This window comes from Podarcis cretensis (assembly GCF_951804945.1).
Source record: "Podarcis cretensis genome assembly, chromosome: 10".
NCBI classification, from domain to species: Eukaryota; Metazoa; Chordata; class Lepidosauria; order Squamata; family Lacertidae; genus Podarcis; species Podarcis cretensis.
The window spans coordinates 43,484,626-43,604,839 of record NC_137179.1 but is presented as its reverse complement, the minus strand read 5'-3'; the positions used below and the strand labels follow the sequence as shown (position 1 = coordinate 43,604,839).

The following is a 120,214-nucleotide window of genomic DNA, read 5'->3' as shown; positions in this document are numbered from 1 at the left end:
CGGATTTAGTTCAAGAACCAAGGTGCCACTGTACTGTTTTCTGAAGAGGGTGTGAGACAAGGATGGACTATTAGATGCACAAGTGGAAATTGCTAAATATATTCACTTGTGAGCTTTTAAAAGGCTTTTGAGAAAATAGTTGGCATTGTTCTGGATGCCATTTAGATGTTTATACTGTATCAGTTCAACCTAAGGAGAAAATTGGACAGCCCAGCAACCATTGATATTTGGAATTCATTCAGATCCTGTTCCTTAGGAGACACTACAAGCAAGTTTTAAAATAAATTGTACATAATATTTTGAAATTAAAAGGCTGTTAGAAATAGTTCCATGATGTTTAGCTTTGGCTAACCTATTTACATTTAAGTAAGTTGTAGAGGAGTTGCTGAGAAACATCTGCATGGGTGTTCTGCTCTCATCTAGTAGCTCAAGTGATGCAATGCTAATCTTCTAATTGAGAATAATAATGTTTATGAAACTTCATTAGAGACCTAAATACTTAAGCATACTACTTAAGTGAAACTGATCAGAACAAAAGCAAGCAGGAAACCGGACAGAGCAATTCTCTTCTCACATTGCACCAGAACCAGACATACACTAAGCACAATGCCAGATGAGCAGCTCTTACATTCAATGCATGCTAAGTCTGGGAGAGGAGGATGAAAACACACAACCAGAAAATCAAACATTTCCACAGCCCACCAGTCAGGGACTGTTCCAGCAACATAACCCACATGCAACACTGAAATGAACTCTTAACAGTGGGAATATGTCCCCAGTGTCATAACACACAGCAAGCAAATATTGCCAGAGCACCTACAATTCATCAACCCTAGTGGCAATGCCAACAATACTGCTTTCAATTCCAAAGCACCCTTACAAGCATTCCAGTCTTCTTCACGCTTCTCACAACCACAACTTTGTAGCAAAAGAGAATAAGAGAGGAATATCTCCCGTTGCACTGAATGCACTGATTTGGAATTGAATTTTTTTCTCCTGGGTCTGGGGCTAGTGTAAAGTCATACCTTTGAGGAGGGTGTGGCTGAAGACTGAACATTTGTGGGTCCCATGTAAGTGTACTCCCCCCTTGTGCCACTTGGTGTTGTGTATGCCAGGGGATCCTGTGTTTCATTGTAATGCTTTTTGAACCTCTTTAGCTCCTGTGCTTTGCAAGCCTCAGAGCTGCAAGGCAAGGCCTTTTTGCAGTCTCATTTTATAGCACTAAATGACAGTTGTGTTTAAGAGGCCTGCTACTTCATCATGACACACTCATGACTCCATTTTCTGCCACCTGAGTGTTCCAGCTGTAATCCCTCAGCCAACAGATCTTCAGTACTGTATAAGATTGATTCACGAAAGTAGAAGGGACTGTTGCTGAGTTGGGCACATTCATTAATTCTATTACACAGTAGATTCCATTCTCTTAACATTGCTGGGTTGTGTGGATTAAAAAACATGAGTCTTAGAGCAACTGTTAAAATAATTACTCATAATGAAGGAAGAGCAAAATTTAGTTCACATGACTTAATAAAGAAATCACATTAGACCTGAGTGGTGTGATTTCATCTCTCTATTTCATTTAGCATGAGTTACACTTCTAACAAAAGCACAATATAATTAATTCATTTATAGTCCCTGGCAACACAGAACTGAGAAGCCAAGAGCCTCAACCTTTCAGATCCTGAAATGTCAAAGTCTAATACATAGAATTTTTCAAAGTACGTAGTTAGATTGTGTGGAGAGGATCAGTGGGAAGAAGACAACCAGCAGCCACAACTACTTAGAAATACATCTGGAAACCACCCTACTAGTCAATCCATGAAACAAATAGACCTACACAATATAAATAACAAATTTCCTTAAAAGTGGGGGAAGTATGCTTTGGACTGGCAACAAATACAGTGGTACCTCGGGTTAAGTACTTAATTCATTCTGGAGGTCCGTACTTAACCTGAAACTGTTCTTAACCTGAAGCACCACTTTAGCTAATGGGGCCTCCTGCTGCTGCCGTGCCGCCGGAGCACAATTTCTGTTCTCAACCTGAAGCAAAGTTCTTAACCTGAAGCACTATTTCTGGGTTAGCGGAGTATGTAACCTGAGGTATCACTGTACATACATAATCCCCCTGTTTGCCTTTCCCACTGAAAAGGCTATATGCTAAAGTTGCCTCTGGGGAGGAGAAATCTCCTGTGACTTTGAAAAACACAAGCCAAGCAGAATATAACAAGTGAGTTTTTGTCCCCACTTCATTTTTACACTAGTAAAACCTTTGCCTGCTCTAATTTTGGTTTGGTGTGGCTAATAAAGACAGAGGGAAGGGTGCTGGCTGCCCTCATTCCAGGAATATCCCAGTGGTGAGTGGACACAGCTTTTACAACCCAATTCTGTGTATGCTTACTCAGAAACAAGTTCCACTATGTTCAACTAGGCCTATTCCCAGGTCAGTTTCATTGGATTGCAGCCACAGGAAAGGGAGAAAGCCCTTGAGTGCACAGTCTTCCTCGTTAAGACTTAATGCTTCCTTCCGTAAAGATTTCAGTAGCTCACTGAAGGAAAATACATTATTTAGGCACTTCCAATGTGGTAGTTAATATTTGCTAGCTAACCCTGAAATTTTACAAAATCCAGAATTGGCACTAATACAGCAGCATACTCTTTGATGTGGGACAACCACACTCAAATCCCTTTAGATTCCGTGATTAACTTGGCAATGTGTTGAAACTCTTTGTACTGTACTAATAAAACAGGGATTGATGGACCCCAAACCATCATGAGGTCTAGTGACAAAGTAGGAAAAAATTGTAAATTAATACTTCTTGGGCTCAAGCTTCATTCTCTGTTGTGCTTTTGTGTTTTTTTATCTCCCTTGTTGTACTAATTTGCCACTATGAAAGTCCTGCTTACCTTTCTCCAGTCATGGATATTTAGTCTTACTGCACTGGAATAAGCTCACTTCTGAATGCTTCTACTTGTCCTTGCCTTTCTGAATTCAGTAGAATTCCTTCGGGATATTTCATACACAAGAGGAAAAGACAAATTCCAAAAGTGAAGGCACTGAAAAGCTGAGATTGCTGGCTTCTCAGCTGTAACCAGGAAACATGGAGGCCATTTATTATTGTACTGTGTTTTTGATGAAGCAAGCACACAAATGAATCTTGGAACACTTCAGATATGAAGTGGTTTGTGACAGGAGTGGGGAAACTTTTTCAGCCCAAGGTTTTTATTACATTGTGGAGACTGCATGCCACAGGTAGGCAGGGTCAGAAGCAAAAAGTGGGCAGAGTAACTCCTACCTTTGTGCAGAAAACTACATTCCAGTTATGCAAGTGTTAGCAGTTTCTATACACTCACCGCTCACGTGCACATCTTTCACCCAGGCAAGCAAGAAGCATTATTGCAGTTCAAGGACACATTAGAGCCAGGCAAAAATACTTGAGAAGAATGTAGAGCAGATCTGAGATTCCTCAGCCCTTGTTTACTGGGACATGATCTTTTATATACTCAAGTCTACTGCATCAGATGTATGATGAAAATGGACATCTTTACACTAGGGGTGAGGGACCGTGAAGGATTGAACAAATTAAAAAGATGAGAATGAATGATAACATGAATGAAAAATTACTTCCTAGCTAAGAAGTAGCTCTATCTGAGCCATTTTTTTAAATTTCCATTTTGTATTCCGCAGGCAATCTCTTCTATCATCCCTGACACAAGAATTGCTGAAGAAGAGAGGTAAATTAAGAAGCTCTACTGGGAAAGACTTCTGCCTAGGACAAATATAATAATAGTACTTACTTTAACCACTGCCTTTTTCTGGACAAAAAAATTGGAAGAGGTTGGCAGCAGTGAGCTCTCTCAGGTCTGCTTCATATACTGCATTTGTAAGGTAAAACCATTTTGCATGTACATGTGAAAATGTAAAGGATAAACATGACAAGCTTGTTTGAACTTGTGTATTATACAAATACACCTGTCAAAAGCCTCGGCTTGGGTGTCTGATTAGCTTACACCCATTGGCAAACACAGGTGTGTTTTAAGTAACTATCATTTGACTGAATCCAGTGTCTTTTCTCATAAACCTGATTTTATACGTACCCAGGTTGGTAAACAGCTTCATGCCATGGAGGAGAAGCATAGGCACACCAACCCTCCCATAAGCAGATAATGTCACCTGGGAGCTGGGCACTCATGTGAAAGACTGATTGCATGAAAGTCCTAATTGTGTGATTCTTCTCCCCACCTTACATTTATTGAAAAGGTCTCTTTTTTGAGAGAGGGGTGAAAAACCACATGAATAGGTTCTCTACATGGTCAGTGCTTGGAGCATCCAGGTTGCAAGTGATATTATTTGTGTGGGAGATTGGAGACACAACCATGCTATTTCTCCAGCATAAAAAGCCAATTATTAGCTAAAGTATGTGTGAGCCAGGCTGCAGTTCTATGCACACTTTGGGGTAAGCCCCAGTTAACACACTTCGGATAGCTACTTAAGCATCACCAAAGAAAAAGAGAGGAAATGCATCAAACCCCTCCCCCTGGCCAAAAATAGAGGACACAGATTTGCAAAATATCTGCAAGGGCCAATGTATATGTATTGATGGAAATTTAGAAATAATTACTGTAATTTAAATAGAAATGCAACAACCTCACCACCATGGGGAAGACACCGAACAGATGACTGAATGCCTTCTCAGTGTGTTGTCCAAGTGCTTAAGTGATGATGAGTAATGACAAGCCCCTTTTCAATGGTACTTTGTCTGTATACTGCACTCAGACTTAACAGGGAACTGTCATCTATGAACTAGGACATATGGCTACACTAGAATTACTTTTGTCTCATTACTCACACAGGATGGTCCTGGCTTCCTTTCGGTTAGGCTTCCTTCAATCTATTTATGAGTGAATCGGATGCTCTAAATAAGAATAGGGCATGGTCCCAGGTTGCATCTTTTCTGAGCTAGACTCTAGTTCTTGTTTTGACTTAAAACAGTGCTGGATTTAAAAGCTGTGGTTATGTTCCAGTAGTTTTGATACAGAACACATACGCTCTGAAGTTTCCAGTTGACCTCTACAAGGCATTTAAAGAATTGCTTCCAGAATGAATTAAGCCAGAGTCATAGAGCAGACCCACTGAAATTAATGAACATGATTTAGGTCCATTAATTTAAGTGAGTCTACTCTTGAGTAAAACTTAGTTGAATACCACCCACAATATTTACTGTAATGTCATTTAAGCATATTTGACTTAAATAATTTTTCTGGATTGTATCAAGGGTCAGCGGTCCTTACAGGGATCTAAATAATTATTTGATTTGGTATTATCACCATCCCACAATATTTAGTTTACAGTATTTCTCTTTTTCAAGATACTTTTAAAAGAGGGAAAGAGATGGTGTGAGGTTGTGATGATCTCAAGAGAAAAAGAGGGTTGGGGGGTCTGGCCTCAACTTCCACTGGCTCCGTCCTTAGCCCTGACAATAGCTATCATATCTTCCCCAACCTATTTCCTCTTAGGGAAATGCAGACCTTAGTGGTAAGATTTCCCATCCCTTGTTTAAACTAACCTCAGTTTCAGAGTTCAACATAATGACAATCTGCAGTTAGTTTGAACCAGGAAGCAGATGTTTCCAACCTCTTTCTTGTCTCACCAAAGGAGATGAACATGGGGTTATGCTCAAGGCTCAGGCACGTTCATTCCCAGATCACTCAACTATGGCTTAACATTACGTCTGAACCAGGCCAGAAAATAATGAACAGCACAGTTAGGGCCACACAGGGCATGGAGCTGCAATATCTAGGTCATAGTGTTTTTCTGGACACTTCATTATGTTCCATTCTAGAGAATGGAAAAGGAACTCGAAAAAGATTCTGTGTGAGCATGCCTTATGGAGAAGGCTTATGCAGGAACACAAATCTTTTGTTTTTGTTGACACGGGACCTTGATATTTCCACCATTAAATACACAATATATCTCATTACTAAGGTCTTTTGTATGCTGGCTTGGTACTATACAAAAATTTCTGAAACAATTTCACATGGCTAAGAAAATGGATACAAATTCATAATTGTTTAGCTGTGTTTTGATTGAGTGATTAACCTCACCAGTAGATGCTAAATATCTAAATATCCTTGACCTTTAACATATCCTATATTAGGTCTTTTTTCTGTTTAGCTGCTATAAACACAACCTCTTTTCATAATAAAAAAAAATATTATAGAACATTGTTTTAATTCTATCTGCTTCTGAAAGCTGAATATAAGATTATTACATTGATTTTTTTAAAAAAGGAGCTCCGTGGTTCTCAACTGAATTCTATGATGGACATTATCTGATTTCGGCACAGTTATCATTTCTGACAATTCGGCAAGATAATTCTAGTTTTCCATTATCCAGTCCCAAAAGGAGGTCCTTTCCTCCAAAACAATCTATTTTAGCTGTAGCTAAAACAAAACATTTTTTTCTCACCAACATTTATCATGCCACATTCCCTGTTTCCCACATTTTGACTGTTTCCCCAGTCAAATACAGTCACCTCTGCTTGCACAAAGACTTACTTGCTCATAGCACATGACATTTCCATCATATTATATTTAGCTGTTGCAGCAGATTATTAATTTGAGAGTCTTGATGAGATGAATTGCTTGGCAGCAAAGACGCAGAGTACGCCTGCTTCTCCTCCTGTTCCAACTGCTGGACTCCAGTATCTGTTTTTTTAAACCTGTTTTATCATAATTTAGCTGTGTTGGAAAATGGGTTTGTGATGTTTTCACATATTAAATATTTGTATCCTTACTTACCTGTAGCATACTCATCTTGATAGCAAAGAGCTGTGGCTTTGAGTTAGTAATATTCTGTGTTACATTTGTTTGATAATGGATTAAGCTTGTTGGGATGCCAAGCACAATCACTATTAGAGCTGTAGCTGTGTCAGTGAAATTACATATTTCAAAAGCCAATTAATCAGTGACATTGGCCTCAGAGTACTGCTATTTTTGCCTCATCTCGTATGGGATAAACATGGAAACTGTTATGAGTATTTCACTGTTAGCCTCCATTTTGTGCTCAGGGGTGAACCAAAGATGGGTTTGACCTTATTTATAATCTTGCCATTGATTTATCTGTGCTTGACCTTCTTGCCAGTAAGATCATGAGGATCCAGAAAGTTCATTTGACTCACTAGAAAGCTATGTTGCAATAATGGTAATAAAGGTACTGGTGAACTAAAGATCACTTTCATATGCAAGGCGCAAGCTTCCTCTACCACACAGAAATTCCGTAGAAATGTAGACCAGATAAAACAGTAGCATGTGCAAGGCAACAAGAAGTCACTTGCCATAATCATTGTTCTTGATAGGTAAATCCATTCAGGAGGTAAAGGTAAAACCTTCCAGATGAGCCATCCTTGCTTGTTTATATGCCACAGTCCACCACTTATCAGAACCTTCCCCATTACATTACTAGGGTTTTCCATCCTGAAAGCCCACCTGGATTTTTCCTAGTCCCCTTTAATTCCCTTATTTTGATTGCTTCTTATCAGTCATCATGCCAGCTCATGGTGCATTATTTTTTACTAGAAAGCTTATGCTTTGGGTACCTGCCATGAGTCATCTGGATAGGTCAGGCTATCCATTTAGATAAATAGTATTCTGGAGTAGCAATAGGAAGACTTGATTTCTCTCCACCCCACATTCATATCATTGACATTGTAAATGAAAACATATTCTCCAATACAATCCACGTGTCTGTGATTGTTTTGGGTTCTGCAAGAGGAGTAAAGTAAGAAAATTTGGAATAGAGATAAGATATTATGCTTTCCCTGCTAAATCCCAAGGCACAATGCTCTGTTCCCCCTTGCTCTCTAAGTTTGCAATTAAGTTTGTGCCAATGCATATATCAGCTTTCCTGATAATGCGAGTGAGTGGATGAGGGGTTTTTTTACAACTTGGCGTCACTAAGCCCAGACTTTCTCTTTCAGATTTTATCCAACAGGAACCTTACAGCAATCTGATAGGAATTAGTAGAAGTCAATTAGAAAATAGCCCATCAGCACTGCAGAACATCTGCTTGGAGACTGCTACGTTTTCATGCAGGTTCACAAAGTAATTTGCTGATAACTTTCCATTTTAAAAATGGTGTGGGTTTTCACAAAAGGGTAGTCAACCATGTTGCTGCTATCGCAGAGCTCAGCAACTCACCTTTAAACGTTGTTTACTTTAAATGATGTCCCTTTGTGGTTTATCTCAACAACACCCTTTATTGATGCTATGAATTGGCAGCTGCTGCTTCATTCTTTTGACTGTTGTGCTGCAGTTGTGTGAGATTTGATTTTCAATCTGAAAGTTGCCAATTCAACATGGTGAAAAGGTCAACAAAAGTAAGTGCTGCTGTTCGCACTCATTTTTCATGACTGTTCAAAGCCCCTTCATTTGCTGCTGCTTTTAAGAGGGAGTATTCCATTATTTGTTGCATTACTGCATTTATTCACATCTCTGGACCAGGTAACAATTGATGGCCATATTGTTGGTTCAATTAAGGCAGTGACGTCTCTTTTCTTGTTTTACTATTTAGATTTTCTGCTGATGATCTGCAGAACTTTGCAAATGACCCATGACCCTTTTATATAAAGTTATTTATAAAGATATGAATGTATTGTCATTTCATAAAAGATTGGGGTGGTGTACAACAGAAAACACCATTAAAAACAATACAGAGAATCATTAAAGTGACTGGCTAATAAAACAAAAGTAAGAAGCAGCATTGGCCTGTGGGTATCAAAAGGTCTTCCAAGAGACACTGAAACTGCCAGTGATTCAGTTGACTATTATGTTTACATCACTACTGGAAAGAAAATTGTTTGAATTTTTTGCAGGCTGTCTCTAGTATGATGTTCTCTTGAGCATGCTTTCTATGTGTTATAAAGCAGCAGGGAAACCCAACCCAGATTTCAAGCAACTGTCACTACTCCAATTATCAGTGTGTTGCTTGCATCAGCATTCTGCTTCTTTTTTCACTACAGAGGGAAGGATATATTTGTTGTTGTTGCCCTCTGCATTTTGCATGTTTCAGCCATGTGGAAGAATTAATCTTCTCTTTGCAGCTGGATGGAGATGATAACAAGCAGCCTCTGACAGTCTTTTTCACTTACAGCTCTCCCACCCCCCCCTTTGGGGCATACTATCTGTAGTACTTGCTTACATAAACAAAATATTGCTAGGTACAGAAGGTGCATCTCTATTGATTCGATGTTTTTAGTAGTGAGGTTTTCCCCCACTATGCTCGATGCATTTCCAATATTGTTGGCACCAGTGTCTGTCAGAATCTATAATAATTTCTACAAATATAATGGGCTATATTAGTAATTCATTTTGTTCAGAAGAATATTTTATTTTTCAGTTAGCCATGGTGTTTAACCAATTAAATTGTTTGGGACATTATCACTTCAACAAAAAGGAGAATCTCTAACCCATTTAAGTAGCTAGCAGTATCACTGCAATGAGACAGCTGGAATTTGAATCAGGGTTTGGAAAAACCCAATGCCCAATGGAGGGATGAAAACCGGGGTAAGAAGAGTGAAAAAAGGAGTGAGACCATTAAATTGTTCAACAGCACAGTCAGAAGTTCCATTGACTTCAATGGGATTTACTCCCAGGTAGGTTTCTACACACTATAGGATCGCAGCCTATAGCTTTTAGCTTATCATATAGGGCTATAAGCAATTAGCTTATAGTATAGGGCTTATTGAGTAGTAAGAGAGACTTAACAAGTAATTGTGGTTTTGCTGTTATAAGAACAAGCCAGTATGAGCCTTGGACTTGCACGCTGTTCCTTGTCCATCATGTGCAGGAGGAAGAGATCTAAAGCTAAAGATTTAAGTGGTGGTTTGTTGAAGTCACAATTTGTTGATAAGTCAGGACAGCAACTTGATCCTGGTTCAGACTAGGACCAGTGTGACCTGTGTTTGGGGGTGAGGGGAGTTCTCTACTCAGCCATGAAACTCGCTTCATCCAGTTCCTCATCTCTGCTATTGTCCAGAAGTTTCAGAGAGAAACTATTTCTCTATTCCACAGTCCAGCAGGTGGCAGGCTATTCTCAGTAACATTGACAGACACAATGAAGGATTCTCTTAATAATTTATGGAGGGTATAATCTTTCCTTACATTGCTTTGAACCTTGAATCCATCTCCTTAAATATTCAAGAAGACATGCCAGGATTCTTGATGCATGCCAGATGGGTGGGGTAAAAATAATAATAATAATAAATATTATTATTATTATTTATTTTGGAAATGTCTGCCTTTCACACTACACACATTTACTGCGAGGAGATGCTGGTGCAGCACCTGTGTAGCTGTGGCAAACAAAATTTCTTGTGTGAAGCAAACCTCACTCCTTGCATTCATAGCTGTGATGGATTGCGACAAGCTTCCTTTACAAACACAGGATTTCCTTCAACAGAGAACAGGAAGAAATGGATATCGAAACATGGTGTTGCAAGTATAATCTTTAGATGGCAAACAGTAAACAGAGCCTCCTGCTCAACAGGAGATTGTACCCTGTCCAAAGAAAAATAACACCTTACATTTCATTTATTTAAATGAATTACCACTTTCTGGCTAACAATGAGGCTTTGTGCCTGAATAGAGCATGGGCTGGACCACAGCACACTGGCTAGCCCCTGCCTGTCATTGCCTGGAGCGGCTGTAGTGATGCTGGCCTAATTACTGGGAATGGAAAAGAAGCAGATCGTAAAGGTTGTAAAGTGACATTTTTTAAAAGATTAAAAGGGATGCTCCTACCATTAGGCAGAATGAGACAGTCGCCTCAGGTAGCTGTTTTTGGGTGTCAAAAAGGATAGCAAATTGCTATCTGTAATATTATTGTTACAGACACTTTTCTGCCTCGGGTGCCAAAATTACTTGACCAGCTTTGGATACTGCACCTTGACTTGAGGTAGGTGGGCTTCATTGCTTGATGTGCCACAGGCAACAAATTGTCTTGTGTCAACTCTGTTGTCTTTATTTACTGATGTGCTACAAACTGGCCTTCTCTGAATATGGTAAGCTACTGAAATGCATACAATTTAAGTGATATAATCCACAATTTGCATTGGCAGCCAGTCAGCAATCAGGCTACATTCAAAGTGTACAAAACTATACAACTTGAGACCAGAATACCTGAAAGATGCTCTTATCCCTTATACACTCAACTGATACTCAACTTGAGGGCAGTGGGATAGCTCAGCTGGTAAGAGCATGAGACTCATAATCTCAGGGTTGTGGGTCTGAGCCCCATTTTGGGCAAAAGATTCCTGTATTGCAGGGGCTTGGACTAGATGTCCTTCATGGTCCCTTCCAACTCTGCAGGATAGAGCATATTCCAGATACCATCTTATCAAGAGGCCGATTCCACACAATATGGAATATACACAATATGGAAATCTGGCATCTACTCCTTGGAACTCTTCCATTACATAGCAGACTGGTGGTGTGGTGAGTGGTTTGGGCAAGGCAGTAGCACCATGAAGATGTCTGAGTGAGCAACTTAACAGAGGTGGACCAAGGCCTTCTGCCTCCAGTCCATCTCTTGGGCTCCACCCACTTTATGAGAACTGCAATCCTTAAGGGCCAACCCTAGATGGGCATGTCTGTGTTCCTCAGCCTTCTACCTGCTCTGCTCTCTGTTCCATTGGACTAGTGTAGTAGGATGGGTGGTACTCAGTTCCTTTGGCCAGGGGAAGGTGACTGAGAGTCCTGGCTTTTTTGTTTTGTTTGTTTTATATTTTTGAACACTGCTTCAGTGGAGTTTAATGTATCTGCTATGTTTTATAAATGCTGTTAGTCACTTTGAGGACTCAAGTAAAAAAGCAGGATATAACTCTCCTAAGCAAGCAAGCAAGCAAGCAAACAAACAACCTTTTAAAATGACTTTCCATTTTAAAATAATCTTTCCATTTTCAATTTCATATTATTGATAGGAGTGATGCTCTGGAAACAGAAAGTTCTTGGTGCTACTTCTAAAAATGCCCTTGGTATACATTGTGGAAACCCTGATTTAAAATCTAAATTTGCCTGTACATCTTGACACCTGTAATCGTCACAAGCAAAGTGAGAAAATGTTGATTGCATGTATACTGTTTGTTAGCAAAGCATCCAGACACTAACAAAAACATTAAAAGTAAATACCTATCAGCCTTCCTATATAGACAGAAAATGTTTAGCCAGAGATGCAATATATTCATTTTTTAATTTTAAGGACTCTCTTATAATTTTACAGCCTGTAGTACCCAGGTTATGAAGACAGTTTCCAATTCAAATAATGGAAATCACAGCTGTAAAATGCAGACATATGAGAAGGGAGCTTTCAGCTGTCATGTCTTCAGCAAAGGCTTTAACATATATTTGATATGATCTGCTATGGAGGGTGCTGAAACAAAGCTGGCTGTTAGACAGATCTTCCTCCCATTGGATGAAAGAGATGGGTAAAAAGAGTTTAAAACATTATTCAAATCCCATAGGACTAGTATGGGGCTTGTCAGATACCATTTGGAGCGAAATTGACAAAGGAACTCCACCAAGAAAAAGACACAGATTCTACTTTCAAGATTTATAGTTTCTTAAATATATATGTTTCCCAGACACATAAAATGCACCAAGTTGTTAACATAATCATAATAAGATTACAACTGAACACCGCAGCTAAAATACAATGGCAACCGACATATCAAATAACATTGTTAAATATGAGATCTCTAAAAACCTAATAGTGCAATCCTTTCTTCGAGTTACACTTACTAAAAGAGAACAGGATTGTGGGAGGGAAATCCTCTTGCTGGATGCAACACACAGATATAATGGGGTTGTAGATGTAGACTGCTGTTGCAATTCTTTTGTGTAGGCATTACATAATGCCAGCATGACTGTAAACTCCACTGTTACGTTAGTGGTTCAACAGGAAAATCTGAAGGTGGCTGGGGCTTGGTGGGGAAGGAACAAGCCTGGCTTTAAACCCTAGGCTTATTTAGAGGTTGGTCCCATGCATCCCTCTCCACCTGGCATCATGTTACACCTTCAAACGAAGTGGTGCAAGTTAAAACATTCCCTTGAAGTTAACAGAGATCCCAAGACATCTGTACTGGCACCTCCTTCCCATCCCCACAGTCACAATGCAAAGGAAGATGTCCTTGGAATCACCTACTTTAATTCAAGCCTGCGATGCAAAGGATCTGGAGCTGCATCCACAAAGGAAATATTTCTTTGTGATTGACAGGTCCATAGCCCCACCGACTTATCAAAATGGCTCTTGTGGGTGGGGTGGACAGATTCTGTTCCACACCTTTGGCCTACGGGAAGTTTACAACAAGTCATGCCCAGCCTATCACCACCACCTCACTCCTCACAAAACAGAGAATGGTCCAGCAGCTCAGAATTTCTTGAACGAGTAACATCCCAGTGGCTGTAGTGTGTGCATGCAGGTCTTTGATTGCCGATTGCCCCAAAAGGGGAAGACGCAGAGAGTTTTGGGTAGCTGCTGTGCTTTCACCAAATCAATATGAATTATAGGGGAATGTTTGCACTTCAGAGGCAGGGATGGTGAGGCTTGGCCTGCTGCCTTTGTTCACAAGTACAGTGGTACCTCAGGTTAAGAACTTAATTCGTTCTGGAGGTCCATTCTTAACCTGAAACTGTTCTTAACCTGAGGTACCACTTTAGCTAATGGGGCCTCCTGCTGCCGCCACACAATTTCTGTTCTCATCCTGAAGCAAAGTTCTTAACCTGAGGTACTATTTATGGGTTAGCGGAGTCTGTAAACCGAAGCGTCTGTAACTTGAAGCATCTGTAACCCGAGGTACCACTGTAATCTATTAGCAAATACAGTTGCCTACTTCTGCTTAACAATTTCTTGAATGTCATTATAGTTACAAAAAAAAATTTTTTTTTACACCTACAGCTTTGGCATTCTATATCTCTCTCTCCCCCACCCCACCCCCGTGCTCTTACGATAGATTCAATGTGAGATAAGCAGTGAGTAATAAAGAGGTGGATCATCCGGGTTACTTTTTAAGCTCATAAGCATAATGCATTATAGCATAATACAAATTATGTAAGAGCCTACTCTTCAGAAATGTGGAGGAAAACAGCATAGAAAATGAGAAGGCCCACCAAACTCCAATGCAATTAATGAAAAAGCATTGTGATTATTATTATTTCGAAAATGTGTTTTAGACCACTTAGCTAAGCAGCGGCTTAAACTGAACAAGTCTGTCAGAACAATGCAGCTCTCCATTACTTAATTCCATCACAGTCTTACTACACTAGAACAGCATACTGTAAATGTGACAGTTCTGGTGGTCCTTGGGACACTGGACAAGTGCTGATCCCTGGAACTGTTTCTCTGTCCCAGAATATCTTCTCACATCCCACCTGGTTTTACAAATCAAAATTGCAGCTGTAAAAACCTCCAGTTATTCAGTCGGCATAGAGGCTCTAAATATGGATGTTCAGTCAGCATCCCACCACAGGCAGTACCTTGGATAAATGCTCAATTTGTCCTATAGGTGAGCTTGCAATATTAAGCTGCAGGTAAGGCAGATTCCCTATAGCGATGGCAGGGTAGAAAGCAAAGGCTTCCAACTTTTGGGGGGCACAAAACTATTTTAAAAAAATAATTGTGAGGGATAGGCAGTCTTGGTAGATGCCGAGGGCAGTGTCTGAGAGTGTAATGGTGCCCATAGGTTCCATGTTGTGGGTCCCAGGCGCAAAATAAAAAGTACAAAATTGTACTGTCCTATTGGGCATCTCTGGGCAGTTGCATTTCTACTGCTGTCATCTTCCTTATACAAGTAGACACAGCCACAAAGTATATAGAACTCAAAAGCTTTTAGGCATTAGGTATTGCAGCACACTCTAAATACCTCAGTCATACCACTGATCACATTCAAGAGCTGTCCTGTAAGCAGTAAGCCTTACTATATTTAAGCAAGGTAGTTTTTTCTCCTGGCAGCTCAGACTCAGCATTTTTCTGGAACAGGCACGAAGAAGGGAAAATCTTTCTTTTTTTTCTCATTCCAGATTTCCCCCACATTTCTACGTAAGTAAATAATGAGGTAAAAGGGTCTACATAATGAAATCCGCTTCCCTGTCTACACTTATCTCCTTCAGAGACTCTGGATGGCTCCTTTCTTCACACAAAGACTGCAGTTCATTGGGCACCCAGGTTCTTCCAGTTCCTCCTCCTTCTCCTGGAGTTTTCTGGACTCCACCTTGCCTCTCTGCCTTTTCTGAATTCAGCATCAATTTATTTGCCCACATCCAGCCCATCACCACTTCCAAACGCTTAGTTGGAGTTAGGAAAGTGTTGGTGAACTGCACTGAAAAGGGTAGGATGCGCAAGTAGGACATATAAATCAGGATGAATTTGGGATAAATGTGCATTGCTGTATATCTGTGTTATGTACTGAGTTGAATAGGATCCAAACTGCAGCAGTCTGATTGGTCCTAGAACAATAGGATCCAAATTGCAGCAGTCTGGTTGGTCCTAGAACAATGCAGCAGTATGATTGGTTGACAGGAACCACCCAATCATGCTCCAGATATAAGTGAATCCACAACCTGATTGGCTTACAGTAGAATTCCAGAATTAGCCAATCATGTGCAGCCCATTGTGTAAATAATGTATATAAAGCAGATACTTTGAGGGGACTTTCATTCATTCCTCCTCACCACTATGAGCTGAATAAAGAGCATGAAATCACTTTGCGACTCTGAGTATATTTCAATCTGGCAAGCAAATCAGGATGAATGCTCAATGAACAGGTCATCTGGAGGAGTCCCAAGTTTTCAATAATAAACTTAAAGCATACTGGGCACCTAGAAGAAATTTCATCCAAGGACAGACACAAGTTTGTCATTAGAATTTTGCATCTTATCCAACATGTGAGACAAAGCCAAGGGTCAGCAAACTTTTTCAGCAGGGAGCCGGCCCACTGTCCTTCAGACCTTGTGGGGGACTGGACTATATTTGGGGGGGAATGAATGCATTCCTATGCCCCACAAATAACCCAGAGATGCATTTTAAATAAAAGCACACATTCTACTCATGTAAGAACACGCTTATTCCTGGACCGTCCACAGGCTGGATTTAGAAGGCAATTGGGCCACAGGAGGGGAGAGTACTCTAGGTCCTGTTTGCTGGTTTCCCACAGGCATCTGAGTGGCCACTGTGAGAACAGGATGCTAGAATTGAGATGCATAGGTCTGATTCAGCAGGCTCTTATTATGTTGTTATATGTTCTTAGGGAACCTTCCTGTAATCCTTCAGGTGTTGTTCGACTCCAATTCCCATCAGCCGCAGCCAGCATGGTTGTAGATGATGGGTGTTCTAGCCCAACACCCAGAGAGCAACGCTTAGCTTCCCTTGGTCTGTAGGGAGCAGCAACTCCCATGGCACTTGAAGCATATAACACAATGGTTGTGTGATGCATTGCTCTCATATATGTGACAAGTGTTTTCTTTCCCCCTATGTCTTGAATCCGAGGCAGAGTTTCTCTTGTGCACTAGAAATGGCCTGGCTATCCTCCTGACAGAAGCATTTATGGGCAAAAGCCTATTCAGGAACACAGCTGTGTATGAGGACAGAAGACAAGGCAATGAAATGTTCCAGATCTGGTTTGTCCAGTGAATAAACTACCAGTAGGCTATAGAAGCAGGGGAGTTTTACATAAAGGATTTTGCCTAGCCCTAGGTCGGGGGGGGGGGGCAAGCAGAAAAAGAAGGCAGCTGGGGGCAAAGCCTTACAGCGCTAAGTCTAGAGATGGCCCACAGAGAACGTGCCGGATGCAGAAAAGAAAAGTGGCAGAGCAGGTCTGCATATTACAGCTGCCAAGTGAGACTGCCAAGTAAATGGAACTGTGAGTAGAGGTTTTAATGGAAGGAGTGGGTATCATCTGATATCGGGATAACACTTATTAACTCCTAGGCAGTACGCGATCGTGATTGACTGTAACAGCACTTGTGTCAGTAGTCACTGACACTGAAATGCACACATTCTTTAAATACAGAATTAAAACGTAAGGCCGGACATTTTTAAACACCTTAAAAAGTGCAAAAACTTCCTGTCGGGTCAACAGCATGATGGAAGAAGCCCCGACTCTTTGCTGCCACTGACATGGCTTGACTCGCTTGCATGACCTGTGCGTGGGACATCCTGGCTTCGCGGGTACCGGCCCACGCAAGGTACTTTTCTGAAGTCTACCTTTCCCCCCTCTACTTATGGGCCTCTGTCATATGCTTTGGGTGACGTGGGTGGACCCAGGCGGCCTCCCCCCCCCAAAAAAACTAAGGCCCTATCTGGAATCCGCGCGCAGCAAAAGCACAGGCGTGAGCGGCGGGACCCAGCGGCTACTACTGGAGAGCGTTCGCTTCCCCTCTCGCGCCTCGGCTCTCCCCGTCTGGCGGCCCATCCGCTCTCCCTCTCGCGCCCCCCCCTCCCACCGGCGCAGAGCGCGAGAGAGCAGGAGCGAGGTCGCGAGGGAGCGCGTTACCCGGCATGCAGCGGGAGGCGCGTTCGCACCAAGATGGCGGCGCCTCTGGAGGAGTACGAGAAAGAAGCGGGCTGCGTCCCTATCCTGCACCCTGAGGTGAGGCCCTGCTGGCTTTAAGGCCTCCCTCGCAACCCCGTCAGCCTGGAGAAGAAGCTGGGTGGCGGCGAGAGGGAGGAGGAGGAGCGGAAAGTGGCGGCGGCAGCGGAGGCCTCCGCCCTCCTCTTGGCACTCCTTTCCCAGGCGGGGGCGGAGGTTGGCCCGGAGGCGCGGGCAGGATTGTCTGGGAGGGAGAAGCGGCGGCGGCGGGTGCGCCTTGGCTGGGCTGCGGGGAGGGGAAGGGAACAGGCTGGGCAGGCAAGCTCCCCAGTGCCCGCAGGGGTGGGTAGGTAGAGGACGAGGCTTTGCCCTGTCCCCCTCGTTAATTCTGATTCCCTCACAAGGATATTTGGGCTGGAAACTGGATGGGGAGGGGGTGTCCTCCTGGACAATCCGTAACCAATGAACCGCTTTCCCTTAATCACACATAAAGGAGCGAGGAACTGCAGGTGCCTTGAGTTTACTTGAAAAAAGAAGGGGAAAAAAAAGGGGGGGGTCCTGAGACTCAAAAACCTCAAGAGAGAAGTATCACACTCCTCTAGTTAAACGCTGAAAAAGGCTTTTGAACCTGCTAATGGCCCAAGCGCGCAATTGCACAATTTAGGGGCCCACAGGGCAGCTTTCTGGTTTGGGTAAAAGGATTCAGAGCTAGATTTAAACAAGAGCGATACACTTTCTGGTCTTGTGAGGTCATTGATCTCCTTTCCCCCTTTTCGCTGTAGAGTTTGGGGCCTATTGTGGCTTACAGCTTGATCCTATAAATTAGGGGAACAACAAAGAGTGTGGTAGCTCTCTGAAGATGGGCATATTTATTATGGGATAAACTTTTGTTAATTTTGTACAGGCGTAATGTATTTGTTGGTTTTTAGGACATAATACATGGTGAGTGTTTTAAAAGAGGCCCCATGGAACATGTGTACTCTGTATGCACGGTGCCTCTTTTAAAGGACTCACCCTGTATATTTGTTAGTTTTTAAAGGTGTTGCAAAGTTATGTTTTTCTCTCTGACAGATTAACAGAGTTTCTGGAAGTTGCATTAGTTACAAACCAGGCAATCAGTTGCTGGGAAACACCAATTTCTTTTCTACTCTCATAAGCGTGACTATCAGGAAGATGACTGCAGTGGTGTTATGGGCACCTAATGAATAGTGCTCTATGTTATTAATAGGTGCCTTAGTTGTTTCTCAGTTACCTGCCAGTGTACTTAAAAATGCCAGTGCACTTAAAAACAAAAAAACAAATTCCAACTGTTTCTCTGTCCATTGTGCTTACCTTTCTTTTGAGGATTTATAAGTCTTCTGCATTTTAAAAATCCAGCCTTTCCTGCCCCAGAAAGACAAGTCGTCCAGTATAGCAGGGGCATATTATATTTTGCTGTTTAGATGCTGGTGGTAGCAGTAGCAGAGATAACCTGTGCCAAGAAAATCCTTTGGTAGTCATCTTATTTTGAAACGTTAACTTGTCAATATTCTAGTACTCAAAATCTAATTTTATAGGGCTGCAGCCCTACAAGAAATTGTATTGAAGGCCATTTTTGTAGTTTTATAGCTGCTTCCTGCATAGTATAATAAAGGACATGCTTTGATTAATTATGAAATATTATGTCATTAAAAGGTGTGCCAAATATCGGGGGGTGTTTGGGCTTGTTTTTTTACTGAGCAGATGGTATTTTTCTTAGTCAACTTATTGAGGATTTGTCTAAGACTGTATCTTACATTTGATAATCCTTTTCCTTCCATTTGATTTCATCAGTGAAAATAATGTAATTGAAGGTATACAATAAAATATTTATGGTAAAAACAAGTAAAATAGTAGCAAGACATGGCTAAGAAAATGCCATGCACTTGGGAGTATTTTACATAGCAATCCTATACTCCATTTGGGGAGGGGAGCTGGGGAGATCACCACTGTGCTAGTGTAATTACCACCATAGTCTGTGTATAGTCAGCCCTGGAAGCAGGTGGGTGAAACACAATCAGAAAATTTAAAAATGGCATATAAATAGCAGATATGTGCCCAGCACCTCTAGAAACATCAGCACAACCCACTAGTTGGGAACTTTGCCAGTGAGAGTGCCAACATGAAAATGAGCCAATGAACTGTGTTGGATATTAGCTTGTTTCAGACAAAGAGTTAACATTAATCACTGTTCGTTAGTTTGTACACTAAACAAACTGTGGTTAAATAAAAAAAGAAGCAAAAGCTTCCAAACTTGATGCAGCTATACCAGAGGAAGAATGGGAATGATGGAACATGTAAGCACATAAGAAAACTCTGCTGGATCAGGCCAATGGCCCATCTAGTTCAGTATCCTGCTCTCATAGTGACTGCCTGTGGGAAACCTGCAATCAGGATTCAAGTACAAGAGCACTCTCCCCTTTTGTGGTTTCCAGCAGCTGATATTCAGAAGCATTGCTGCCTTGAGTCTAAGGCTCACTGCAGCTCATTCCCATGATGCTAAACTGTGGTTTGGCATGATCCCCGAACACATTCACTGAATGTCAAAAAAGAAAAGGGGAAAAAGAAGACAATTTTTGATTGTTGTATCTGGGCCTGTGTTCTCAGCGATGTCCATGCATGGTGTAGTTAAGTATCTACAATTAATGAAAGCCATAATACTTTTTCTGTGTAGTTATTTTCATGCTCCACTACAAGTAGTCTTTTGTTGAGAAAGCCACATATGATACATTTAAAGGCTATCCGGCCATTGAATGTTGATTAACCTTTTAATGATAGCTAAATCATTTTAATGATGGATATATACCGTATTTTTCGCCCTATAGGACGCCCATAGGGCACACCTAGGTTTTTTGGGGGGAAATAAAGAAAATAAAATTCAGAAAAAAGATCTCAGAACCCACAGGTAAAACCTTCCTTTTACAGAGTCTTAAGTTTAACCCCCTTTTAAAAAAAGCAACCACAAAGCACAGCTTTGCTACAAATAATTGACTGCTCAGAAAGTTTATACACAACCAGCACTGATAAGGTTTCCATCCTAAGAAGTCTCTACAGTGCCTAGCAGTTGGGAATATGGCATCGTGCTCCTTTGGGGGCAGTGATGTCCAGAATTAAGAGACAGTCCCTGAAAATGAGGCAGGACCCTGAAAACCAAGCACTTTAAATTGTTTTGTGTTATTTATAAAAACTTTGGGAGGGGTCCGCACCATAGCCAAAGCAATGATGCATAAACTGACATTTCAGAAGTCTGACAAATGATGCATTTGCAAAGGCAAAGAAGTCTGCAGTTGTTCACTTGGAGTGTTGCTTCCTTTACCTCTCTAGCCTTAAGGCTCGCTGCCTTTTAAAAAGTACTCCGGCGGGGCTAAGAAGGCATATCCCTGGTTTTTTTGCAGTGACTTGCCCGTGAATGAGCCATCCGGGCGAGTCACAGGCGGCAAGCAGAACTCTTCGTCTGCTTCGAAGCTGACTCAGGCGCACTGCACTTCAGCGGAGAAAGTTAGCACAGCTGGAGCTAGGCGTCTCCAAGCAACAAGTCCACAAGTGATAAGCAGGCGCATGGTGATCAGCCCCAAAGCGCCACCAGAAGCAGGCAAATCCGGAAGGCTAACGAAACAAGAACAAGCAATGCCTCCCCTCCCGCTGCTCCTTGGGCAGATGCTTCCCCTCGCCACCCCCTCTGCTAATGCGAAGTGCCGAAAGATCAGCGGTTGTTTTGCAAGCAGCTCTTTGCCGCCTTAAGCGCGCAAGTCCCCCTCCCTCCGCAGCGCTCCGAAAATAAGTTGGGAGGTCCCTCCTGAACCTCTCCGGCTTCTCTCCCCGGTGCCTCCCGCCGTCCACCCCAGCTCAGCTGCGTCCGGGACTCAGACCCGCTGTACCGGGCAGAGATCTGGGATCCCCCCTTCCCTCGCAGCCTGCACCGCTTCCAAGGAAAGAGGGGCAGCCGGACGCACAATGCCAGGCAGCCCCAAGGTGGGTGGGCAGCCGAGGAGTGCGTCCTCCAGCGCGGCGGGGCTCTCCATGGGCAGCGCCCCGCTGTCCTCCTGCAGGGGCTGCGCTCGGCTCTCCCGTTGGGTGGCTCTGTGGCCCCGTGCTGCGCGCCCGCCTGCTCCCCCAACCAACCCTGCTTGGCCGCCCAACCTGCCCGCCAGCTCACCTGGCCGGGGCCGGAGGGGTATCGGCTGCATGTCCCTGGTTCTCCCCGCGTCAGGAGCAGCTCGCCTTTCCAGAAGCAGCAGCAAGTGCGGCTGCAGGCGCTGCGGAGCTCGGCCGGACGCCCCGGCATCGCCTCGTCTCCCACCCAGGTGGAGGCTCCCCGCGCGCCGCATCCCTGCCGGAGACGGAGTGGGCGCCTTCCGTGAGAACTCCCGCCGGGCTCCCAAGGCTTTCGCTGAAGCCTGGAGAGCGAGAGGGGTCGGTGCACACCGACCCCTCTCGCTCTCCAGGCTTCAGCGAAAGCCTGCATTCGCCCCATAGGATGCACACACATTTCCCCTTCATTTTTGGAGGAGAAAAAGTGCGTCCTATAGGGCGAAAAATACGGTAATAAGGAAATGTTAAAGGGAAACTAAGATAATGGGGAAGCAGGTGGAGAGAGGAGGGGCTGGATCTAAACATTCTCAATTCCTGGTCTTTTTTAGATCAAACTAAAACTTAACAGAGATGTCAGAACTGGAAGACTGATGGTTGATTTAAGTAGTCTTCTTATAGTGTGTGGTTCTACGTGTGTGTGGTTCTAAGTTGAGACTGATCAAGAGTGTGATTGAGTTCATGAGATGTTTAACATTCTCTAGATTGCTGCTGTAAGTTAAAGTGTATATCCTCAGCTTTTTCCAAAACATGGTTTCTTAAGGTATTTTCTTTATGTAGGAGAGATGCTACTGGTGGCCACCCAAGAAAAGTTGAATGTTGAAAGATTCAGCACAAGCAAAAGAAAATACTTTTTCACTCTGCACATAGTTTACTTCTAGATCTTGCTCCCCAAAGATTAAGTGATGGCCATTAACTTTAATGGATTTAATAAAGGATTAGACAAATTCATGGTGGATTGATCTATTAGTAACTGTTAGTCATGATGGCTGTGTTCTACCTGTGTTCTACACTCAGAGGCACTGTACCTGATGCCATTTGCTGGGCATCACAAGTGGGGAGAGTACTGCTCCACTTGGGTCTTGCTTGCAGGCTTCCCATAGTTGGCCTCTGTAAAAACAAAGTGTTGGACTGGTTAGGTGTTTGATTTGATCCAGCAGGGCTCTTTCATTGCTTTTTCTGGTATGAGACCTGGCAGAGGCAGATAAGAATATTTTGTTCCAGTCTCACAACTTCAGAGGTAATTATAGAGATGGAGCATATGGTCTGTAGACACAGAGATGGTGTGAGACTGCCAAGTAAATGGAACTGTGAGTAGAGGTTTTAATGGAAGGAGTGGGTCTCAGCTGATATCAGCATAACACTTTTTATTAACCTCCAGGTGGTACGTGATCAAGATTGACTGTAGTAGCACTTGTTTCAGTAGTAACTGACACAAAATAAATGCACACATTCTTAAATGCAGAATTAAAACGTAAGTCTGGACATTTTTAAACACCCTAAAAAGTGCAAAATTGAGTGACTCTTACTTTTGGGTCAGTAACATGGAAGCCCTAACTCTGTGCTGTGGATGAATGGTGATTAGCTAGAATGTAAAAGTCCCACACCATTAATTAATTCTTGACATTAAACATTACAAGAGCTTTGAGTGTGCAGGTGTATTTTTAAGAAATACAGAAATTTCCTTAGCATTTTGTGCTTATTGGAGCTCCATAAAGAAGTAATTCAATAGGAAGTGGGCAGCTATGGCAGACACTAGTTGTCACTAAACAAGATTGTGGCACAACAAAGAGGGCCTCTGAAATCCATACATGCCTCGATGTTTTTGGGTGTGCGTGGAGTGTACTCCTAGTATCTCCTTTGCAAATGGGCTCCATCACCTAGCCCCCACCCCCGAGCCAGGTCACCTGTGGTCTGAAACAGCTAGGATTTTGCTGAGTGCAGCGTTAAGTCTTAAAGGGGTTACAACTTGCACAAGAACAAAGAAACATGGCAGCAGTACCGCCAAGCGGCTCCCTTGTGGCAAGCCACGACTGCTGCCAAAAGCATGTGGGTTCCACTTCTAGCCACAGCTCCTGTGGAAGTGCTGATTATGGGGAAGACATCCCTCACCATACAGGTCTCCCCAAGTCTGACCCTGGGCACTGGTGGGCCAGCTTCTTCTTTGGAAAGACGACCCACCCAGTCATGACAACTGTGTTGGAATCCCTAGAGAACCCAGGAACTTTAAAGATGGTGAACTGCATGATTACATGTGGCCTGGCTCAGGATGTGATGTGGAAGTGCTACGCCAGTGAGCCCAGAAAACCGAATACAGTGGTGCTTCGCAAGACGAAAAGAATCCGTTCCGCGATTCTCTGCGTCTAGCGGTTTTTTCGTCTTGCGAAGCAAGCCCATTGACGGCTTAGCGGATTAGCACTATTAGCGGCGCTTAGCGGATAAGCGGCTTAGCGGCTTAGAAAAAGGGGGGGGGAAGGGAAAAAAACCCGCAGGAACTCGCAAGACATTTTCGTCTTGCGAAGCAAGCCCATAGGAAATTCGTTTTGCGAAGCACCTCCAAAACGGAAAACTCTTTCGTCTAGCGAGTTTTCCGTCTTGCGAGGCATTCGTCTTGTGGGGCACCACTGTACAGTTTCCACTGCATGAGGAGACTGACACTCCCTGGCCGGAAGCTTCTGACTTGAGCACTAGGAAGCAGAACCCATTTTCCACTCCCCCTTCCTGTAGAGTAGAGCAAACTGCTTTGAGTACTTCTTAGACATAGGTTTTTATAGAAGCAAAAATGGCAACAAAAGGGGGGGGGGAGAAATCTTCTGTACCATCCTTTTCTACAACTTTGTTTTTTGTCAGTGCAGCTGCATCTTCTCCCCTCTCTCCCCACCCAACAAAGCCTTATTAACACTTAATTCTTGTTTTGTACATGTCTGATGGAAACTAATAAATCCTGAGCAGCCTTCTAAAAAAATAAAGAAGGCCTCTGCAGTTGAGCACAGTGCTTAAGCAGGGTAGTAGGGCTCCTGCAGGTATTTTTCAGAGCTTTGTAGGTTAAAACCAAAACCTTGAAGTTGACCCAGTAGTTCATTGACAGTTACTGCAACTCCTTAATGAGTGGTACAGTATGTGCACAGTAGGATGCTCCACCAAGTAACCTCACTGCAGCATCTTGCACCAACTGCAGCTTCCAAACCAACCTCAAAGGGAATTTTGCATTGAGGACATTATAGTAATCCAGTCTAGAAGTCACCAGTGCATAGGTCACAGAAGCCAGGCTGTCCTGGTCCAAGACTTGGAGCATTTGATATATCAGTCAAATCAAGTAGAAGGCACTCCTAATCACCATAGCCATCTGGACTCCTATGAACAAAGAAGAGTCACGGTGTACTCTCAAATGGCATATACAGTCCTTTGCAGGGAGTGCAACTCCATCTAAAATAGTTGGTCTTTAAGGTGCTACTGGAAGGAATTTTTTCCATCTAAAATAGGTTGGTTTCATCACCCAGCTCCTGGATTGGAATCCACCCCCCCATAGTCTTGCCAGGATCCAGTCCATTTCTGCATCTGGACCCTGGTTTAGGCCTCACCTGAGATACGACAGAACTGAGTATCATTAGCACATATGATATTCATACTGTTTTGTTATACAAACAACTTCAAACATGGTTCATGAGATAGTAAGTAGTCTTGATAAACACCTGTATTTATTTAACAAATGTGACTAAGATCCTCTGTCTAAACTTGGTAGCTCCAGCCCATGTCTGCAGTGTAAGAACTATCCCTGCAAGGTACTGTTTAATTCCGTTAAGAGTTACTGTGCCTCATCTCTAGTGTATATTTTCTGAAGCAGAAATTATTAAGAGTTGGCTTGTAAGACATTCATTAGCCTATGTGCACAAAACATTGGTGCATGCCATAAAGTTTTTCAGTGGTCTCCTTTCCATTGTTCCCTGCTGGACAGTTGCTTTTATGTCAAAATAGGCTGCACTGATTTAAAGAAAGTGTGATGAATGCTAGAATAGCAATCAGGTTTTCTATTGCAACGAAAACAACAGAGGGTTGGATCCAAAGCTGTTCCTGTGTGTTGAACTAGAAAAGTGAAACTAAAACCCAAATAGGTTTTTCCATGTGTGCACGCTGCTGCTCAAGTGCAATCAAAAGAATTGCTGGATAATTTACCTGCATGAATGTACCAGGAACTCTTTGTGTGCAAATGGCTGTGAAACAGCACCAGCAGCTGTTCTAATTCTTCACATAGCTCTTTGTGTTTAACACAGGGTTTCCTGTGGCATATTAAAGACTGTCTGATACTGCTTGTAATTTTGTGTGGTGTATGTAGAGATGGAAGAACCCTGCTGTTTTATCCACATGTCTCTTCCATGTTCCCCAATTTCCTTTTCTAGTTGTGTAGCTGCTTCATAACTTTTCCCGCTTTCCAACCCCACTGCCTCCCATTTCTGAAGACCTACAGTAGAGACTGGGATGGTTCTGGTGGGGCAATGGAATAGGACAACGTTTCTCAAACTTGGATCTTCACTCCACTTGTAGTTGGGTCTCCACTCCACTCTCCCTGACCACTGGTCTTGCTAGCTAGGGATGATGGGAGTTGTAGTTCAACAGTAGCTAAAGACTCAAGTTTGAGGATGGTAATAATACACTACATAGTTGAGCACGTGTAAATCTTACTGAAATCAACAGGATTTAAGCATGCTTAACTGTAGATTCTATTATACCCAGGTTTTTTTTGTAAAGTCATTGTTATATTTCCCCCATTGAAATTTATGCTACATGAACAAATGCTATTCTTAGAAATTTAACTAAATCCATATGCTGTTAAAGAGGTGTTCTCAGTAAACAAATGTTTAAAGATGTTATGTAAGTATAGAAGAACAGTTTGACAAGAATACTTGACCCTTTTAATACTTCTTAAAAAAACATAGATTGACACAGCAGATTCTATGGACTGGTGAAGTCAATAGAGGAAAATCTCCCATTGATTTTAATGCATGTGTATTTCAGCTTGAATGAGTAAAATTTAACTAATCGGAATGGTCCATTAAAAAAAAAAAGACAGCTTATTCCATGCCAGCTGTGCATGAAATCACATGATCTTTCTGACCTCCAAATGCAGTGTTTGGATTAAAAGCTCTGGTCATGCATCTGTCCATCCCTTTGTTATGTAAAAACAGCATAAGCATATTGGAGAATGTGCAGGATTAATCAGTTAGTTAAATGACTGATTCTTGCTGAATAAAATTCCCCTGTTGTTTTCTATTAGTTTATGAGAACTATTTTTGAATATCTGAAAAAATGCAATTTGTTAGTGCTGTTTGCTTTCACAAATTGTTTCAAACATTGTGCTTCTTGTTTCTGCAGTTAGCAATTTAGTTTTTATATTTATAATGGCACAAACTTTTTCCTGCAGAAAAAACAGCCTAAGGATCTATCTCTAGCATATTCTCTTTTCTATGCAAAGCTAGCACTCACAGAATATCAGTCTGAAGTCCTTTTGCCCGTGTTACATGCATGTAGTCAGTTATTTTTTAATAGCATATTCCATCTTTCAAAATAATTGGCCAAGTTTGTAAACTAATAAATAACTGAAATCAAACTGAAAACAATTGTTAGTTAAACGAAGATAATTGGTAGCAGGAGTAATAATTTGTGTATAACCACAGCAAAGCATTGGAGTACATTGTTCGAGTGAGTATACTGGGTTTGGGATATAAGAAGCTGCCTTATACCAAGTCAGACCACTGATCCATCAGACGGAAATATTTTCCCAACTTTACTTTTTTTAAAAAAAATAATATTTATTAAAGTTTTAAAAGTTACAGAAAGGAAAAGGAAAAAGAATTAAACATAACAAAACCATACAGTACAATACAAAAACAAAAATATTACATATACATAACAAAAATAAAACAAAAACAATTAAAAAAAGAAAAGAAAAAAGAAACACAACCTATACTTTCAATGTTATTAACTTTCTTTTACTTGTTTCAGCGACCTCCTCACACCTCCCTTTTTTTGTATTCCACTTCGATTAATTGTTTCAGCAAATCCTTTCCATCTTCCTCAAACTTCTGTCCTATCATTTAACTTAACAAATTCTAACATTATTTTTTCCTTTAATCCAATTACAATCTATTATACTTAATTCTTTATAACATTTCTGCTAAAGCCATGTAACTTCATTCCAACATCTTTCTAACATTCCTTAATTTTACAATATTTCTGTAGATAATCTTTAAATTTCTTTCAATCTTCTTCCACCGACTCTTCTCCCTGGTCTCGGATTCTGCCAGTCATTTCCGCCAGTTCCATGTAGTCCATCACCTTCATCTGCCATTCTTCCCGGGTGGGTAGATCTTGTGTCTTCCAGTACTTTGCAATAAGTATTCTTGCTGCTGTTGTAGCATATTTTCCCAACTTTACATGGAGATTCTAGGCCAGGGATTAAACCTGAGATCTTTTGCTTGCAAAGCATGTGATTGGCCACTGAACTGTAGCTAATTGGGTTACATCCATTGTGGCTTTGCACTAGTGGAAATTGCTTATGCAGTGCAGGCCATCCAATTTTCACTGATCTCTCTGCCTCCACCGCCACTACTGGCCACATCTACTGCACCTTTCTCTACTGTATTCCATATTGTTGAAGAGTGTGTCTCAGTTTTTATGAAAAGCCTTTTTCTGGTGCAGCGTAGTCTGCAGTTAATAAGGGGTATTGGGGGGAAAACAGGTGCCCTGACTTACCCAAGCTGAAGTGCTTTCCAGTGGTGACCTTTCTCTAGCAGATACAATGCACTATTATATTTGTATCTCACCCAATAACCAAATAGGCCTCAGAACATTTCCAACAGAACATTGACTAACAATAAAAAACCCAAATAAATAATTATAATTAAAAGGGGTGTCTTTGAAAGTCTTAACGCAGGCTTCCTCAATCTCCGCCCTCCAAATGTTTTGAGACTACAATTCCCTTCATCCCTGACAACTGGTCCTGCTAGCTAGGGATCATGGGAGTCGTAGGCCAAAAACATCTGGAGGGCCGAGGTTGTGCAAGCCTGTCTTAACGTTAACTTTGTAAGCTAAAACAAAACTCTTAACTACTGGCTTTGTTCAAATGTCACATTAAACTGTAATTGTGTTAAAATTGTGTTATGGATTTTACTAAATACGCAAGAAACTATTATTTGAGCAAAACAAGCCACAATCTTTGAATCAGATGTAAAGCTAAGCCAAAAATTGTGGTTTGTTTGTCATGCTAGTGAGGAGGAGCAAAGCAGGTGAAATCAGCGCGTTCCTAATAAATGATTAACTTTATTTCATAATGACATGCAAACTGAGCCACTGTTTCCTGCTTGCAGTCTGGCTGACTTTTCCACATATTTGCTTGCAACTACCTTCAGTTTTGATTCCACCTCACTGCAGTGTTTTTCCATTTCCTTAGGAGGTGGAATCAAGATGTTCCTTTAGTACTTGCAGTATACAGTCTGCTGTACATTTTGCAGCTTCTCCCAACTGAATTTGAATATTTGTTACTAGACATTAGATGGATTTCTTATCCTGAAGGATTGGTTATCATCTATAATTGGGTTTGAAATGAAGAGATTCTTGCCAAATAATTCAACTGCCAGGCACCCTTCTAAATTACCCAGCAGCAGAAGCTGGGTTATCTTACTGAAGCATGCATATAAGGGAAGCAGTGGCTCGCACTAAATCTCCATTATATGTAGGGATTGGCCCATTTTACTGTTCACAACTTTGCCTAAATTAGGGGTGGCTAATAGAATGCTGTAGAATCTTTTCCATCAGTCCGTTTTGTGAATTCATCACTGGCATTGGTTGTGGTTTCCAATTTTGTTGAAGGGTTCCGTTACATAGAAAGCTTGGAAATTTGGAGAGCTTTGGCACAATGCAAAAGATGAAGATATTCTGTGTCTGCTGTGTATCTGCGTATCTCCTTCCTCCTAATAGTAGGTGTTTTAAACTAGATACCAATTATTTCAAGCAAACCAAAATGGTTTCCTAAAATCTACATTGAAAAATTAAAGCTAGTTGTGTTGGTCCATGAGAATAGATTCCAAAATCTAGAGTTAGACAGTATATTTATTAGCGCAGGTTGCTATTTAGAAACAAATGCCTTAAATAGTATAAACTGCACTGAAATCAACACAGAATTGTTGAAATAATTCTTTTAAGTCAGGGGTTGTCTGGGGCCCACTAGAGGTGGCTGAAAATTGCTGATGCCCACCAGTCACAAAATGGTAGTGCAGTGACACAGCCAGTCTCAACGTAATGGCAGATGGAAGCAGAATGTGGCATAATCAGTTGAGAATTACTGGCACCATTTTGTACTGATATCTAATCCATCAGCTTTTCTCCATTCAGTAAGAAGGGGATAGAGAAAGAGAAGAATCCCAAACCAGTTGGAGGGGTATGGTGATCCCTTGGTCTGTTATACTACTAGAGAAGCCTCAGGAGTGTGATTTAAAGAAGACTGGGAAACTGACATAAAGAACCACCTTGTTTAGGAACCCAAGTATTAGAAGCTAAGTTGTAACACCTATATAATTAGCTGAAGAAACTGTGTGTATACCACCTTGTAACATCCACTGAATTTAAGATATATAGTACTGTATAAGTTTAACTGTTTCTTGATAAAATTCTATCTCCTGGCACACTTTATGTTTTACCAATTTTGTTCTAAAACAAAATCTTTTTCTTGTTTAACTTCCCCAAGTCTCTAAGTGCCAGACTTTAAATAACCATAAATTAGCCTGTAGTTAAGAGCGGGTTTGCTGCAACCACTCTGGGGAAACAGCATGCTGGAATGGATGGACCAATTGCCTGATGCAGCAGAGTTTTTCTTCTGTTTTAGAAATCTTAAAATGAATCTAATAGTGTGATGAACTTCTTTTTGTAGGAAATCAAGCCCCAAGCACATTATACCCATGGATACAGTGAATCTCTTGGGCGCAAAAGTCACATTGATGATTATAGCACATGGGATATCGTCAAAGCTACACAGTAAGTGGGTTTATTTGACAGCTTGTCTATTTTGGCACCATGTGGAAAACAATCCTCTGAAAATGTCTGCATAAAGATTTTGAGGAACGGAACAGCAATTTTGGACTGGTACTTCTTGAAAAGTCTGTGGAGGAAAGAAAGCGTATGCAAATGCGCTTCAGTCTTGTTTGTCTGTAGCTTCAGTTTAAGAATCCAATAATGTGAGTGTTAAAATAATTAGAATAAAAGCGTCACAGAGTATATTTTTACCCAGTTACATTTCACCAGTCCTCTGTTCACCAGCCCTACTACCCTCTTCCTGCCAGCTACTTAACACTGCAAAGACAGCAGCCATTACTACAATATATGCTTTTGCCCTGTTACTCTCCTAATGCTGCAGCTGTTGCTACCAACTGTTAAAGTGTGAAAGTAGGAAGATGGGAGGGTGGGTGTCCAATCCTGGTATCCACTGAAATATGGACATGTTTAAGGGGCTGTGTTCAGTGTAGGAGAGACTAACCCAGCACAAGTGGAAACAAAGGAAGAGCAAACAGTCACTTGTGCATTGTGGAGTTTTGAGAGGACATTTACTGAGACCTTTTGCAGACATAGGAAGTATTGGCAGACACGCTGGTGCTTGTAGGTGATGCATTGGTGACCCCTGCACTACACCATGGAAACAGTACACCTTGATTGATGTAGCTATTTTTCTGCCTTCTCTCATTTCTCAGGTATGATTATACTTAACTTAAATCATAGCTCTTCATTCAAGCAGGTACCTATGCAGAGAGCCACCAACAGCAGTTTTAATAATGGAAGTGCCAAGAGAAGAGGAATTTGTATTTAATCTCTTCTATATTTCCCCCCTCTTCACAGTCTAGTGTTAAGATTTACTTAATAGAATCACGGTCATGCAGAGTGTGCATTGTTCTTCCCATAGCTGTAATACTAGAATAAAGGTGTTTGTCTTACAAATGTGATAACTTAGAGAGCAAAATGAGATAAAATTGAAGATGAATTATCTTCCTTCTGTTCCCAAGATCCAGTTTCAGGTTGTAAGTTAAACTGGATAACAGCTGGAAAAAGATTTCATGCAAATATAAATGGTGATGATAGTGTTTTACAGTAAGATATTAGTAAAAGCTGTTTTATACTTAAGAGAAATGTGGAAGTGAGCACCATCTAATGTTTTGCCTAAAAATAGCAATAGTGTTTTAATATCTGAACGCTAATTTTCTTCTCTGCTGTCCCTGAACAAGCTAAGATTGTGCATTTAGTTAATAGTAAAGCCCAAAATTAATGGTTTATAGTAGATTGAAGGTTTATGTTACTTTTGCTTTAGTTATGCAAAGTAAACCTCAATTTTGCATTTGTATGTGTAAAAGTAAACCTGAAAACCATTTTGTCTAAACTGTGGAAGTACAGTGGTACCTCGGGTTACAGACGCTTCAGGTTAAGATGCTTCCGGTTACAGGCTCTGCTAACCCAGAAATAGTACCTCGGGTTAAGAACTTTGCTTCAGGATGAGATCAGAAATCATGTGGCAGCAGCGGGAGGCTCCATTAGCTAAAGTGGTGCTTCATGTTAAAAACAGTTTCAGGTTAAGAATGGACCTCCAGAACGAATTAAGTTCTTAACCCGAGGTACCACTGTAGTATGGAATCTTACAAGACACTGTAATAATAAGTTAGGATACTTAAAGTGTGGTACAGTAAGCCTGCAACTTGCATGCATTTAACTTGTGCACATTCAACGTTATCTGAGCAGCAAAGAAAGAAAGAAAGAAAGAAAAGAAAAGAAAAGAAAAGAAAAGAAAAGAAAAGAAAAGAAAGAGGGTGGGGTTTGGGGGAAAATAACTTTGGCAATCCCACCTGCCATTGAATCAAATGGATTTTGACAATACACAATTTTGGCTTTAGTAATTAATCATGGGTGATATCCAATGTTTGTCCTACTTGGAGTAGAACTATTGAAATCAATGGGCAGGTAAATTTTCACTTATTTCAGTAGGTTTACTCCAGGTATGACTTAATTAGATCTTGCTCCATTTGCTTAAGTATTTAGAAACAGTAAAATGCAAGGCTTGCAACAGTATCATAAAATATACATTCTTACTGTGATTAATCTAATATGACCAACAAATTTGGCCTCACCTTGGTTTCAGTACTGAAAATGTATTCAGTTTTTATTGAAATAATTGATTGTGAAGGGCAAGCACAACTTGACATCTGGGACCTTGGAAGTATGTGAAGGGTAGACCGTGAATAAACTACAGCTTGCATCAAGGAACATCTGAGGAAGGAAAATAAAGTAACTGAGCTCCATGGGGACACACTGGTATTTTTTATAGATTGTGTCCTTTGTTTTTAAAATCACAGACGCAGTATATATAAAATAAGATATTAGGATTCAAATCTGCTTTGTCTTTATTAGTCCAAAATATCTGATTATCATAATGGAATCTTTTGTCTAGGTATGGAATTTATGAACGTTGTCGAGAGTTGGTGGAAGCGGGCTACGATGTACGGCAACCAGATAAAGAAAATGTTACACTTCTTCACTGGGCTGCAATCAACAATAGATTAGATTTAGTGAAGTAAGTAGTACTCTGCTACCAAAATGAATTCATCATTAGAAGCATACATCAATAAAACCCTGCTATATTAGAATAAATGAGTGCATTAAAGCAAAGTAATTTAAATAGCTATGACTTTTTATACTGCATGGTTTTGTGTCACTCCCCAAAGCTTCATTCTACCAACTTCTGCAGGTATAAGACTGTGACCCTTCTTGGCCACATTGGTTCCTTCAAGGTTGCATTACTACAATGCACTTTTATGTGGAGCTTGCCTTGTGGCTGATCTGGAAACTGCAGTTAGTGCAGAACTCTGCATCGTGATTACTGATGGGAGTGAGATTCTGTCAACATATTATACATGTGCTCAAAGATTTGCACTGGCTGCCAGTTTTTTTCTGGTCCAAATTCAAGGTTTTACTAATTGTATGTAAATGCCATAACAACTTAGGGCCAGTTTACTTCAAGAATCACATTGCCTACACATGCCTAGTTGACTGCTTATATCTGTAGAACTTGCACTTTTACAAGTGCCACATAGTATTTGTTCTGCATTTGCAAGGAGTCGCTGTTTTAGTGTAGCAGTACATGTCCTTTGCAACTCCTTACCTATTGATTTTATCTGTGTGGTAATGATAATTATTTCATGTATATTGTTTTTAAATAGTTTTGAAGGTGTTAGGTGTGTTTTAACTACAATTTTATGATGCATACTGCTCTGATTAATAGCTTATAAATATTTCTAAATAAATAAATATAGATGATACCAAAAATGAAGTCAACATTACTTATGGCTTTTGGTTGTCATTTTTTTTAACAGTATATTTCAATTTTCCTGTGCAGTGATGTTCCATTACATGTGTTAACTGATCTGAAAAGGATCTGTTGTTAGGCAGGTCATCAGAGAATCACAGGAACACTGCTTAGTGCGGAGGGGAGGCGGACCATCAACAGACTTCTTATGCAGCCTCCTAGTAGCTATGGATTTCACTAGAACTGTAGATATCAGTTTGCTCATATTGATGAGCTCTATAGAAATGCAACTTCTGAGATTTTATTCATAAGATTATATATATTCTATGAAAAATAACAAAAATCCTCAAGAAAGCAGAATAGGGAGACCATTTTTTTAAAAAAATAAGTTAAATGTAGAAAAACCAACAAATGAAAAACATTGCTTTTAAGGTCCCAAAGAGATAGATGCATAGGCATCAGGCAAGCATTCTTGGGGGAGAAATTCCATAAATGGTGTGTCACAACTGAAAATATCCTTTCTCCAGTCATCATCCACCTCATCAGTGAGGGGCACTCAAAAGAAAGCATTGCAGATGACCTCAGTGTACAAGGAGGTTGATGTTGGACACTGGCTTTACACTGCCCGTAAGACTTCTGAGGATGCGCCTTGAATTGTGATGTTTTAAATTGCAGTGTTTCCTCTCTACAGTGGATATGGACTTGTGTGTGGTGTGATTTTCTTTCCTCAGTCAAAAAGTAATGCTGATAGCATGGATACTCTCCCATGTCAAAACTTTTTTCATTAGTTAATTGCTGTATGTTAAAATAAATGATAATTATAAATATGTTATTTAACCTCTAGTCACTAAAAGTACCTGGTTTCTCCTTAATCTTAAGCCACTGTTATAAAGGAGAACATAATTACTGGGCAAGCTGTGAAATTATATTCATTTCCATAGTTGCTCTTAAGATGTGTTACACCTCTTTATAACCATGTCTTTAATTACTATCTTACATTACTACATTTGCACCTGTTCTATGACTGCAGGTACTACATATCAAAAGGTGCTATTGTTGACCAGCTAGGAGGGGACCTGAACTCCACACCACTTCACTGGGCAACAAGGTGGGGAAGATTTCAGCGTTTTTCTCTTCAGTTTTGTCAGAGGAAATTTGTTGATAATTATTAATCACTGCATCTCAGAGAGGACATTGAAGAGCTGGAAAAGATGCAGCCAATGCACCCAAAATGATCAAGGGGCTGGAGAAATGTCCTCATGTAGAAAGGTTACAAGTTTGAGGTTTCTTAGTTGGGGGGGGAAGATAAGGGGTAGGGGCAGGGATGATATGTGCAAATAAAATTATGCAGGGTGTGGAGAAAATGAACATGAAGATGTTCTTCTGTTCTGTCATCATGCTAGAATCTGGGTCATCCAGTGATGTTGTATGGTAGGTGCCAGGGCTGCTGATTATGAGTTTCTGGGGAACAACAGTGACAGAAAGGCACTTTCACTCATGTCCTTCTCTTGATTTTATTTATAGATAGTCTGTTTATAGATAGTATGCATATATTTGTATACTGCTATTCAAAACAAAATATTTAAAAATATATCATGAGCACAGACAATAAAAACCACGTAGAAGTTTTAAAAACAGATTGGTTTAGTTACAGAAAGATAGAACTTCCAGGTGCTTGGCTGTCCAAATTGTTAATGACTAGAAATATCCCAAATAAAATTCTTATCTTCTGTGTGGTTTTGACAACAGGACAAGTTGACTTAAGTATATTTAAAGTAGCTTATTCTTGAGCAGTTAAAAAAATTGGGGTGGGAGGATGTTTTTGAGTTCTTGGAACAAAACCCCAAAGTAGAGTGCTATCCACGCAGGATTGTGTGACTGAATAAACAGCTGGCACAGATGTGCTCCAAACACAGCTATTGCATTGGGTGGCTTATTCAGTTCACATCCTCACCATACATTTAAAGCACTCTTATACCACTTTCGCAGTCATGGCTTGCCCTGCCACAAAACTCCTGGGAGCTGTAGTTTGTTATGAGTGCTGAGAGTTGTTTGGAGGCATCTCCCAGAGCTACAATTCCCAGCATCCGCAACAAACTGCAGTTCTCAGGATCTCAGTTCTTAGAATGAAGTCATGACTGTTAAAGTGGTATAAAATTGCTTTTAATTTATGGTGTCGAAATGACCTCGCTCTTATGAGTTTGCACTATTTTTTTCCATTGCATCTTCTTTCTACTTGTGGAACCCTGTTGTCTTCCTTAACTTAGGACAAAGTGTCTAGTGGATAGATGACTCTGCCAGATATCAGGGGATCAGATACATGTTTGCTTCCTTCTATATGTGCATTTATTTGTACCAAAATAAAAATAAACCTGTGTTGCTTAACTAGGATTCAAAATACATTGCAAACCCTGTTTTTGAGTTCTTGATTTGTTGAACCTTAATGTTTGTCAATGTAAAGTTCTTAATGTGGTTTACTACAGTCTAAAGCTTTTTCAATCTTATATTCTTATTATTTCAGACAGGGTCATTTATCAATGGTTGTACAGCTAATGAAATACGGTGCAGATCCATCATTAATTGATGGGGAAGGATGTAGTTGTATTCACTTGGCAGCTCAGTTTGGACATACCTCGATAGTTGCTTATTTAATAGCCAAGGGGCAGGTATGTATGTACTTAACTTTCTGTAGTTTTTAGTGGTGGTAGAATCTAAAGACCCAGTCTACCTGGGTTTTTAAAACACATCCTTATATATCACAAAATGAGGTTGTTCTCCAGATTAATAAGCTACTATTAGAGCTGTAATTCTTTGCACACTTACCTCACAGCAAATCCTGTTTAACTTAGTAAAAGTTGTTTCTGAATTAATCATGCTTAGGATTGCACCATCAATTTTGCATTGTTTGAATAAAAACCCTTGATCAGTTGTACCATACCTAAGCAGTAGGACCTCCACATTTTACTCCATGTTTCTCTCTGAGCTCTTCATTATTCAAGGATCACATACAGTAGCACCTTGGCTTACATTACCCTTGGGTAATGTAAACTTTGGGTTGTGAAAGTGGCAAACCCGGAAGTGTTTCGCCGCATATGCATGCTTAGAAGTGCTCTACAGCGCCGCACGCATGGGCAGAAGCAGTCCCTCCAGTTGAGGAAACCTCGGGATCTGACTGGAGTTCCGGAATGGATCCTGTCCGCATTATTACAGAATTTAATTAGGTGGAGATAATTTCTTTTTACACTTTTTGGCCAAGACATTCTACTGTTAAACACTAATTTGTTCTCCTTTTCATTGATGATGATGAAGAATAAGATAACAAGCAGTTATAAGGTCAGTAAGTTTTTTAAGCGTTGCACTTGTATTAAAAGATAAATCAGTCCCTGCCTGAAAGTGCACAGTCTTAAAAATAAAAAGGAATGGGAAGGAAAATAGAGTATGTCTAGGTAAAATTTCAATGTGTAATAAAAAAATAAAAATTAATATTAAGGATGTTCCATTCTTAAGGTACATTGTTCATGTAAGTCTCTGGTTTACCTAGATCTAAAGGGTAGGTATGTGTAGGTAGGTAGCTATAATTCAAATGTATTTTCTCCTCAGAAGTGTTAATGATATTGTATCCGATGTTAGTTAACATGGCTTATTCCAAGTGCAACTTGGTTGGATGCAATCCATTGGGTTGCGCCTGACCAAGTTATACTCTGAATAAACCCACTGACATTAATGAGCTTTAGTGGGTCTATTCTGATTGTCAGTTTTGAGTACAACATGGTCAGATACAGACCGTGATGCAGCACCATTTTTTTCCTGCTGCTGATTGCTGTACATTTTTCTTACATTTGTATTCTAGATAGTGCATCTGCTTAATAAAATGTATGTATGAAATATAAGGTCTGTGCAGATGCAGCACCATGGTCTAGCAGTCAGAGTTGAGGTCTAGCAGAATCAACAAGGATATTCCCCCAGTTCAATTCCCTGTTGTAAGTCATCCATCAAGGTGACCAAAGCTGTCTGTTTCCCATAACCAGGCCTGAAACCATATTGAAATGGATCCATATAATCCATCTCATCAAGAAACCCATGGAGCTGAGATACCACCACACATTCCAGTACCATGCCCATACAGTAAATGGGATATTGGAAACTTGCCAATAATTATCCAATATGGTGGGATTCAGGGAGGGCTTTTTCAATTCGTATAGGTCTTATAAATGCTGAGAACCTGCCTTGTTTTAAGCAAGGCATTGATCACTCCCTTTATCCACTCAACCCATGACCCACTGGCCCTTTAATGAGCCAGGAAGGGCAGGGATCTGGCACAGATGTGGTAAGTCTCAGATTTCCAAAGATCCTTTCCATGCCCTTGAGCTGCACAAGTTGAAAAGCATTCATTGTCATGGGACAAGCAGGGCTCAAAGTTACATCTAATGGACCTGTATCAAATCTTCATGGTTTTCGAGTTTGTCCCTGCATATGCAGATTATTTCTGAGCATCTGTGACACTTAAAAGGATTGAACTGTAGATTAACTTTAACCAATATGATATTGTTAAACACGAGGAATTTCAGATTATTGTTCACATCCAAAGATTCCTTTAGTCAAACTGCCAAAGTCTTGTACCTATAGAGTAGAATATTCTTGATTCTTAACTTTCTTACATTGCACAAAATGTATGATGTACAAGGTTCCCTCCTCTTTGAAAGCTGTTTGAAACATGGCATGGAAGCCATCTGTTCAAGAAACAGTAGTGGGTCCACAGAACCAGTCGAACATTTCTTTGGATCCTGCCCAGTGTGATTATTTCATTCCTCCTACTTCATTGTTAATTCTGATTGGAAGATGTACATATTATTATTTGGGTAGTTCATTTGCAAAAATGGCAGAGTTGTAACAGCAGATGGTGCTGTAGCATATATTATGATGTTTGATCTCTTATATTACATGCATACAATGTGGTTTATTATGCATTTTGCAGTGTGTGAAAACCTCACTATTTAAAATATTTGCTTATTTACATCACTGCACCATTTAACACCATTTAACAGAGATGGGAAACATGTGGTCCTCCAGATGTTCCTGGACTACAGTTCACTTCATCTGGGGCCATTGGCTATTGTGACTGGGGCTTATGTAATTTGGGAGTCCAATAACATCCAAAGGACCACAGGTTCCTACCCCTGGTTTATAATGATTTATTGACCCCTTCCAGATTAGACATCTGGAAGTTTGTCCTTGATATTTTTTTCTTCAACTTCAATAAATGTGCATGTCTGATTACTGTTGCTCTTTTCTTCAGGATGTAGATATGATGGATCAAAATGGAATGACTCCTTTGATGTGGGCAGCTTATAGAACACACAGGTAATTTGCTCATTCAAAACTAGACCAATCTGAAGCTTTTTGTACTAATCAAATAGAATAATGAACTATACAAAATGTGTAATATATTTTTACCTTAGAGCTGATTAATCTTTTTTTGTTATTTTAGTAAAGGGAGCTTTATTTCTAAGAATTCATGAGCAGGAAAACCGATTCAGCATTACAGGAATGTCACATTGGGACCAACATTCCTAGCATGTTTTGTTGACTTATGTTGAAAATATTTGTCTTTGTGGCATTTACACAAAGTGGATTTTTTACACACTTCCCTTCCAGTTATCATCTTCAGAGACAGACACAAGGTATTTTCTAGGTTCAGCGCACCTCCCCCATTTTCAAAATTCTGCCCCAGCTTTAGGTTATTATGGAGAAGAAGAGTCAAAATCTTTGGACTACATCCAACATTAAACGTACTCACAATAAGCCTTTTTGAAATGAATGGACATAATCAGTTCTATTTTTCTAGAAAAAGAGGTACTGTAATTCACCATGAACACCTCCCTTGTTCTCTTACAATGGCAATGGCACCCACCTGAAAGGTGCTGGAACTGTGTTCTGGTGAGCTCTGGCTGAAAAAAAGTCTTGAAATGACTAACCTAACCCTGCTAATTTCAGTAGTCTACTCTGAGCAGAAGCTGGCTATTTTTTTGTGTGTTTTCTGAGTAGTCAAATATTCTTCAGATTGAACTGTCACCAGTATTGTCTGTGTTAAGAAAAATAAAACCTTTGAAAAGGGGCTAAATAGTAATACTGTTTTCGAAAGAAGGCACATCACATTTTGAAGGCAGGTCCAATTGTATGTCTAAACCAGGTTGGGGGTTTTCAGACTATGGTCTGTGGCTGTGAAGAGCACACAATTTTAATTATATGGAATTTAAATTGTAATACAATGAAATAAAATACAATATAAGAAATAAAAGAAGTAATACAATACATTTAAGAATCATACGGCATCTAGCACATAGCGGTTTGGGGACCACTGAACTATGTGTTCTCACTCCCTCCCTCTGTTAATATCCTAGATATAAGCTGAAATGTCATTTTTGTGATTTCCTGTTGAAATTGACCCCTGGGCATCTGAGATAAGGAGGGGGAAGAATATTAATTCATGCAATGCAGATCAAATATCTAGTCTTGTCTTAAAATTGCTAATGATCTTTTTTTTTTACCGCTTCTGGGAATTGGGCCCCTCTGTATAAAATGCTGCCTCAGAGAGTAAAAAACGCAACCCTAATCATTAGCTCTTATTTTATAGAGTATTTTATAGAGTTCCATGAAAGAAAATCCCCTCCCCCTGCTCATTAGTGCTTTTAATACTGGAGAAAGAAATCTGATTAGTATTGATCAAATAAATTATCTCCAAGGGGATCTGATCCTGGGATTAATATGAAGATAATGATAAGTCCATGTTTTTATGGATTTAATTTTGCTTTTATTTTGCAGTGTGGACCCCACTCGGTTGCTACTTACTTTTAACGTTTCAGTGAATCTGGGAGACAAATATCATAAGAACACAGCGCTACATTGGGCAGTGCTAGCAGGAAATACCACAGTGATTAGTCTTCTACTAGAAGCTGGAGCAAATGTTGATGCCCAAAATATCAAGGTAAATCTATGTTTGTTCTAACAGAAACCTGCACGTTCGGTTGGTTGGTTCTGAGCCATGTGAAAATCAGGTACTCCTGTTCATACAACTATGGGAGGTTCTCCCCCTTGCCTCCTGTACATCCATGAACCCTCTTTTCTATTATTCTAAACCCATGCTCACTTCTATGCTTTTCTACCCTCAGTCCCTAACATTTCATGCACACCCTCCCGTCCCTCCCACCCACACGCATGGTTTTAGTAATCCACCTTTGAGCTGCCATGACTTGGATTGGGCTAGTTTAACTCCCTTATCTCCTTGAGCAGTTTCCCACTTAGCTTCCTGCCACCCCAGTTGTATCCAACAATGGTTATTCTCAGAATAAACCAAGTTAAATTAATGACTAACCTAAATCCAGTTGGATACAACCCAGTGTTCATTACATTGCTTTCCTACAAAGCAATTTTCACTTAAAATTTTCTACTGTCAATATGTTTTTGTTTACTTCTAGATCTCCCTAAATACAGCTCCTCTAGTCTGGAACATTTGTGTTTTCTCTTCAGTTAATGGCAAGCAGCAGTATGCCATGGTACCTTTCTGCAGACATACTTTTTCATATGAAGCAATGGGATACCAATAAAAAGAAACAACAGTAAAAAAAAATGTAACCACATACATAAATAAAGTACCATATTAATACGTTATAGAGAAAACTCAGGAATCTTTCTCCATCTTGGCAGATAAGAGTTGAAGGGACAATATTTAGTTTTTGAAATGTTTGGAAGAGAGAATAAACAAAAGTGGTCAGATACTTGAACTGAAAGGTCCTATTCATAATATTAGTAAAATGCTGCAGGCTAATACTTCTCAAAAATTTGAAGCAAGTATCTCTTGGAAGCCACCAGCAGGCCACTTACACTTGATTGCACCAGGAAGCTAAATAATCCCTCCCTTCCACTCAGTACAGTAGAAGAAATTATGTATCTTTGTGCCTTTTGTTGACTCTGTATTGGGGATTAAAAGCTCTCTCTCTCTCTTTGTTTTCAAGTATTGTGCAAAATCGTAGGTATTCTGCCATATTTTGCCAGTCCATGCTGTTTTGTTCCTTTTACTTGTTGTTTTTCTCTTTTCCTCATCCTTAATAGACCCAGAGTAGAGTAAACATATGTCTGTGTTGTCTCTACACCCTAATCTGTGCACGATGGACAATACACATTGGTTCTGCTACACTGCCTGTTGGTAAAAATATTGATGGGTTGATGCAAAATATCGCCACCTATTAAGAATATACAGCTATTGTAATCTAAATGCATCTAGGACAGCAGGTAGGCTTGCCATATTTCAAAAAGTAAAATTCCTGACACTTTCAAAGGAATAAAACCAGGGGTAAGGGTCACTGGCACGGCCTCCCCCCCAACCCCCCCCAAAAAAACCCAACACACATCCCCCAGCATCTCCAAGAGCTGATTCTTCTTCTAGCAGGGAAAGAAAGGGAGATTCTTTGTTGAGAGCCCCCCCCGCCCCGTCTCCCCGCTTTGGGAGAGTGGGACTGAGGAGATAAGTTCCTTTGGACCTGCTCCAGAGCAAGTAGCCACAGGTGCCCTGTTCCCTTTTAGACAGACTCCTCGCCTCCTGCTCTGCATCCTGAAAAGGGGAGTGATTGTCTTCCTTGAGGCAGCAGCCATGGCAGCTTCGAGATGGTAACGCAGGAACTCTTGAGGGAGGAAGGTGGGGGCAGGATAATTGAGTCACCTTTATTTTCCTCTCCCAACGGTTGGTGGGTGCTGGGGGCCCTTGCCCTCTTTCCACTGTCCTCCAGGCTCCCCTCCTCCTCCTCAGTTGGGGCTGCTGTGTGGGGGGAGGCTGGGGGCACGAGCGTGCTTTTGGTCTCCCACATAAGAGGGGACATTCCTTCTACTACTCGGGGGGGGGGGGACGGACGACAGAAAACAGAAATAAAAAACCGGTTTTCTATACATATGGGAAATTTCAGACATCTCTTAAAATTCAAAAAATTTCCCCGGGACGCCATTTTAGGCGTCCAATTTCCTGGTATGTCATGAATTTTCCAGACATACAGCAGGCCTACCTGTAAGGTACAGGCGAATACTAGTTGCAGCCAGCAAAATTCAGACTCCTGAGGCGACCTCTTGCTGTAGTTTGCTTTGTGCTCCTTGAAATTGCAAAGCAAGTGTTGCAAGAGTAAAGAATATACACCTTTACTCGTTTTTTCTTCCCTATCCTAATCTTTAGAACTCTTGCACAAAGACTCATCCCATGTTACGTCAAATGGCCCAGGTTGAGGGAAGGAGAAAGGAAGTTGCAAAAGTTTGAAAGTGGCCTTATTCCTCTCTCTCCCTCTGGGCCGTATAAAGAAGGCTGGGAAGAGAAGCAAAAAAGACAATGGAGAAGGATTCATCATTGCCTTTCCCTGGCTGAGTTGCCTGCAGAGCTAGTTGCTGATTTACTTTTTTAGGCTGTCTAAAAAGTATACCAATCCTACTCTCAATAAAACACTGGTGTATATTAATGCAGAGTTGGATTTATGCAATATGAAAAAAGGTGACTCCTTGAACTGTTAGCTGTTGCAAACTATGTGTTGTGAGCTGCTTTTAACTTCTCAGGGCATTGTGTCTTCAAAAAGAGTAATTCAGTTGAAGTGACACAGTGACCATCTTTGATTGTATCTCAGATCTGAATGAACTTTTTACTTCAAATTTCCCTTTATGGTGTGAGCAAACAAATCAGGAAACCTCTAACTAACCATAGCTCCCCATTTTGTCCAGACTGGGAAAGTGTTGTCAGGATGTTACACCAACTTGAGTGTGTGCTTCCAGAGTCTGCCTGATTCAGAGCGGGGTCTGAGGCTGAACCCACCTTCCTGTTAAAGGAAAATTTAAAAAATGATGGTACCTTTCTTTCCCCCCCTTTTGACAAAACTGGATGTAAAATTTGCAGGTGTTGTAGCCTATTCAGAGTGGATAAAGCCTGCAAATACAGGCAAATAGGTCCAGGAGATTTAGTGCTGCGCTCCTTTAAATTATATTTATAGATAATCTTCAGTATTATTTTTTTAACAGAATCGGATAAAATTTGTTCATTTCTGAGGGGATGACTCTTCCTGCTAAGGGTAGCCTTTTGGGAGATGGCTAAAAGAAAAAGATTCCCTCTGTTTGCCCTAATGTTTTGTCAGCAATTGTTATGAATTTAGAACCTGCCAAATTGTAGACAAGAAGGTTTTTGTACTAGCCGCCTTTAAAGTTGAATTTTTGAGGGTGGGGCGGCTGAAGGGATTCAGTTTTCTCCTAGTGGTTTTGTTTATGGGCATCCAGGTAGCAGTGCACACAAAGCTGCAAGAAAAGTGATTTGAGTAGTAGGTTGGCATAGGAATTGGAAGCATTCATCTGGTGGATCCATACTTCCCTACCGCATATCCTGCATTGTTACTGCCTGAGCTGCTGCTTTTTTGGGTGTTTGTGGGGGCGGGGGGAAGCTTGAGAGTCATTCTGCAGTGTGTACCTCTTGCCCTTCCTGATTGACTTGTTGGGCTCTGCCTTTTCCCTAATCAAGAGGACTGGTGCTGCCTGTGCAAGTACATTATAAAGTTGCTGGAGATGCAATGCCTTGGAACCTTCCTCCTACTCAGCTGTTTCCTGCAGTGCAGGCAGATGGCATAGTTTGGGTCCACTGCCAGCTCAAAGTAATCCCATCTCTTGTGCTCGGTGTGATGGGCTGGTAGCTTTTCATAGGATGAGTGGTGGTAGTATAGGAGAGAGAATTGCTTGTTGCTGTTCCTTTTCCTCCCCAGTGCCCACCACTGCCATGCTGCTGCCTCTCTTGAGGAAAGGATACTGAAGATCATCATCATTATTAAGAGGATTTGTAGCTCGCTTTTCAGCTAAAAAGGCTTCTAGAGTGACATAGTAAAAGGTAAAGGGACCCCTGACCATTAGGTCCAGTCATGACTGACTCTGGGGTTGCGGCGCTCATCTCGCTTTATTGGCCGAGGTAGCTGGTGTACAGCTTCCGGGTCATGTGGTCAGCATGACAAAGCCGCTTCTGGCGAACCACAACAGTGCACAGAAACGCCATTTACCTTCCCGCCAGAGCGGTACCTATTTATCTACTTGCACTTTGACATGCTTTTGAACTGCTAGGTTGGCAGGAGCAGGGACGGAGCAACGGGAGCTCACCCCATTGCGGGGATTCGAACCGCTGACCTTCTGATCGGCAAGTCCTAGGCTCTGTGGTTTAACCCACAGCGCCACCCGCGTCCCTTAGAGTGGCATACATGAAATCAATTAAAAGAAGGCTAAAGGCTTGCAATCTACAAAAATATGGTGCACAAGGAAAAGGGGAAGGAAGAGGGAGGGAAATCAAAGTCAGTCATTAATTCTTAAGCAGTTGTTCTTAAAACGACCAAGCAGCACAGTTCAGGAGTTGGAGGTGATTAATCAAGCTGGTTGTTGGGAGTGATCCGTGCTTCCCATCTATCCCACTGAGGCAGTCTGGCTGCTCCCAGGTGACAGGTGAGATATACACTGCATCTGACATCTCCTCTGGGATACCCTGCTCAAGTTCCACACCTTACAAGCTGACCTTGCCAGTATTAGCCAGTGGCACAGCCTTACCTCCTGCTTAACAATAAGAGAACTCTTGGTGGTTCCGGTAGTAGGACTGGCCTTGCTCCCAGTGGTAGTTGTGCTGCCAGCTTCTGGTGTGAGGCAACTCATCACTGCTGCTGCAGTGAAGATGTGTTTGAGTTTGGTGGTGGGAGAACTCAGTATGGCCAGTGCTGCCGCCATACACCTCTGCCACTGCTGACATAGAGGCAGACATACCATGTAGCTCCACACCAGGTCCAAATACAAAAACTGAGGAGAGCCTGTTATTTAGCAGGGAAGTTGGCTAAATCTGGCAGTCATTAAGGTTGTATCAGCCCCATCTCCCAACTTCCCAAAGGTGGTAAGACCTTTCTTGGCTGTGTGCCACTTATCTGATCGGCTGTTTTAAGCCGTCTGCCAATCAAATCTTACTTGGGTTGAGAACCCTAAAAACTGGAATGTTACCAACATTCTGTCATCCATTACCCTCCCCTCTGACCACCCAAGATGCTGCATTATTTATGATGAAGGCCCTAGCTTTGTGAGTATACAGATCATAGACTTAGTCTGTTTTTCTAAAAGGTTTTCTTTATTTCCTAAATCACCATTCTCCCTTTCCCCTTTGTTCTCCTACCACCATCCTTAATAAACTTCTTAAAATTGACTGTTAGGTTTCTTGTGTGTGTTTCACACTACATGTGGTTATCAGAGGGATTTGACAGAGAAAAGCAAACTTCCCCAGGCTGTGGTGAGAAATGAGTGAAAAGTTGGATGTTCTTTCTGCCTGAATTTGCCTTTTAAGCTGTCAGGAACGTCATTTCTGTTTGACTGGGTTGAAATCAAATAGCTGTTTTTAGTTTTAGCATGGAGTTTCTAGGCATATGGCTGGGTACCTTGGCCAGTGTATAATAGAAGTATGTAATGAAATAGTCAAGTGAGTAGTAGGGTACTTTGGCAAGCTTCTTCCCTGTAGGTTATCTCAGTTTTTTCATGAGTATCATCTTAGCTTTCTGCCTGTCCCAGGGCCTCGGGGTGGGTTTAAGTATTTTCTCTCTCTTTTCCCCTCTCTAAATTGTACGAGATACAAACATGTTGCTGGTTGTTTGTAACAAGAGGAGGCCTGTAGAATCTTAAGCCCTGCAACAGAGTGGCAGATCATTCCCCTTGAATTGTGGTATACCCTTTGAGGGGAGTAGTAACGTTTTTTTTAAACTGTTGCTTTATTTCTGGCTGTGCCTTCTGACACTCAGCTGAAATTGTAGGGATAAAGTTACTGTCATTCTTTAGCCTTTTAAGGATTCCCCCCCCCCCTTGATCCTTGAAAGGCGTGATAAGTCTTATAATAAATTATGCCCTTAACTTGCAGAATTCTTTGTTTTTACTGGAACATCTCCTCTGAGACACTTTTAAACCTAACACTTAAAAATAAAAGCCTGCCTTTTTGATTGGATAGCAAGTTCATCATGACTTCAGTAACATAAATTTCTTTTTGAACAGGCAGTATTATGCCTTTGTTAGACATCAGGGCACCGAAGTGAGCAAAAGCATGCTACCTCTTTTTTAAAAAAAATAATATGAGAGGTATCTTGGTGTGATCTAATTTAGGGCCTGGGTATGGATATAATTTTATTTCTTTTTATCTTGGATATTGTGATTATGGGGGAGGGGGGACCAGGAAAAATAATAGGAAAGTATGCATACTAATAGTGAATGTGCTACAGGAGTGGCTTTAAAGAACTTGCTAGGTAAAAATACAAATATACACTAGAAGCATATTTTAGGAAGCTTTTTGGTGATTCAGATCTCATTTGCTATGATATAGAACATGGTACATATTCATAATTAATATATAGTGGTCTTTTCCTGCCATATATTTGAAAGAAAAGCATACACATCTACGTTTAACTTTGGTTTTGCAACTCTAGTTATTCCTCTAAAAGTAACCTGTAATTCTACTTTTAAGAGTCACCTATTGTATCTATTCCCACAGCTGACAATAAGGCTTCTGTCAGCAGAACTGGGAGGGAGGGAATTTTCGGCAGTCCTCCATTCCCTGCCCCTCTCCCCCCATCTGCTCTGGAGGGTTCCCCATTCATGGCTTCATATTATTGAGAGAAGCCTCAAATTTGGTTAGTTGATTTGTATGGTCTCTCTCTCTTATCTATATCTATCATCTATCTATATCTATCTATCTATCTATCTATCTATCTACAGGGTGAGTCCTTTAAAAGACGCCCTGTGGATACAGAGTACACATGTTCCACGGGGCCTCTTTTAAAAGACTCACCCTGTATCATTGATAATGGTTTCCAAAGCTGTGCAAATGTAGGAAATGAGTGGATGTACTGACTAGCAGGGTATTAGCTGCTTTTGAGCTCATTTCTTTTGCTTCTGCTGGGGAAAGTCCTGTTTGGTAAATTGATATCTTTGTGGCCTAAGCTTTTTCAATACACTGTTCAGGTGGAAGGAAACTCCCCCTTTGGAGACCAATAAATTGTTGCCTGGGTTTTGCTGCTTTTGAATTCCCCAGTGATGATCACTGGGCTAAATTTCCAAGTCACCCATAAGGTTTTGGTGCACAAATCCTATCAATAGAAATTAAATGCCTAACTCTGATTAGGTGTCTAGTCTCTACTGATGATGGAATTCAAACGTGTACTCCTTTGGCATTGTACTCTTGTCTCAAAGGCTATTTGCCTTTCCTTGGGTGATTTTTCAGTTTCTGGTACCTGTCTCATTTTTTTTTAGGCGGGGGCCGAACGATGGAGGATTCAGCCATTTTTCAAGCCTCCATGAATGCTTTGTTTAGGAGGGGAGTTACCTTCAGTAGAAGAGTGGAGGAGTGCAAAACTGGAGCTGGAGGTACCTTCAGTTGGTTGTTTTTTGCCTCCTCTATACTACAAGAACAGTCACAACCTTTTCTTTCTTTCTTGAGGTGTAAATCAGCAGTACGGTTCTGTAAGAAATCACTGTGATAGATTTAGGGTACAACCCCATATATTGTGAGGCAATTTTCAGTTTGGGTTTTTCTTTTGCTTTTTAGATGGGGAGGATTTCTACAATAGAGTGATCTAAAGGAATTACCTTGCTCTGAACTCATGCAATTGGAGTATAACTTCACATATCTTTGTCCTTTGACATTGTTATTTTATGCAAAGTGGGTGGGGCTTGCTCAGGGAAGCGACCATGAATTGTTAGCAGTACATGCACTGGGGGGGGGGGGGAATGGAGAATCACATTTGCCTAAAATAGCTGTAGATAGGTACCTATTATAGGACATTTTGTTCAACCTTCTGAATTGGGGAAGAGATTATAAAAATTAGTCATTGATTGCTTGGCTAGTAAAGGTACTTCTGAATGCTCGGTGAATAGTACAAGCTGCCAATCAGGTATCTGCAATCAGTACATTAGTTTGTTTCATTTTTTAGACTTTTAGTGGTGGTTGTTTAGAATACTAGTGAATTGTGAGAAACCTACCTGTTTTCAGGTGCTTTTAATGTGTGTGTCAGATCCACGCATGCAGATGTTACGTCTGCATACAGGTGGACTGCCTCACCTACCTGTCAAAATCCCTTGCTGGAGCAATGATTAAAGGAGGGCAAGAGGACCTTTAGAGAATGCTTCGCAAATCACTCTCTGAAGCACATCCCACTCTGCTTTTTACAGTGTTCCATGATGTTTAACAGGGAGGGGGCACTAAGAGAGTGGTTTGCCAACCTTCTCTCTGAAGCATCTCCCACCATCATTAAATCTGGAACAATGCTAAAATAAACAGCAGGACTACCTGTGCTGAGTTCAAGCAAGCCAGAGAGCATGCCTGAACTTAAGAGGAACACTCTCTCTTTGCATTTGAGTAATCCTGATTAGCTTTGGGTCCCCATCAAAGGCTTCCAACAACCACATGGTTTAGGGCTTACATACGTAGAATCCTACAGATGTATAATCTGTACACAGAAAAAGATATATAGAACATGCTGATAGAACCTAGGTGTGTGGGACTCTACCCATCAAAGTGTTAAATCCAAAATGTGAAAATTTCATAGGAGTAGGGTAAGCAAGTATAATTTTGATTTTTCACTGCATGTAAGTGCATCAGAACAACAATCGAATACACACCTACACATGCAGTCCACAAGAGGTACAGATTGAACATCTGTATCAACTGAATGTACATGGCATTGATAACTAAGCAATAAGCATTGTTCACTGTTTGTGAAATTCCATGAATGGATATTGCTGCTTGTTAATATTTGAGAGAGAACCAATTGTTCCAAACTAGAGAGCTAAGCAACTTTTAAACTCCCATTAATTATTACGTATGCACACTAAGGATAATGAATGAATTCATTGTTGCAATACACAGAAATAGCAAAGATTTTATTTCATTTGATGAAACTGATTAAACTGAGAAAAGATTGGAAGAAAGTAACTCCATAGCATAAAATAAATTAGCAACTAAAATAATGCTTTATAAGAACAACATAGTAATATTACATGTTTTAAAACTATTAAGTAGTTTTAAATGCTTATGTTACTATTTCTAAAAGTGAAATTGTTGTGCTTTTTTCCTTTTTAAAATTGTTAATCTTTCATACTCTTGACAGGGTGAATCACCACTTGATTTAGCAAAGCAAAGAAAAAATGTTTGGATGATAAACCATCTACAGGAGGCAAGGCAGGCAAAGGGATATGACAATCCATCATTTCTCAGAAAGCTGAGGGCTGATAAGGTGAGAAGAATCTTTAAGTGATGACTCATGTAATGTGCTCTTTTAAAAATAATTTCTGACCCTGCTTAGATGACACCCCACTACAGTTTGTACCAGGAGGTATTGGGAGTCTTGGGTTTACGCGTCTTTCCCATCCCCAAATTTGCCATTCTCCTCTCACTGCAGTGAGAAATGATTGACCAATCCTAGGCATCTTGCATTTTTTCTGAATCTAGGATCCTTCCTAGTCTTGCAGATAAACCCCTCTTTGTACATATTAAACTTGTTATGAAGTATCTGAGTGTTAAAATGAAGCACTAACTTTTTATACAGTTCATAAATATCCAGGTTAATTAATTGTTGTTTGTCTTTTTATGTAGGAATTTCGTCAGAAGGTGATGCTGGGAACACCTTTCCTAGTTATTTGGCTGGTTGGGTTTATAGCCGACCTTGATATCGATTCTTGGCTCATTAAAGGACTAATGTATGGTGGTGTTTGGGCTATGGTTCAATTTCTTTCCAAGTAAGTATTTAATTAGTGAATATGTTGGAGTAGATAGTTTGGTTTTACATAAAATACTGACAGGTTTATAAAAGCCCCATTCTTGGGGGAAAATGTTTTACCTAATTCACTTTTCCATTAAATGATTGTTCAGGATAAGTAAAGAAAATTGTGTTTTGATGCCCTTCTATCCTGCCTTCCAGTTAGTTTATAGGAGACTTACTGTGCTAGATTGAAGTGGCATTCATATTTTATCTCTGAGCAAAAAAACAACATTAAATACCACATCAGTCACATTATGAATCATCAACTAGTTGTGTTGTATGAAAATGTGTCTGCCTGCTCAACAGTAATGTTTCCTCTTTCACAAACCAAATATTGAAATCCCTCTATAAAATGATTAGCTTATTTTCTATAGAAATGAAAATACCCTACTCTTTTATTTCCATAACGTAATGGTCTGTAATAAGCAGACTTCTTTAAGGAGGATATTTTTGGATTTTTTAAAAGGGATATTAGTATTCAGTGAGTGGATTAAAAAAGACAAGAATTATTACAGGCAATGCCCAGTTTAGGCATGTTCGAATGATACTTGATTGTGCATATGTGCATGGCTCTGAACCTGGAAGGAGCCCAAAAACATCACAAAAGGGGTGGGGTGGGCTTACACGGGCTCCACTGACAAGCACAGGGTTTCAGAGCAGAAACCCTGTGCAACACAATGATAGCCTGTATATGCCTCTTAATTTTAATGACTCTAATTTTAATGGCAAAGAGAAATGCATTCGTAGTAAGATTATTAAACAAAGAAAGTTTGAATGGTTGAGAATCTTAAATTTATTTATTGTCAGTGTAATATAGCACATGTCAGATAAATATTTTAAACACTGGAATCTCTTGTGTAAGTATAAGAGATTATATTACTACAGCTCATGTTCTGGGTTTGGCTTTTTCTTCAAAGTCTGTTAAAATAACTATCATTTTGAGTTTTGCTGAGTGTGCTGTTCAGCCTTATTTTTAACTGCTGTCAAAATGTGGCTTTAGAAGAAAACTTTATTTCCAAATCTACTTTAACAAAACACATGCAAGCAGGAGTATGAAACTGTTTTAGACCTGGTTAGGGGACAGGATATATAATATGTATGCAAGTAACAATTGGGAAAATTGACCTAAAAAGCAAAAATTACAAACAAACAAAAAATTAAAATCTGTCTGTTTAGGTGGTCACGTAATTTAAATTAATAATTTAATGTAGTGGTTAACAACATTGGTGAACATGCTTACAAAGCAGCCTGGCCATCCTGAACTCTGGTCATGCATATATAAAATCTTCTTCATTTGAACATTACAAGCTGAACAGATTCATGTTCTGAACCTAGTAATTATGAACTCTTGCAACTTTCTGAGGTGTAAAAATACTTGCTGGTTGTTGAGTAATTTAGATTATTAAAACCTTTTGTAGCAAATGGACAGGTTATTTAAAGCTCTAGTGTTTGCTTCTTTGTTTTTTAAAAATAAGGCTATATTTACTTGTTTGTGAATGAGCTAGCACACCCATTTTTGAATATGTAATAACCTATTATGTTCTTTGTTTCGCAGATCATTCTTTGATCATTCAATGCATAGTGCACTGCCCCTTGGAATCTACCTAGCAACAAAATTCTGGATGTATGTGACATGGTTTTTCTGGTTTTGGAACGATATCCTTTATATTGTGCTCAGCATTTGAATTTTTTTCATTTTAGTGGGTTATATTCCAGTGCTCACATTCCAGAAAATTAAGAGGCTAGAATTTTAAGAAATTGAAGTTTAACCAAGAGGATGTGGAAGTTTTATGGTTCAGACAGGTCATGGAAAAGGGTTAAGGGACTTGAGTGAAGCTGAAGGAGGAGACAAGCGAACACGAGAGGTAGTGAAGCATGACAGTAAGTAAAAGGGGACTGGGCCAGATGGAATAAGTAAAAGCAGATAGTAGGACATACAGATTGAAGGGGACAGACTTAATTACATAAGGCAGGGATGGGGAATCCGTTGTTGGATTCCCATTATCCCCAGACAACATGGTTAATTGTGTGTGTGTATACCCATTAGTTAAATTACTCAAAACACAAGCTCACAGGTTTTACTGATTTGTGGCAAAATAAGTTAAAATAAGATTTTTTTTAACAAGTCCTTAAACCTAGCAATATTTAGTCCTAGTCTTCTACCCCCTTGCTTTCAATCTCTTCATTTTTATTTTTATTTTGGCTCTACATAAGTGTTTCCTTCTTGCTCATGTTGACTTTGCTTTCTCAGTAGCTGTGCTGATTGTCATATCCCGATTACTGGCTCCTTCTGAAGTTAATATTTATGAACATTTAATGACATTATAGCAGAGTACAAGTAGATACTACATTTGCGATGTGGGTGCTGCCAGAACAGTCCCCTCTAAATCCTACATGTCAGTTTACTTTAACTGATTAATGTTGCCAGCCTCAATTATTAGTTCTTCTAGCCATTCAAGTTCTGCTGTCAGTCAGCTTGTCTGCAACTTGTTAGGAAAAAAAATATGACATGTGCTCTGTTTTATAGAATGAAGTAGAAAAATTGTGGTCAGGGTAAGAATTTATTCTCATATGTCTTACAGTTTGATGAAATCAATTGCATCAGAGAACAGTGCCTTCTTTCTTCTCAGTAGGAAGAATAATGTGATATCTGACTAAATGTCTCTGTGGCAGCCTTTTATAAATCTGCTTCTGTAATATGTTTTGATCAGAAATAAAAGGGCATCCAGATTGATTAATTTAAATATCTAGCTTGTCACTAGAATTATGATGAAAAGTAATATTTTGTATTTACTCACTGCATTCCACTTGGGACTCTTGAGGTCTGTTTAGTTATTTCTGTGCTGTCTAGGGTTGCCTTCTAACCTTGCATCGAAACAGGCTTTGATACTGTTTTATAAACCTTACATAAGAGGGAATCTGGTTAGCTTCAATAATAGCCTATAACAGCAGGAAAGACAACCTATAAAAGAGAGAAATTGGTGTTGGGTGATACCATGCGATCCCCCTCAGTACTCTTACATACTTTCCTCACCATTATTAGGATAAAGGATATGTTGTCCTCTATTCCTGTTAAAGCAAGTGCTTTTCAAGATGTCTGCATTTCATGTAGCAACATCTTCTTAACCTTCCCCACTTATATAAGTTCAGAGGCCCAACTACAGAGGTAGTTCTGTTAGCTCATTGTGTAGAGCACTAAAAACAGGCAAATGTGACCATACAAGGGTAGGGGGGAACCATCTAATCTTTTCCTTTGGCTTGGACCTATCTCTTGCTTCTTAGTCACAGGAACATACTGTCCAGTTTTGAAAGCATCTCTCTGTCAGAGGTTTAATGCCAGACAGACAATTAAGGACATCTAGCTTTTTTGTAGTAGAACATAATACAGTTTTCTCTGCTAGCTTCTTTTTAGTGGTCTAGACATGTGGTTTAGTAATTGAAATGAATGCTGGTACTTAGGAAAACATGTAGTCGTACCTTGGTTTTCAAACAGCTTAGTTCTTGAACGTTTTGGCTCCCGAACGCTGCAAACCTGGAAGTGACTCTTCTGGTTTGCGAACTGTTTTGGAAGCCGAATGTCTGACTGGACTTCTGTAGCTTCCAGTTGGCTGCAGCAGCTTCCTGCAGCCAATCAGAAGCCACACTTTGGTTTCCAAACGTTTTGGAAGTCAAACGGACTTCCAGAACGGATTCCTTTCGACTTCCAAGGTACGACTGTACCATATTCTTTTGGGAACTTTAACTTGAGACTTAGATTCAAAAGCCCTGTTATAATGACATATTTCTACACAAAGGTGATGAAGTCCAATTGAAATTTATGTCTTGGCTAAATGGTGACCATGGTTTTCTTTGCATATCACATTAAATCAAGTATGGTTTATAATGTGTACATGCAGTGTGCTCCCCCTCCCTCCTACCAGGCTGCTGAGAAACAAGCACATGGTTTGACATAGTGTGTTTTCTTCAGAGCCATCTTTCCTATAGGGCTTAGTGGTGCGTTGCGCCAGGGCACTGGCCTCTCAGGGCACTCCCCAGCGAGTGGAAGAGCTGTGTGGCTTTGCCAGCGGCCTCCCCTTTCACTGTACGCCCGCCAGCTGCACCCCACCAACCATATGGTTGGCGGGCGCGCAGCTTCCCTCCCAAGCCTCTGCGGGGATTGCTCTCAGAAACAGACCATGAGTCTGGATCTGGACATAACGCTTAGCAGCATGGCAGGAACAAGCAGGGAATGAAGCACCCACAGTTGCAGCCATGTTACACCAACATGCTGTGTATTAGCACTAATGTGCAAACCAGGCGTGTAAGTTTAAGGCTCATTGTTTTCTTGATGTCAGTATTTTGTTGATGATCTGCAGCAACACAGTGGTTTTCAGGCTTTCTAACTTCAGGGAACTCTTTCCCACATTGATTTCAGTGCTATGGAACCCCTTTACATATGCTAAAAATATTTTCCAGCGTGTCATATTTGTACTTGAAACTGATGGGTTACCACTGAAATTTGTGATGTTAGCTAAATAGGTTTTAAGTGTGTGTGTTTAGAGCTTGCCATTCCCTTGGCAATGGAGTGTATAAATGCTGAGGCACTGAAGCAGAAAAGGTGCTACTGGGGCCATTTGTAATTTCATGGTAGAAAATATTTGTTAAAATATAATTAGCTTATACTATGTGCAAATTAATGTGAAGAAAATACAGATACCTAGGTATTAACAAAGTTAATTTCAAATTGTGAAGCAGCTGGAATTCAAATACTGGAGAAAAAATCCAAGGGTCTGCAATTTATTCCAACACTTTCATTTCCAGATAAAGCACATGTTCCTTTTTTCAGTAAATGATTAAGAGGGGAAGAAGAGGAGGAATCTTTAATATAAATGTAATCCATCCCCCCAAAAGAGATTATTATTGTATTCATCATTCCCTGTATACCGTATTTTTCGCCCTATAGGACGCACTTTTTCCCCTCCAAAAATGAAGGGGAAATCTGTGTGCGTCCTATGGGGCAAATACAGGCTTTCGCTGAAGCTTGGAGAGTGAGAGGGGTCGGTGCGCACCGACCCCTCTCGTTCTCCAGGCTTCAGGAAGCTATTAGCAAGCCTGGGGAGCCCACGGGAGTTCCTGTAGGGCTCCCCACGCTGCGGATAGCAGCCTGCTGCCCGGCACGCAAGATGCCCTGAAGCAGAGCACCCCGCGCGCCGGGCAGACATCCGCAGCCTGAGGAGCCCTGCGGCAGTTCCTGCAGGGCTCCCTAGGCTGCGGATAGCAGCCTGCTGCACGGAGCGCGGGCGCGCTGAAGCAGAGCGCCCCACGCTTCGGGCAGACATCGGCCAGCCCCACAAGCTCGGGGGACAGCGGGGAGGCGCAGCGCCGCCATCCCGCTGTTCCCCGACCTGGTTTTGGGGGGGGAATTCCCCCCCCCAAAAAAAAATTAGGTGCGTTCTATGGGACGGAGCGTCCTATGGGACGAAAAATACGGTAATCTCTTTTATTATAGAGGTTTTTTTTTGTGATATAGCTGGAATTTCAGGCCATTAATAGGCATAAACAGTAAAAATATATATTAAAAAATCGTTGACCATTTCAATGTTTTCTGTCAGAAAATGATTTAAAGAGATACAAAAGCTGCAATCCTAAACACATTGACTAGGAAATAAGCTCAACTGAATTCAGACTTTTGAGAGAACATTTATAATGTTGCACTGCTAATTTTGGAGCTATCAAACAAATTAAGGCAAGATGATACACTTGAACAGCATAAAATGACAAAAAAGAATTATTAGATGTCTTGACATGCATCTAGTACATTCCCTGTGAAATGAATTAGCAACAAAAAAGTGTATTGCAGAATTCTATTATTTTCAGATAATAATTATTTTTAACAGGAAAGAAAACATATTCAAATTCCTTAACATTTAATACATCTAAATTTTGTGTTCATCCACCTTCCATTTCTTGCTAATAGTGTTGCACTTTTCTACAATTTTGGAAAATCTTGGAAATCAGACCCAGGAATAATTAAAGCCACAGAAGAACAAAAGAAAAAGGTAAAATGCAAAACAGTCCATTCTTGTTAATGGTTGAAGATGCTGTTTAGATTTTCTGTGTACACACTCAAAGTGTTTTCTAATCAAAGCAATTACAGGAAAGTGTCCCCCACCCAGCCTCCCACAGAGGGGCACAGGGGGCTGCAGAGGAGACAGGGAGTTGCTGAAAATTGTTTCTGTCTCTGTTTCGCCAAGTTCTTCCATTTAAGAACATCTGAGGTAATTGTAGTCTAAGCAAACTAAATGCTTTGCTACTGGGAAATCTGCTGAGGTCATCCAGATATTTCTGGTGTTTAAAATGTACGTGTGTGTGTGTCTTACACACACACACACACACACACACACACACACACACACAATCCCTCAAGTATGCATCTTAACTTCCAATAAACAATTGTGGAAAGAGTTGTGGCACCTTGAAGGCTAAGCCCAGACAGATTACTCATCACATGGTGTAGTTGGTTTTGGTCCAGTTGAAAATGAAGGTGAAGATGTCATCCTTGAAAGGAAACCAGCACGTCCAGAAAAAAGACTAGGCTGTAGACTCTCCTTCCCGATATAGTGTTCTGTGTATTGGGAGATTTTAATGTATCCCAGCTATCCTCTTCATGTCACCGCAGCAGAACATAGGGTGGTTGTAACGGCTTCAAACTGAATGCGAGGGGATACATTTTTGAGGTTGGAAAGGATATGCCTGTTACTGGAGTAACCCAACAGCCCTAATGCTGGTGCAGTCTTGAGAAGCAGCCAGAAACTAATGATCTTGCTACTGGATAGAGTCCCCTTGTATCTTAGAGGCAATTGGGGCAGAACCAATTACACATGTGTGTTTATATAGGCTCTAATGGTGCCGAATTTCTTTGATGTGAATAAAATGGCCTTAAGATCTTTTTGTCCAAGCTTGAGATGGTGTTAAACTAATCTGAGTGTGTTAATAGATAGAAGTTGGGATTTCCAGTGGGGTAGCTTTTGCAGTAAAAACAGCCAAGAATCTCCTGGCACCTTGAAGGCTAACAAATTGTTTTATCAAAATAAAAAAATTCCTTCCAGTAGCACCTTAAAGACCAACTGAGTTAGTTCTTGGTATGAGCTTTCGTGTGCATGCACACTTCTTCAGATACACTGAAACAGAAGTCACCAGACCCTTCTATATAGTGAGAAGGTGGGGAGGGGTATTACTCAGGAGGGTGGTGGGATGGGTGATTGGCAGATAGCTGTGATGAGCCGTTTATTCAGGCCAAACCTTACGCCAAAGAATAAACGGACATAAATCTGACATCAGGAACCACAAGACAGAGAAACCAATAGGAGAACACTTCAATCTCCCAGGACATTCTATACAAGATCTCAAAGTAGCTGTTCTATTACAACGGAATTTCAGAAATAGACTGGAAAGAGAAGCTGCTGAATTGCAACTTATTACCAAACTTAAAACCATGGAGAGACCTGGTCTGAACAAAGACATTGGATTCTTATCTCATTATACATGATAAAGCCATTTTTCACCTTCTCACCCCTTGCTTTTTCCTGTAAGACCTATTGCAGTCGTTAAGAGTCGTCAACAGGCTCATCACAGCTATCTGCCAATCACCCATCCCACCATCCTCCTGAGTAATACCCCTCCCCACCTTCTCACTATATAGAAGGGTCTGGTGACTTCTGTTTCAGTGTATCTGAAGAAGTGTGCATGCACACGAAAGCTCATACCAAGAACTAACTCAGTTGGTCTTTAAGGTGCTACTGGAAGGAATTTTTTTATTTTGTTTTGACTATGGCAGACCAACACGGCTACCTATCTGTAAATTGTTTTATGACATAAGTTTGTCAACTAGAGTCGACTTATGAAGCATGTATGAATATGGTTCTTAAATGATTAAATATTCTTATTTTTCCTTTTCTGCAGACAATAGTGGAACTTGCAGAGACAGGAAGTCTGGACCTCAGTATATTCTGCAGTACCTGTTTGGTAGTATGCTTTTTTGCTTACATGTAATTAAATTACCAATTTTAACATCATGTCTATTTAGAAAATGAGTGTATTCTTTGACCTTGCGATATTCATACAGGGTATAAGTGTGCCTCTGCCAACTAAAATCCTAAGCCAGTATTTGGGCATATGAATGCCACGCTTCCTAGGAATAGGAAAAGGCAAGTCCATAGGGTGGTTGTGATGGATCCAGAAGAAAGCAGGATATCAAAATTCCTTACTGGAGTCCCTGTCCCACCAAGTTAGCACTCTGTATTCCAGTGGGATGTCCTTGACAGAAGTTCAGATGGATTTGGGTAGAAGCTTAACTTAAAACACTCACAGGTTTTTATATCAAAATACAGTGGCTCTCTTAAGTCAGTATAGAAATCTGGGCAGCAGACTGTTCCAGACGTTCAAATAGAAAAATATATGTTCTAGTACACTAGGTGTGCTTTGGTATCTGTTGCCACTCCCTGTGGTAAGACTTCCCACTACCAAAGTATTTAGCAGGAGCAATACAAGAGTTCCTAGTAATTCTTAAAGTTATTGTTGTTCCTATGTATCTTAATGACAACCCTTAATGACAATCCTAAAAATAGGAGATAGAAGAGGACTACTTCAGATTGTGACTAAATCAAACAAGTGCATAGATCTCCGAGTATAGAGCAAAACCATGAAAAAATTTCCATTAATAACTTCAGATTAAATTTACAGTGCCATTTTAGATTCACACACATCTTATACTGGATATTTTGTTGTTCAGTTTGTGGTGTGTATAAAGTAAATACCAACATTAGTTATAATCAGCTGTCACTTCATTAAAAGTTTTACCTTATCTAAAACATCTGTAATGAAGTAAGCAGAATGTGCTTTATATAATAATGTTCTCAAAATATACAGGAATTATGAGATTGTTATGATACATTTATATTTCTATCCAGAATCTAAATACATGCAACTCTGGACTCTTTAATATAAAACCTTTAAAACTAAATACCATATATCATGTTGCATAAATTATTTGATACTATAATGGTATTTAAAAACTTGTTGCTCTGTATGAAAATCTTTCAAGAACTTGAGATTTGGTGAAATATAAGTGTTCTCTTACTTTGGGACATTGATAAGATAGTCTTGACTACAGATCTGAGTATTTTGTATTTCAGACAAATTGTTTATTACTTGATAGATACACTATTTTTAAAATGCAAGTGTTAAATATTGTAGGTGTCATTCTCAAGATAAAATATCTTTTGTGCGCTGACATTTGTTTTGATGAAATGTTTTCACCGACAGCATTACAACAGTGTTATGCTCAGTTTTTTCTATATGGAATACAAATTATTTATGTATCCACCCATAAGTAACTGATCTAACTGCAGACGATAAAAATCACCAAAATACTTAATCTTTTGCAAACTCTGCAAGCTTTTCCATCAGTATCGTCATCAGTTTCTTTGATCTCTAATTCAGAGTTTCAGTGTCGGCAGTAAACAGAACAGTGGGAAATTCTGTTTCTCAATGGAAAGGAGAATTTTTTTGTTTCAATTTAATTGAGATTGGCGATTGCAAATGCTGTAAGACTTGTGTATAGTATATAAGACTTGTCTAGTGGGTGTAGGTGACAAATACAAAGCTTCTGTTTAGAGGAAAGTTAAAGTAAGGGAGGTATATTTTTGTTAGGTGAAGCTAGAACTACAAGCTCCACGTGGTTACATTCTTGGTATCATGACATGCATGAGTAGTAGAAGCAACAACAATAGTAACATGGTGTTCAAAATTCATATTAAAGATTGATAATATGAAAAGCGTGTTACATTGTATGCATATAAAAATCTGTTGAACAGATACGGAAACCGGTGAGGTCCAAACACTGTGGTGTGTGCAATCGATGTATAGCCAAGTTTGATCATCACTGCCCCTGGGTTGGTAACTGCGTAGGTAAGTACTGACAAGGAATAGAAAATTTCCATCGTGTTTAGCTTTCAATCTCAAATAGTATGTGCATTTAGCATAGCACGGTTTCTTAGTATTCATGTATTCACCACTGCTATCAGACCAAGAAGATGCCAGACATTTTTTATTCTATAGTTTAGAAGCATAAGCAAGCTCAGCCCAGCCTCTTGACCTCCAACGGTCTTCGTCACTGGGAGCTAAAGCAGTTTAGCAAATGAATACAGCAGAGAGCAGGGTTGTTGTTTTTTGTGGGAATGCAGATTTTTCATGTGAATGTTTGGTAGGTGATCTTGAAGCAAGTATGGTCACAAATCTTAGTGACTGTGAAGCTAAGACACAGTCTTTAAGCTTTGCATTTGAAGCACTTCCAACTGGATTCATCTCTGCCTGAGCATTTTCAGAGAACTGATTTCATATAGTGTTGGTCTTTTTTTCTTGTACAATTTTATGATGCATTAATAGTTTTATTGTGTATCACTTTCATTTTTTTGAGTTTGTGGTTTATAAATATTCAAATAAGTATATAAATTTCAGGGTAATATTAGTATTCATAAGCAAATGAAATAGTTTTATTTTGGAGGAGAAAAGGTTACTGGGCTGAAGGTCAGCTTTTTATTGTATATTTGCATATTTGCATATTGCATATTTATGCTCACTTATTCATTTACTTCTTGAATACTTCCCAATTCTTTCCCCAGGGGAGCTTGTGCTTTATTTGCAAAGCATGTGATGAACTGCATTGCCATGCTGAAATAAGACTCTTCTAGACTCTTCTAGTTTTGTGGCAGGGAAAGTTATGCTTTATATATTACTAGAAGCACACTTTCTGGTCTCTTGTTAAAATGGCATAAAAAACAAATACATTTACTTCCATTCTTTCTTCTCAGGAGCTGGCAACCATCGTTATTTCATGGGCTATCTATTCTTTTTACTATTCATGATTTGCTGGATGATTTATGGATGTATCTCTTGTGAGTATTGTTTCCTGAACCATTTTCTTAATGCCTAGTTTAAGTCCTACTGTGCCTGCAATGTTCTGTGTGAACGTTGACCTATACCTTGATTGTTGCCTGGTAGGGTTTTTCTTTTCTCATAAAAAATGCTTTTGGAAATGTTCCCCATGCAACATGCCCTGTATTCTGCAGGCTCATGTTTAGAAACATTTTCTAATCCAATGATATCATTTTCTAATCCAATGATACGTATTTTTTAATTCCAGACTGGGGAATCCACTGTCACACTACTTATACAGCAGATGGATTTTGGACATATATTACACAAATAGCCACCTGTTCACCTTGGATGTTCTGGATGTTTTTGAATAGCGCATTTCACTTCATGTGGGTGGCTGTGCTGCTAATGTGTCAGATGTATCAGGTAGGAGAAAGCACTTAATATGCCAACAAGCAGGGTTGCATTCAACAGTGTTGCTCACTGACAGTAAAGCAGTAAGGCCAGTTGAATAGGGACAAGAAAACTTTCCCCACCCTTCCCCTTGCACCCAGCCTCCTAAATCTGCTTCAGAGGGATGGGAGATTCTCCAGAGCAGATTTGAAGTTGAGGGAGGGCTGCAGAGGAGATGGGAAATCACTGAAAAGTGCTTACCTCCTCATTCTGCTGACAGAAACCTTCCTGAGAATCCGGGGGTTGATTCCATTGCATATGTGAGGATCTGAATGCATATTGAAGCCCTTGCCTGTTTCTCTCTTTAATGCAAAGCATCAAACTTGAAATGCACTTATTTCCCAAGTCTTTGGGTGCCACCAGGTTTGATTGCCAGCACTATGGAACTTGGTTGGGTTTGGTATACAAAAATGTTGAAAAAAATAAGTGGCTAGTTTCAAATCTGTTTTCATGTATCTTTTATCATAAATGATCATGAGTGACAGAAACACACAAGGAGAGTAGAAAAGACTTGGCGTCAAGTACATATTGGATGCAGCTGTTCTGCTGGCAAGGAATTTGCATCACTGAAACGCAATTGACTGTTTTTACATAGTCAATAAAGACTTTACCCAGGCAAGTTCAGAACATGCAAAGTCTCACTAAAGAAATTGATCCGAGTAGCCATTAGTGTTTGAGGGTGAGGGTTTGCTTAGATAATGAGGGTCAGCAATTAAGACACAAAAAGAAACTATTGTTAACTGGGACGTCCTGGCATGTTCCCTCACTTGCAGAAATGGAGGAGCTAAGCTCTTTCTTATCTTGGATTACTATGATGTACTATGATAATCCAAGCACAGCCTATTTGTGCCAGTGTCTCAAAATAATAGGCAAAGTAATATAACACTAACAATGTTTTGTCTGGTAGGAATAGGAAAATGTTAACATGACAGAGTCTCTTATGGTAAACTTTCTCTTTAGCAGGCCCAAAGTTACTGCTTGACTGTTTTTGAAAATAAATCATTGAACCTGTTAACTCACAGCTGTTATTAAGTTCATCATGGCTCAGAGCAACCATCAGTATACATCCCGTGTATCAGAGAGGTTTTTTGTGCATTAACCGCAAACTCTGTTAGCATGCAATACAGAAAAAGTATTCCATTTAGCTCTAACTTGTTTCATCTTTGTACTAAGCTGCCAAAGGTGGTCTTGAAGTTACAGCAGAACAGTTCTGGCTTCAACCCCCACTTTCTGCAGGGATTGCCTATGCTATAGATTTACCTATAGGAGTTTTAATAGTGCATCTTATTCCAGTGGGCTTTAAGTCACTACCTGTCAGCTGATAGGTTCTCACTTCAAGGCCATTTGGATTCACTGCACTATTGAGTTCAACAGGCAGTTTGCTGTGCTGTGGAGTACCCCATGAGAAGCTGCATAGCACAGTCTATACCAGCAGGCCTGCTGATCCCAGGAGACAGTCGATTGGTGGTGATAATAAGTCTCCCTTGCTAATTAGCATTTGGGAAAGTGCTTTAAGGCTCCCTATTGTACATTGGCAGCTGCATCTCTCCCTCCTCCACGCCTGATGCATATATGATATCAGATGTGGGCAGATGGACATGGTGGAACCACTTTGTGGACCAAATTGGGACCTGTGCCAGGCCTAATAAGACCTATGGGCTGGAAGTTCCCCATGCCTCCTTTAGTGGGTTTATATACTACATCTTCAAAGATTCTGAATATTTCTCCTCCTCCATTTCTTCCAGATCTCTTGTTTAGGTATTACTACAAATGAAAGGATGAATGCAAGACGATATAAGCACTTTAAAGTTACAACAACATCTATCGAAAGCCCATTTAAGTAAGTACATAAAGAAACATGGAAATGTGTTTATACAAACGTGCAGGTGGTATTCACAAGTGAGGGAAAGCTTAAATGGCACAGGTGAATGGGTGCTGGGTTGTTTCCCCCCTTCCCTAAAAGGTAGCCACAGAAGATGTGAATCTCTTTCCACATGTTCCCAGGAAAGCAGCTGAGTTAGGGGTGTGATCTTGATTGGGGAAACTGTTTGAAGGGTATCAAAGTATTTTTTTGTTGTATAGTTACCTGCTCTGGAAATTTTATACAAATTGAAATATGGACAACGTCCTCAAACAAATAACTGGAATGTGAGCAGAAACACATTTCTCTTTTAGCACCCCCCCCCTTTTAGCACTAGATTCAAAACAAAACAAAATTCTAAAACTAAAAAGCTTACAGTTCTTTTTCTCTCTCCCTCATACTTATGCATGCCTATGCAAATATTTACCATTTCATATTGTTCACATACTTGGATTCTCTTGGAAGCAAATACGCCATTAGTACTGACATGCACAAAAAATCCTAGCTACCTAGTAACTTTCAAAACAAATATTATCATAAATGAAAGATTCTTCCTTAGAAAAAAAATACTTCAGAGTACACTGACATCTGCTTTCTCTTTCCCTAATTTGGTCCCATTTTCTCTTCTCTACGACCCCATTAATAATTGACAAAGACTCCTACATTTTCTTCTTTCCCCAAACCTCTTTGTCCCGTTCACCCTGCCTTATTCTTCCTCTTGTGTATCTTTCTTCCTTTGGAATTAAGGGTACCAATAGTATGATCAAACAGCAGCAATTTGATAACATCAAAAAGTAAAAGTCTAATCAGCAGTCTGGTTGCACAGGCTGCAGTTTCTGGACTGTCTTCAAAGGCAGCCCTACATATAAGAGTTTTCCAGTAGTTGTCTAAATGAGGTTACCAAGGAGGAAGCCACTGAAGCCGGATTATCCATAAGGAGTGGGCCATCAGACAAAGCTATAAAGGCACTCAAGCCATTGAGACCACTTTTGTCTCTGGCGATAGTAATTGATCCATGAGAACCCGCAAACCACAGACCTGAACTTTTAGGGCAGAGCTTTCCAAACCGTGTGTCATGACCCATTAGTGTGTCAGCTGCAGTGTGCCATGCAAACACTCCCTACGCTCCTCCTGGGGAAATGGGTTAGTTTAACCTCCAGTTTGCTAATAAAACTGAATTACTGTGCCGCAAAATAATGCATGTCTAAAAAGTGTGTCACCAACATAAAAAGTTTGGAAAGCTGTTTTAGGGGGAACATGACCATATCCAGAGCTGTTGAAAGCAGCATCCAGAGACTTATAGAATGTCTGATGAAATAGTGATCATACCCTCATTTGTGGGAGTGGCCAGACTGTGCAACCACATTAGATATGTGAATTGTGTTCCATCAGAACCATGAATTCACTCAGTTCTAGCCAATTTAAATGGGTATTTGTAATATCTCACACGTGCTATGTAACCAGTCCTTCCCCAAACCCAATACACTAGGTCAGAAGTATTATCCCCATTATAAAGGGGGCAGATAAACTGAAGCCAAGAAATCATAGCTTTCCTAAAGCTTCCTATTGAGAGTTTACAACCCTGTGTGGCTTCTTGGTTGATAGCTGACGCTTTTCACTCCTCGGTAGCAGTGAATGTTTCTGTAAGTATCAACAAGCACAGTTATATGTATTGGGGCGGGGGGCGGAGTCCTCCTTAATGATGACTAACATTGTTGCACTTGCTGGACTAACATATATTTATGTAACCATTTTTGTTTGTATTTTTTAGCCATGGATGCATAAGAAACATTATAGACTTCTTTGAATTCAGATGCTGCGGTCTTTTTCGTCCTGTTATTGTGGACTGGACAAGGCAGTATACAATAGAATATGACCAAACAACTGGAAGTGGCTACCAGCTAGTGTAACACCCACCTCCAAACCTGTGAGCATATCGTATCTGAGTGGTGCCTGAAAATTTGTTTCTCTCAAATCCACATCCCTTGAACAGTAGCATGCTATGAATAGAGCTAACAGTGAATCTAATGGTACCTTCTCTACATCAGTTTTATTAACAGATGTAATCAAAGGACAGAATAAACTGCTAATCCTGACAATGAGGAGGAAGATGAGAAAAGGATTTTAACTGTCCTTACCGTGGGAATGATTCACAAAGACATATTCACGCCATTTTCTTTCCTTTTAACTGCTTTCACAATGGAGCATGAGATTGTTAAAATACAAACATACTAAAGTCATGCTGTGCTGAACATGAAATATTTATTTCATAATTTGAACAATTTCATTGGAATTAAAGTCAAATTTTACAAAGCAGCCAGACTTTGAGATCAATGTATTATATTTCCTGTAATGGAATTTTTGTACAGATTTGCTATAGTATTATGTGCATTGAAAATGTGCATTCAGTACTCTGAAGAATCATGTGGTCTTATTGGGAATCCACCATAAAGTGTGAAGTTGTTGGAAGCAGGACGCAGAAGGATGTTAGTCACAAAACTATTACGTAAATGTAATGGCTGTTGGCAGTTAAAGCTGTCTTGTTTCCGATATATTGAATTACTCGTAATAAGCCTTGTGTGAAGATGTATATTTGGGGAGGGTGGGTGAAGTTGCACAAAATTACATCTCGTCCAGTATAAAGCCCTATTTAGGTGCATGATACGACTTTTGAAAATTAGACCACAAAACAAAATATAGCATAATAATCTGCAAAAACTAAATAAAAACATATAATATATGCAGTCAGTGAAATGCTGGTACCTAAGTAGTAGGTACAGTTCTGCATGATGTAGTCTACAGTCATTGGAGGATGTGCGAAGTCACGTAGGTGGAACCAAAGAGTGAAAGGGCCAACTCTCAGTAATAGGGGAGCGGGGAAGGATATGACTGCAGTTAAATTGAATGTGGCTGCTGGAGAAGTAAAAACTGATTAACAAGTAACTCTTTTGCGTTACATAAAATGATGGAATTCAAGCTAAAGAAAGTTATAATTCCTTTGTAGCAGATTTAAGTGGGGAAAAAAACATTACATGGCTTCTTGAAGAATATGGTAATGGCAAGTGGGAAAACACCCTTAACTTTTGTTTGTCTCAAAGTTACCAGAACCAGATATATTTGAAAGGTAAGGAGTGGTATGAAGTTGCATTCCAGAAGAGTTTTATGTTGTTGAATGTGATGCACTGATTTTATGTTACAGCATTTTTATATATTCCTTGTGAATTATTCACTGCTTCCTTAACTATTGTTTACAGAGAGACTCGAAAAATCGGTTAAGTTCTCTTTTTAAGTGCTGTAGCAACATAGTGGTTCGAGAATCCTGTGAGGGGGATTTGGGGAGGGGACCTTAATACAGATGATCGAGACCAGTGTAAAGAATGTTTATCTGTATATACATAATTTATCAAATAGTTTTCTCTTTGTGAGTGTGTGTGCGTGCGTGTGTGTGTGTGTTAGTATATTTAAAAGCTGCTCATTTCATTTTATCCAACCAAAAATGTAGGAAGATATCTAATAGGCTTGTTAGTAATGATCAATATTGCCTTTAATAGGCACTGTACCCTGCAACTTCACTGCATGTTTGATGCTTGGCAAAACTAGCATTTCCTGTAATATGCAGATTACAGGTATTAAAGCAATCTAGTGGTATTCCCGCCCCTTGCCTTAGTAAGAGGAGCAGTGAAACTGTAAATAGTTGATGTTCAGCATTTTCAAGTAGGCATTTTCCCTCTAGCCGTTTCTTTGATCACCAGGTGTGCATAGTTTGCAAGTACCAGATACCAAGATTTACAGAAGTGCAACATTAGTGTACTTGAATGTTTAATACTGGAAAAATTCAACCTTGTCTTTGACACACTATTTTTGAGGGAAAGAGAATGAAGTTGGGTGCAGGGATGGCAAAAGAGGCCTGTGCCATTTTGTCAGATACAACTTAGAACTATAATAAGAATATATTATTCTTACAACACTACTTGTAAACTTTAGTTTCAAGCTGAACATGTTTGAGCAGAGCCATCTATTTCTTATTTTACATTACATGGAGTTGACTCCCTTTTGGAGAAAGTGTAGCTCTGCAGAATCTCATTTGATGTTGAAAGCCCTCCGTAATCTATTTGCTAAATATATTTCATAGCTCCAGAAAATCTGTGTAACATCTATATTTCTTTTGCAAGTTACAGTAATGTGCACCATATGGATTCCTTGTACAAATAATTGTGTCCTTGATAGTGAAAATAAATCCTACTTCAGTTGAGCCAAAATACTTGGGTGTAAAATTTGCTTAACTCTATGCTGCAAAAAGAAAATATAATGGAGTTAGAATTGCCCAGAAAAAGGTTCTACACCTGAGGCAGCTAGAATAATTCTAGTAGTCTGAAATACTGAACGGGTTTTTTCTGAAATCTGGCAGATTTTTTTTTTTTGGGGGGGGAGTATCTATGCAGCATTTTTTTCTACCAAGAACTCTGTTATTTATTGCAGCAGACCACACCATTCTAGAGGGCTGCATGAAAGCGATCCAAATATACTGGATAGATATTCATTGATCTATTCAGAACAAGCAAATGAAAAAAAAATTTCTGCCCTAGATAAGCTATTTTCTTTTTGCAGGTTTTAAGTTTCTCAATGCTCTCCTAAGTTGTTTTAACAGGTAATATGCATAAGAGCATCATTGTTTAAAACTGAGTATTTTTTTAATTTACCTTATTTATAACTGTGCCAAGCATTATTTTACTACTGTCAAAATGTTGATGTATTACATGGTGAACAAAATCTGTAAAATGTTTAATAAAAATAGCACTCCTTACATAAATTAAAATTGTCATTTTTTTGTAAGTTATTAATCAAATAAATACTTGTCTCCTAGATGCTAGCATTTGTCTTTACTTCAGTAAGAGTTTCTTGTTCTCCTGCTCAGAACACTCAGGAACTTACCCTTCTTGGGAGATCGGCTCCTTTTCTGCTAATTAGGAGGTTGCTCCAAAGAGCCCATTGCTACCTCAGTAAGACTAGCGGAGCATTTTTTTTCAGCATTGGAGTTAAACTTTGCATGTTGGTGACACTTTGTAGACATGCATCATTTCACCACACAGTCCTTCGGTTTTCCAGCCTCTAGAGAAGTGCAGGGAGCGTTCATGCGGCACACCTACACACTTAACATGTTGAGAGAAACAGTTTGGGGAGCTCTGATCCGCAAGTTACAGTGGTGCCTCATAAGACGAAATTAATCCGTTCCGTGAGGCTCTTCGTATAGCGGTTTTTTCATCTTGCGAAGCAAGCCCATTGACAGCTTAGCGCTATTAGCGGTTTAGCGGCTTATCAGCGGATCAGCTGATAAGCGGCTTAGGGCTTAGGAAAAGGGGGGGGTGGGAAAAAACCACGCAGGAACTCGCAAGACATTTTCGTCTTGCGAAGCAAGCCCATAGGGAAATTCGTTTTGCGAAGCGCCTCCAAAACGGAAAACCCTTTCGTCTAGCGGGTTTTCAGTCTTGCGAGACGTTCGTCTTGCGGGGCACCACTGTATTCTTAAACCAACTTTGTACTTTCCCTCTCCCACCTGCCCTCCAGCCTTTGAGAGCCAAGATCATGCAGGAAGGCTTTAATAGCAATTATGCTCTACAGGAGGGGTGGGCTAGTTGAATCAAGAACTGGTTCAGGCCCTGCACTGCACCCACCTGATATCACGGGGAGAAGAGGTGATTCAAAGTTAAAGCCGTGTCTTTTCTTTTGCACCCCCAGCCTGAACTGAAAGCTGGGGAGGCAAAAGAAGAATTTCTGAGGTGGGTGACAGAGCTTTTTGCTATGAAAGAATAGTAACATTTACCGTGGTGCTTAGATTGGGAACAGCAGATCTCTAGTTTGTCAGGTAGATGCAGTTTGGCCAAAATGACTGGTTAAGTAGTGAAAATAGCTTTAAGTGTTTTTATTGCATAAGCATTTCTTGCTCTTATTGTATATGCCCTTGGCCTCGATTTGTTAATTATATGGTTGTAGGAACACAGTTAAAGAATAATTAGTACTCTGATTTGGGATCCTTGTTCAGAATTGTGCTGTGAACACAGATGACGTTGAAAGGAGATATGAAGTCATTTCTTTGGCAGCCTAACCATTTATTGTTGAGACATGCATACTTTTGTCCTTGCTTCAAAAATTTCAAAATGACCCACATGTACATAAGCATACCAAGCAAACTCGCATGATTAACAAAAGCAAAATAGCATCTTGGCTTGAAATAAAATGTCCATTATCCCAGTTCATACTGCAAAAATAGCAAAGCCCATAGTTCATATATACTTAGATATCTAAAATCTCTGTAGTGAAGTCTACTATGGAGTAGGGATATGGGAACAAGTTACCAAATGAATAAAATCTGACAATGGTTTGTCTATATAACACAAGAATAAACTGTTTAACAAGTGAAACTTTAGTTTCCCTACGCTTTCTAGATACTGTCCTGTCTGCTTCTTCCCCTGCCTCATCCACAGTCTTGAAGATACCCTAGTAATTGGTTGGAAGTACTGGTACCTTTGCAGAAGTCTGAATCACAAATGACATTTTTGTTACTGTGTATATTCCAAAATGTCATAACCCTGGCCAATTATGGATAGAGCAGCAATAGTTGTAGGGCTAACTCTACAAGCAATTCAGAACAACAGTATTCAAAGAGTAATAACAAGATTTGAGGCTTTCTAGAAGTTACTCCAGACTCTTAATGTTCTAATAACTGCAGTATTTATCATAGACTTGTATCTTATAGTAAACTTGAGTTCATAGAGTTCCCCCTGTGCTCCATCCAACGTCTTCCCAAACGGCATGTGCAGCTGAAATGGGAGTAGGGAAGGGAACTTCCTTGTGAGTCAAGCCATGATTTCCCCCCCAAATCTCTCTTTAGGGTACCATGAATTAGAATAGCCAGAGCAGAGATCTACTGCAGAAGATACCTCAGTTGCATTTTTAGAAGTTGCTGCCTTTCTGAGATCAAGGTACCTCACATCTGTTGCCTGTGAAACTACTGAGATGGACAGTTAACATAGTGCTATGATGGCCATTTGCACAAGCCCTGTTCGGGTGTTCATCCCCTATAAAACTGCAAAAGAGGCAGAGCAAGGGATGGGTGGTTGTCACCTTACTGGCCTTAACTCAGCCATTATCCAATCATTCCCTAGAAGGGAACTTGCTATACTTAGTGGAGTAACACCAGGATTCTAAATCATGGACTCCATGAGTAGAGCGGGTTCCTGTTTTAGAAGTTACTTCTCCAACGTGGAGTAGGCAAGACCAACGAGCATAATTGGGAAGGTTAATGCCTGAGCAGGGCTACTGCAAATCTACAATGACAGACTTGGCTATAATGGATTAACATGCTTTTTACTCCCAGTCTTCCCATTACCTGATGAAGTGCTTGTTTAGGCAGCAAGCAACTCCTACCATGCTTCAAATGTTGCAGCCAAAGCAATATATAGATGCAGATCTGTAGGCAGTAGAAACAGAACAATTTTCTCCAGGGGGCCTTTCAACACACTAATCTTATAAGCAAAAAAGATTTACTGAACCCAATTGACAGTGCATGTAAAAAGTGTGCTTTTAAGGCTTGAGAAAATGCAATACTTTAAGACAAGCAACGGCATAGGACACTAGTTATCCGTTTCACAGTAATTAGTCGCATTTAAGTTGTAACTATAGAACCATTTCAGTGCAATGGCACTAACGAATCATTGAGCGTGAACCAGAGCACCAGCTCCCTGCCCATAGCCAAATCCTTTGGGGCCAAAGTTCTTCGCATAACAACCTGCAAGGATAAATAGTAGACTATCAGTTCAATTCTAGCAGTTGTTTTGGTGAAATAATAAAATCGGGTACTCAAGCAGATTTACAGAACATTTTTTTAAATGAGTTTCTATTGTTTTCCAGGGCAAAACTATTCCTTATACCTAAAGAGCTGTCACTTCTGAAAGAAGGAAGCTGCTATACAAATCCTTTTGGCTGGTGTAAAATAGTTGTCCCTACACCATCCACAGCAATGATTTAAGATTACTTCCTTAGTTGAAAACCTGATACCTTCATTATTCTCCAAATATCACTTAAATTGAGAAAATATTTATCCACTTAAAGAACAGTTGCAGAATACATTCTTTTGACCTGTTGACCACCCCTTCCTGGAATCAAACCATACGACTCTTCACCGGAACAAGCAATTTTTATGCCCTTTGCCTTAACCTCTTACCTTTGCAATAGATTTCACCGTCCTTCTCTGTCAGAGTTGTTGATTCAAGACTTTTCCCACACTTGGCACAGCGAAAGCAGTTTTTGTGCCAAGGCTAGATAGAAAGAGAGCACATTTATTTTAGGCTTCTGTATTGCACCATTAAAAAAATTCCGAATCTTTATTTTCAAAAAAAGTTGTCTTCTTAGAGTTATCTTGCTATTCATATGAGCTTGATCTATTAGTAAAAAGCACTTAAGTACAAATGTTTGAGAAACTGGATTCAGCTGGCCACTGTCTCAAGACTGCAAATCTCTTCCTCCTCAAAGAGATCTACTTGCTCACCTCTTGTAAGAGAGCAAGCTACCCCACTCTTAGCAAGCCAAGTTTATCTACAATTAATGAATTGAAAAATGTCAGTGTTGCTTGGCAAGGTCTCTGCAACAATATGCCACCTTACCTTTCCAGCTCCTATTACTTTCTCTGCTGCATACACAGAATCACCACACCTGGAACATTTCTCTGCTCCTCCAAATTTTTGGGCAAACTTTGAAGTATTTGGACTTGTTGTAGGTCGGTGAGAAGGTGCACTAAAATAAAGTAAAGGTGCCCTAGTGTGAATATCCAATTTCAGTGGAATCCATTATTTATTATTATTAAATTTGTGTCCTGCCCTTAATCCATAGATCAAAGGATGGTTCACAACATAAAATACAAAATAAAAACACAAAATACATAATAAAAACAACAGGGGGGAAACACCACAAACCAATAACCTGGTTTAGATGCATACTAGCCCATAGTTATACTTCTCTATGCTGATTCACTGAACTCTCACAATGCTGTTGTAATGATTTTCCCTCAATTCGCACCTGTAATATGAAAAGTTTTTAAAGACAGCCATGTTCGCAAATTATCCCTTAGTTTGAACAATGCCTAGGTTTACAAATATTGCACAGCTTAAAATGTACTTATTTAAGACTGCCTCACATCAGGATTTTTGCTCTAAAGTTTACTGGAATTTATAAAAACAACTTTTATCAAAAGCCCACATCAATACAGCCTCATTTGTGTCTGAAGACTGCCACAGTATTTCCTGTATTCTTTAAAATGCAGCCGTTCTACAGATCTGAGTTTCTTTTTGCCTTGTGGCTTGTTTGTCTTTAAAACAAATCCCCTGTCATTTGGGGAGGTGCCCTCACCAGCCAAGTATTCTTATCCATTTAGAGGGCCCTGAAAATCCTACTAAAATCAATGAGGTTATGGTGGACTACATCATGGCTTTTCATTTTACAGTGAAGGCGCTCTATAGCCTTGAGAACTATAAATTCATCTGCGGCATAATATCAAGGCTTTGAAGCCTTCATCTGAACAGAAGGAACTGCTCAGCATCCAACATGTTGAGACTGTTCAAATGAAATACCAAGCCTTGCTCGCAATTACTACCCGCCCCCAATGCTCCTGGCTTACTGGAAGCCATAACTGCTGCTGCTGCTGCTGCTGCTGCTGCACAAGCCAATGTGAACTGGTTTGGATTCAAGAGGAAGCAACTGAAGCTGAGTGCATAAAGAGAAGAGGAAGTGCACGCAATCACAATTCTCATTGGTGTCACATGTGAATTAGGCATTGGTTTACCCCATTATATATATTAGGCTGGATATTCATGAGATTCTAAAGTAACATAAAATGATTTAAGAGGTGGACCCTTAATTATAAAACACTTGCCAACAGAGCCTAGCTGCGTCACTTCCATAATAAACAGCTTTCTGAGAAAACTGAATCACTATTACACACAGAGAGCAAACCAGGGTTGACTCATTTCCAGATATGTTTGTTCCCTGGACAGCTGCTAATAGTGAAGGCTTAGTTATATAATCAGAGTGAACTTTACCATTCAGACCATTGCTTAGGGACAATACACAATACAGACATGACAAAAGCATGGCTGCAGGCTGTTTTATGTAGGGTCACACTGCCAGCTGCAGTTACAAGTAGCTCAAGTAGAATGCAAGTTATACTTACTTGTCATGCTTGATGCCCAGCCTCTCCCCTCTGTCCATATTAAGAGTGCCTGCTCCTTGGCCATAGCCATAGCCTTTTGGGCCATACTTCTTTCCATAGCATGATTTGCAGTAGACCTCTTCGTCATGGATGGCTACTGTTGTGCTGTCTAAGTTTTTCCGGCACACCACTGGAAAAGAAAGAAAGAAAGAATTTGCTTCTTCAAAAAACGGATGCCTATTTATTAACAGAAAGGAACATTAAGTGCCAGGGAGGGAAAGTGCCTCTGGTAGTTGTTAAAACTTAGCGGACTACTGGAAAATGAAAAGAGGGGAATGTTTTTGAATTGCTGGATTATATTTTGCTCTACTGAGGGACTTGTCCCTCCTTCCCATTCTTAATTGTGACATTTACAGAATGGAAGCTTGATGCAGTTTAATTAACAAGGCTGCAAAAGAAGCCAGGAACTGAGGTCAGCAATTTTCCCTCCTGCTTTTTTAAAACCACACAGCATGTTTAATTATGCAACAGTTCCCATTTTTTACTTTACAAAGTATCCATAACTAGAGGCACTAAAAAAAATAATTAGTGCACCTTCTACAGGTACTCCATTTGAGACTTACTGGGAATACTGACCCAACTTAAATCCATGTCCTGAAATACCATTAGTAACCTATTTCTGCTTTTACAGCTTTAAGTTGCTTGTTCTGTTTCCTGGGAATGAGGCCAGAATTTCTCTGTTAATGAGAAAATATGGGCAGTTCTATATGAGCACTCAGCACAACAGTCCATGTGCTCTCCACCATTCACATTCAAGAAGTTTACTTCAGGGCAACATGCTTTAGTTAACACCACTACGACTTCAAAATTGAGTATTATTTTTGCATATCACCAGAAACAGGCGGTTCAGAACTCACCTAGTAAGAAATATATATATATATATATTGATCCATAAGACTGCAAGAGCTTTTGCATTTAATGGTCTGTATCAGGAGAAAATGTGACGTAACAATAGGTGCACAAATGCATCTCCACTCTATAATTTTTTGCACACTGCAGCCACAGGGGAGTGGTAGTCAAGATCACAGCACAGAGGCTTGACACCAGCACTAGCCATTCCTCACACCCAATGAAAATACAGTACCCACCTTTTAACTGGCATTGCAAAGGTTACGAAGATAGAAATGCATTTATGCTCATGTCTCATCACTATTCCACATCAAATGCAAGTCAAGCTAGATTGCAGAGCTAGATTCTATTGGGTGCATTTTTGCTTCCTTTTGAAGCAGAGCAGTGCCACACTTTGGGTTTTGACTCCTGTAGTCGAATTGTGTAGTGTACAATGTGTTCCATTATTATCTCACAAGACACTGTTTAGTTTCATGAAAAATGTTGTCATGCCTTCTGACTAGGAGGGCTCTCGCCTTTAATCCCAGATTTGTAGAGGCCAAATGAGATAACCAATTCCTTCACAGCTGAGTTCTTTATGCATCCTCAGAAACTTATTCCTTCATATTTTCCATGTCTAAGCCTAAACAGGAAGAAGCAATCCTGAACCTAAACTTCAAATAGTTTGAGCTTATTCTGTTACCTTCCCAGCTTTGCTGCTTAGCTCATTGACTTTCTTGCTACCATGAGGTTTGACAGCTGTTATCAACTGCCCTGCTTTTCCTGAAGTGCAGCTACTGAAAATTCCTGGCCTGCCTCCCCCACCCAAATTGCTTGTTGCTCTTACTAATTTCATGACATGAGCTTGGGTAAACTACAATCCACATTTAATGTCACAACAATATTGCTCTTCTTTGTGGCAGCTGCATCACAAAGCAGTTATTTGATGCAATCCTTTGCTTAGTATCTAATGAACATGCTTTTTGGTACAAAAATGCAATTCTTCAATAAGCTGTTGGCCTGAAACATAATCGCATAGACTCTGCTCATTTAAGACAATCAACAGCCTCCTGTGCCAAAGCCCAACAGAATTTTGGCTCCACTGTGCTGAAATAGAAAATCAACCAGATCATTCAATTAACTTATTTGGTATGGATGAGGAAGAGAGCCAACTAATGAATTCTCACAAAATGATCTTTAAAATGTAAACTGCTGGAACAACTTACAGTGTGAAACAGGCATTTTTATGGATTAAACTTGGTATTTTGTTAACATGCTTAATCTTAGAATATAAATTCAGCTCAGAGCCAACTGAAATGGTGGGTTTGATTTGAAGTGACCAACGTGTAGCAAAGTGAAAACCTAAACCAGGCATGGGGAACTTGTGGCCCTTCAGATGTTCCGAGACTACAACTCCATTGACCATGCTTGCTGAGGCCAATAGAAGTTGCAGCTCCCACACACCTGGAGGACCATAACCTGCCGACCACTGACCTAAGCCTTTCATTTGTAAAGATGGTGATATAGCTCAGTCTTGAATCCCGCTAATTCCAGTCCTTTTAATACTCTCAGTACTAGACAGAGCTGGTCCACTTCTCTTCCAAAGAACAGCTAGAGCCGCTTCTTATTGTTCATGTGCTCAGTTATATGAGACATGCAAGTAGGTCCACTTCCTGTGGTGGTCATGCAGTGTCTGAAAATGCTCTCCTGACAAAGACTACTGCATTCCTCTGGTGAAGATACAGTCCTCTCGAGTCATCCTGGGAAGAAAGGAACTCAAGATTGCTCAAGGCAGCATAGATAGTGCTTGGTATTTTACACTCTTTGTTCCTTGAGGCCATAAGATGTCTGTCTTTGGATCTGAATAGCAAAAATTATGGTCCTGCCGCTCACTACTTGCACTGCCATTCACTGTTTCAACTGAAAAGAGTACTTACTACAAAGAAAGCAGCATCTGTGGAAGCTTCTCCCATCACATTGTACTTCTTCTGCATGGTACACTGTTCTGCCACAGGCCCCACACTTGTTGCCACCTCCCCAGTTTGGCATTTTGAGTCTGCAAAAGAGATGGTAGCAATTAGCAACAAGGTAAAGGTTGTGTTTCCACAGCAGGAGCTTTGCTAACATTTGTAGAAAATAACAATAACTTTTCTAGAACAATCTTAATTTTTCCCTCCAACTTCCACTCCCATCAGTTTTTGTTTTAAGTTTTATTAAGGATTTTTGTGTGTGTTACAAAACAAAGGAACAGGGAAGGGTACGTCTATCGTCTCCATTTTCAATTCCTAAGAGTCTTTTTCACAATTCGTTTACATTTAGTGAGAGACACTTTTGTCATAGATATCTTGCTGCTGGGGGGAAGGCGGGGGAGAGAGTTGGGAGTTACAGCCTGGAGTAACTGCAGGCTGAGGTAAGTTTTCATACATTTCTCAAACAGTAAAGCCTTCATACTAGGTTTAAGGGAACAAATCATTTGTCATGCATAGATTTCTTACAACATCGTAAGAGCATTCCATAGATACTTCGTGTAAGAGAATGATTATAGCAATGTGATGAAAGCAGAGTTGGGAGTATCCACTGGAGTGCAGCAATTGTTCCAGACAACTCCATCATGCTCAGAAAGCAGGGGAGTAACCTCACCCTCATTCACACAACTGGAACCAGAAACAGCATGCCCCAGTGCATGTTCTCTCTCACACCTATTTTCCCATCAGCAGAGGAAGTGAACATGTGCAGCACCATACCCCACTGGAGGGGTGCAAGGGACAATAGCAAATGGCTCATTCTCCTAAATGTCTCTGGTGCTGTCTCCCTAATCCAACATCAGTAAACTCTCCACAACTCCCCTCTTCCATAGAAGAGAGAAGGATTCAAGCTGGAACCATGAGCAGATCCTGAAGGCTCAAAAGAAAATACATTTTTGGGGTGGAAAGGGACAAGGAACGTTATTAAACTCTACTGACCAAGGACACAGATTAGTTTTGAGAGAAATGCCTCAAAAACACAAAGCCAGTTTCTATCCTCCAGTAGGGATTAGCACACAACAAGAAAGTGTAAAAAGGAAAACAAATATTTTAAAATATTGTAAGCTGCCTGGAGTGGGTATTTGCTTAGAAAGGTGTATCCAAACTTTTAAAATTGGTAAATGGAACATCTCTATGTGGCGAAAAGGTGACCTTTGTTTTCCATTTTAACACACAGCCCAAGAACAAACAAGGAAAAACTAATAAAAGGTGCTTTTAAAAATCTTGTAATATGCCTGTTGAAACACAGTTTCTGCTTGCTTAGCGGGGGCGATGTGGGGCAGAGAAAACATCTGTCCCACTGAACATTTGTCTAGTAGGTGAGAAAGACAACTAGAAGAGTCTAAGTCAAGTGAAGTCCACATTGGAAGCAGCAATTGCCCCCAAGATATCCTGGCCTCAAACTATTGATACTCAATGAAGCTAAACTCCCTCTGAGCCACTGATAAGGCAATCTTGTTTGCCTGTCTTCCATAGGCCTTATTTTTGGAATGGAAAGTTTTTCAATTTCACTTACTACAGTCATACCTTGGTTGTCAAACCAAATCTGTTCTGGAAGTCTATTGAACTTCTGAAAACATTCAACAACCAAGGCGCAGCTTCTGACTGGCTGCAGGAGCTTCCTGCACTCCATTGGAAGCCGTGTAAGCTGCGTCAGACATTCGGGTTCCAAAGAACGTTCTCAAACCAGTGCACTCACTTCCGGGTTTGCGGCATTCGGAAACCAAAATGTTCCAAGTTGCAAGGCGTTTGGGATCCAAGGTATAACTGTACTAGATTTTGAAGCTGATTGTGAGGTCTGTTATAATATCATTTTCTATTACGAATCTTATTTTATTTAATCATGTTAATGACACCATTGTGTCCTTCACAACTTTAACAACTAACTGGTTAAAATTGCCTTTTCTCAAATTAACCTCTCAGTTAGTAAAGCTTCAAGGGGCACAGCATTCCAGTCACCAGAAAATAATGATATCTATCCACACATCCTTATCTAACAGCTCTTTTTGCTGAGTCACCCATCAATAAATAGCCCTTTGGACAAACCAGACAATGTAAGACAGAAGTTCACAGATGAAATAGCAACTGCAACCACTTCTGTTGACGCTGATGCTTCAAGAACACATATTGTGTAGCGGAAATACTGGAGCTGTGCCTTGCAGACAAGGTTGCTCTAACACAGTTCTGTGTGTATGTTGGCTTGGGTCACATTGTGAACCTGGCCCAACTCCTAATGATTTTGGATAAACAGTGAAAAACAACAGCAGCCGACTCCTTTAAGTGTACAAATAAAAGAACCTTTCTATAAATCATTGCTGTTCTATTAGCTTTTTCAGATAGCTTGAACCCAAGTTCAGCTTAGTTGTTATGGAGAGAGTGACCCAGAAAATCTTACAAAGCAAAGCTGCACAGCTAAGTGACCATTGTCTAGAGTAAACCATTCTTGGAATGTAGGAAAAGAAGATTAATGATTAATCCAGATCAGGACATTTTAGTGCATTCCCTACCCAGCAATTACAAGTCTTCTTCTGCATGACCCTAGTAGCTCCATTTTAGGTAGCAACATTAATTTTAACTACTTAGCACATCCCTTTAAGAGTCCTCAAGAGTTTAATACTGCTTTTCCAGGATTTGGCATTATATAATGGTCAAGATGAGGTTGGAACTGTTACTTATGACATATACTGTTATTTTGTCATTCTTGGCACCACTGGAATCTAAAATGTCAGGATTCCATTACATTTATCCAAAGGTTTGGCTGCACTACTATGTAGCAGCTGATATCAATCATAGCAAACAGGACCCTAAGACGGATATAAGCTGCATTCCTTTCTCCAGAACTTTGCAGTATAAGATTCCTTCCCACTTTATAGCATCTCCTAAAGAGTAAACCCACTAGGAACTTAATTTTAACTGGGGTTCTATTGTTCCTTTGTTGGCAACCAACTTTAATGTGTATGTATAAGTTCATTTCCTTCTACTTTAAAGACCACATACTCTAAGGAATTCACCTTGGCACTGGTAACCTCAAGACTGGATTATTGCTATGTGTTCTACGTGGGGCTTCATTTGGACTAAACCTGGAAGCTGCAGCTGGTGCAGAATGCAGCAGCTAGACTGGGGTACCCCATCAACATCACAGATCCTCTGCTGAAGGAGCTGCACTAGCTGCCAAAATGCTACCAGGCACAATTCAAGGTCTTGTTTTTACTATTTAGTGCCCTAAACTTGAGGCGAGAATATCTAAGGCATCGTCTTGCCCAAGACACTCCCGCCCAGCAACTGTGCTCCTCAGATAGGATACTGCTGAGAATACCATATGTCTGACACAGAGGTTCCATTAGTCTGCACTGGATTTTTAGCCCCAACTCTCAGGATTCATTTTTCTGCCACAATCAGACAGGCACATAGCATTCTGATATTTAGGAACCTACTGAATACATTTTTTTGTTTAGGAAAGCTTTCCTTGAGGTGTCACCCAGTTATTTATGAAAGATCAATTCTCTGTTTTCATGAGTTTTTTAAGAGTTTGTTGAATTGGTTTTATTGTGCTTCTGTATTTTATTCTGTATTTTACCCTATACGTTGCTTCAATGGTTTTATGCCATAAAGTGGTGTACAAATGTGTACAATAATAGTAACAGTAATGGACCCAGAAATAGCAAAGAAATGGCAACTGCCTGGTCTGGCTATTTCTCTTTCCCATAAAAATGATTCTCCATGAGTAGGCTGGCCCTGCTTTTTCATTCCACAAACAGAGCAAGTCATCAGAACAAGATTGCACTGGGAAACTTTTGCATTTATATTTGCATGCATATAAGCACATGTAACATCATTTGATGCACTGACGCAGCCTCTCAGAACTGCACAACTGCCATACAATATGTCTGCGCTAATGTAAATACTTATTTTGGTACAGAAGAGGAAATAATGGCATTGAACTGATTTTATCAACAGATGTCAGGAGAGTTGACTTCTAATAAGCAGCTGAGGGCACTTGGTCAACATTCATTATTAACACCAATATCTGTACTTGGGCTTTATATTCAAGATGAATGTGCTTAATATACATCCAGATTTGGTTTACTATAGTAATTGTTTCCACTTCTGATGTGCCCTCAGCTAGTAATGCCCATAACGTATTTAAGAACACTGCAGTAAACCTTTACATGATGTGGAGCCAATTGTGCTCTGCAGCATAGAGTTCTAAGCTACCATTCTTCAAATCCTTTCCCTAACAATACAGTGCTTTGATACAACTGTCAAGCAGTATTCAATAATGCCACCTACCTCGCTGCCTAGCAGTCTCCCTGCCTGAACTGGTCTCAGAGGCGATGTTGAGGACTCTCAGACTGCTAGTTTTGGAGGACTTCAACATCCATGCCACTGACTCTAGGGTGGCTGCCATGATGACCATGGGGCTGTCCCAACATGCCATTGGCCACTGCATGTAGCAGGCAACACTCTGGACCTTGTTTTCTCTGCTGGGCAGAAAGAGGGTGCTATTGATATCACAATCCCTTGTCATGGTCACATCACTTCCTGTTGAGATTTAGGCTTCCAGCACCTTTTCCCTTCTGCATAGGCCTAATGGGATGGTCCACCCTTCAGAGGCTGATGGATCCAATGGGTTTCCAGACAGCTCTGGGGAATTTTCTGGCTGCTATGATTTGCACTCCTGTCGGAGTGCTGGCTGATCTCTGGCACATTTGAATGGCTCGGGCTGTTGACATGATCACTCCTGAGCAACTTCTCCTGCTTTGGCTCCTTAGTATACTCCAGAGCTTCATGCAATGAGACAAGCTGGAAGATAGCTTGAACACAGATGGAGGAAAACTCCAGTCGAATGCAATCTAACACTGGTGTGGACTCAACATCAAACCTACTTAGTTGCAGTGAAGGTAGCAAACTATGCCGTCCACCAGAGCTTTTCCAGATAGTATTTTACAGTCTGGTCCGAAGGAGGTGGTAGAACAGATGGTAGTTCACTGTCACTTGTTTGCAAAGCATTTTAAGGATAAAATCACTTGCATCAGCCTGGACCTTGACTCCAATGTTACAACAGGTGAATCTCAAGAGGTGTCCACCAGAGCACTGTCTAGTTTGGTTATGTTGGATGAGTTTCAGTAAGGATGGATAAGGTGCTTGGGATCAGTCAGCCTCTTGGCTGATAAAAACTAGTAGGGAGGAGACAGCTGACTAGGCCAAGGAGATTATTAATGCTTCCTGGTGAGACAGGGGGCCCTTGCCTGCTTGAAGGAGGCAGTGGTAAAAGCAGTCCTCAAAAAACCCTCCCTCAGTTTGGAAAACCTAATTACTAGCCAATTGCCAATCTCCCCTTCTTGCAACGGTTTCCCATTTGTGGAATGCTCTCCCCAGGGAGACTTGCCTGGTACCTTAGTTACATATTTTTGGGTGCCAGGCAAAAGCATTCTACTTCTCTCCGGTCTTTGGCTAATTAAGCAACCTATGGCTTTTTAAACTGGGCGGGTATTATTTCTGTTTGTCAGTATGTTTTATATTTTTGTGTTTTTGTATTGTAAACCACCCTATGATTCTCGGATGAGGGCTGGTACAGAAAATAAACTAAATAATAATACAAATCTACAAGAAGGCAGCACTCACGAACCACTTGCAGGAGAGACTTCGGAAACCATCAAGCGGTCCATCTTGGAACACAACTTGCTCCATTTGAAAAATCTCTCTCTACAGAAGAGATCTATTGTGGATTACAACTCTAGAACTATTCTGAAATTCCTAGTGAGCAGAAAGTGACTAATAGTGCAGTTGCATTCAGCAGTACATATGATTTGGGAATAAGAAGTCAGCTTTGGCAAAGAGTTTAGTAGGAGATCTTCAGCAAGTTGGCATTTCTCAGGGCTAAACTAGATGCAACCTTACTTGAACAACTGCAATTAACACACATTTAACAGAAAGATAAGTAGCAGCTGCAAGATCAGGACCAAGATTACAGGATGCATTTTTTTAAAAAAACACACCTCGCTTTATGCTGTCATTCTGAGGAATACCTCCCTGTCCTCATGAAGCTACTATTTTTTTCCACCAAGGAGGAAGCTTCCATTGCTAATTTCATAAAGTGGAACCAGCATTGCTAGTGGTCATTGAGAGCTTTATTCTCAATGAATTTGTCTTATGTATTTACCATTTCAATGCCAGTTCTCCCAGCTTGGAGGGATGTACTATTTGCTGTGCTAGAAAAGAATGACCCTGTCTAACTCCTTACAGATTCTAGATCTCAGTAATTCTAGCAGTCCACACACACTTGATTCTGTTTGTCCATACAATACTGTGGTGCTACTATGTCTGTGTTTCAGTTATTTTAATTTGTGGCATCTAATTTTGCATTGTAAACTGCCTTGAGTGTGACACAAGGCAAGGTAAAAATGCTTAAACAAAACAAAACAAAATATGTAAATATATTAATTGTTAAACTTTAAAAGTGTTAGAGTAACTTTAAGAGTACTAATCCAACAGCAGCCACAGAGCAGGCTAGAAAATAATCTACACTGTTCTACAGGATAGTATCCAGGCTGTTAAACAAGTTTGAAGAATCAGGCATGACAGAGCCAAGGAATTATGCAACTACCTTCAAGGGCCAATGGGATTCAGTTTTCCATTTCCATCCTCCTGACTCTTGCAGTTCATGACAGAACCTGTTCTAAGTGTTGAAGAAATAAAAATCTGTTGCAAAAAAATGGGGAGTCCCCACCCCCGGTAAGCAATTATGGGGTTATAAACCCAAAAGCCATAACTCTTGCATCAATTATTGTCTGTTATAATATTTTGTGCCACCGCTCTTCAGTCAAAAAGCAATTTGGAGCTGCTTACAACAATTTCAAACAGAACCCAAAGAAAATGGTTTAAAAGTGTGGAAGAAGGGGTATTGCATGAAGTTTACCAAATCCTTGCAGTGAGGGAGACAGTTATGCATTTTGTCTCTCATAAAAGGGCTTCTTGAAAAGCAGAATACCGTATACTGGCCAAGATTACTATTACAATGGCATATAGCCAATAAACATTTATACATTCTAAATTCTATATATCCAGACACTGGAATAAAAAGTCTCCAGAGTCACCTACTTTAAATGGATTTTGCAGCAATTCTGTTCTACTTCTTATGTCAACAGCTGCACACTCATTTTTAGAAGACTAAAAACCTGCCACTAGCCTATCTTCAACCTGGCAGTAGCTAATTTTGGGGTCAAGACAATTAACAAGCAGGTGACTTGAACTTGCTGTCAGGGCATGTGACTTGCAACTAAATCCCATTACCTACAGCATTTAGCTTTCCACTAAGGGGTTTATGACACGTAGCTGGTCTTTTCCTAATTAATCCATGCCTATTTAAAGAGCCATTTCACAAACTTGGAAAAACAAACTGCCAAAGATTGTTCAACAGGATCTATAAATGAAGCAGAATACCTACAGCGTAACATGGATATTTACCAAGCAGTAGTTTCTTCCATTATAGATTAGTATGCAGGGCCAACCTGAACAAGCTTTTAAGAACTGCTTTATTAACAGGATAGCAGCCAACTATCCATAGGTAGCTGTATGTCCCCAAGAGACTCTACCCAATGCACGTTAAAGGGAAACTGTTTCCAGACAAACTGCTCGCTCACATCACGAGACTTAGCAGCATCATTTAGAAACAAGAAGTGCGCTGAGTAGCTTTCTTGCTTTCTCACCAATAAGCCACTTAAGTGGCAGTTACTTTACAAATGAGCACAGGGAGCTGGGAAACAGAGCAGCTTCCAGGCAAGAGTTAAACAAATTCCTTTAACCTCATTATCTCACCCCACCCGAAGTTCCCAGTGAAACTTTTCCAAAAGGTGCTCAAGGAGCAGAAGAAAAGGCTGCCATAAAATGGGTTCAATTCTGAAACGTTCACCTTTCCAGAAACACTGGGCCCTGCTGGGCGCTATATGCAAAGCTTTGAGAGAAGCACAGCTTACAGCTGGGTTAACACCCGGCTTCCATCAACCGCGATGGCCGCGCAAAGTGGGGAGAAGTGGCAGGAGAAGGGAGAAGATAAAATTGCCTGTGACTAGGGTTAGGACCCGCCATTCCAAGAGAGCCCACGAAACCACGGGAATACCCTGAACCCAACTCGCTTCTCCGAGCATGTGCAGAGATTTATACTCCTTCCTTCCCCCCGCAGAAGAGCAGCAGGAGCATCCACACGCGCGGAGCAACACAGCCGGGCGTCCCAGCTCCAGGGGTCGTGGATACGCCCACCGCCAGGAGATTTCAAGCCGCTTTGGAAGCCCGGTTCCGAAAGAGGTGGCACAAGGTAACCCAGAGGCGTCAGCCCAGCGTGGCCCGCGCCCCCGTTAAAAACCTAGGAAAGCGAAGCGCCCAGCCTGTGCAGAAGGGCGAGACTGTGGAGGACGAACACAGAAGGGGAACAAAATCAAGCCAGCCGCTGAGGAAGCGCCGCCGCCGCCGCCGCCGCGTCTTACCTGGGCGCGCGGCCACCAGCTGCTTCGGAAGCTCTTTCTCCCAGGGCTCCCCACCAACTCCGCCACAAGTGCGACAAGCGCGCGCCCCGCAGAAGCCAGCCGGGTTTCCCTTGCAGCTGTTTATAGCGTCCCACAAGGGGGCGGTGCTGCGACGGAGCGTAGCCGGGCAAGCCCCTTCCCTCTGGGCCGCCCTTTCTCTTTCCGCGGCCCGCGAGGCCCCGCCCTGCGCGTTCAAGCGGCCGACGCCTAGGAGCTCGGCGCGCCCTCGCCCAAAAGGGCTGCGTTCCCTCGCTCGCCCCCGCGCGCGAGCGTTCTGACGGCCCGCAACTGTTCACGCGTTCCAGCGGCGGCGCCGCCGCAGGCACCGTCCGCCCATTAGAAGTAGGCCTTTGATGTTTTCCCCTTTTACAGTCCAGACTTGAAGGGGAGGGCTGAGGAAGCTCGACATGCATTGCTTTCCAAAGTAGAGCCTTTCCTGACGATCCAGACTTCTCTATATTAAAATAATGTATTGTGTCTAGTAGTCGGAATTTGCGATAGGGGATGTTTTCCCTGCTGGACAAGGAAAATAACGCTCTCTTCTCTATTTGAGTGTTGACTGCCCGCTGGAAATAAAGATTTGAATTTGTGGCTCAGCTTGGAATATCTTTTTTCTTTGGTACGGCTTACAGCCTAAAAAGTAAAATCATTAACAGTGGCGTAGCGTGGGTTGTCAGCACCTGGGGCAAGGCAAGTAATTTGCGCCCCCTAACCCGTGGATTTGCGCCCCCTAACCCTAACCCCCAGATGTTGCGCCCGGTGCGGCCGGCCCCCCCTGCACCCCCACGCTACGCCACTGATCATTAATACAGACAAAAATGTTCTTCCTTCATCTGACATCCGTCAAGTGTCTCAAAATTATGGAGGTACCCTTCTACTCAAATATCAGAAGACGAGTCAAATGTGTTTCTTGGGGACAAGCAAGTGACAGCAGGAGCAATATATTGCCTTCTGAGCCCTGCTTGTGGCCTTCCTGAAGGGACCTGGTTGGCCATTGTGGCAAGCACTGTGCTGTTCTTATTATTGTATATTTACAATATTTGTACGCTGCCTTAAAACATAACGCTCTCTGAGCGACTTGTGTGACAGTTGAATTGCAAAACAAATGTAACTAAATGAGACCTAGGAAGATGCCTTATGGCTTATGCCAAGACAGACCATTGTCCTGTTGGGCCAGCTTCGCCTACACTGACTGGCAGCAGCTCTCTGACTTCTCTCTTAGTCCTGTGGAGATGCTTGGGATTGAACCTGGAATCTTCTGCAGGCAAAGTGGATTCAAAATCTGGATGGCACCAGGTTGGAAAAGGTTTCTTTAGAGTCTAGCACCCGTTCTGAAAAGCAAGATTTGGGAGACAGAGAAAAAACCTTACACGCCAGAGAGCTACTGCTGACTGAAGTATATATTCCGGGGCAAGGTGGATGTGGACCAATAACTGGATCCACCAGAAGTGGTGGGCTTTACAAACCCTGTGCTTGGGAAATGCCAGTGTGATGTAGTGGTTAAGAGCAGTGGACTCATAATCTGGTGAACCGGGTTCGCATCTCTGCTCCTCCATATGCAGCTGCTGGGTGACCGTGGGCCAGTCACACTTCTCTGAAGTCTCTCAGCCCCACTCACCTCACAGAGTGTTTGTTGTGGGGGAGGAAGGGAAAGGAGAATGTTGGCCGCTTTGAGACTCCTTCGGGTAGTGATAAAGCGGGATATCAAATCCAAACTCTTCTTCTTCTTCAAGCACAGCGCTTCCAAAGCACCTCACAACCAGCTGGTTGTCAGATGTTTGAGAAGTGCTCTGCAGCACCAAGCACAGTGCTTTCCAAAGTGCCCAACAATCAGCACTTAGGAAGTAGGGTCTGCAAAGACCCTTTCAACCAAGCCAGGCCTTTACCTGCCCCACACCTGATAGCATATGTCAGGTTTAGGGCAGGTAGGTATGGTTTGGTCAAAATGGCCATGCAAGCCAAATGGAGAGGCCCGGTGGGCCACGGGCTGTTCCTCACCTGTAGTTTAGAGGTTGAATTTCCCTAGTTGTAATATCCAAGTTGAGGAGTACTCAGCCAGATGGGTGGGGTATAAATAATAATAATAATAAATAATAATAATAATAATAATAATAAGAAAAACATAAAGATAAATATTGTTGTCCTTTCCTCAAGAACAATGTCCTACCATTTTGTGAATATTTTCTTTTTGACATTTCTATGTAGGCTGGGTCTTTGCACAGCAGCAAATTAATTTAAGAATTAATTGAATAAAAAGAATTAGATCAGGAATGTGACTCCTCCTCCCGTGCCACACACAGTAAGACTAGCTGCCCTGCAGCTAGACTTATCTTCTTCATATACTAAAAAGCCCTAATTCAGTCTGTAGAGGGTGGTGCCAACAGAACTTTTGAGGATCAGTCTTTGTATCAGCTGAGTATTTCTAAACACAAAGCTCTTTTTGTTTTATTTTGTCACACAGGCATAACTTCTGAATAATGCCGCAATAGAAAACTATTATCTTCCGTTGAAGGTAAGTATTTTCATACAAAAATGTAATTGCTCTAAGTGAAGGATTATTATTTATTTGGGGGGGGGAGTTGAATTGCAGAGACCAAAGTAATCACATTTATATAAACAATAAATGGATTGGTGTATAAAAGGCATATGGATAATAAGGATGAACACTAATATGCTTTTCACTCTAAATTATTTGTGTGTGTGTGTGTGTTCTATGCACTTGGGAAGCTGCTGAAGAAGCTGTTTTGTTTCCTATCCGTGATACATTTATGGGACATGTACAAAATTAATGGCAGTATTTGAGTATAAATCTCAAGTCAGGGTAAAATTCACATCACTTGTCCTTCTGTGGAAAGATGAAAATATCAAGAATCCTGGTAAATTTATACCTGCAGCCTCTTTGGTTTCCTACCTAGGAGCACCTATTGCTGGCCTGCCCACTTCCATTGCGGAATTTTGCAGAATAGACCCATTTTCGTAGGATGATGAGTTTCTGGCCATGTACACACTGTACCTTTAAATCACATTCCCCACCCCCCAAAAAATAATAATTCTGGGCACTGTAGTTTACCCTTCACAGAGTTACAATTCCAAGCAACCCTTAACTACAGTGCAAATAATCATTTGAGGGAAGTAATGTGTTTTTTAAATATGCTTCTAAAGCTATAGTGAACACACAGCCACTGAAAGTTACCCCAACCATCTAGCAAAGGGAAGAGGAGCAGAATCACTTGCCTTTTTGTGACCTTGCCTTTTGGTGTGCTCCAGGCACTGTTTGGTGCATCTGCAGCCCTAAGTCAAGTTCCTCAGCTGGTATCACCACAGCTCTAGGCTCAGCGGTCTCCTACTCCTACTCTCAGCTTAAGGCCAAGGCCATGGCAATTAAACATCATAAAAGCCTCTAAATTCTGGGACAGTGCTGTGAAGAACCTCTGTTTTAATTCCACATCTTGGTGACTACGAAAAGGCAATGTCTTAGTGGTAACTAAAGGTCTCTAGCATGGACACAACCTTGTTAAAAACAAGGCAATTATATGTACTGGAATAATTTCAAATCTGTTATCGGCTCTGGAGTTCTCCAGGTTGATTTACAAACTTGTTTCAATTAATATGGTACTCTTTATATCCTAGCATCCATCACACAGAGTACAGTAAAATGCTAAATGTGACAAAAGAAGACTGGCCAGTAGACTGGGCTAAATAACCGTCTTAAAAGGTGAGTAATTCTGTCGGTAATAAAACTTACATCCTCATGAAGAACAGAGCTGCTTGTTAAATGTATTGAGTACAAAGTTAAAGAAAAAATATTTCAGCAACTTAAGAAGCATGTTTAGAGAGATGAGATCTTTTTTAAATGCTTTTTTAAAAAATTTGCCCGTAGGGTGTTTTTTTTTGGTTTGTTTTAACTGTCAGAAATAGTATGTTTATTTTTCTTCCATAGTGGTAATTTTTCTTCAATGACAATGTTTTGGGTTTTTTTGGCCATAAAAAATGTTACTTGACGAAACCTTTAAAAAGCAAGCAAACAAAACCGGACAACTAAATTTCTTAGCACAGTTAAAAAACAAAAACAACAACAATGTTTTCCCCAAAATAGTTATTCTCTCATTTCTCCATCTTCTTCTTCTTCTTCTTCTTCCACACCCCTTATATAAAGGACATTATTGCACCTTATCAGAACTTTAGGAAGGGCTTTGGCTTGAGAGGCAGACTCATAGCAACCAGACCAACCTAAGGGCGGCTGCGGCAACAAAACAATTACTGGCAGGCAGCACATGTGCCCGCCAAAGCTCTCAAAAAAATAATTTGCCCGTAGTTTAAACTCCACTTGAGATGCTAGTAGGTATATGTAAGAAGGTGAGAGCAGCATGCAATTTATATGTAATCCTAAATGCAATTAGAGAAACAATGTGTTGTGCAGACCGCAGGTACAGATGCTATCATGGCACCTGAATGTGATAAGCACAGCAAAATCAGGAGGTTATTAAATTAAAGATCTGAGTACCCTGGATGGAACTCTTTGAATAGCTTAGCCCAACACAAGCTCCCTTGAAGGAACCTGCTCCACAGAATTTCACTATCTCTAGTAATCATTCACAACAGGGAATATAATTTAGGACAAGGTATTTCTCTAAAAAATTGAGCTTGTTTTATTATATCATTTTAATATTGTACTATGAAGAATTCTGTTTGCTAAAACAGTGATGAATAACCTTTTGAGTGGGGGAGTCTCCAGGGTGTGACTGTTTTGTGGAAGGTATTTAAGCACATGCTGGAACTTTAGGTGAGTATGGTTGACGTTTATTAAAGGTCTCTGAAATCCTAGTGCAACAAACCCACTTTGTTGAAAGTGATGGGGAAATGCATTTTTAAAAATGTGGGATGAATGAATTTTATTATTTATAACCTGCACATCTGGCTGGGTTTCCCCAGCCACTCTGGGCGGCTTACAGGATATATAAAAACATCAAACATTAAAAAGGAGCGTCTCCACCCCTATCATTCAGCCCGGACACTGAGGTCCAGCTCTGAGGGCCTTCTGGCAGTTCCCTCATGGCAAGAAGCAAAGTTACAAGGAACTAGGCAGACGGCCTTCTTGGCAGTGGCGCCTGTCCTGTGGAACACCTTCCTATCAGGTGTCAAGGAAATAAACAACTATCTGACTTTTAGAAGACATCTGAAGGCAGCCCTGTTTAGGGAAGTTTTTAATGACTGATGTTTTAATGTATTTTTAATATTTTGTTGGAAGCCGCCCAGAGTGGCTGGGGAAACCCAGCCAGATGGGTAGGGAATGAATGAATGAATGAATGAATATTATTATTAAAAACCTTCTGATACAGTGCTGCCTTCAGATGTCTTCTAAAAGTTGTGTAATTCTTTATCTCCTTGACATCGGAAGGGGGAGGAGTTCCACAGGGAGGGCGCCACTACTGAGAAGGCCCTCTGCCTGTTCATTGTCATATAACTGCCCCACAAACGAATTGGAACTGATGCGCAATAAAGACTGGATATAATCTAACCTCTGTGTAAGCTCTGTACAAGTAAATCAGGATGAATGATCAATAAACAGGTTGTCTGAGGAGGACCTTAGTCTAAGACTGCATTAGCTTATAACACTGTTAGAAGCTGGATGCAAGGAAAAAGTCAGCAGCCAGAACTGGGCAGAGCCATCTTTTCTCTCTCTCTCAACCGTTTTCTCTTCCCTCTCATCCACTCAGCAGGTTTTTGGGGTGGGTATAGATTGCTCTCGTCAGAGGTCTGATTGACTGTTTACAGAATGGCCCCTCCATCTGTTATAGGCCTCCCCCTGCCCCAATGTTTCTCTGCTTGCTCTTCTTCTCTCCCTCCAGGTTAAAGGTTGCTAGCTCCTGGGTTAAAACTTAATCTCTCTGAAATTGCCCAATTCTGCTGCTGATTTTGATAACTTCGTTAGTGCAGTTCAGCTGGCTTAAAGAGCTTCAGCCAGATTGTTGTCTGGGGCGAGTTATAGGGAGTATGCAACTCCCTTGTTACCACAGCTCCACAGCCTATCAGTCTGTTTCCAGGCACAATTCAAAGTGCTGATGATGACCTATAAAACCCTATAAGGCTTAGGTACAAGCTATCTGAAATACCTCATTCCCTCATTCCCTTTGAGAGCCAGTGTGGTGTAGTGGTTAAGAGCGGTAGTCTTGTAATCTGGGGAACCGGGTTTGAGTCTCCGCTCCTCCACATGCAGCTGCTGGGTGACCTTGGGCCAGTCACACTTCTGTGAAGTCTCTCAGCCCCACTCACCTCACAGAGTGTTTGTTGTGGGGGAGGAAGGGAAAGGAGAATGTTAGCCGCTTTGAGACTCCTGAAGGGGAGTGAAAGGCGGGATATCAAATCCAAACTCTTCTTCTTCTTCTTCTTCTTCTTCTTCTTCTTCTTCTTCTTCTTCTTCTTCCTCATACACACCTGCCTGGGTTCTGAGATTTATTGGTCCTTCTCTTGGTCCTGCCACCCTCACAGGAATGTTGGTAGGAATGTAGGGCCTTCTCAGTGGTTGCACCCAAACTTTTGAACTCTCTCTTTGCCCTTTTGTCAGCTGGTGAAGACCTTTTTATTCCAACAGGCTTGGGGGAAATGACTGCTATTAATGAAAGGCTGGTACTGTGCTGTCTTTATTGTAATTAGCTGTATGTTTTGAACAGATTTATATATGTGTGTTAAATTATTTTTAATGACAAACCCCAAGTTTTTAGCTGTTATTATTTCATATGTAAGTCACCTTGAGCCCCTTTCAGGGAAAGAGGTGGGATAATAATAATAATAATAATAATAATAATAATAATAGGGACCTATTAAGATTGGTTCCACTGCCCAGCTTAAATTCTTTCTTTCTTTTAAGCAAAATATCTGTAACTTTAGAGAATAGAAACGATGTCATGGGTATTAGGCGAGTTGGACCAGATGACCCATGTGGCCCGTTCTAACTCTACAATTCTATGATTCTATAATATCTAGTTTTCCTCAGATATTTCCGACATGCATGTTGGCCTTATGGCGGGCATATGGGACTCTGGCATTTCCTGATACCAGGAAGATATAGTTCAAAATCCCTTTGCAGCATAATTCAACACTTGCTAATCTTAACCACTGCTTTGAAGGGGAAGGTGAAATAGCACCACTGATTTCTAAAAGGCAGTTATACTTATTCTGATGGTGTGCACGTTAACAGCTTTAATCTTGTTTAGGAAGGTCATGGCTAAATTACCTGTTTATATCGGCTTCTATACTTTCAGTATACCCTGGGAAAGTAACATGTATGCCTCTTCAGCAGGAAAAATATTGTGTGGAGTAGAGGCAAACATACACCGCTCTACATTAATGTGGCCTGTCAGGTCTTCAATTATGGGCAAAAAGGTGGTGGCATCATTAAAAGAAACCCACAAGTGTCAATCCTTGACTCCACTTTTAGTTAATCCTGCTGCCTTCCCTAAAAAGCTGTGATTTGAGCACCAGTGGCTGCCACCCACAAAACTGATTTAAGGAAAGTGGGTCTACTGTCTATATTAGTGAACAGGCGGCATAACAGAATGATGGACACAGACGGCTGCTCACCAGCGCTGGGCCATTTAAATTGCCTTAGGAGCCAGAGGGAGCAAGGTGGAGCAGGTGGAGAGGAAAGGAGAGAAGAGACCAAGCTTTTTCCAGAGGCTGCAGAGGGGACACGGTGGGGCGCTTTGGGATGCAGGTACACAGCCCTATCTGGAGATCTGGGAGGATAAAACTCTACCCCAAGGGGTCAATAGGACTACTACCAGCAGCTTAAGTGCTTGATCATGCAGGAGGATGGGGTTGCAGGAACTACTGATGTGCAGCTGGGCCAAGACCTGTTGCTCAAAGACAGGAGTGCCAACCTGGTCCCATGACTGTGGGTGCCTGGGGCCATGGGTGCCATGCAGAGTTCATGGGTGCTCAGCCTCTTCATGGGAAATTGTTGTGTGTGCTCAGGCACCCAGGGCCCCAGGGAGTTGGCACCTATGCTCAAAGACTTAGTTTGGCCTCAAGTGAGGAGACTGCCCAGTGAAATAACTCAGGAGCTAGTGGAAGCTGGTAGTACAACTGACTTAAACTGACTTCTGTTTCACCACCTAGTGATAGAAGAAAGAGCAGTAGGTTGATGTTCCCTTGCTGGCGAGCCAGATGACAACTTGTCTTCTTCCAAGGTGTTCTGGATCGTGTGCATGGTTTCCCACCCCTCATTTTAACCTACTGCAGAGAAAGACAGGCAGGCGCAGAGAGGCTCAAAGTGAGTTTCATGACTGAGTGGAGATTTGAACCTAGGGCTCCTGAGTCCTGGTCCCACATACAAGCCACTACACCCCACGGAAACTTCTGTTTCCTGCAGTTTATACAACGCTCTACTTCTTGACTGAGCTACTGAGGTAAAACAGCTTTGTACCAAAAAGAGGACTTGTTAAAGCACCACCTTGGCAACAATTCCCCCTTACTGTGAAGAGAACTGGAGTAGCCGAAGAGTGACAAGGACAGTGAGAGCTTCTTTTGTGTACTGATGATAATCTGTTTTCAACACTTTGCTCGGTAATTGTCCTCCAGCAACTCCATCCACTTAGAAAAGGGACTAGTTATGTAACACTTACTCCTATAATGCTGTACAAAGGCAGCTTTCTGTGGCTGATCAGAGCATGTACAGTGCATTTCTCTGTAGTTGGAAAAACTAGTATGGAGACTGCTCAGAAGAAAATAGAGCAAATGCAGTTTCTGTGGAAATAATTTCTAATTGTATAAATCTTCAGTAGGCTAAACAACAAAAGGGATAGGACAGAACAATATTGTAAGGCAGCATTTCCCAACCTTGGGTCTCCAGCTGCTTTTGGACTACAACTCCCATCATCTCTAGCTAGCAGTACCAGTGGTCAGGGATGGTGGGAAATGTAGTCCGAAAACAGCTAGAGACCAAAGGTTGGGAAACATTGTTGTAAGGTACACTTGCACTGCTATTTGGTCATGCTGCTATTTCCTTGTCTTTGCGATATTAAACAACAAAAACTGTCACGGGTCAGTGTTTGTACCTCTCAGTCAGGACAGGGAGTAACCAAATTATTAAATGCAGTCCTTGAACTGCCTTGGGCAGCTACTGATTTACTTTGTGAGCACCTGCCAAAAGCTGGACCTCTACTTCTGAATCTCCCAACTCAGGGTTGTGCAGTTATATCATTCTGGAAAGCTTTCACTCAGAATCTGGATTGAATGGTCTGGGAAATTTTGGCTCATATAAACCAGCATGCTTTGCATGAAGGGGTTAAGATAGTAGAGTATGCTGTTTTGGCTAGACTTGACAAGGCCACACCCCCTCATCTTGGGTGATGATTTCTTTGTTCACTCTCTCTTCCGCCATGGCAACCCTACCAGATAGGATGTCTGAGCTTGATCGCTTCAAACTCAGAAACCTTTTTATCATATTTTGGAACACATTTATTTTGGAAGGCATTTGGCTTGAGCACTTGACTGTATGCTAGCTTTGGTGTCTGGACATTATCCGATGCTATCTTTTCCCAGCTGCTTGCATGTGTGTTACCTTCATTGTCACCTAAAAGGTTTAATAAATAGCTGAGTGATCTATAGACTTTCTATTACCATCACCTGTAAGAAGTGTATTCCCTGAAAGCAAAATAAATTTTGTGCAAATGTAAAGTTTATGGAAGCTGATGTTGCAGGAAGAACATTGAATAGCCTTTGATATATGCATAATAAAGTCTCATTTACTCGAAATCCCCAGGTGTGCAGAGTATTGCAGGCTTTCTGCTGAAGCTCTTGGTCGAAATAAATGCTGACAGTTTAAATAAAAGTTCTTTTGCTCACCACTCCTTTGGAAATATGGCTTACATTCCCTGGAAATGTTTTTGAGCTATTATTCTCCCTATTATGTTTTTTCTGCTTTAGGCTACAATACAAAACAACAGTCCACAATATTTCTTCTGTTGCTCTTCATCCAATTTTCCAGCAGCAGTCCTTTTCACACTTACCTGGGAGTAGCCCTAATGAACGCAGTGGGACTTATTTTTGAGTAAAAATGAATAGAGCCACCACACTAGCGGCAATTCTAAGAACTCTCCATAGATTTTTCTAATTACTTCCTTTCTATTGTTTCTTTCCCTGTCTCCTTTTCCTCCCTTGAAACTATCTTAAGCAATATTTGGAAAACAAACAAATCCAGATGTTTTAGACAATCACATTCTAACCATCCTACTGGACACACAATACAGGGTCATAGAATTTTCTGCTACAGTTCTGTTTTACAGGTGTGCTGGAGAATGAATTTTTGTTTTAGAGGATATTGATTCTAGCACACCTTGCTGAACTGAGGATCAGGCCCCAAGATAAGCAAGCTTATGAGGAACGGCTAAGGGAGCTGGGCATGTTTAGCCTGGAGAAGAGGAGGTTAAGGGGTGATATGATAGCCATGTTCAAATATATAAAAGGATGTCACATAGAGGAGGGAGAAAGGTTGTTTTCTGCTGCTCCAGAGAAGCGGACACGGAGCAATGGTTCCAAACTACAAGAAAGAAGATTCCACCTAAACATTAGGAAGAACTTCCTGACAGTAAGAGCTGTTCGACAGTGGAATTTGCTGCCAAGGAGTGTGGTGGAGTCTCCTTCTTTGGAGGTCTTTAAGCAGAGGCTTGACAACCATATGTCAGGAGTGCTCTGATGGTGTTTCCTGCTTGGCAGGGGGTTGGACTCGATGGCCCTTGTGGTCTCTTCCAACTCTATGATTCTATGATTCTAATGATTCATTTTAAGAAGGTAAAAGCATGGAACAGTACAGCCCTGCCATATCAGATTAATACCCATCTAATCTAGCATCCACAGTGGCCAACCAGATGTCTCTGGGAAGCCCAGAAGGCAGAACATACATGCATATCTTATTTTAGGATGTTCTAGTGTAAAAGGTATATATACACTTTATGAGCTTCATTGTATTGCTTTTCATACGTGGGATAATATGTACTGCTTTCTTTGCTCCTCCTCAATAGCTCCCTTCACTTTCTATTTGTCTGTATCCCGTATGACCCATTATTCCATTTTAGTTCTTCGTTGGATATACACACACATAAACTGTTCCCTCCTTTGGTGTCGTTTATCCTTTTCTTCATGGTTTATGGCATTATTCCCCTATTTCCTAATATAAAACAAGCTTTATTTAATTTGTAAATCCTGTTGCTCTCACTGCTTCTCCAGTGAGAGTCTGTATTTGCTGCTGCGCTTTGTACATTCCAAGTTCAATTACCTACCTTAGCCAGATAAATTTTCAAGTGTGTAGTTAGAGAGCTTCTAGCCAGGTTCAGTTGGAGGTTGTTCCCAATGAATACTAGGACACCCCCCTTTCCCCCTCCTTTTAGTTTGGAAGAAGAATTTCCCCCCTCATTTCCTGGACAGAAAAAAAAAAGCCTGATTGTCTACAAGATTCAGCAGTTAAGTTGACACTTCTTGTTTAAGATGTTTTTGTGTGAGAGTAAACATAACACGCAGGTGGCACTGTGGTCTAAACCACTGAGCCTAGGGCTTGCCGATCAGAAGGTCGGCGGTTTGAATCCCCACGATGGGGTGAGCTCCCGTTGCTCAGTCCCAGCTCCTGCCAATTTAGCAGTTCGAAAGAACGCCCAAAATGCTAGTAGATAAATATAATCGCTCTGGCAGGAAGGTTAACAGTGTTTCCATGTGCTGCTCTGGTTTTGCCAGAAGCAGCTTAGTCATGCTGGCCACATGACCCGGAAGCTGTCTGCGGACAAACGCCAGCTCCCTCAGCCTGAAAGCGAGATGAACGCAGCAACCCCAGAGTCGTTCGCGACTGGACTTAACTGTCAGAGGTCCTTTACCTTTACCTTTTTAAAATCATAACAGTACCCTTTGTAACAACTACCTGAAGCACTTGATACTCACTCGTCTCACTGTGCAAGATGGAGTAAGGCTAACCATTTGGAAGGGCACTCACAGAAACCAAAGTATATCAGTAGCCAGGCCTTAATGCTCCTGTTACTCAAAACTGGAGAGAAGGACATTGCCAAGGTAGACCTGCCCTTTAGCCTTTGTATGAACAGCTCGGTGGTTTTTAGTGACACGCTTGCTGCGTACAGTTGTATGTGTGAAGGCATCAATGTGACCCAGAACTCCAGTTGCGCATGCTTCCTGTTTATGTAAAAGCCTTTGCCACTTACAGCAGTCTGCATTGAAGCCCCGTTGCAACAGATGGTTGCACTCTTCACACAAAGGATGGGGGTCAGGGTTACTCAGCAACCCTGAGTAACGCAGGAGCATTAATGTCCACATAGGACTATGAACGCCAGATCTAGCACATAGGTTATAAATGACACTTCTAGTAATGATAGTCACAAACCCCAGGGTCACTGCAGCGATAACCTATGAGGACCTGTGGCAATTTCCATTCTGAATGCAATTCAGCCTTTGTTCCAGTGTTTTTTCCCCCTCAGAGCTGGGAACTATTCTTACCTTAGGTTCATGCCCTCTTATTCCTCTGCTGAATGCTGACTCAGTTCACCATGTAGCCCATATCCTTTTTCTTCTCTTTCACAGTTTTGAATGACTCTCTTTTTTCTAAGGAACTGAAAGAGAAAGAGATTCATTTACGATTTCAAATATTTCAGAGCAAGTCGGTGCATTGTTCACATCTGCTTGCAACAGTTCATCCCCCCCCCCCCCGCTTCCTTAAAGCACAACGTACTGATGGACTGAAAGTCCCTGTTTCCATTTCAGTTATAAAAAAAATACCGAAGACTATCTGGACAAATAAATGTATAATGGAAAACACAGACGAAGCATAATCATGAATTATTATGTTTTAAATATGACTATATAGGTAATTAAGGTTATATAATGTAGATATGCCTGCTGTATTTTGTCTTAAGTAGCCTTATGTCATAAGTCATAGGGAAGGGATTATATTTGATTAAAGGTGTCTATTATTGTTGGCAAAAATGAGATACTTTCCAGAGCTGCTCAAAATACAGAGCACTGTACTTTTGGGAAAATAGATAAAGTCTTCCATTTAATTTTTTTTGGCACTAGACGCAGCTATTTATGAATTTCCTTTGTTCTGTTTCTGACTTTCTGTTGACTTTAGATTTGCTACGATACGCCAGGGCTTTGACTATTCTGAACACTCCCTCCCACAGACAGCATTGGGTGTACTTTTATTAGCTGGGGTCTCGGAAGGTTTATGTGCACGGTGTCTTCAGAACCCATGTAATAATGTACCAATTTCCTTGCAATGCCAGTATTCATTATTTTGGGAGTAGCAACTGTCAATCTTGCTACTGTCTTTCAGTATCAGATACACATTTAAGTTATTTCCAGACATCTCTGAAACTGTTGCTCTAGGCCAGAAGGAAATTTTATAGCTTTTGTTTCCCGTGGACAGGACTCCCTGTACAAATTTGCAAAGCAAGTAGTGAAAGAGGGTGGTGAAGAAGATTCTGCAGGGACCTTGAATCAATCTTAGCCAGAAAGATAATAAAACAATATACAAACTTCATATAAAACACAAACACACAGTAATTAGGAATAAGTCTATTCCAGTAAACTCTACTGTATTTCAAAATGTGGCTGATACTCAATGTTAGTCCTACTCTAACAGGACCACTGAAATCAATGGGCTTAATTTAAGCTCATTATTTTCAGTGCATATAGTCTGAGTCGGACTTAAGTTTCCTGAACAGATATTAATCCTGATTGCCAAAGGGGATGTGAAATAGGTTTGGAAGTGCCACCAGGAACGCAGCTTCCTGATCCCTAGTACAGTTTCCATATCCCAAGCCCTTCTGCCATGTGAATTGACCTAGAAACTATCTCCACTCCTAAACTGAGCATGTGGTGCAGGGATAGCCCAACCTACTTTTTTGTATTCTTCACTGTGCAGCAACTGTTGCTGTTTGTCTCAAGTTGTCATTTCAGGACCGTCAGCTTTATTTAGTTTTCACAAAGCAGACTCCAATTAAGCTCATTGTCTTGAACTTTATCCAAGTGATCAATCTGGATGTCACTCACTTTATGCATTTCGGCTATATTCCAAGCTTGGTGCTGCTTCCTGATATTGAGAGAATTGTGTGTGACTTCCAGTTTAGTGATGATCTGTTTACATTTTCTTGAGTTGATCCCTCCCATTCCCGCTGAACAGACTCTGAAAATGAAAGTTGGAAAAATAGTGGGATTTCTTCAACTTTTTTTAAAAAAGAAAATATATAATACAAATTAAGAAGGCAACAGTTTCAAATGAGGGAACGGTTATCTTAGTGCAAATATATTGTTCAAAATTACAAAAACTATCAAATATTTGAGTTGATGCATACACAAAAGTAAATGTCCAGTGTTATGTACTGAAGTTCTCACCCTGCGCCAGCAGGGGGATACTGTAGATAGTTTTCACTCAGGTCCACATATGCAAATAAGGGATTGAAAGTGACATTCAGTGATTGGATAGTTACAGAAAATGGTTACTGTTGCGTTCTAGTGGAGCTCTATATAAGCAGGCTGGCTGAAGCCTTCAGTCAGTTCTGTTCTGGCCTGTGAATAAACAAGAGCTGTTTGAAGAATCGCTGTGTTGTCTGATATGTTCACCCACAACTTAACATCCAGGCTATGTCAGCCAAGTGAATAATGAAGCAAGGAGTGGGGAGAACTGAGCTAGGAAAACAGAGCAGAGGAAATGGAATGATGCTGTATGTTAAGCAGACACGCCTATACTTGGAAAGAGCATGGTAATAAAAGGGAATCAAGCCGACACTGGGCTTAATTTTCAGGGTGGCTTCCAGCTTACTGCACTCATCAGCTGAGTATATTCAGTAATCGCATCCCTCCTCCTTCTTGTACAGCCACTGCTGTTCCTTGGCTGGAGGTGGGAGGATTTTTAAAAATCTGCAGCGTACAGCTGATGAAACAGATCTTTATGGAGGGAGACAGGGAAATGTTGACCCAACGTGTGGCAGTGAATACTATGCTAGGAAAAGTGTTATGGATTGCGCAAGACAGCTTGCAAGCCTGAAGTTCCCACCTACAACCCTGACACCCCTTCTGGTCTCTTTCAACATTGAAACCTGGGCATGTCCCCAACACTAGCACTTTAAGCAATCAAAGAATAAAGTAAAGGGTAAAGGGACCCCTGACCATTAGGTCCAGTCGTGACCGACTCTGGGGCTGCGGCGCTCATCTTGCTTTATTGGCCGAGGGAGCCGGCGTACAGCTTCCGGGTCATGTAGCCAGCATGACTAAGCTGCTTCTGGCGAACCAGAGCAGCGCACAGAAACGCCATTTACCTTCCCGCCAAAGCGGTACCTATTTATTTGCACTTTGACATGCTTTCGAACTGCTAGGTTGGCAGGAGCAGGGACCGAGCAACGGGAGCTCACCCCGTCGCAGGGATTCGAACCGCCGACCTTCTGATCAGCAAGCCCTAGGCTCTATGGTTTAACCCACAGCACCACCTGCATCCCTAATCAAATAATACCTCCTGTTAATAATTCAAGCATGCTTATTGTAATAAGAGAGTATTAGCAACAGTGTGATCTTGTGAACAGGTCCATAGGGTCAGCAACCACTATAGAAAAGGATATTTTTCCCCACTTTAAGGAAGGGTCAGGGATTATGGGAGATGTAGTTCAGCAGCATTTTAGAGGGGCAAAAGTTCCCCACTCCTTGCCTAGAAGTTTGCATTTGCTGTGATTTAATATGAATCTGTTCCATTTGCTACCTTATCCATCCAACTGCACTTCTGTAATAAACTATATTTATTTGCAATTAGACATGGGTTATACGGTAATTTGGCCTAGAGCTAGGGAACTCGCACAAACTAGTTAGCTTTTGTGATCTTCTGTTTTTATGGAGGCATTTTTTCTGATTCCTCCTGCACACCTTGATCGGCTCCAGGTCAGAGTTAGAACTTACCATCACATGGCAAGCATTGACTTGAGGCAAGGTTGGACTCAGACTGGGCATAAGGCAAGGAGTAGGCAAGTGACAAGGTGCTGCACCATATTATGAAACATGCGAAAGCAGAGCTCCAGCAAGCAGCAAGCTGAAACTGACCCCTTATAAGATAAGTAGCAGTAGGTGCAGCCTAACTGTTCGCACCACCTTTTCTGCAACATTCTGCTTTTCAGCCTTCTCTGTCATCAGCTACTGTGACAGGGCAGGAGAAACTCTGGTCTGACTGGGCCTTTGGCATTGGAGTCTTCCATGTCTGAGGAATACAGTGGTACCTCGGGTTACATACGCTTCAGGTTACAGACTCCGCTAACCCAGAAATAGTATCTCAGGTTAAGAACTTTGCTTCAGGATGAGAACAGAAATCGTGCTCTGGCAGCGCAGCAGCAGCGAGAGACCCCATTAGCTAAAGTGGTGCTTCAGGTTAAGAACAGTTTCAGGTTAAGTACAGACCTCCGGAACGAGTTAAGTACTTAACTTGAGGTACCACTGTATAATACTGTATCAGGCCCATGACAACAACACCAATGGCTCTTCTGGTGGACATATTTCTGGGGCTGACCTCTCCCTTCTGCTTCAGAGTCCTTGCCCTCATCCCCTGAAGATGAGGAATCTGACTCCAGGGTCACAATGCCTACAGCTAATTCTGGAGTTTGGTAGAAAGTAAGGCAGTGTGCTTATTATTTATTATTAATTGATATGCTACTTAATGCCAAAACAGGCTTCTAAGCTGTTTAGTGATGTAGCAGTTAAGAATGCTGGATTAGGACAGGAGACACCCAAGGAACTTACTGGGTGCCCTTGGAGCAATCATCATCAGTCTAACCAAACCCAAAGGGTTGTGGTGGGGATAAAATTAGGGTGGTGTGGGAGAACCATATATCCCACTGAGCTCCTTGGAGAAAATAATAACAATAGAACTCAAAAGGGCCTACTTCAGAGCAGAATTGTTGTTCTGCCACCCACAAATTAAATGTGGATAGGATTGCAGCACAAATTAGTTCCTCAGCTGATCAGTGTTTAAAAGTTCAGTTAAGTTCAGTTTCTTTAAACTGAGATTCGTTTTCATGTGCCTTTTATTCACTTCCAGCAAGTTTCCCTTGAAGCTCTTATAAATACCAGAGCCAGGCAGCCTTTGCTAAAACTACAGCTGACATGTTTTAACAATGCTTGCTGGAAGTGGTGAAATAATCTGAAGATCCCCCCCCCCCCCCGGTGTGACTCACCTTTCAGTTCAGGAACCAATTTTGCTAAACAAGATCCAATTGCATGATGAAAACCTTTATATGTTTCTTCTTATTTTGGATTTACATATTAAAGTTTTTTATATTTCTTAATTTTTCTCCAATTTATGTAGCACTTTAGATAATATTTAGGTATTTATTTTCATTTATTAAAATATGTTTAGTCTGCTACCATGGGACCACCAAGGGTGGTTAATAACGTTAAAAGCCAACGGAAAGGAAAGACATATAGTAAGTAAAATAGAAACATTGCCACCTGACCCCACCCCACCCATCTCCCCCCCTCCACCTCTTTCCCCCCTTTCTTCCTAATGTCCCAACAAATGAAACTGATTTGTAAAAATGTTACATGGGAGAAAAATACGAGAGGGAGACATTGCAAACACTTTTGTAAATCAAGAAAATATTTAATAATAAAAAGTATTTTAAAAAAGCCAAAGAAAAGTTGACAAACATAAAAAACATACATGTTTACTCAGAAAGAAGTCTAGCTTCAGTGGACATACTCCCAGGTAAGTCTGCACAAGGTTGTATATTGTTGTGGAACAGGAGCATGAGTGGCAGTAGCATATATTAAAAACAACAAGTGAACATCATAACTACAAATACAAATAGTTGCTTTCATCACAGAAAGGCACATTTAAAAAAGCACAAGTTGCACTTGAGGACTTATAGAGAAGAGGCTAGTGAATTCTCATAGTCAGATGTTGCACAAGCTGGGTGCAACTACCACAAAGACCCTGTCCCTCATGCCCATCAGTGGCACCTCAGATGGAGGTGGAACACACAGCTGGACCTCCAGTGCAGACAGACATGTGCAGGCAGGTTTAGGCAGCCTTCTAAGCTACCAATGTTCTGCTAGCCCTTACAGATTTCAACATCTAGATGGGGGAAAAACATTCTGCCAGCACTCATCATGGACTAGTTCATTACATGTAATGGAAGCTGAGCATCTAAAAGGGCAATAACCCACCCCAATCTCAGAGCTGCGTGAAATTCCAGGAGTTCCAGGCGCTTACCCAAGGTCTGTGTTTCCTTTTGGGAATAAGGCACAGCGGAGAGTGTGGTGTTTTTATGATACATGGTTTATTTACACACACACACACACACACACACACCACGCGGGTGGCACTGTGGTCTAAACCATGGAGCCTAGGGCTTGCAGGTCAGCAGTTCGAATCCCTGCGATGAGGTGAGCTCCTGTTCTTTCGTCCCAGCTCCTGCCAACCTAGCAGTTCGAAAGCACGTCAAGTACAAGTAGATAAATAGGTACTGCTCTGGTGGGAAGGTAAACGGCGTTTCCGTGCACTGTTCTGGTTCACCAGAAGCAGCTTATTCATGCTGGCCACATGACCTGGAAGCTGTCTGTGGACAAACGCCGGCTCCCTCGGCCTATAGCACGAGATGAGCGCGCAACCCCAGTGTTGTGACGTGGGGTTTGTGATTTCAGCTCTCTTGACATAATATGCTGGAGACAGTTCTCTAGTAACACTTCTTTATTAAAGCAACAAGACTGGGACCTGAGGAGGGGAGAGCTACATTTATAGGGACAGGGGACTAGCTAGAAGGGATACATTTTGGAGGGAACAATATCAGGCAATCACAGTCCTGCCTTTTGGAGGAAACCAATAAGACAGAGGATCCAAATACAGCAGCTTAAATGAACCAATAGTAGCTGTACCCTCTGGAACCAAAAGGCAGTTACTTTACCCTAATGCAAATACAGACAATAATAATACAGATATAAAATCCTTTGACTCAATACACAACACCCAGAGTCGTCAGCAACTGGACCTAACAGTCAGGGTTACCTTTACCTTTACCTTTACCTTTATATATAACCTGAGCCTATGATGGAGGGGTTCAAAGCATTAACACCCCACAAGGTTCCTGCTTCTCCCAGTTCATTCTTCCTTTGATTCAAGCAGAAATCAGCCATGGCTCTCTAATCATCCGCTTGTTGTTGTCCCCCCACCCCCGCCTCCCCATCCTCGCAGCTTCTAGCTCACATTGCAGCAAACTCTGGCCTTTTGTCTTTCTAACTGACAGACAGTTGAGGGATGGAGACCCATTCATTTGCCCTCTGGCACAGAGTCATTCCTTTGTTTCCCTTAATGATCCAACTTTAGCAGGCTATTACCAGGCTGGCCTGACTATTCCAGCAATTGAATCAGTGGTGGATCCAGGATTTAGAAGGGGGGGGGGGAGGCATTCAGCCTGACGTCCTGTCCCCCAAACTCATAGCAATATGTAGAGAACACAACAATCCAGACAATAGACTTTGATCTTTGTGCAGCACTGTTGCTTAATATTTAGGCAAAAACAACCTGATGAATAGCCCATCCCATTCTTTAGTTTTTATTAGAGCAGAAATATTCTTTTTAAAGTGCCCCTGCAATTATGCATCTTGTCCTGACATCTGCCAGGTAGCATGAAAAGACTATTCTCTCCTAGTCAGGAGACGGACGCGAGCTAAACTGATGGCCTTCATCAGATGTTGCTCTACATAATGCTGCCTTTCATGGCTGTTACATGGGTCTGTTCCAGAAGCACAAAATGAAAGGTAAACAAGATCACAAGTTCCAGGAGTCATTAGTTCTGGTAATGGTTATGCTGCTTTTTCCTGTGCAATTTACATCTCTAAATGTACACTTGGGGAATCAATTATCTGATGTGCCACAGCATAGTAATTTCCTATATAATTTCATCCAATTGCTAGAGGAACTCATTTTGAGGTTGGAACAATTGTTAATAAATCATTAACAATCATTAACTTTGAGGTAGCAAGTGACAGCTAATAAAGATTTCCGGACTACATTGTTGCCTTTGTAGGTTCCACATTAATCAAATTACTGACAGGAGCGATTGACATCAGGAGTGTTCAAGGGGAATTCCCCCCTCCCTCCTATATCTAGAAATGCTAAAATTCCTCCTCTATTGCAGTGATAAAGCAAATACTATTCCTCCTCTGTTCAGTGAAGAATTAGATTGCTTTGGGGTTTGTTGGTTTGTTTTAACAGAGAGAGACTTCAGCTTAATTCAAAAGAGAAGTGCTAATTGCATAATTCCCCCTGAATGTCCACTATCAACTTCTTGTGTGAAGCAATAAAGGCAAGATAGACAGAAACCCCTGGTTTGTGAAATTATTTCCACCCCAGTCTAAAGTAGTCTGACATCTACCAAGTACAGCTTCCCGGATAATAGTGCTTTAAAAGCTGCATGGAAAGCGGGATGAGGAGACCCAAGTGGCTTCTGCATCTGTTTTCCTTCTTTTCAAACATAATGCCTAAAACAAGTGCCACATAATGTTCATTCCACACTTGCAAGGAATCAATCCTTCAGCGTGGCCGCACCTGCTCTCTCGAGCTCCTTGCCTATGAATATTAGGTAGGCAGCTTCTCTGTTTTGTTTTTTGGCTTCCACTAACAAATGCTTTGTTTAGGCAAGTAAAGTTCAGCACAAATGTTTGCTTTTCATGTTTGCTTTTATTGGTATTTTTAATGAATATTTTATATTGTTTTATGTAAGCTGCTTAGAGGTATTTGTTGATTAAATTGCATATAATCCCATTAAGTAAATAAAATAAAACAAGTAAAACTACTGCCTGTGTGCCAACCATAATCTATCCCAAACACGTATAAATCCCATTTATTTTAATGGGACATTTACGGACACACTTATATAGGGCATTAAAACTGTTTAATATTGGCTGGATCATGCTGCCGATATGTATTTCTTAAAACCAAAATGTTTTTTTTTTTTTATGAATATTTATTAGCATTTCCAAATTAATTCAAAATACAAAAAAGAAAAAGAAAAACAGAAAATACAAAAAATTCAAAAATACAAAACTTAAAAACAATTAAAAACACATAGAATTTCAATTGCTTACTTTTCCTTTATCTTATTTCTCAGACCTCCTCACCCCTCCCCTCTCTGTATTCCAATTCAAATTGTTAACTCAGCAAGTCCTCACCTAATTTAATTCACTTTAAAAACCAATTTTACTTTGTCTCATCTTAGCTCTCATCCAAACTTATACCTCAATACTTATTCTTAAAACATTTTCTAAGATCGACCACAATTCCCTTCCATGAATTTCCCAATTTTCATACAAATAATGAAATAAAAAGAAAACAAATTGTAATTATATACCCTTTAAGTTCCCAATTTCTAATCCCCCCATACCCCCTTCCCGGTTTCCATCTCCAAAAAATGTCTATCAGTCTCAATATGCAGCCTGGAGATCTAACATCTGAGGCTCTTAATTCTCTCTCACTTCCTCTCTGCCGGTCTTTTTGATAGTCCTTAATGTTAAACAGCAAATCTCGGAGAAGGTCCATGTTTCTTCCGGTCAGACCTCCATACTTAAAGGTGAAGCCTGTGGGGTAGTCCAAATCTTGTTTCATACTCCTTTCAAGTCCAATTGTCCCCAATGCTCCAACCTCCACCTTAATCAAATTTGTAATCCTTAGGTCTTCAGATCTCCACACAAGGAGATCTCCCCATTTTTCACTCTCCAATTCAGGCCAGACTTTCCACATCACGTTTTTATTTTCCTTTGTTGCCATCATGTCAGGCCTCAAGTTGCGGCTCTCCTTTGGCATCTGAAAAATTACGGCTCCTCCTTCCTTTTCTTCAGGGACAACATATATCTCCTTCTCCAAATTTTCAAAGCTCTCAAGTTTCTCTGTTTTTCCAGTTGAATAGGCTTCCTGTTCCAAATCCTTATCAAATTCAATGATGGTGTTTACTGTTAAGCCCAGAGTTGTAACACTTGTAGCCAAAACATCAATTTGGCCTTGTAACTTTCCCAAGAGAACAAATGCTCTGTTCAGCTCAGCCTGAATTTTCCCTCCTCCAGCCATTCTTGTAATGTCCCAAAACCCCCTCTGGAGGGATTTTAGCTCCTTAATGTTCCTTTCAGCTCAAGTCCAAAAGTCCAGTTAGTTTGTATCAGCCCTTCCTTATTTTCAACAAATTGTAACAAATATAACCAGCAAGAGCAACAGAAACAAATTTCTCTTTTTCCGTCTTGACAGCTGACTTGACAGCTGTCAAACTCTTCAGTACCTCAAGGCTCTCTCGCAGAACACTCCCGGGTCCGGGGGGAGTGGCACTTCTGCTCCCAAAATTAATTCTTTGTCTGCAGGCTCCCCTGCTTCCAATACAATTTCAAGTAATGCCAAGCCGTGAAATTAAAGTCTTTTACAGAAGAAAAAGAAGATTCTCTCGATCTTAGTTAGCAGGTCCTTTGCTTTAGATTGTTTACAAGGAGGGAAGGCTGACTTCCTGTTTGGACCTTCCCCGATCGTGCCTAATTCATAAAAATGAAATTTTCTTTAAAGTTCCAATTTCCGTACTACTCACGGGTTGTTACTTTAGAGTCCAATTGTTCACAAGAAGAAGTCAGCGCTCTCCGACAAACGGCTGTGCTGCTTCACTCCACGGGAGAAGCAGTCGACTCTCAGCACCGCGCCGCTCACCCCGTCCCGTTCCGGAGCCTTTAAAAAGGCTCCTACGCAGCTTGGGGGGGCGCAAAAGGTGCCCGCCGAGTCCCCACGCTCACAGGCTTCCGCGCCTGTGATTTTTAAGGGTCCTCGCTTTGCCGTAGCGGCAGGACCCGATCCCGCGGAGCCGATCCCTCCGGAGCTTGGAGGGAATCCGCCATTAGTCAGTGGCGCCAACCCGGAAGTCCTTAAAACCAAATTGTTACCCATCAGGATATTTCATAGTAAGTTGCCTTATACCAGGTTAGACTGGAATAAGTGTTAGTGTTGAACCAATCAGGGGAGTGAGAGATACTACAAATAATCGAAAGGAACAATACAAATAACAAATATAATACAACAAAACAAAACATTGTGAGGTTTTCAACTAGCTCATCCCATCAGCCAAGGACATTTGGCTGCATAATGGAACTTCTTCTCCTTTCCCATGTTAATTTGTTCTGGGTTCCTCCCAAGCTTCAGCAGCAGGGGGGAGTTCCACTGCACAATCTAAAAAAATGTAGTATAAGCACTGATTACTTGAAAACACTGGCCTGCGAGCGCTCCAATTGGAGAACAGCCTTTACCAAAGGTGTTGCAGACTTTGAAGAAGCACAAACTCAGAACGAAAAGAAGAACGAGCTAAGAGGAAGGCACATCTGGCAAACCCTCACTGTGATCAACTCCCACCCGGAAACCTATGACACCACTGTGGAAGGACACGTGGATCCAGAATTGGCTTCCACAGTCACAGAATCATGGTTAAGACCGTTTTCATGGAAGACAATCTTACTCGGCTACAAGCGATCGCCAAAGAAGAACAAGGAAGTATCTCTGTCATAGAGTGACCGAGAAACTCATATTTAACATTTACGTTTGGTTAGATAACATGTAGATTATACACATCTGATGCCTGAAAGACATAATAAAATAATGCAAGGGTTCCTAGACAATATTTGTTGTTATCTCACCATTCTGGAACCCTGTCTTCCCTTTGGTATTCACCAGTATCGAATCCAAGGCCTGTGCTTGCTGCCAGCTTGGAAGCCCTGCCTAACTGCTAATACTCTTTGGCTCTGGAGCCCTGCTCCCTTTCCTCAAGAATCCCTGCATGTAAGGATCTTTTCCAAGCCCCTGCAGGCAACATTGAATCTGTCCTCTGATGTGCCAGTAATACTGGTGTTGGATTGGAGAGCAATGTGCTTAGCAGAGAATGACTGGCGAGCACCAGGATTAACAGATTAGCCATTGGGATTAATTTACTTAGAGAGCTAAACTGCTTATAGATGTACCTCACAGGGTAAAGGGACGTTTAATTGGTTCACATTTGCCAAGTTCCGAAATGCTACAGCCCTATTGCCGCACAGCACTGCCTTTTGTTAACACTGTTGCTTGCCATGCAAACACTGGCTTTTCACAGATTTCCCCTATGACATCACCGCCACATGCATAATATCAGACTTTATTAATAGTACTGCTGTTAATAATGGAGCGAAGAAGAATTTGCCACTAATGGTCATGTTGCCTAGATAAAGGCTCCAAGTAAATGGATTCCCAAAGGCACAAGTTTTCCACAGCCTAAATGGTAAAACTTAGTAATAACAATAACAACCATTAACAGTGATGTCAAATGCCATCTACAGTTACTCACATCCACACCACAGCTGTGCTTGTATTCTGATTTTTCATAAATCTGTGGTGCTTGAGTTTGCACAGTGGAACTTCGGAGACAATCCAGCATGTGAACGGCCTCAGGAGATGTGATTAGCTTTCAGAGCTATAAGAATTCCTTACTAGACTTTCTTTGGCTACCTTTGTGCTGCCTTCTTAGACCTAAAGGCAGCCTTTGACAGTGTTCCTAGAAATATCCTATGGGAGAAACTTGCGAAACAGGGCATTGATAGAAGACTCTTATGGCTCCACGAAGATACTCTTGCCAGAGTGAGACTTACTCCTGCGGGCGACCTCACAAATTCGATACCAATAAACAAGGGAGTGCGCCAAGGATGTATATTGGCTCCCTGTCTATTCAACCTATTTATCAGCGACATGCCAGCACCCCTAGTTAACTCTTCTTTAAGTATACACGCGCCTAGACTAGCGGACTACCGCTGCCCACTCCTTTTATTTATATGCGGACGACGCGGTAATTCTATCTTATACACGTGTTGGACTAATCAGAGCTCTGAAGATCTTTGCCACGTATTGTCAACTCAACCAATTAACCATCAACCATGTTAAATCCAAGATTCTGATTTTCTCCAGAAGCCGGAGATTATACGAATGGAAGCTTGGTGGAGCAAAAATAGAGCAAGTTCTAAAATTTCAATACCTAGGAGTTATTTTTCAATACAATTTGGGGTGGAAAGCTCAAATTCAACACCTACTTAACAAGGCCAAAACTCTGTCATATGCGCTCCTCCGATTCTTTTTTTCGGATGGAGCTTTGCACGTTCCCTCGGCCCTAAAGGTGTTCAAGGCAAGAGTGGTTGCCGTGCTTGCTTATGCTGCCCCGCTTTGGGCTTTGGGCTGTGATGACAGATCTTGCTCCTCTCGAGACACTGCAAAATCAATTTCTACGTCGGCTCCTAATGCTCCCTCTGTGCATGAGCAACGCAGCCATGCGACTAGAATTGAAGATCGCATCCTTAGAAACTTGCCTGTGGAAGCAAGTCTTCAATTATTGGTTATCATTGTGGCATAGACTACCAAACCATTACCTTGTCCAATGCTTATGGCGAGATGAATTCTCTAGCCCTTGGACTAGTAGAATTCATGCCAAACTCCTGAGTTATGAATCTCTCCTTCAGATTCCCTAAAACTAGACCAAATTACTGCTCAAAGACTGATCCGCCAAAGACTGGATGACATCGATCTACAGCGAAATTATATGCTGGGGGGAGGTGTTTGTTCGCCTCAGAACATTGGTATCACATTAACTTACTGCGTTCCATCATACCTCTCCTCCCTTTCGACTGTTGCCCATAGACTGGCCTTCACCAAAGCGATGTTCAACGTTTTCCCCTCCAACGTCCTGAGACATAGATTCTCAAAGGGCCAAGCCCCTGCCATGTGCGAATGTGATAAGGAGACACCGGAGTCGCTCCAGCACATTATGTTCACTTGCCCCCTGTTTAATGTGCCACGGGCAAATTTGTTGGGATCAATCATACAGAAACTAGAGGGCACCCCATCAAAATTCCACCTTGCCCAAATCTTGCAGGATAAGGATACACATACGTGGCAAGGTTCCTGGTCGCTGTCCTTACCCAAAAGCGACGCCAAGGGGCACTACAAGCTAACTAAGGCGTAGTATGCCATTCTATTCTATAGTATTTTATTGTTATAGTAGTGCTTTAGTGGCTGTTTTCCCCACGTGCACAAGTTGTTATTTATGTGTCGTTTTTACCTGTATGGGCCTATGGTCGTAAATAAAATTACAAAAAAAAATTACAATACATGAAGTCACCTTGGTGTCCTGGGGTTCTTCTGTCAACTGGAAACTTGACTGCAGCTCCCCAAAAATTCCACCCTTGGGGAGCGCACTGGCCGATATTCTATTTTAACTGCACTGCATAAGCCTATGTATGGTTACACAGGAGTAAGTGTAAATCCCATTCCATTCAATGGAATTTACTTCCAAGTGTGCCAAAGGTTGCAGGCTCAATGTGTGGCTGGGGCAATTGAGTCAGATGGGTGGGGTACAAATAATAAAATTACTGCTACTACCACCACCGCCATCTCCTTATTGGGCATAAAGGCCCGAAAAATGAAGAAATGAAAATAACGTTTGTTAAAACTTCATTCATTATTTGTACATTATTAGTTCTGTGGAATAGCATTTCTGTTGAGATACAACAGGCGCAATGGTTTCTGAAAAGAACTGAAGACATTTTGTTTCTGATGGGCTTTCCCAGCTGAATGAATGGGTCTCTGCCACATGTGTTGACTTTGTATTGTTTTTAGAAATATATATCTGCTGTTCTCTGTGTTGTGTTTAACACACACAGAACACTAGAGCAGCCTTGCAATTATTCACTTATAAACAAATTCTTGTGTATGTAAGAAATATTATTTAAATATGACGATACTGTTTGTTTTGGTGGTAATCAAAGGAACAGCATTGTCTAATGCCAAATTGGCAAATGTGCAATGGCACATCATGACGACAACAAAGTAAGCAAAGGAAAATTACTGATGGGTTGCAAACTTACTGCAGTTCCTGTTGCATATTTCACTCTCCTGAAGAGATTAGCAGATGTCATTGAAAGTGCAGTACTCCATCTGTCTACAATCCCATAACCAGTTCAAGTGGTTCTGCAAAGAATAAAATCATGTGGCTCCTCCTCGGAGCATGAACCGTTTACTCTGGTTTGGCAGTCATCGGTTCCTGCTTGCCTTTGGCCTTCCTTGACCTTCTGTGGACGGCACTTAATGGAAATAACCGAGAAAGGAATAGAACGGAGGTGGATGTGAAACAAAGGGAGCAGCAGAAGGGAAAGCCCTTTGAAACGCTCGTCAAAACTCAGCATGGAGCAAAAGCCAGCGGTTGGAGCTGGAAAAGGTTGACAGTGATTCCCTGCCCAGATGAAGGCAGTTTGCTCTTGCTGTGAGTTTCTCTTGTTTTGGCTCTACCTTCTAGCTGTGTACTCAGTTCAGCATTCATGTACACCCTACCAAAGACACAAATCCTGGCTGCCAGGTTGCCACTCTTGGGCTCCTTTGGGAGGGAAGGATGGGATAGACATTTAATAATAAATCAGTGTGCATGTGTACTTTTTACCAGGTAAGGATTCTGCATCTTCAGTGCCTATATCACAAGAAGCAGTTCGGCAAATGATGCTTTTCTTGGCACAACTGGGAAATGGCTTGCTGAATTTCTGCAGGAAAGGACACAGGAGCCTTACCATAAATAAAAGTGGATGATCTATATATGTGTACCTATGACTTCTTTGACTCAGTCATTCCTTAAACTAGCCAGATGTTACAGATCCATATTTAATGCAATTTTCTTTTCCTGGAATAAATTTTTCGCCTGGAGGAAGTGCTCGTAGCAGAGTTTTGAAAATGACCTCCATTCATACTCCAGTGGCAGTATGAAACATATCTGTCTGTGAGGTCTAGTTTATAGAACTGACGGTAACTATTTACGTCACAAACTGCTAAATTTTCCAGAACTTCCTACTACTCAAATGTTAAAACAGAATGTTAATTACGCAGTTGGGGAACTTTCATCCCTTTACAACAAGATTACCAGATAACGTACATAAAGTGGGCTGAATGATCATACTGTAAAAATTTCCAAGTATTAAGTATGATTATAATATTTATAAACCAGACTTGATGCAGCAAAGTCCTTGTAACAAAGTCGCTTTATATTTCTGCAACTGAACTACTATTCTTCGCTTAACACGCACATCCCACACATTCCCTTTTAAGAAGAAATAAAATACTGCTTCTATTCTAATTTACATAAGTTTTGGACCTTTTCAGAATACCCTTCATTTTCTTATTAGATCCCCCACTGCATGTATAATTAAAGACAAATCAGATTAAGGTGATTAACATAAATTATAAGCCATTTTACTAATTTCTAAGGGCATATTCCTGCAAGGAATAACAGATACATTAGAGGGCTAATTAGGCCAAAATTACCTTTGCTAATGAATCTTAGCAGTCATTAAATCCTCTAATGAAAGGGACCTTTTTGTGTGTGAAATAGAGGTTGAAGGTGTAATTCGTCAAATAGCCTGCTGTAAATCCTCAAAATCCTTTAAAAAGATTATTCAAGAAGGTCCATCCTTGAAAAGCACCATTTCTGTTAAATTCTTTTCGCCATTTGTCCTTACAGTATTAAGCTGCGTATTTTGATCACTTTTCCCATCAAAGGCAGGTAGGTCATTCCTCCAGCGCCACAGTACAAAACTCCAATCAAACAAATGTGTTTGGGATGGCAAGAAATTCTGGAGCCCCAAATAACACCTGTCACTATAGGTTTAGATCCAGTAGAAAAACTGCTTAATGCAGTTCTGTGAACTCTTGCACAAGACGTAGAGCATCAGAAAGACAGCTCACAGTACAGTCCCACAATGTTATCAGGGATTATCCTACTGTATTGTTAATTTATTTATTTATTATTTTTTGCTGTATGATGTATAGTGAATAAAGAAAATACAGGCTGCAGCCTATAAACTCTAGCGGGTTTCAGCCTGCGCTCATTCAGCCTTGCACGCTAGGTTGCAGAGACAGGATAACTTCTTCAGATTGGAGGTACCTTTTCTCAGTGTGCCTGCCTTTAGATGAAGGCTTTCTAATGAAAATGAATTGTCCAGATTTGTTTTCAATATGTGTGTGATTGGCATATTAGTTTTGAAACCTTTGCTCCCCCCCCCCCACAGTTTTAAATATTTATTCCTAATCATCTGTTTGACATCCATATGAACAGGCAGAACTTGACAAAATGTATCTGGAAGTGTTTTCCCTTCTCCCATTCCCTCAATTATTGACCCTTCACTATCCTTTTCTGTCCTGGATATGCATGCAGGTATTTATGTACTTTTTGAAAAAAAATCACCCAAACGGTTCAAGAGCAAATGTTACAAGCCCTTAGTTATCATAACAGACAAAATGGAGGCTTGTGCTTTTTACAGGTGTGAGGGCTGTTAATACCCATCTCCAGGCTGTTGGGTTTTTTAAAATAACTAAATCAAAACTGAGGTCTTAATGTGATGTTATAAATGTGCACATCAGTACTTTTGACCATGGGATTATGAATGGTGTGGCTTGTTGTTTCACTGCAGTTTACAGAAATCTTCCATTAGTGCAGAATATCTAATGAAAGTTATATCATTAACATAACAGATTCATATATGAACAACTCCCTACTGTTCCTACGGTATATGAATAGAAAGAGCCTTTCAAATGAACTGCATATGTGCAAAACAAGGAATCCCTGAAACAGCCAAAGAGATTGTGATGTCTTTTCTTCTCAGCCTGAACACTTTCAAAAGTTGGCAGTATTAATTTTAAAGCTCTTTCACATGGTGTCCTTGATTATATATATATATATAGAGAGAGAGAGAGAGAAACTGAACTGCAGCTATCATTTCTGCTTTAAGGCCTTTTTAATTTGTTCATAATTTCTTGAAATGTCCCCCACATTCCAAAGCTGAAATTTTCCAGCCTTTTTTTTCCTGGGGGCCAAAACCCAAATGGTTGGAGTGTGTAAATGAAGAATTATCAATTTATCAATATAGATATACACATGCACATAAACATGCATGCAAACCAGTGGGGGCTGGCAATCAGTAGACATGGCAGTGCTCTAGGATCTCACAGAGATGTGGCCCAGTTATTCTGGTTTTCTCCCCAACCTCCTCCCTTGCAAAGATACTGTAGTCACCTAAGCAGTTGCAGTTGTACTCAGCACCTAATTAAACTGCAAGGTGTCTTACTTGGGTTCAGAAGCGGTCTCTGCTGTCACAGTTGCTTGTCTCCTGGCAGAAAAAATTATGTGGCCTCCCGCTGTTCTGGTTCTCGCCCTGTCCTCCACCTGTGCAAAGAAAGGCTAATGAACACTTCAACATTTCAGTTGTATAAATACCTAATAGTTTACAACAGATGTCACAATTTCTAGAGACATCACAATAACCATATGTTACTCAGAAGTAGGCCTTGCTGAATTCCAATGCATTCGTACAGGATTGCAAGATGGCTTGTTCAGACTTTCTGGGAGTTGTAGTTCTGTGAGGGGTAAACAACAGTGCCCAGAATTCTTAAAGGGGGAGGCACTGGATTCGTCCAAGTCCTGAACCAAATTGCGTTGATTTGGATGGAACTAGGCTTTGGCCAAGTCGAGTGAAGACAGACTGCTCCAGTTTGGACCTCCTGGAGCTGTCAGGAGGTGGCATGTTGTGAAGAAGGAGCAAGCTTTGGCTGCATGTGCCTGTTCCCAGCAGGAGAACACACACCACACACAACATCAAACTCAGCAGGATTGAACCCTCTGCTCATCATCTGGGTGCAATCCTTCAGGCATCTTTCCCTCCACCCTCTCAGAATAAGACTTTTCCAATTCCATCAGCATCAGTCGGAAGTAAACTACTGCAGGATTGGCAAACACGTTTAAAAACAGTTTAAGTCCTTTCAGTCCCCATTCTTAAAACAAAAACGATTTAAGTAAAAAAACCCATTTATGCTACAAACAAGTGATTTTTCTGCCTGGAGTTGGATGGGAGGGACCGTCTTGGCCTTAGCAATATAGTTTTGGATTCAGTTTGCCTGAGTGGTGCAGAGAGCAAATTGGCCAGAGAACAGGAGGTTGATGGAAATATCTCCAGGAGTCTCTTTAAGTACAAATGGAAGAAATACAAGTGTGTGGGGGACAGGAAGGGTGTGGATTTGAGCTGTGGACGGTGGAGAGTTTAACCAACTTTCCTTGAATTTTCACTTGGGAGAGCAGTGTTGCAGGGGGCAGGCCTCTACTGATGCAGATGGCGCACACACAATTAGTAGGAATTCTTGAGCAGCTCTTTAGTATTGAAATATGGTGGGTGGGAAGTAAGAGGAGCATAGTCTGCTCGGAGGAGAAGTACCTTTCAGCATTATTCCAGTAAAGGTAGCCAAATTGTGGGAAGGTTTGCAGTGAAGGTTTCCACATGTACGATTCTTTCACACACACCTCTTCTTCAAAACGCTTAATTATTATTCACTAATGCCCTAGAGGGTATCTGGCTATGCTGCATGTGAATGCTAAGCTGTACAACAAACATAGCGGAAGGCACAGCCCCCTGTTTCTGGAGAACATCAGAAACATTGAGGTAGAAAAATGTGTCGATAATTGCAGTGTAAAACAAAAGCAGTTGGCTTCAGGTTTGAGGGAGTCCTAGGCAAAATGTCCTCTCATGGGGCCTCCCCCAGCATTCCAGAGTTAGGCTTTGGTGGAGATACTTGGCAGTGATGGTAGGTGGCAACAGCAGTGCTCTGAGCAGTAATGGACAACTAGATCTGGCCACCCCTTACATCTTCCAGATAGCCCTGGAGAACTGTTTTTACCATGCACCAGCCAAGGGGGTTGAATTATGCCATATTTTTCCAGGGTACTTGCCTCCAGTGTTGAACTTTTCGAGTCCTGTTAGATATGTGAAACATATGTTATACTAGTTAGCTTGGTAATGTACATACTAATATGCCGTTCATGGGTAATATGTAATACTTAATTCTCCATCTCCTACTAAAGGTCGGGGAGTAGAAATGTAAATCACTGTGAGTAGTAGTAGTATTGTTCTTACTATTTTTATGTGTGTAATGGCTGTTCGTTAGACACAATTAACTGAACTGACTAACTGAATCCTCCATCTCCCCAAGCATCTCTTTAACTTTATAATAGTAAACATGGTGAAACAGGTAGAAGTTTTGATTAACACAGATTCCCACAACATATTAAAAACCATGATAGGGAATATATAGTGGGATTATAGCACCCATTATCCAAACATTTGGAATATTTTGCTTGGACCCATAAACTTTTCATGTAGGAAGCAGTCTTTATGTATTCAGACTATAGACTGGATAAGGAAAGGATTTATTTTTTATCTTAACAGCAACTGCAATTTAACTAGGGTTGCCAGGTTTTTCCCCTGGGCATTTAATAGCAGCCAGAAACAGAGAAAGTTAGTTGATGAAGCTTTCTGCATAGTTTCATTCTCTTCTTAATTTTTGTATGTTAGGGTGCTGTTAAAGATATGGGAGCAAGATAAAAAAAAGAGCTACCCTCTTTTAAAGAAAATGTTATCACTGGAGACTGTATCATCAGTACTTATCCTTCAGCAATTTTAACAAGCAGTACTGCCATTAAGTTTGTCTCTTTATAAAGTTGCGGTAAAACACCCTATTTATTTTCAAGTTTTTTCATTTTAGGGTCTTTCTAATTATGGGTTTTGTTCTGTTTTGATACTTGTGATAAATCTTTAAATGAAGTTTGCTTGTTTTGTGAAATGCTCTGAAAATTTCATAGTTTTTTTTCTGATAGAGGAAAGTCTTTTTTCAGAAATGAAATCTTAAGCTCTACTTAGGTGTATGGCTGGTTGTTCTCAATATACACCTTGAGAAATCAATATCCATATTGGATTCTCAGTGCATGGTGGGAGTGAAACAGATGATTATGGGGCTTTTCTCAAGGAACATTTCACATGGTGCTTTTAATGAGGTGAACGTTAATCTCAGCATTGGAAAAAAGTGACCTATGAATTGGCTTCAAGTTAATAAATGTCAAAAGTATATAACCATGAAACAGATCCCTATGAGCTTTTCTTTAAGAGGGCATTTCACTGTGCTTAAAATAAAATTGAATGAGTTGAAGCTGTGCTGTGCTGACCGATCAGCATAAACTAGAGAAGTCCTCTTTATAACTGGGTCATCAATCATGCAGAATTACAAACTGACACAATCCTGGAAGTGATTTTCACTTATCAGTCTAGCAAGTTCATTGTCATATAACATACTGAACTCTGTATGTGTGTGCATGTATATGCCTATATTTGCATATACATGTATCCTAGTACATCATATTTTAGTTGAAATAAGTTTGAGTCATATTAAAGTGTTCATCTTGGAAATATTATTGTTTATTGTGTAAAAATAATTCCAGCTGCAATCCTGCTCAGATTTATGTGACTGATTTATGATTTATATGTGTTGCTTATGCCATGGGCTTCAGACATGACTTTAAATCACTATATTCAAATACTGAGCCATAATGAACAGCAACATTGATGCAAATGAGTTCCTAAGTCTGTTTCTGGCTAGTACAGGGTTCTGGATAGCAGTAATGAGAAACATGTGGCTGTCCAGATGTTCTTGGACTCCAGATCCTCTCAGGCTCAGCCAGCATGGCCTATGGGAGTTATAGTCCAACAACAGCTTGAGAGAGACAGGTTCCACATCCTTGCTCTACAGGCCTGGCCTATAATCCTTATCCAAGGATCACCGTAAGTGCAAAACATCCTTCACGTGCCATGGTTCTTGTACTTCCATGTCCTGTCGGCATCTTCATGAGGATCCACAGATACAGCAGGAGTGAGGAGATTGTACCCCTAAAAGGCAGCTTTTGCTATATTTATTGTTAAATTTCTATACTGCTCTTTATCTGAGGATTTCAGGGCAGTTTATGATACACACACACAGAAATAACAAATAAAAATGATTCTCTCTCTTCTTCCCCCAGTTCAAAAGGCCATAGGTTGTTTAATTAGCCAAAGTCCTGGGAGTTGAGGAATGTTTTTGCTTGGCGCCTAACGATATGTAACGAAGGCACGTTTCAGGTTGAAGAGGCAAAAAAAAAAAAAAAAAAAAAAAAAAAAAGGCCTCTGTTATGGAAGCCAGGAAGTCAGCTCTTGCTAAATCCACTGAATGCTGTCTCATTTGTGTAAAATGTGCACTGCACAACATTGTCGTTCTTTCCTGTTATTACTTTTTGAATTTATACATAATCAAACAAACAAAAAGCACCAGACAGAGGACTTCTTTTGAAAGCCAGGAAATAAAATGTTAATGAAACATCTCTCCTGCCTTCTCTTCCCTCCCTACAGCGACCAAACAAGAAGTTGGAATGCCTTGGGGCTCCTGCCAGAGAGGCCCCCAAGACAGGCTAAGCTCTCTCCTCAGTTACCTGCCTGGATAGCAGGAAGAAGATCCACATTTTAGATAACAAATTCTCTCTTGCTATCACAACCTTGAAAACTTTCAGTACCCCAACAGCTATCAGACCGCAATAACATATTCCTGTTGTGCTGATTAT

At 41.0% G+C, this 120,214-nt stretch overlaps 2 protein-coding genes and 1 long non-coding RNA gene across 4 annotated transcripts; 2 read left to right on the top strand and 1 right to left on the bottom strand.

The window, feature by feature from the left end:
• The first annotated feature begins 10,602 nt into the window (after positions 1–10,602).
• On the top strand, positions 10,603–15,439 carry LOC307224755. Its single transcript, XR_013842726.1, has 3 exons — positions 10,603–10,752; positions 11,976–12,100; positions 15,160–15,439. It is a non-coding gene; the product is annotated as an uncharacterized lncRNA (long non-coding RNA).
• Positions 15,440–17,494: 2,055 nt separating this feature from the next.
• ZDHHC17 (zDHHC palmitoyltransferase 17) lies at positions 17,495–67,083 on the top strand. 2 transcript variants are annotated; one of them, XM_079991836.1, is made up of 17 exons: positions 17,495–17,636; positions 30,607–30,710; positions 33,163–33,285; positions 35,048–35,125; positions 36,539–36,683; positions 39,314–39,378; positions 40,840–41,002; positions 50,190–50,315; positions 50,675–50,817; positions 52,396–52,498; positions 56,756–56,878; positions 58,782–58,844; positions 60,695–60,788; positions 61,691–61,774; positions 62,023–62,180; positions 63,953–64,047; positions 65,840–67,083. In XM_079991836.1, the coding sequence occupies exons 1-17, from the start codon at positions 17,574–17,576 to the stop codon at positions 65,976–65,978; spliced, it is 1,869 nt and encodes a 622-aa protein (XP_079847962.1). In that variant the 5' UTR covers positions 17,495–17,573; the 3' UTR covers positions 65,979–67,083. The 2 variants fall into 2 exon arrangements, with proteins under 2 accessions (XP_079847962.1, XP_079847961.1); XM_079991835.1 differs by having other exon boundaries at positions 58,782–58,847.
• Positions 67,084–70,154: 3,071 nt separating this feature from the next.
• Positions 70,155–85,818, bottom strand: CSRP2 (cysteine and glycine rich protein 2). The gene is made up of 6 exons (XM_079991863.1): positions 85,665–85,818; positions 77,095–77,213; positions 74,291–74,459; positions 72,729–72,858; positions 72,290–72,383; positions 70,155–71,854 (listed from the first exon to the last, which is right to left on the bottom strand). The coding sequence occupies exons 2-6, from the start codon at positions 77,204–77,206 to the stop codon at positions 71,778–71,780; spliced, it is 582 nt and encodes a 193-aa protein (XP_079847989.1). The 5' UTR covers positions 77,207–77,213; positions 85,665–85,818; the 3' UTR covers positions 70,155–71,777.
• Positions 85,819–120,214: the final 34,396 nt, after the last annotated feature.

Bases quoted from the DNA above. Each gene is read 5' to 3' on its own strand.
- ZDHHC17 (XM_079991835.1), top strand. From the start codon at position 17,574: ATGGCGGCGCCTCTGGAGGAGTACGAGAAAGAAGCGGGCTGCGTCCCT. The intron at 58,848-60,694 runs GTATGCTTTTTT...TCTGTTGAACAG, and splicing joins TCTGCAGTACCTGTTTGGTA to ATACGGAAACCGGTGAGGTC. The intron at 62,181-63,952 runs GTAGGAGAAAGC...CATTTCTTCCAG, and splicing joins TAATGTGTCAGATGTATCAG to ATCTCTTGTTTAGGTATTAC.
- CSRP2 (XM_079991863.1), bottom strand. From the start codon at position 77,206: ATGCCAAACTGGGGAGGTGGCAACAAGTGTGGGGCCTGTGGCAGAACA. The intron at 74,460-77,094 runs GTAAGTACTCTT...TTTCTTTTCCAG, and splicing joins CAGATGCTGCTTTCTTTGTA to TGGTGTGCCGGAAAAACTTA. The intron at 72,859-74,290 runs GTAAGTATAACT...ACTTTATTTTAG, and splicing joins CTGGGCATCAAGCATGACAA to TGCACCTTCTCACCGACCTA.